Below are 144,179 nucleotides of genomic sequence, written 5' to 3' on the forward strand. Positions count from 1 at the left end.
TAAAGATCTTTCTGTTGTGGTGTTAAAGATAAATAATATGATATTACTCTTTCCATTTTCACAAATACTACAAAATCTATAATTTTATATAATTATATGATGTAACTTGTGTTAGCTAGTAGGCTAATCACGCTAACTGAAAACAGAACTAAAGTGTTTAAACTGAATTATGCAAAACATTGTGTGGCTTCATACAAAAAGTTGACTGTTAAAGGTATAGTCAACCCAAAATAATTTATGCATTGTTCCAAACCTGTATGATGTTCTATCTTCTGCACAAAAGAGGCATTTTAAAGAATGTTGGGAAAACAAAATTGGAGCCCATTGTGTAAATCTTACAATATTTTATTTCATATTCATACAGGATTGAAACGACCAGAAGGTCAGTAAATTATGTCAGAATTCTGTTTTTTGGGGGGTCAATTATTCCTTTAAATAATTGAGTCTTGGTTCCAAGGTTTCTCCCCTTACGTCAACCTACATCTTAGGGAATCTTCCCTTTTGCAACAGTCACAATATACACTTAGACTGTATTGTGAAAGGCTCTAAACAAATGAAATTGAATTGACCTATTGGCCAGTGAGGCAGAAAGGCTGCTGCTTTCGACCTCAGACACAAACAAAATGTCCTTCCATCAGCTACACGGTGCAGTGAGAAAGAGCATGGCCCATTATTCAATCCTGAGAGAGCTTCCACACTCTTCTCTATGTGGTTTCTATTTTCTCTGTGCTCAGCAGTGCAGCCCCTGACTCTTATCCGCGACTCTCGGTGTCCTCCCCAGAGACCCGCCCTCAGCAGAGCCGGGCGCCAGCGCTGCAGGTGAGCAGCCCTTAATGAGAGAGGTGCCTTTGGCTCCTGCAAAAGTGTCATGGGGGAAGGGATGCAGGCCTTGTAAAATTCCAATGCTCATCCGTGTTTCCCCTCTCTTGGCTCTAACTATAGATTAATGCTGAGGGAGACAGTTAGATGCCAAGATCTGCATGGATACCTATAAACAGCCTACCCTGGAGTCAACGAGCTGTGCCGCCTTCGACAGCATCACAGTTGGATGGTGACTGCTTGCGAACCTGTTCTCATTCATGCTGTGTTACCGTGCTTGGCAAGAGGAAGAGAGATTTACTGCCGCGGCTTGTCATTTTCCCCCTCATTACCTAATCTTCTCTCAAGGACTGCCTCCGAATTTACAGAAAGTCAATTAAGCCATTCTGACCAGAAATCCCAGTGGTTATTAATCATTTCCCAGGGTTACTAATCAGCCCTGCCACAGGGCAGTACAAACGGGGCCGGTTTTCAACTCAGAGGTACAAGCTACAGTGAAATTTATGGTGCACCGTAAAGAGAATTGCAAAGACAAATGAAATATGTTGATGCGCTGAAACAAAACACCGTATGTCTGGACATAACCTGGACTCCCTCTGGCCTTGTAATACAAACACTCCTGCCTAATTGACAATCTAACATATTTGCACATGTGAGAAGTGGGAAATGCTTCATGGCCAAAATACTACACACCAAATATCACTTCATAACATATATTTTGAAAAATGTAGAATTTGAATTTGTGTTCTGGCCAAATCAAACCTCTGCACATGGTACTTTCTTCAATTATTATATATTTTTATATATATATATATATATATATATATTGTGAGTAATGCTTGCTCGTGCAATAAATGGATGCTTAGCATAAAGTTCTGCCGGGAAGACTTAATTGTTACGTCACTTTACCTTTATCTATCTATCCAATCACATTCCAATACTCGTGGTATAAAAGATTGGTCACTTACTCTTGTCTGAGTTCGCAGATGCTGACGCGCCAATTCACCACCATCCTCCCCTCCACCTCCAAGTGGAATCCTCCCCTCCATCCTCCCCACCACCACCAGGATGGTCCCTTCCATACCTCACAGGGGGTCGGCTGCACCCCTGCCTTGATCTTCAGGCAGGATATGCAGAGTCCGGACCCTCAGATTGCGAGCTACGGACGGGGCCTACGCCAAATAACTTTATTGCTTGCTGGGTTGTTAATAAATGGATAATTGTCACTATATCTACTCTCCCGAGTCTTTCTGGTAGAACTATAGGTTTAAATTCTTTGCATTGCAATTAGGGAAAATGTTCTTCCTATCACTCTTATTTAAATTCCATCTAAACTGTATGTGTAACGGTTATATTATATTCTGTTCAGTTTGGGATGTTTCATTGTGTTTTAGTTCTGTGCCTGTTTGTGACCCAGGCTGTGTCCGAAATCGCCCCCCTTAACCTTTAAATAGGCCACTATTTTATGGGATAGCCATTTGTAATGGTGACCTAAACAGTGGATGTTCTCTAGTGCACTCATTCAATCCCAAAATGCACTGCAATAACGAGTGTACAACTGATGTATGCTCAACAGCGAGAGAGACAGTTAGATTATACCCATAATGCACTGTGAGAGTCGTGCACCAAAAAAATTCCCGCGTCTGGCCAGAAAATGGCACCCGCAGATGAATTATCCATCCATCCATTTTCCAAACCGCTGGTCCAATGTGGCAACAATGTAATATCATACAGGTTTAACTTTCTTTTAATTGATTATGGTTACATAACAGAGTTCAAGATCAATCTTTTCATTTTACTACCAGAGCTTCCAGTTTGCTAAGCTTCAAATAATTTTTAAACAGCGAGGACAAACTATGCAAAAGCGGCAGCCCTTCCGGCGCACTCAGTGTCCGAATTCACACACTTGTTTTCATTCACTCCTTCAGGTGGTCTATATTAGTGAAGTAATGTCGGGTATAGTGAATGGGGAGAGATTTCAAACACAGCCCCCAGTATGTGTGCCAGTTTGTTGATTGATTATCCCGTACACCTTTTGCTCAATTAATTAGCTCTTTTGTTCCTCTGTGTATTTAAGTCCTGTCTTCCTTCAGTTCTTTGTTCGATGTTGTCAGTGTTAATAGGTTGTTTCCTCTGCTTTGCTGTTATTTTTGTATTAAAGACTATTTCCTGGTATTCTCCTTTGTCGTGCGCTTCCTTCCAACAGCCTGACCGTGACAGGATGACTACAATGGTTGTAGTCATAACATAATTGTTTTATCATCCACCAGGCGTAAAATCACAAGTTAGGTCACCTTCAAAAGTAATGAAGTATCCTTTATATTTTTACTTATTATCCGTTTCTCTATGACTAGAAATGGTGATTCTTGCCTTAGCAAAATCCACCAATTTACACAAAAATTATGTGTCTTGGAGATAGAGAGCTCTGATAACCAAAAGTTAGTTACAGTGTGACTCCCTGTATTTTAGTTGAAGTCTGACTGAGGGTTAATATTTATCCTTGAAGCAGTGCAGTCACAGAGAAGCTCTCATCAGGAACAGCCCATGTGTGACACATTCATCAGTTTGCTGCTGAAAGAATGATTTCATGGACAAAGGTGAGGGTTATCAGCACAGTGATCTTCGCCTGTATCAGCGCCTGGGAATTGAATTCTAGAAATATACCAATTTTGTTTTATCCATGCCGTTGGTTGATCAGTATGGGAGAGAGATGCAAGTAGTAGCGTGGATGTCTGTAGCATATGGTTTTCACTCATAATTCACAATCTATTCGTGCATCATTGGTTCTCATTTGCTTAACTAGACATATTGTCATCACCTTGTCATTTTGCACTATGAACATGTGCATCAAATGAAGAAGAAGTCACAGTGACTCATAAACTATGTTGGCTGCATCACACCGAGGCCCACCTTTGAACATCGAAAGAAGAGTCTGAGATTGATGCGTCATAGTCTTATGGGCCAAATAGATCAGTCAATCTACATTCTTCTCATTTAAAGGAATATTTTGCATTCAAAAGTTAAGCTCTATGATATGCTGTCATTTAGCTGACAGCATTTTCTACTCATCCCACAGTACTGCATGAAAGTCTAAGGTGCAAGTCACTTCAAAGAGTTTAAAGAGCAGAAATATTAATTCTTTAGTACAAAAATATACGAATCTAAATGGTCCTTTTAGTTAGTTTTAGTTTTGCGTTACTTAGAGAGAGCAATAGCATTACTTTTCATCTCAATGGCAATCTTAGGTGGTGCATGCTGTGATGGTGAAGACACAGGAGACTCATGTGGATCCATGTGGAGAGTTTATTAGCAGGGACAAACCGAAAACAGGGTTTAGGAGTACAAACCAGAGAGAAAAATCTGACCAGGTAATCAAATCCAAATCCAAAACCAAAGGCAGAAGGAGTAAACACAAAGGCAGCAGGGTAATACACTGAAGTCCACAGGTAAATGAAATGGGAAAAGTCTAGGATGCCATCTGCTGCAACACATAATCATTCCTCCGGCCCATATCCTTTCCAGTCAACCAGGTAGAACATGTGTCGACCCCTTCAGCGAGACTCCAGGAGGGAATGGAAACTGTATGCGGTCAGGCCATCTAATTCGAGTGGGGTGGGGGAGCAGGATCTGCCACAGATTTCAGCAAGGAGAGGAGGTTGAAATCCCAGAATGCACCTGAAGGGGTCATACCAATAGAAGTTTTGTGGAGAGAATTTTGAGCGTACTCTGCATAGTGTAGATATCAACTCCAGTTGCTTTGATTTCGGCAGCAGTAGGTGAGCAGGAATCGGCCAATCTCCTGGTTGAGGCACTCTACCTGTCCATTGGAATGAAGTAAGGCTCACGTTGATGTTGAGAAGTTTGCAGAAAGCCTTCCAGACACATGGACTGGGGCCCAGAATTCAAGACAATGTCCACAGGGAGGCCAAAGAAGTGGAACACATAAGCAGATTTAACTTGGGCACAGATCAAGCCGTTCTTGATGAAAGAGGGGACATCCGAAGCTTTACAGGGACACCAGAACCAGTTCTGTACCAGCTGGATAGTATGGTTTGATGACCTGACCTTAGTAAAGTGTGGACTCAGTGGGTGACACAAGAGCGAAGAGCTTAGGGAACACATGTCCGGCCCTTTGGGCACTGAGGGGGAGTCAGTCAACCGGGAGTCAGTTTCCTGGGCACAGATGATCTCCTCAATGATGTTCCATTGGAATGGGGACACCACTAATGACAGAGACAAGATAGTGGTCTCAGGGCACAAACGTGTCCGTGTGCAAGCGGGAGACTGTATCTTCCTTAGAACCTGGGCAATAGGTGATAGAAAAGTGAAAAATGTGAAAAGAACAAGGCTAGGGTTTAGTCTTTTGGCTTCCTGAATATACTCAAGGTCATTGTGGTCAGTTAGCACTACGGATGGGTGTTGAGTTCCCTTACATCTAATCGTAAATAGCATGCATTAAGTGTATAAAAACATTACATTCAGTTTGCACTTAAGAACATACGGGAACTCTTTATTTGGATGGTCCACTTTAGACATTCTACTAACTATAAGTAACATTACAACTACATGTCAACTAACTCTCATTCGAGTATTACTGTAGTTGACGGTCTGCTTAATATCGGCTAAAACTTTATTTTGATGGTCCATTCTGACTCTATGTAACTACAGTACATGTCAACTTATTCTACTAAACCTAACCCTGATGTAACATAACAGTCTACTAAAAGTCTACTAATACTCCAATGAGAGTTAGTTACCATGTAGTTGCAAAATTACTTGTAGCTCTAGCCTCTAAATTGGATTTACTTATCATAAATAAAGTGTTTACTATTAAAGTATTTAAAAATGTAAATTATTCTTTTTAAAAGTATACAAAAATGTACTTTGTAAGTGATTTTATTACTCTTTGCTGAGAGAACATGAATAATGAATAAGTATTTTGGCTAAACCTGACCAAACGGTGTATTGTAATGTTTATTTCAGGGAAATACATGTCCCCCTAGACTTCCATTGTACTATAAACATTCTTTTTTTTTTTTTTTTTTTTTTTTTTACAAACTGAGGTATGATCAACATGATTGTCTGGGCTAATTGACAGCATGTCACAAGGATGAAGATGAAGGAGAGTTCAAAAAGGTTTCTTTAAACAAAATGTTCTGAACAAAATGAAAACAAACTCAGGTCATCCACAACGACGAAGAGCAAGTAACAGTGTGTGTGTAACATGCACAAACAAACAACAACCGTCAACACAGTAAAGGTGAGGTGAGGAACATTCACAGTGATAATGAGGAGATGACGAACAGGTGTGATGATCTGATGAGTGTCCATGACAACGGATGAGTGGTGGGAAAATCAAACAAAGGAACACATGTAATGAATGAAAACAAACTGAAAGTCCATGAAAGTGAAACTAAAGGTGAATAAGTTCAGATAACTGTGACACCATAGAGCTTAACTTCTAATTTTGAATTTAAAAAGTTTTACCGCAGGTTTATCAGGTCTGTTATCACTGTTATGGTTTTCACTCTCCAAAAAGTGTGATCATAATTACTACTTTTACTACAATTACTACTTCTTTTTGCAGTGCACTATTAAATTAACTAATTTATCACAATATTCTATGTGTTCTCTTGTATGCTAAAGGGTTTTCAAATGAGCCCATGCATTTCCCCAGGGGAATATATTTGGCTAACACAGATGAGGAGAGCAAATCCGATCACTAAGCGAGCAATTCCCCTGCTGTGATTAAAGATGCACGCTAAGTCATAGCTAAAGGTGAAAATGCTTTTAAAGCACAGCTAATTAGTTTGGAATGATTTCCCTGATTTTACCCTTTCAGTATGTGTGTAGATAAACGTTGGGTTTGGAGGTAAATTCTTCCACGCTTTTTAAACATTGCCTTGAGAGAAACAGTGTGCCGCTAATATTATCGAACCACTCCTAAATCTGAAACAAAAAGTAAAATCTCCATGTCTACATATTGACCATTTGTGGATTTGGAAGCAACGAATGTCTCTGTTTTAATTAAAGTAATCCCTGTTGTGAAACATCTTGTATTTGTGGTTACTGTGGGAAAGCCAATCATTTGTTACAAGTAATTTGGTGAGAAAAAACATAAGATAATTAGGTTATTAATTTATTTTCATTCCAGTGTGACATTTTATGTTGTACTGTATTTGTATTTTGGATTATTAATACGTCAGTCACGGAAACGATGAGACAGCTGATGTCTGGAATCTTCCCTCAGTGTTTTGAGAAAATGCGCAAGCTGTCACAGCCATCCACAGCAACATATGGGTTTGGGTTCATTAACTTCTGTGCATGTGCACATCAATTGAGCTGTGCATTTCATGCCAGAAAGAGGCGACTAGTACAGGATATGAAGGTGGTAAAGAAATTGGTTTATTTGTAATAGTCCACATGAAATCAAAACAGACCCTGTTTACTTTAACACAATTCATCTGTGCAAGTTCATCTAAAGTCAGAAAATCAAGCCCCGTCCCCCTTTTCTCATTCGCTATTTCAATTTACGCAAAAGCACGTCACACTACTGAAATAATTTCAGTTGTGACGTTCGACAACATAATTTTTAGCATGATAAAATAATACGAACATGCTCATTTTACATTTTATTACACTGTAAAAAATAATTGTTTTAACTTTAAAAAGCATGTGTTTGTGCTAACTTCAAATTTTAAGTTAAGTCAACTTGAAATGTGAAGTTGTAAGTGACAACATGGATATTTAAGTTCACTAAACTTAAAATTTGAATTCACCAAGTACACTTAAAGGGATAGTTCACCCAAAAATGAAAATGATCCCATGATTTACTCACCCTCAAGCCATCCTAGGTGGGTTTCTTCTTTCAGACGAATATAAATAAATAAATAAAAATATTTAAAACACTTATAACCTAAAATAACTAGCTTCCGGCATACGGCCGAACGTATCGATTTACTGTGGAAGAGTGACCCCTTGACCTGACGCATGACACATTGATGAACACTGAACAGCGAGAGGTGTCAAAGCTTACGCTACTCCAACATCCTACATCATACATCGCGTCAAGTGCCACTCTTTTAGCGTAAGTCGACTTGCGCAGGCCGTCTGCCGGAAGCTAGTTATTTTAGTTGATAAAGTTATAAATATGGATATTGTTCTGAAACGCATTGCGTCGCTTCAAAAGGCCTTTATGAACCCAGTGGAGCTGAATAGATTATTTTATCATGGATAGATGCACTTTTTTGGGCTTCAAAACATCATCCTCCATTCACTGCCATTATAAAGCTTGGAAAAGCCAAGACATTTTTTTATATTACTCTGATTGTATTCGTCTGAAAGAAGAATGTCATATATACAGGCTTGAGGGTGAGTAAATCATGGGGCAATTTTCATTTCCTACCCTTTAAGTTGAAACAACCATTTTATTTTTACAGTGTGTTACTGTAAATTTCACAATAAATTGTCAAATGCATTAAAAAACTATTAATTGGCTACTATTGGCATTTAAACTAAATATTTTATTATGCTAACGTGATATGTTATCAAGAAGAATTCGCTGTGGCACGTAATCAGGTGAACATATTTGTGGTGAGTTACTTTATAAACACCCTCACATTTATCTCTATTGATATGAGTGTCAAGGAGTAGAAAGGCAAAGTAATTTGCTCCTCCTTTTTCCCGGTGAGTTTCATTTAGCCTCCTGATGTGAGTTATTATCTACCCATCAGAAAACAGGACCAGAACAGATGATGTTTACCTCCTTGATGGTGTGGTGTGGGGCAGAGAGAGATCATTTGTCATAAAAGCTTGCACTTTTCCTCCTTTAAGTGATCTGTTCGGCCCACTCTTTAAAAGAGGAGCCACACACAGCAACTCAAAGTCTCACTGAGAGCACTTCAATTTATTAGCTGTGTTCGATCTGGTGAGCATCACTTTTATTATGGCTCATATTTAGGGTTAAGAGTTGGTTCTTAAAGGTCTGGCTTATTATTTTAGCCCGGTGGGTCACAAAATCAGTGCAACAGTTAGTCCCATAAACTAGAGCTGTACCTAAAATTTTATAAGGTCTAGTAGGTGGTACTACATTTAATTTAAAACATACTTCGTGACCATTAAAAAAGTATGTTCCATTATATATATGAAAATGGGTATTATAAATGAAATTCAAGTGTACAGCATCCACCATATTGTCATTGTCACGTGACCTACAGTACATGCATCAGTTGTATCGCTTCACTGCCATTCACAACTCTCCCGTGGCTTTATAGGATAGTAAAGTGTTCATTAGATGCACACTCCAGAATCTGTAGTATGTCTGAATTTGGACATACCGGTACTACTCTTTTGTCATCCTGTTTTCTGCATACTATGATATACTACTCTTTTTTCGTACTGTTTTCCGCTGTACATTCAGACATAGTCTTTTGTCATACTGTTTTTCACATACTATGAATTTAAACGTATTGTTTTCCGCATACTATACATTCGGACATACTACTCTTTCTTTATACTGTTTTTCACATACTATATACATTCGGACATACTACTCTTTCTTTACACTGTTTTCCACATACTATATACATTCGGACATACTACTCTTTTGTCATCCTATTTTCTCTCGCACAGCTACAATGATTTCGGACAAAATACTAAACAAAACACTTGAACATATTGCTCTTTTGTAGTACTGTTTTCTGCATACTATGAATTCGGACATACTAATCTTTTGGCACACTTATTTCCGCAATTCAGGCATAATATTGTTTTGTCATACAGTTTTTTTTTGCATACTATGAATTCGGACATACTACTATTTTGTCATCCTATTTTCTCTCGCACAGCGGCACTGATTTCAGACAAAATACTAAACAAAACACTTGAACATAGGCTACTGTTCTTTTGTTGTACTGTTTTCTGCATACTATAAATTCAGACAAACTAATCTTTTGACGCACTGTTTTCCACAATTCAGGCATAATATTATTTTGTCATACTGTTTTTCGCATACTATGAATTGAGACATACTACTCTGTTGTTGTACTATTTTTCTGATACTATGAATGAATATGATCTTGGAGCAGTCAGCGAGTCGTCACTCAGTAAGAATCATCAATGCCACACCATTGCGCACCACAAACCTTTCACAACAGTAAATTCATCATGGCAGTACATTTTTTTCAACTCACATTTCTCATAAAATATACAAATCTAGTTCTGAATGTATTTACATGTCATGCCAGTTCATGGCAACAGTTTGCTTTACTTATTGCTTACTCTTTTAATCTATTGCAATGGATAACATTAACACTGCCTTATCTGTTCAAAGATTCACTGAGTCATCAGATCGAGGCGCCACAGTCATTATGGTGCAAGGTGAGCCTTGAGAGAGTCTATGAGCCCTGCTGGACTTAATGAACACAAGTTAAATCTATAGTCTGGCCCCTGGCCTGGTGGACTTGTTTTGATTCAGGTCGTTTTGCAGATGCAGATATTTTTCAGTAGCTCCTGCATGCTTTATTGGTAGGCTATACAGAGACGTGAGCCACAGGGCGCCATTGGTAAACAAGAAGAAAACTGATTACTTGAAGGAAGCATTTAAGAGGAAAGAAATATATGTGACCTCAAAAGGAAATCAGGTTCTAAATGGCACCAGACCGGAGTATTTGTCTAACATGTTCCAGAGAGGGCAGGCTGTCACTATTGAGAAATGAGAGCAGAGCAGCCTGGCTCCGGGTGGGTCCCGTGATGATGGGGTGGTTTGTGACCCATGAGAGATACTCAGGAATGCCTCAGGGGTCAGGCGACATTTTATTCATGCTATTTTGCCACACTGTGAATACGTGGTTCATTTTCAGCCATAGCCTGGGCTTGGTTCTCTTTCTCTGTCACTTCACCTCCTGTGCTGTGCATATCAGGCCCGGCTTCTTCAGCCACTCTCAATGGAGAGGTGTCATCACTCTGTCAGCATTAAGTAGCATCACAACCATGTGGGAATCAGGGTGCTAATTTGCAAGAATGAGATCAAAATTCAAGCATTTTATGCCATGTATGAAAAATCATTAAAGGTTTTGTTAAATTTGCAACGTCTATTAAGTGTAAGGATAAATCTCATGTCAGTAAAGAATTGGGTCATATGTACTGTATATAGGGCCTATTTCTTGCATTAAGACAATGAACCTTTTTATATTGCCAAATAAGCAACCGTTCCTGTTCTCCAACCTTTCTCAGTAGCCCACTAATGGGGAAAAAAATCATTACTATTAGGGTATTTAAATTCTACAGTACATTTTTAATTACATGATGTATACATACAATTATACTTCTAATTTCTGTTCAGATTTTCTACATTTTCTATTTAAATTCCAATTCCAAAACTGATTTGATTTAAATTTCATAAATAATAATAAAAAAGATTTTATTTAATTATACAACAATACAGTCCTCAATTTTGGTTTGCTTTTAGAACCTGCAGGTTATATACTGTAATTCACCAATAGGTGGCGACAAGTGACTGCTTACATACAGTATGAGTGAATCATTCTTTTAACTGATTCGTTCAAAAACACAGCTTCATTCAGGAACAAAACAAGTTACTATACTAATCGCATACTTCCCTACTACAATATGAGAAACTGACAATTACAAGTACCGAATTCACAGTAGGCCTACTCTAAAACAATTTCTAAAAAAAGTGGGCAAAATGTTACCAGATGACCGACTATTTCCAGTGAGATTCTGAAGTGTGCATATGATGGACACTTTACTATACCATGAGGCCACGGGAGATGATGTATGGATTAAAGTGAAGCGACGCAATTTACGCTGATAATGTAGTACGTTCGGATTACATTCATACTATGTAGAACCTACTTTTTTAGCTGTCGTAAAATAATTACTTCTTCAAAATGTGTACCTTCTCAAGAGACTGAGTATGTGATTTCGGACGCAGCCTATCCTTATGAGTGAGTCATTGAAACATTCACACAACCGATTTACTCAAAAACACAGATTCATTAAAGAACACCGCTACAGTGTGTTGCGCAGTTGACGATTATTCATTGGCGTAAATTTTGGTGGAGCAAAACAGACAAACTCACTCAAACTAAAATAGACAAACTTATTAAAGGGGTGGTATAATGCCCTTTTCACAAGATGTAAAATAAGTCTTTGATGTCCCCAGAGTGTGTATTTGAAGTTTTAGCTTAAAATACCCCACAGATATTTTTATTTGTTAAATTTGTCACTTTTTGAGGGTGAGCAAAAACGCACCGTTTTTGTGTGTGTGTCCCTTTAAATGCAAATGAGCTGCTGCTCCCGGCACAGTGGGCGGAGCTTCAAGTGCTCAACATTTCAAAAACTTTTAGCCTTTTATGTTCAAATCGGAGTCAGACAATGCTGGAGAGATTCAAGAATAAGTGACAACATGTAAACAACATTTCTGAATGGTAAGTTGACGAATTTATGTAGTTTATGTGTAGTTATCTATCTTCTAGTCATTGATTAGCATATTCTGTCTTGATAATCTATAAATCGTGTTCCCGGGGGCGGGTTTATGTAAATTTTAGGGTTCATGATGTCACTAACCAGGGAGGAATGTCATGAAGTCCCCACCAGCCGTTTGTTGTAGTCTTTAAAAAGCCATTTCTTTGAGAGAAAACATCTCCCATTGCTTTGAACTTTGAGCGTTGTAACTTTGCAGATGTTGTTTATGCTCAAACAGCAACATTACACACTAACTAAAGTTAGAAAAGTGAAATCATATTTAACCACCCCTTTAAGTCTAAAGTGTAATATTTTGTTTTCTAACTTTTGTATAAAAGCTTTAACAGTCATGCTGATGGTATGATTATTTGCACGGCTGTTGTTAATCTGCAGCAGAATCACACTGATATTTAGAACTACAGCACGGCTACCAATGGGATATTGCTTAATTATTATGATTAAGAAGATATTATTATACAAGTGCTATTTGTTGTATTGCTTTTATTCTGATTTTAGCCAGACATGTTTTTGCAGGCTTTGTGAGATTTATCCATAAAGCATCAAACAAACCTAGTGTTTTTCCAAATCATTTTAGAACGTCAGTCCAGTGACAAAGTAGAATGCACTTACATTTGGAAAATATATGATACAGGAAGTAACAGCATTATTCCGTAAAAAAAGGATATTCATGCATGAAATATGGCACATGGCAAATGGCAGATCTGTTATAATAATACATTTTCAGTGGCTTGCACACAGATCACATACAGCTGAGGTATAAAAAGGTTTTGGTTGCTGGTGTTTAATAAAAGGACAAAAACTCTGGGGACTTGCGGCACAAAATTTCAAGCGAAAGAACTGTGTCTGCATCCTCGGCTGAGTTCAAAAATGAAATCTTTGTATGGAATTGGAATTAGATACACACAAACACATCAAAGCCACGATTATTGAGCCGGTTTGTTTCCCGGCAGATAAGTGTGGGAACGACAGCCAGTATCATTTCAAATATGAATTAGTTTCATCATTTACAAACATGTGGGATGCTATGTAATCATGTTATAGTTTCACTTTGAAACCAAACAGCCTATTGCACGGTGTCACGGGAAATAATGAAAAGGCACTGTTTTTTTCACACGAGCTGCATAAACAACTCCAAAAGTGCATTTTTCTTTCTTTTTTTTTGCAAGTCGAAATCCGCATGAGAACTCTGTTTTTCATGGCAGAGTTGTGCCTCGCTCTCTTTGTTTATGAGTGGCCATGCTACAATGAATAAAGGTCTTATCAGTTCAGTGAACATTCAGACAGACCCCTTTTTGTGTGCACTGATGTTAAATGTAGCCTCATTTCCCCTTCCTGCATTCTTATTCACCACTGATGGAATGTTCCTTCGGGGCCAATGGCACTCATTGGAAATCAATGGGAATAAAGCATGAGGGAATTGGAGGAGATCAATTATTTCAAAAATATGTTTGGCGGGAGGTCATTGTAGTTGGTTTTCTAATTTTCCCAGTTAATCAGCCTTAACCCAGGGCACAGAGACGGAGAGTTTGGCTTTATGTTGTACTCAACCCCCCTCTCTCGCTTTTTTTTTCTTTTTTTTTTCAGAAAATAGAGTGTTCTGAGGGAGGACAAACAGGGAGGCAGCTGGCTTGCAAGCATGTTTGTGTGTGTGTGTCCTATATTTAGGTCCTTTGCTTGTTCTGACAGCTGTTTATGTGTTCTTCAATTAAAAGCTGGCTTCAGTCTGAGGCGCACGCATGTCCCATTTTTAGGCTTCACAGCCAGATGTAAAGCTCCACGGATGTTTCATGTACACCCGACACTGCTACACTCAGTCATCCACCCAGGACATATCAGATCATTCTTTGTGCAAATGAACGTAATGTCCTCTGTAATGAGAGCGCTTGAGGTTTATTTCTGATGATGGCCTGTCAGGTCCAGAAGGCAAGCAGGACCTTAGATGGCTCGCCTAGAGGTCAGGGATAATGTCACAACATCACAGATGCCACACTGATGACAGCCCTTTTTTTTTTAATGGACATGCACAACAACATCAGCTCACCACTGAACTGAGCCAGGCTGAAGAGGCTTGATGTTCTCATCACGGTGGAGTATCAGCATCCAGTGACATGTTCAGTCATTACTTCAATCATCTACAGTGGGTTCTGGTGTCAATGCCCAGAGCTGAGAGGGACGATGCATTAGTCAACGGAGAGCGATTCACTGCCGAACCAGAGCATCAGCAGAATGAGAGCACAGGTGCTCTGCAGATGGAGGGTGAAGACGTTTGGCAGGGGACCACCTGCTACTGAAACAGATAACATTTGGTTTCCAAATTAGATTCAAGGCATTCAGACAAGGATAATTAAGTTGATCCAACGTGACAGACTTTCAACATTGTTTCATAGTAGGGGGTTGAATATTTTGATCTGTGGTATTTTTTTAACCTTTTTTTTGTGACAAATAACACTTCTTCCCATAAATAATCAATCTATCTATCTATCTATCTATCTATCTATCTATCTATCTATCTATCTATCTATCTATCTATCTATCTATCTATCTATCTATCTATCTATCTATCTATCTATCTATCTATCTATCTATCTATCTATCTATCTATCTATCTATCTATCTATCTATCTATCTATCTATCTGTCTGTCAGTCTATCCATCCATCTATCCATCCATCTATCCGCCAGTCTGTCTGTCTCTCTGTCTATCTATCCATCTATCCGTCAGTATATCCATCTATCTGTCTATCTATCTGTCTGTCTGTCTGTCTGTCTGTCTGTCTGTCTGTCTGTCTGTCTGTCTGTCTGTCTGTCTGTCTGTCTATCTATCTATCTATCTATCTATCTATCTATCTATCTATCTATCCATCTATCCGTCAGTCCATCTATCTATCCGTCCGTCTGTCTGCCTGCCTATCCATCTATCCATCTATCTATCCGTCCGTCTGTCTGTCTGTCTGTCTGTCTGTCTGTCTGTCTATCTATCTATCTATCTATCTATCTATCTATCTATCTATCTATCTATCTATCTATCTATCTATCTATCTATCTATCTATCTATCTATCTATCTGTCTGTCAGTCTATCCATCCATCTATCCATCCATCTATCCGCCAGTCTGTCTGTCTCTCTGTCTATCTATCCATCTATCCGTCAGTATATCCATCTATCTGTCTATCTATCTGTCTGTCTGTCTGTCTGTCTGTCTGTCTGTCTGTCTGTCTGTCTGTCTGTCTATCTATCTATCTATCTATCTATCTATCTATCTATCTATCTATCTATCTATCTATCTATCTATCTATCTATCTATCTATCCATCTATCCGTCAGTCCATCTATCTATCCGTCCGTCTGTCTGCCTGCCTGTCTGTCTGTCTGTCTGTCTGTCTGTCTGTCTGTCTATCTATCTATCTATCTATCTATCTATCTATGTATCCGTCAGTCTATCCATCTATCCATCTATCTATCCGTCCGTCTGTCTGTCTGTCTGTCTGTCTGTCTGTCTGTCTGTCTGTCTGTCTGTCTGTCTATCTATCTATCTATCTATCTATCTATCTATCTATCTATCTATCTATCTATCTATCTATCCGTCAGTCTATCCATCTAATCCATCTGTCTGTCTGTCTGTCTGTCCGTCCGTCCGTCCGTCCGTCCGTCTATCTATCTATCTATCTATCTATCTATCTATCTATCTATCTATCTATCTATCTATCTATCTATCTATCTATCTATCTATCTATCTATCTATCTATCTATCTATCTATCTATCTATCTATCTATCTATCTATCTATCTCTTTATACTAATCTTACAGACTCAGTTTTTGACTCTAGTATACAATTTGATCTGTGGATTTTGTGACAAATACAAGAGTGACTTTTAACCTAAAAAAAAATGTTGTTATTCCGGTTGGTCTTGCGCAGCAGGCTCTTTGTGAAAATCTCTGAGAGCGCCACATCTACACGTGCTGCACATACTTCAGATGTAACCATAATTAACAAAACACCAGAAGCAAGACAAACAGAAGGTGTTGTAGTATCCCAGAAAAGGAAGATACAACAGATTGACATCCCCCAGCAGGAAACGCGAATGACACTACTTATTAGAGACACCTTAACAGTGTTTAGATTTACTGTTGATCTCTCTCTGGCATGGATTACACAGCAAAGATTTCAATATTTTGATCATTATAAGTGACTATAGTTACAAAAGTGATTTCTGCATGGAGCTGAGCAAGGAAAGAGTGTAGCCTACATGTGGGTGGACGATTTTGATAAATGTAAACTCTCAGAAATAATGGCAGGAAACAATAGCCATATAATCAGCCCATGAATAATTGATGGACTGTAATGGAAGCCATAAACACTCATTCCCACAGAACTCAGATGACTTGATTATACTTCAAACTGCAGAGAAAGCACAAATCTCAATGAATGATCGAAAACAAACAACAAAACCAGCCGAATGAAAAATGAAATGAGAAAAGTAATGGAATACCGTTATTAGGAGCCAGTGATAATCTTTATACAAAGAGGAAAATCTAAAAATTTGAGAGGAAAGGCTTATCAGCTACATGTAGCCATACAAACTGCTCCCTCTGCTGGCAAGTTCTCTTCCTCTTCTCTTCTCTATCAGACAAGAGGACAAAGAATTACCAACACACAGTTAGGGCCATTGAAACTTTTGCATACTCTCCAGCTCATCACAAACACACAACTTTACAGCAGCCAAAGGCTCATTCCGAGTTTTGTCAGGATGTTAAAGGAACACGCCGACTTTTTGGGACTTTAGCTTATTCACCGTATCCTCCAGAGTTAGATAAGTCCATACATACCCTTTTCATCTCCGTGCGTGGCGTAACTGTCTGACGCACCCACCGCTAGCCTAGCTTAGCACAAAGACTGGAGGTAAACGGCTCCAGCTAGCATTCTGCTCCCAATAAGTGACAAAATAACGCCAACATTTTCCTATTTACGTCACAAATCACTCCGCAGAAGTAGCAGTGCTTCGCTTTCTGAGAATATAGTTCCCAGTATGTATACGGTTAGAAGATGGCTGTGTCTCATGTGACCTTGTTATTTGTACATGCTGTGACTACACAAATCACAACATGTAAAATTGGAAAATGTTAGCGTTATTTGGTCACTTATTGGGAGCAGTATGCTAGCTGGAGCCGTTTACCTCCAGTCTTTGTGCTAAGCTAAGCTAGCGGTGGGTGCGTGAGACAGAGTTACGACACGCACAGAGATGAAAAGGGTATGGACTTATCTAGGCTACCTCTGGGGATACAGTGAATAAGCTGAAGTCCCCAAAAGTCGGCGTGTTCCTTTAACCTAACCTAACCTAGCCTAACAAACTGATTACATGAATCACTTAAAAGCATTCATAGATCAGACACGCAGCACTGGAAACCATGCATGAAACTATAATTCACAAGCATAAAAAGAAAATGAATATCTATTTTAAAGAATGTCTACACCCCATATTCTGCAGACTTACAAAACAGATAAAAAATTCATGCTCCCTTAAAAAATTTAAGTGAATGTCCTGAACTTGTGCAGAACGCAGAGCCAATATTAATGAATAATTTAACCGTGAGATGTTAACGGGACTTTGGGGTTTAAGGGATGTGTGAATTTGAAATCCCATAGATTCAAAACAGATGTCTGAATTTTTTCATTGCAGGGTAAAGTAGATGATTTATGCGTTGACTAAGGCTGCAGTCATCACTACCAGAACTCCCATCATCATTAGGCTTGTCTTGTCTTATCTGTCAATAGATCTTCTGCTCATTAATCTGTCCGACTGAAGCATATGCTTATTCATGTAGGGGAAATGACTAGGCGGATAAGAAGCTCCCTGATGGGGTTGTTTCAATGAAAAATGTAGATGACACATGAAATTACAAGGCAATGCTACATTTTTATAGAACATGATTCAATTACTTTTGTTCACCACTAGAGGGCGGCAGTATTACTTCAAAATTATAGTAACTTGGAATATTGGACCTTGCAATGAAATTAGTTTCTATGTAACTCATCCAGCTATTGATCTCAGTGTATTGTGTCTTGTTTATAGTGTATGGTGCATTCCACGAGTACAGTAAACTTTGTTTCCCATCTTTTAAACCATTACAGGAGCAAATCCAATTTTTGTTGTGAGACTGATTTAAAAATTATTATCTATAATACTTGTCTCTAAAATGTTGACTTTGATGTTGATTTTGTCCTTAAAGGCCTTGACCTTCTTGACTGTCGTTCACACAATGTCATAATTTAGACATTTTGATTATGAAAAATAAGTTCATCAATAACTAGGATACGAATTAACACAGAAACTAACTAGCTTCTGGGTGAGAGTTTAATTATGGCAACATTTTGCAACCATGTTAGCCATTCTCAATTTTTTTTTTTAATTATCATTATATTTAACACATATTTTTATTTGATTAGATGATTTTGTCATCTTTATTGTTAATTGTACATTTTTGGGTAACAATTTATTTTAAAATGACATGGTTACACGTTTCAACATGTACTAGTAATAACAGTACATAATGCATATACTTACAAACTAACCCAAAACCAAACCCTAACCGTAACTCTAAGTAGCCTACATGTAGTTAATTAGCCTAATATTACTCAGTACTTATTTGAATAAGTACAATGTATCTGTCTCCCTAAAATAAAGGGTTACACGTGGTGCTTAAGGTGCTCTTGCTACAGTGTAATTAATTACACATTTAAGTACTGAGTAAAATTAATTAACTACATGTAGCCTATTTACTATAGGGTTGGGGTTAAGTTTGGTTTAGGGTTAGTTGCATGTAATTATGCATAATTTATAGTTATTACTATAGTAACTACATGTAACTTGTAACAAGGACACTGTAATATAAAGTGTTACCAAATAAAGTGTAACAGATTATTGCAAATTGTAAAATAACACAAAACTGAAATTGTGAATTTTTTTGCTTTTTAGCATACTCTATAGAAAATGAACAGAAAATAAAACAGCTCAAATAATATTTAGTTTGACCAACCTTTTCTTAAGCTTAAGTGTAATTTCACTGAAAAAATTAATGTATTTATTTCTTAATGTAGCCTATGTGTCTCTAAGTTGACTATAGGCTAATTCATCATTCACTGATTAATTATTATCTAGGCTAATTTATAACTTATGAACATTTGCAATGAAAACATTATTTATGATTTCAGAAGTTTCCGTCATGTTATTTTTTCCGGCTGAATCTCAGTTGACATTGAGGTGTAAGATGACACCTGTCCGCAAACATCCAGTTTAGACCTGCTCTATCAGTCGCCAGTAGGACTTTTTTTCCCCCCTCAGTTTTTCTACTCTTACGTGACCATAAGGTATGTGAATATTTAACTGTATTTGAGTACAATGTTCAGTTTTATATTTAACTCATTTAGCCGTGGTCGTGTTTCGTGTAATCCAGGTAGACGTGACGTGACGTCACGTGCTGACGGACTCGCCCGATCTTGATTTCAATGAAAACTTGCTTCTCATCTCAACAGTATCATAATAGCACACGTGTATCGAAATGTAAGCGTAATTAAGACAGAATATAGATATATAAGCTAAAAAATGTACACGTGTCGTGTTTACAAATGTCCGGCGTTCACACTGTTTACATATTACAATAGCGTGGTAAACAGGTGTTTACGGAAGTAGCCTACACGAGCTATTAGTAGCAACATGTTTACTTTGAGAAATTATTATATAATATTGTGTATTTTTGCTAAAATAGTTATAGAATATTGTGTAACCCACGTATAAAGCGTGTGATCATGTGTCAGGTGTGCAGGAGGAGTGTGCTGTATGATTGAGTCCTGTATGATGGAGGATCTGGCTGTTTTGGACCTGTTGGAGTGTCCTTTGTGTATGGAGCCTTTAGACGTGTCTGCCAAGGTTTTGCCATGCCAGCACACGTTTTGTAAATCATGCCTTCAGCAGCACGAGGCATCACACCACCATCAGATGTGCTGCCCAGAGTGCAGAACTGCTGTTCCAGGATCAGTGGAGGAGCTTCCCACCAATCCGCTGCTAGTGAGACTCCTAGAGAGCCTCCAGGAACGGGTTCCACTGGGCACACCGAGGGACAGATCCGGCAGATATGTGAGCTCTACAGACCAGGAGAACCTTTTAGACAGTTATATTCAAGATCTTCCCAAACAGGGGCAGGACACACAGTGGGTAAGAAGTACATACTTTAGTTGCTTGCATTAGAGTGCGAATAACGATTTGAAATGCACAGACTTAAAAAGCAGCCTTTTTTTTTTTTTTTTTTTTAAAGCTGCTGTTTGTTAGTGTATTTTGTGACATGCAGTTGAGTTGGCTTGCCTACATGTCAAGACTTAGGCTTGTTTGCATTTATTTCTGGTTTGGTCACACTTTATATTACTGTAATATGATCAATAAGTTACGACAACATGTTTTTACTTTGCTTTAACTCATCAAAATTAAATTAAGCCATTTTAAACTTTTTTTGATTAGTTATGAAGTTTTTTTAAGTCAGTTTAGTGTGATTTAAGTTCAAATGACTTAAACATTCAAGTTAATTGTAGAATTGTAATTGTAAAAAACTTCTGTGTACTTGCATCAAAAAAAAAGAATCAATGCACTTTGTTAATGTTGTATTGCAAAACACTTTTGCTGCTATTGGGATACGGGTGAGGTTAGGCACAAGTTTGGTGGTATGGGTAGATTTAATTAAGAGTGGGTTAATGGGTAAGGGAAGGGTCGACAGTGTAGTTAGATGTAATTACAGAAATTAATTGAAGTTGAAGGTATTTAAAAAAATAAAAAAGTGCATTGTAAAAATATAAACAATAAGGGCATTGTATCAAGTGAATAATTTAAATGTTAGTGCATACAGTACAATGCACTTACTATAAAATGAGACTTTTTAAAAAAATGTTATGATGTAGATTTTCATTATGCTTTATAAGAGTGCTCAAAATATGAATTATTTTCTAAAACATCTGTCCAGAATGTATCATATTACATTGTGTCTGTTGTCATGCCAAATCAAACATGATTTTTGTGTTTCGATAATCCTGCGCAGCGTAAATTATGATGATTTATAAATGTATTTATAAATAAATCAGTGGGTTTTGTGCTGGGATGTATGGGAGGTCAGTTTGTTTTTCCGACCTGCTTAAGAGCTCAATTATCTCTGTATGTGTTTAACAATGTCCACTGAAACACACAGGGCCTTGGTTGAGTTTAAGTAGGTCGGTGGATTTGAGTTTCAGTTGGGGAAAAAGCCATTGCATCGGCAGCCACAAACAGTAACTCTGTTTAAGTTTAAACACTTGGGATGCTTTTGAGCTCTTGGGAAACGTTTCACACTGCATTTCTCATTCCATGCCTCTTAATTTAGTTGACATGCATTAGTACACCCCTCACATTCCAGCAAACATTTTAGTATATCTTCACAAGGGACAATACTATAGAAATGAAACTTGTATATATTTTAGAGTAGTCAATGTGCTGATTGTATAGCAGTATATATTTACTATCCTCTGAAAATAACTGAACAATAACTGAACATACAGCCATTATTGTCAAAATAGCAAAAGTGAGTAGCCTACACCCTAACAGATAATAGCTGTACGTCGTTTAACCATGCAAAGCCACATAGTTCACTTAGGGTGTACCGGTACTCACTTTTGTTGCCAGCTATTTTGACAATAATGGCTGTATGTTCAGTTATTTTCTGAGGACAGTAAACATATATTGCTATACAAGCTGCACATGGACTACTCTAAAATACATCCAAGTTAATTTCTATAGTATTGTCCCTTGAGAAGATATACTAAAATGTTTGGTGACATGTGAGGGGTGTACTCACTTTTGTGAGATACTGTGTGTGTCTATATATATGTGTGTGTATATATATATATATATATATATATATATATGGTAAAGTCAATGTAGTAGACTAATTGAAATGTCATATCATCATTTTTGTGCATTACGGTTATGAAAATGACGTTTTCGGCATTGTAGTACGGTAATAAGAATTGGATGTATTTAATTGTCATGCCGATAATGCCACAATGTAAAAATACAATGGTCCTACAATGGCTTCATTATTTTTTTCTTTAGAATTTGGAGTAAAATATGTCCCAGATGTGTTCTTGACAGGCTTCCTTTTTATTTGTTTCAGGTGCAAGCCAAAGCTTTATATGACTTCCAGGGGAACGCACCTGGGCAGATCACAATGAAGTCAGGTGACATCATTTATCTGCGGTGGAAAGTAGATGATAACTGGTATTATGGGGAAAGCAAAGAGAGCAGTGGTCTGGTTCCAGTCAACGTGGTGCGAGTCATAAGTGAGCAGTCGCAGCCCCTGGCCCTCTGCCGAGCACTTTATGACTTCAGTGCGAACAATCTGGATCCAGACAACACAGCAAGGAATGCTTAACCTTCTTCAAGGTCAATCTCTTCTTCTTCAATCAGTGTACTACCACAATTCAGTTTTGTTGGTATAGTGGCCACGAAAAGCATTTGGACACTTAATCCATGCTAAAAAAAAAAAAGAATTTCATTACATTAATAAAAGTGGCATCTGCTAAAATGATCGATTTTTATGTGTGACTGAAGTGACAAAATGGTCATTGTATGTTAAACATAAGCATTTTGAGGATTACATGCGCCATTTGTGTGATTTATAGAGTGGGAACTGGGAAGCAAATACATTTCTTTTCTTTGGGCTCTTTTATGTAGCAGTATTGTTAGTCACACCACAGGACTTGAATTATATAACAGTTCTGACTCAGGCACAGCTTCCATTAAAGGACATTTCCTGGAGTGTTTTTTTCTTCTTCTTTGAGAGCAGATGGTCCAAATGGGTCTGGAGCCGAGTTAAGGGTGTAATGGGCCTGCAGCGTAGAGTGATTTGAGCCAAGTAAACGTCTTCAGGGACGTCCATGCACCCTCAGCTGCCTAACACACGGCTGTCTCTCTTTCCCCCCACAGGGAGACAGCATTACTCTCATTAAACAAGTCAATGAAAATTGGGTCGAAGGTAAACTCGGAGACAAAGTTGGGATTTTTCCTTTGCAGCTCACAGAGGTAAGGCAACACGTTTTTATTCTAGATAATCTCTTTGAAGAAATGTTCAGATCATATTTAACCCCAGAAATCAAAATATAAAAAAGGGTAACATTTTACAATAATGTTTCATTAGTTAACTACATTAGTTTACATGAACTAATAGTGAACCGCAGGTCTACAGCATTTATGATTCTGTGTTAAACATCAACATCAAAATCAAAAGTTGTTTTTGTTAACATTAGTTAATTCACTGTGAAGTAAAATGTACAAACATTGAACAGCTGTATTTATTTGAACTAACTTTAATAAAGATGAACAAATACAACTAATGTATTGTGGTTAGTTATTATTACATTAACTAATGTTAACAGTTGACCTTATAGTAAAGTGTTACCAAAAAAATAAATATTTTGCACAAAGAAAAGAAAGCCGATTTTTAAATTAGGTAGATTTTCCCCTCATTACTGTAATGTAAGTAAAATATCAGAAATAATGTTGTTTTTATTATTAAAAAGACCATAAACTAAAGACAGTACAACAATGATACTTTCAATTGTACTTTTAAATCTGCTTTACAATTTAAAAGTTATATTTATGAAAGTTAGTGTTGGACTTTAAGCCTGGCCTACAATAACTTGCTCATAGTATATAGTATATGATATTACTATATTCACATACTTTGTTGTGAGGCTTATATTACATTGAAAGCCAATAAAATAATCATTTAAAATAATCAAAATAATCATGTGCATAGAGTTGTACATTACATTACATTTTAAGTTTTGATGTGGAAGGGATAATGAAGCATGTAGCTGAATTTAGCTTCTTATTTTTGGTCATTTTTAGCAACTTTTTGATTTGTTGATTTTTAACAACCTCTCAGAAAACAAACAAACAAAACTAATGGACAGTGTGACAAACCACACTAAAACGACTTCATCTCTGATTAACTGTTGTAGTGGACTCCTGAACTTTAGCTTTGGTTGGAGTTAACGTCATATTTTTAAAATACATATTTTAATATTTTCTTTAGCAAAAATGAGTTTGCGATTAAACATTAATTGGCAGGACCCCTGCAGTGCCGCCACAGACCTCCTGTTGACGACCCCTGATTCAAGCAATTACAGTAATGAGAATATTTGCTTAATTTTCATGAAAATAATGTCACAGCACATTTTTTTTTTAAATGATCCTACAAAATAGACTTTTGTGTGCAAAATATCCCATTTTTCTTTTGATTTTAAACATAACCCAGATATTCCTTGACTATTTTGTTCTTTCTAAGCCTTTATGCAATAATACGCTCATTTAAAATTGACATCACTCACTGCTTAGTGACGTGAAATCTTCGTCACTATTTGCCAATCTATTAAATTCCCGCTAATCGCTTTCCCTGTTCAATGTCACGATTAAACTCCGAACAATCGGCCCTCGTCTCTTAGCACTCGTGGTGTCGCTGGCTACTTACGGAGCGTGATAACGGGCTTTTAGACGTGGTTAGTGAGCTTGCTATCTCTGACGCAGCAGTCCTGTGACTGAGATGCTCCGGTGAACCTCATGTGTCGCTGGATAATCAAGCTCCAGATGGCTTTTCATTATCCATGCACTGGATTATATCTGAGGTTAGTCAGATAAAACAGCCAGCCTCCCTCTCAGCGCCAGTCGGGCATCTCAGCGGTGACCAGCCAGGCGTGAAGGCACAGTAATGCTGTCTTTTTCTTTGGTGGCAGAGCAGCACATCATGGGTAAAGGGAGGGGGAGTGTCACTCCTGCCCACATGTGCTGCACCAGTCCATCTTAACAGTGCGTTCCTCAGATCCAGCTGCCTCTTAGGAAGTTTGGGGCGAGCAGGTGGGACTAATCGCTTTTAACTTGCACTTTTCTCACTGGCAAACTCACAGCAGGTAAAGTGGCTCACGCAGATGAGAGCCAGCATGCGTTTATTGTGCATCTCAGCTTCTTTTTTAACCCGATTTGTGTCTTTTCCGCTGTAGCCGAATCCGGCGGCGCACGAGCTTCTGGAGAAACGCAAGAGGAGGGACTCGGTGGAATCGCACCCACGGAGCGCCGTCAGGGTCAACGCAGATGCTTACGTCCACAGGCGGCTCGCTGGAGCGTCTCACAAGTCGGCCAGGCCTCCGAATGTCAGTCTCCTGAACAGCCTGAACCATCCTCCTCTCAGCCAGAGCCAGCAGCCGCCTCACATCAGCTCCAGCGCACAGCCTTCCTCCAGCAAGACGCCACAGCTCGCCACGTTTAGCAAACCACGTCTGAGGAGCTCTCACAGGAACTTGCCTAAGGTGAGCAGTCCCTGTGCGGGGCTGGATTTTTATCACATTTCTTTGTGTAGGAATAATGATTGGCTATTATGTGCTACGCAGGCATGCGATTAGTTAGCCATGCGTGTGTTTTGGTCATTCAGTGCTGTGATTTAGCTACACTGGGTGTTTTTTGGAGGATAATTCATGAGTTTAACATCCTATTCATTACTGGTGAAGGAGAGAGATGATGAGTCAGAGATCTTCATTTTTAATGGTGAGGCAATGTTTTGTTTTGGTTCTCTGTGATCCTTCTTGTATAGAAAAGGAACAATACTTGTAATATCTGAATGTGCTCATGATGCAAATGTGCCTGATTCAGTCTCACAAGAGATTTTATTAGAAACATTATGTTTTGAAATCACTGCTAATGTATGTGATTTACCTAAAACGAGCAGTTACTTTCTTCATGGTTTCTCTTAAAAAATGTGTAGTAATATTTCTCTCCGCTGTCAGTGTGAGATGTCTTGCTGTATGAGGGGAAGCCAGCGTGCCTGAGAGCTAAAAATGCCCCATTCTCTGTTGCAGCTTTACAAGCTCATGACTCATATAGGGTTACATAACACTTTCCTCTTATCTGGTTGAAAGGCTCATTCCTCTCCACTGAGCAGTGACTCTCTCTCTCTCCTCTCTCTCTCTCTCTCTCTCTCTCTCTCTCTCTCCTCTCTCTCTCTCCTCTCTCCTCTCTCTCTCTCTCTCTCCTCTCCTCTCTCTCTCTCTCTCTCTCTCTCTATCTCTCTCTCTTATCTCTCTCTCTCTCTCTCTCTCTCTCTCTCTCTCTCTCTCTCTCTCTCTCTCTCTCTCTCTCTCTCTCTCTCTCTCTCTCTCTCTCTCTCTCTCTCTCTCTCTCTCTTTATCTCTCTCTCTCTCTCTCTCTCTCTCTCTCTCTCTCTCTCTCTCTCTCTCTCTCTCTCTCTCTCTCTCTCTCTCCTCCTGCCATCAGTTGTGTCATTAATAGATGGCGAGGAGAACATCATGGAGAGGCGAGTCACTCGGGGGGTGGGGGGGTTAACACTGGATTTTTCTTCAGATTGTGCAACACTGTGTGAAGTCATAGGAAACATGCCCACTGTTTCTGACTCAGCAGTGTCATTTCAATAGAAGGAAAATATTTTAAGTAATAGATCGCCCAAAAATAAAAAATGATGTAATTATTTATTAACTCATCGTTGGTGCAAATCCTTCGTGAGCTTCTAATGGAACACAAAAGAAGATATATTGCAGAATCTGCTGGCTGCTCTTTTCCATAGAATTAAAGTGACCATATAAATAGACCATACAATTTTACCAAAACTTTGAGGGCAAAAAAGGTCCTTTGTCTTTTGTCAGTAGATGAATGAAGCACAGCTCACACAGAAGTTACTTTCAAGCCAAGCTGCTTTCTGTTGGTCGATGCTTTGTGTTCACATGACCAACTTGAACTCATATGCATGGGGAAAATCTTTCGCCCTTAGACGTGAAATTCCCAGTCGTATTGATTCTAATTGAAATGACCGGAGAGCTGTCTTGCAGGACCAGACTTTAAATCTCAAGTTGCAAATAAAAGGCAAAGCAAATGGGTAATCTAAATATGATCTGTGAAGTTGGGTCTCCCGTGGTTGGTTATAACAGAGGAAGATTCTCGTCAAACAATCTCTAGTCAAAAACCTGATCATTTAGAACAGGCAAAGTCTAACAAATGAATACAATTCCTAAAAGGCAAATATTAAACATTCCAAGAAAGTTATAAATGATAGACTCACTTTATATTAAGTGTCTTTAAATAGTATGTACTAACATTTAAACTAATAACGGGATACAATGCTTTTACTGTGTCAATAAATGTTTTTAGATTGTACTTGCACAGCAAATACTTGCATGTAATCACAGCTTAACTAACCTTTAGACTTAATCATACCATACCATAAAGCCTGTCTCTAACCTTACCCGTATCCCACCTCAAAAGCAGCAACACGATAAGTACATTGTACCTAACAATTTTCTTTTACACAAGTACATACTAGTTAAAGACACCCACATTGTATTTATTTTTTATTTTTTTTTCAAAAAGTGAACATGTTTGCAAAGTAAATCCTACACTAATTTTTTTTCAGTGATATAAACAGACTGAACTTCCTTTCTTAAAATAAATGCTCTATTGTACTCTTGTTGCACTTTTAAGATACAGTTTGGATCGCAGCACTTCTTATGTTAATGTTACCGCCTCGCTAGGATGAATCACCTGCGCTGTATTTCTCATTTGTACGTCGCTTTGAATAAATGTGTTAATGTACTCTCTAGGCCTTCTGTGTCTTCTGTGGCAGTGCTGATGTAACTAAGCTGTAATCACCTGCTCTCTTCAGATAATCATGGCACATACTGTAGGTGTAAGTGTTTAAGAGAGGCGTGGAAATTGTCAAAGTTACAGAGACTCTACAGGATTCACAGTTCGGTCTCTTGTTTCATCATGCTTTTGTAATGCACTAATATTAGACTGGATCTCAGTTTAAGAGAAAGACTCACGACTCAGACGTACTTCTCCAACAGTCCATGTGACTCTTCCACGAGCCTGTGGCCTTAATATTAGTCGTTTGTTATTATCAGTGAGGAAACATCTCAATCTGAGGCTGAGTCGGCTCTGCGACTGATGTCTGAGATATTTCATTTGGGGTTATGTAAGAGATGTGTATGTAACTATTCAAAACGACTCCTGAATTAACCTGGAAACTTCATTATAATTTATAGTTCTGTTTATAGTTGAGTTTGGGGATTGCATAAAAGTTCGAAATTCTTAACTGTTACATTATTACATAATTAATTGGGTAACTCTTTACAAAAGTAATAGTAATATGTCATTAAACTCACATATTTCCAGTTCTTCATGATATTTGATTTATTTTTGTTCTTGTCTTTCTTTTGCTTTGCTTTTTACTTGTTTTGTTTTCAGGCTTGTTTATTTAAATTTGTCCTTTTGTGTTGCATTGTTTTGTTTTATAATGTCTTATTTTATGTGTCTTTTGTTCGTGTTGACTTTTGATTTTAGTCTTGTCTTTTGTTTCTGTCTTGTTTTTTTGCTTTGTTTTGGTTTTGTTTTGTTTTCAGGCTTGTTTTTTGTCTTGTCTTTTTGTGTTGTGTAGGTTTGTTTTATCTTGTCTGTCTTTTGTCTTTTTTTTTGTTAGTTTTTTTATTTATTTCGTTATTATAAAGTAATACTCATTGTTTTCATAAGTTAAAAGACATGTTGTCAAGGGTCTACATAGGCACGAATGTTTGAAGTTCAATACATCTATTGAAGTGTTTTCAAACACCACATTGAAGATATTACATTGCTGTCAGTGTTTGTGTGCAGAGACAAAAATGACCAGTTACTTTCTAACTATTACAGAGGGACAGGACAATGAATGGTGAAAGTCCGCCAGCCATTACCATGGCACTGATTAACCCCCAGGCGTCCCCCGTACCATCAGAGAGCAAGATGTCTGCCACACAGCAGCTCTCCATCAGTGTGTGAGTGCTTTTGAGATCATATGTAGCTTTTAAAAGATTGCCTTGCATTGAAGCGAAAACATTTTAATGTAATTTAGTTGATTGTAAAGATCTTTAGTTACTGTGTCTCTTTGTGGCCTAGAGACATTTAGGAATTGATTCCTTGGGCTTTTAAAGTGACAGTTCACCCTTTCTTTTAAATCATTTTTGAAGAATCTTTACATTTTTCATACAGCAACAAACAGGGTTTGAGTGAGTAAATAATGACAGTGTTTTCCTTTTCGGGCGTTTGGCTGAAATATTTCTCCAACCTGATGTATGATGTGTTTAGGTGTGCAGCGCTGTATTCCTACACACCCCATCGCGCTGAGGAGCTGGAACTGAGGAAGGGTGAAATGGTGGGGGTTTATGGGAAATTCAAAGAGGGATGGTTGCGTGGACTGTCTCTCAGAACAGGCAAAGTAGGGATCCTGCCGGCCAACTATGTTACCCCTGTACTGAGGTGAGCAGTTACAACAACACCTCTACAAAACCCCTGTGTTATCACTACTTTCATTCTCTTCTTCACCTCCTAACATTGTTTAATATGATAAACACATTATTAAAATATGGATGTAAGTTCTTTATGCTGTACATTTTCTAACTAACTAGAGAATGCAACCGTTTTTTTTTGTGTGGAACTTTTTTAGTTCTAATTGGAACCTTTTTATTTTTACGAGCACACGCCTATTATCTTGATAATCAAGTTTACTGTAATATACTGACTTTCTCACAGAACATCTGCAAGGTTTCTTGAACAAACCAAACCTGCCGTTCCTAATACAAGTACAGTATCAACAAAACGACACACCCCACACAAGCCGCAGGCTGTAGTCCTGGCCCTAGACAGATTAAACGGCGACACCCCATCAGCTACAATGGCTGTGATGTCATCTGCGGGTCCCGGGAGAGCACCGCAGCCGGGTGTAAAGCAGGGATGGAGCACAGTGAGACGCGCCTTCCATACCACACACAGGGGTGAGAGCCAACAAGCCCCAGCACGCTGTGACAACACAAGTCAGTCTTTAGCCATTGCAACTGTTCTAAATCAAAAACTAGTCAATGTGTGTTTTATTTTGTGCAAATAAAACTAGTCAAAATTTCGAATGATTACGTTTTTAAAAAATGTTTTTGGAAGTCTCTTATGCTTTGATCAAAAATACTGTAAAACCAGTGATATTGTGAAATATTATTATGATTTAAAATGACCGCTTTCTGTTTGAAATATATGTTACAATTTAATTTATTATTGTGATGCAAAGCATCATTTTCAGCATTACTTCAGTCTTCAGTGTCACATGATCCTTCAGAAATCATTCTAATATGCTGATTTGCTGATCAAGAAACATTTATTATTATTATTAATGTTGAAACCACTTGTGCTGTTTAATATTTTTGTGGAAACTGATATACTGACCCTTCAAAAGTTTAAGGGTCAGTACGTTTAAAAAATGAATAAATAATAGTTTGATTCAGCAAGAACACATTAAATTGAAAAAGTGACTGAAGACATTTATAATGTTGCTAAATATATCTATTTCAAATAAATGCGGTTCTTTTGAACTTTCTATTTATCAATGAATCTTACAAAAATTATCAGTTTCCATAAAGATATTAACCAATAATAATTGATAATTGATCAGCAAATCAGCATATTAGAATGATTTCTGAAGGATCACGTGACACTGACACCTTGCAATATATTAAACTAGAAGAAAGCTATTTTAAACTGTAAGAAAATTTCACAATATTACTATTTTTACTGTATTTTGATCAAATAAATGCAGCCTTGGTGAGCATAAGAGACTTCTTTCAAAAACATAAAAAAACGGAATTATTCCAAACTTTTTACCAGTTGTGCCTCTGTATGGGCCGCTCTACAAAACAGGAAATTTTTTTTGTGTATCTATTTAAAATGTGTACATACCGGTAATTAATTTTCAGTTCACCCAAAAAGGAAGTAATTTACTCAACTCATCATTCAAAAACTCATGTTGTTCCAAATATGTATGCGATTCCTTCTTCTTTTGAAAACAAAAGAAGATATTTTAAAGAATGTTGAATATGAGAATGTAATCAAACAAGTGACAGTGTGCCCATTGACTTCCATTGAAATTTATTTTCCTACTATGGAAGTCAATGGGTGCTGTCACCTGATCGATTACGGTACCAACATTCTTCAAAATATCTTCTTTTGTGTTCAACAGAAGTAAGAAACTCATACAGGTTCGGAGCAACTTGAGGGTGAGTAAATGACGAAAACATTTTTGGGTGAACTATCCCTTTAATTTTGATTGAGAAAAAAAACAAAAAAACGATAATATGGATGATTCTCTCTTCATATATTTTTTGGATATATGGATGATACTCTCTTCATATATATATATATATATATATATATATATATATATATATATATATTTATACATACAGACGTTATCTTGCATGTGTTTCTTCTGCAGCAGTTACAAGTGAAACTCGAAAAATTTGAATATCGTGCAAAAGTTCATTTATTTCAGTAATTCAACTTAAAAGGTGAAACTAATTGCACTAATTACTGACTCATTACATGCAAAGTGAGATATTTCATTATTTGTTATAATTTGGATGATTATGGCTTAACCCCAAATTAGAATATTGTGAAAAAGTTTTCATAAGCTTTAAGCCATCATCAAATGATAACAAATAAAGGCTTGAAAATATGTCACTTTGCATGTAATGAGTCTATATAATATATTAGTTTCACCTTTTAAGTTGAATTACTGAAATAAATAAACTTTTGCCCGATATTCAAATTTTCCGAGTTTCAGCTGTATATTTGTGTATTTGTTCAGTCTGACGCAATGATTCACTTCTGCATGACCTTTCGTTTAGGGTCGCCTCACCACGGAAGCCACAATTCACATTCCATCCTAAGCCTTCAGCCTCCTCCTCAGGATTTGGGACAGATCTATACTTTCGGTCGTTCACCCGTTCTTCCCAAAAAGAGAAACGGATTGTTCTCGAACCCCATTAAGACGCCGCATTGGGCGTATGAAACATCAGCACCCTCTGCTGGTGGATATCAACCGGTCCACAGGGACCCTGTCCAGAAAGAGCCCAGCACAGCTCGTCAGTCCATTCTGGTTAAACCAGAGGCTCATAGGCACAATGCAGAGAAGGTAAAAAGTGTTTTAGGAATAATAGGATCTAATATTTAAAGGCACAGTTTCAAATGAATAACATAAGCATGGTTTTACTGGCTGAATTGTTTTTTGATGTTCTTTTAGCCAGCAAAGTCAGTGCGGTTCCTGACTCACGATGCTCCTCAGACTACATCAAAAATGGCGTCCGCCTCATCTGCAGGACATATCTCTGGTTCCCAATCTGGCCTTTCTGCTCTTGACCACTGGAACCCTTCAGCCATATTGGGTCGGGATGGAAATACATTAGTTCTTAAAGACACAAAAACACTTCCAACCAGAAAGAGCACAGGTCAGGATCATGCCGCTATGGACAGCCTCTCGCTAAATATAAAGCCAGTACTGATCAGCAACCAGTCCGGCTCTAGTAGGTGGGTATTCTTGAGTGTGTCTTTAAGAGGAAGTATTGCGTTATCTGATCTAATTGCTCTTGTGTGGAAATTTTTTCTAGAAATTAGTGGCTTTTTACATTTTTTTTCCTCCTGAAAATTGTCAGCTAGCAGATATTATTACGAGATCTCTGGAGATAATGCACCGAAACTGCTTTTAACTGAAAAACATTTCCTGTCAAGAAGAAAGCATTCAGAAATTCTGTAGCACATCCTGGCCTTTTGTGTTTGGTGCATTCTGACAGACGTTGATATTGTTTTAGATGTTGACGCATGGATTTTTCTGCAGATGTAGGGTAATGAAGGGGTACAACGCTAAAACAGACGCAGAGCTCACGCTGACGGAAGGCGAAATAGTCATCGTTCAAAGGCCTCGAGCAGACGGAAGGCTTCTGGTGACTCAGGAGATCAGTGGGAAAACGGGCCTTTTCCACATCAGCGTTCTGGAAATACTAGACAAAGTCCTTTGAGTGCCACAGTTTCTCCTGTTGTGAACTTGTTCTCCGACCAGTGCTGTGTTTAAGAGTCAAGTCATTTGAGCCTGTTGTGCAATATACCGAAGTTTAAAGCAATATCCTGTGTATAACATATGACAGATCACATCATTTTTCATGTACCTGCCACTAAAACCTGTAGGCTTTTCCTTCTTCATTAGTCACTTATGACTGAAAAATGTGCCTTTTTGTATGTTGAATCACTGTTTGCACTTTTGGATGGGATGAGAAGGTTGTTCATTCTGGGAACCAAGTAGCCTAAGAGTCTATGGTCTGGTTTTACAGACAGGGCTTAGATTAAGCCAGGATTAGATTTAAGTTTAATTAGGACATTTAAGTGGCTTTTTAAAAACATGCCTTAGAAAAAACTAAACATTGGTGTGCATCTTGAGACAAAACAATGGCACGGACATGTTTTAAGATATGTCAGTACAAGTTGCTTTCAGTTAAAACAGCTCAAACATGCATTTTAGGCTGGGACTAGCTTAAACCTTGTCTGTGAAACCGGGGGTACGACTGCTGGATTGAAGGAGGCCTAATGATGACTTACTCAAGATTGTCTTTTTCACGCACAAAATTCTGTTGTCTCTCTCAATATTGTAAAGGTGGACATGTTTTGTTGTATAAAATGTCATAGAAACTACTGTATATCCTGAATCTTCAGGTTTCCTGTTCTCAGTCCGTTTATTTTTTTATTTTATTTTTGTGAAAATGATTAAACTAAAATAATAATAAACAAAAAAGACTTAAGAAAAATACTTTTAGACTTTTAATTGGGTATTTATTGTGTGCATTAAAAATACAAACACATTTTCCCTTTCGCACCCGCTTCACGTGAATCATTTGCCATTTCAGTAAGATACAGACTGAAACATGAGAAACAAACAAAAAAATAAATAATAATAATAATAATAATAATCAAGGATTCAGTGACATTGGGATAATACTGATAATAATAATAAATAATTTTACAGGGCAAAATGATGAATATAATTCTATGCAGCTAGATAAAAGGAATGGTATTGGGAAAGACTAACATTATTAATATCCATAAATATGTTTATGTCCGGGTGATATCATATCAGGAGCGCGCATTGCCGCTCGCGCATGTCCAGTAACCGCAGCACTGGGCAGGTTGAGGTTGGGATCGGCACTGGAAAAACACAACATCCACCCGAATGAGCTCATCGAGTGTCATTCCTCAGAAAACGCGTTTATTAAGGTCTTAATAAAGAGCCATATATCCGCATCTTAAAATGCCGGTAAGATTGTAATCTCCTATCTTTATTTATCGCTGTGTAATATGTGTGTTGTTATGCCCCACCTTCCCATCATTCCTTCGCTTTGCAACCAGAATCTCATGCAAATATTCACGGACTGTTAACGTTATCTGACTGCTTTTTCTAACATCCTCTCGCCGTTATCTTTCACTTCTGTGATGCATTTAATTCTCGTGTGATGATTTTGTCCTTTTTAATGACTGGAGTGGTTTTGTGCACAACAAACTAGCTGCCTGCTAACGTTAGTTATTAGCATCATAGCCAATTTATGGGGGTTTACAATGTGTTAAGATCTCTCAACGAGTCAGATTCACGTTTGGATTCATGAGACATTATTTTAAAAACCGCGTACAGCAGATAACTAAGGATGTTCTGCGCGTAAAAATGAATTTGCCTTTTTGTTGTCGATTAATTTAGCCGTTAGCTCGACACAGGCCGATCATATCCGCTGCTTAGCAACAGCGTTGACCCCACCTATCATCAGAGACATCAGCAACCGGTGACCTTTACAATAAAGGTTAATATTAATTTACAAGAGAACCCATAGCTCACGTCAAAAAACCTTAATTTGGTCTTTCTTTCTTTAAGGGCTCTTTTCTTTCTGTGACTTTTAGAAAATAAGCTCTTAAAAACAATGAACAGTTTTACTAGATTATTTGTCAACTAATTTAGTGGACATAACTTACACCCACCGGCCACTTTATTAGGTGCCTTGCTAGTACCGAGTTGGAGCCCCTTTTGTCTTGTTTGTGGTAACAAGGTGCTGGAAACATTCTTCAGAGATTTTGGTCCATATTGGTCATCATTTGGTATTAAAAGGCCAAATGTGTGCCAAGAAAATAACCCCCACCATTACACCACCAGCATCCTGAACCGTTGACGGAAGGATGGATCCATTATGTTGTTTATGCCAAATTCTGACTAGTGGTGTAACGGATTATTGGATTATATTGTTTTTTGAGTCACAGATCGGATCATTTTTCGGATCAACAACAACAAAAATGGTGGGGGTTAATGTAACTTTGCTTTTCATTTATTGCCTAAAGTCCACTTTAAGAGTGTTTAAGAGAAATTTCACTCTCCAGTACCACAGCAAAAATCTAACTGTTTATAATTTAACGTTTTTAAAGACTAATGAACAGTCAGAACAAATACACAAGTTACAAGCATAGATGAATACAATATAACAAAGTTACAAATAAAGTAAGGTCTAACAGTAGGGTTCAGGTACAGAAATGTGTTCATTAAATGTAAAATAAGACTGAATAAAAAAAAAATTCACTGTATACATTTAGATTAATCAACTTTGTATTGTTAGGCTATTTGATTAACATTAATAGACAACAGCAGATATTATTGGCTGCTGTCGCTTTAAGACGAATGGATACGATTTCTTTCTCAGCTGTTTACATTCACTTAAGACGCGTTTATGAAAATACTTGCCGAGACGGGCATTTTAACCTAATTTTGTGTGTCTGTTCAAGTGCAAGGAGACGTGAAAGGATTAAATTCGATCTTTGTGCGCTGTCTGAAACGTGCAACTCTGTGTGCGTCCTTCGGTGGTGCTGCTGTACGTATAAAACATCCAGTGAGCTGCAGTTCTTTTGGAGAAAATGGCTTGTTGATCCCAGAGATCAGAGGAGAATGGCCAGACTGGTTCAAGCTGATAGAAAGGCAATAGTAACTCAAATAACCTCTTATTACAACTGAGGTCTGCAGAAGAGCCTCTCTGAACACACAGCACAGCAAAGCTTGAAGCAGAAGGGCTACAGCAGCAGAAGACACACCGGTGACACTCCTGTCAGCTAAGAACAGCAAACTGAGTGCACAAGTTTTATTTCGCCCCTCCTTGCACTGGAATTGTTTAAAGTGCTTGAATGTGTAAATTGTCAAGTAAAAACACGTGCAAAAGATACATTTTCAATCTATGGTGTTTAAACATAGCAATTAAAGGGTAACTGTCGCCAAAATGCAACCTAGGGTCTTATTGTTGACCGTATTTAAGTTTGACCGTATTTTCGTTTTCGGTCGAATTGCCTTTTGAATGGGAGAGCTAGGGGCGTATATGACAGCATCAAAAATCGCTATTTTTAAAACACTATTACTATTAAGGCTCGACAGACACAACATAAAACTTTGCTCGAAGTATTACCAGGGACTCTAACCATGAACTCGAGCATTGAGAACATTGTTTGTGTACACAGAGTTTACTAAAAAGAAAGATCTTGAACAACTCACTCACTGTAGCTGTGTCCGCCGGCATTTTGTCAGTCAAAAATAGTCGATCTCCGAATGCAACTTTTCATATAAATTCACGGATAATTTGTTGTTTTGTCGTTAGTAAAAATCAATATTGACCTTGTATTTGAAAAAGGACCCTCATATAAGGAACAATACTAAAATTCAGAGTCAGTTCGTTCGCATTCAGAGATCGACTATTTTTGACTGACAGAATGCCGGCGGACACAGCTACAGTGAGTTGTTCAAAATCTTTATTTTTACTAAACTCTTGTGTACACAAACAATGTTCTCTTGGTGTCAGTTACGCTTTAATCCGCGAATCACATGTGTGCCGAATGGTGGGGACCATCTTCTGTAGCTAAACCTTAGAGATGGTTGTGCTTGAAAATCCCAGTAGATCAGTAGTTTCTCAGACCAGTCCATCTGGCACCAACCATGCCACGTTCAAAGTCACTTAAATCATCTTTCTTCCCCAGTCTGACGCTCAGTTTGAACTGTAGCTGATGGTCTTAACCATCTCTACATGCCCAAATACATTATGTTGCTGCCATGTGATTTGCTGATTAAATATTTGCGTAAACAAGCAGGTAGAAAGGTGTAGCCTTAGCCTACCTAATAAAGTGTCCGGTGAGTGTGCATGCAGCATTGAAGATTGATATATTTGCAAATCATTAGCTAGTGATTCATTCAAAACAGACAGCTGGAAGTTGAGATGCATGGCTTCGACCCATTGTGGTAATTAACTGAAGTATGCACGCCATGTTGTAATTACCGTAATTACCAGATTTCAACTTGTAAAAAGCATTCATGTCCTCGTAGAGCTCGTAATTACAGCTTGTAAGATGGGAGTTTTCTGAGAGCTCCTACTTGTACCACGTGACTGCTGCAGATTTATTTAGGTGTTTAAACGCATAATTCCCAGTCCGAGGATATGAACAGCTCGTGTAGAATGTCACTTGTTGTCATCACGGGTTTACGGTAGTTGCCACATGGCATTTTATGTATTAGTCACAAATGCGTAATGCCTTAAACAGCCTTAGCTGTTTTTTTTTATTCACTATAAACCATGGCTTCAAGGGGCTTATTGCTTTTATAAAAAGGGTATAATAATAATACTGTATAAAGTAATACTGATGTAATGAGGTCACAGGTATATATGTTTGTAGCGTAATTTACAACGGCTTCGAATGCGGCTCAACCAATCAGAATCAAGGACCGGAACTATCTGTTTTATAAACATCAATTTACACTATTAGTTAAAACTAGATATTAATATGGAATTGGGCTAATCCAAGATTGACACTTTTAATTAATAGGAGTTGTTATATGACTTAATCTATTAATCATATAGACTCGTTATTAGTTGCTGATGTAGCAATCATTAATGAATGGTTTGGTTCTATATGCTAATTTGTTAAGTATGAATTAATGCATATTGGTCCTCCCGTATTATAAAGTGCTACCAACATTTTGTAATATCCAACATAAAGACAAATAATACTTTAACAAAGGTAACTTAGAATTGACAATGGAGTGCTGCAGGGATGACGTCTAAACCAGCAAGACTAATTCACCACTGGTTTTCCTATTATGATGAGGTTTTTCAATTTACGAGTAAAATAAGGTCTGTGATAAATGTATGCTCAACAGCGTAAATAATACACACCCATATCAAAAGGAATGTGAAGCTTTTATTTTAATTTTAAAAAACGTATGTTTTTAATAAGTTATGCTTACCAGACCTTATTTTGTTCATGAATTGAAAAACCCCCTTTATAAAAATCTGAAAAATCTTGAGGGAACCAGTGGCGAATTAGTCTTCTGGGTTTTAACGTTATCCCTGCACCATTCAATAAACATACTTACATTTCTTCTAAAACGTATTCTTAACTGATTCTCTTTGTAAACCTCATTAAGGACAAATTTGTTAGAAATTGTCATATGCTGCGTTCACACAACATGTCTTAATTACCGTAATTACGAGATGGCGACCCGTGAGCTGTTAAAATGAATCTGCAGTGGTCAGGTGGGACAGCGGTCACATGGTACAAATTAAGAGTTTATTAATTGAAATTAGGAGTTCTACGAAGACATGATTAACACTTTTTATAAGTCAGAATCTCATATTTACGGTAATTCTGACAAGGTGTGAATGCACCTATAAATTGTCTGTTTATTTTATTTATAGTTTAGATTTTACAAAATCGATTACAATCACAAATTTTTTTTTGTGATATTTATGGCCGACTTCCATTGTGCTGACAAACAGTCCCGCCCTAATGTTTTTAAACTGATTTGTATTTGCACAGAGCAATAAGATGGATAAACCAGAGAAGATGGAGGTGAGTGATAACGTGAAGGTGGTGGTGAGATGTCGACCCCTCAACGAGAAGGAGAAGATGATGGCACACAAGCAGGCCGTCACTGTGGACGAGATCCGCGGAACCATTACTGTGAACAAACTTGATATAACTAGTGAGCCGCCGAAGACGTTCACCTTCGACACAGTGTTCGGACAAGATAGCAAACAGCTGGATGTGTATAATTTAACAGCTCGACCCATCGTTGACTCTGTATTAGAGGGTTACAATGGTAAGTAAAAGACAATATAAATATTGCATAGATGGCCAAGTTTGTATCTATTTGGTTGTTTTTGCAAAGTATGAAATGATGATTCATTTCTTTTTTCAGGAACCATATTTGCGTACGGTCAGACAGGCACCGGGAAAACGTTCACCATGGAGGGTGTCAGGGCAGTGCCTGAACTCAGAGGCATCATTCCAAATTCATTCGCTCATGTATTTGGCCACATTGCAAAAGCAGAAGGAGACACCAGGTGAGACGGGGATTGTTTTTGAGCGCTGTGGTTGAGGGGTTAATGTGTTTATTTTATGTGTTGAATTAATTAATTCTCATGATTTTTTTATGATCCATCTTCTCAACGTTATCAGAGATTGTGACCAGTATTAAGACAAAACTCTGCTGACGTGTGTTATCTTATCTGACCACAGGTTTCTGGTAAGAGTTTCGTATTTGGAAATATACAATGAGGAGGTGCGAGATCTGTTGGGAAAGGACCAGATGCAGAGGCTGGAGGTGAGAAACCAAAATATTTCAGCATATCTGAAAGTCGAGAGCTTGAGATGATTGTGTGCCCCCACAGAATTCTTCAGAAAACAGCACCAAATTTCCACTGAATTTAAACACGTCAAACAGAAGTTTATAATTCAAACTAATTTGATAATTGCACACTCTTTGGTGTTTATTGAATATTTCTCTATATTGGATTTAATTTGTTTTCAGGTTACAGCTTTTCAATGGTTTCAGCATTTTTCTCCACAATTAGTGTCAACAAACACTGGCTTATATAAGTAACAACATAGACTGCCATTCAAAAGTTTGGGGTCGGTAATATTTTGCAAGGTTTTTGAAATGTCTTATTTTAAATTTTAAGTTCACCAAGGCTGCATTTTACTGCCGTTACCTCAGTCTTCACGCATGATCCTTCAGAAATCATTCTAATATGCTGATTTGCTGCTCAAGAAACTTATCAATGTTGAAAACAGTTTGCTGCTTCATATTTTTGTGGAAACTTACATTTTTCATGATTTTTTGATAAATGGATAAATGGTTTTGTAACATTATTTTTGTCTACTGCCACTTTTGATGAATGTAATGCATTCTTGATAAATAAATATATTAATTTCTGTCAGAGAAAAAAACGGACAGACCCTAAACTTTTGAATTGTGGTGTAACCTTATGAATGTAAGACTTATTGAATTGTTTTTGAGGAAGTCTGACTTAACTACAGCTATAATTGAAATGAGGCAATTTGTTGTGCAACTTAAATTCAGAATTGTAAAGTGCAAGTAATGAATGCTAAACTCATAATACAGGTCAAGGAAAGACCTGATGTAGGAGTTTATATCAAGGATCTTTCTGGATATGTGGTAAACAATGCTGACGATATGGACCGGATTATGACCCTTGGACACAAAAACCGTGAGTATTAATTATTTTATTGAATAAATGAAACATACTAGTTTGTTTTCGGAATGCAAAGTAATATTTAGAGTCGGATAAGTAAAGTAAAATAGATCTTAAATGAGGGTATGAAATATGTAATATTTATGTGGGTATGTTTTGCCATGAGCATGGATGACTGCTTTATTTCTTTAAGCAAAATTTACTTCAGATAAACATCACGTTTGTTTAATTTTTTTTTTTTAAGTAAGTGTTGAAGTTTCTTCTTCTGCGTAGTAACGCAAAAGTAATGTTACATAAACAAGTAACACAGTTAGTTACTTTCTTGGGAGTAACGCAATATTGTAACGCATTACTTTTAAAAGTAACTCTCCCCAACTGGTTATAATAGTAATATAGAAAATTGTGTCGACCAAAGTGATGATATTAGAGCGAGGGTCAACTTTACTTGTGCTTTCTAGACAGGGAGCCCAAAGATAGCCAAAATGCGTGTTGTTTGTCTTTGTCCAGGTTCTGTAGGTGCGACTAATATGAACGAGCACAGTTCTCGCTCTCATGCCATCTTCACCATAACTATTGAGTGCAGTGAGAAAGGTGTAGATGGAAATCAGCATGTGCGCATGGGCAAGCTACACCTGGTCGACCTTGCGGTAAGCGACCCTCATCATGTGGAGAAACTTTAGTGTTTTGGTTTCCTTTCCGTTACTGAATTGTTTTATTGCTCAGGGATCTGAAAGACAAGGAAAAACCGGTGCCACAGGTCAACGTCTTAAAGAAGCCACAAAAATCAACCTGTCCCTGTCCACCCTGGGAAATGTTATCTCTGCACTAGTGGATGGGAAAAGCACCCACGTGCCCTACAGGAACTCAAAACTCACCCGACTGTTACAGGACTCTCTTGGAGGAAACTCTAAAACCATGATGGTACGATAGTCGACGTGCACACAGTTATGAGCTGTTTTCTACTAGTTATGATTAAAACTCATTGATTTCAGTCAAAAGTACTGCAGACGGTATAATTCTGTTTCGATGATCTGTAACTTTGCAGTGTGCCAACATCGGCCCAGCAGATTACAACTACGATGAGACCATCAGTACTCTCCGTTATGCTAACCGTGCCAAAAATATCAAGAATAAGGCCAGAATTAATGAGGACCCCAAGGATGCACTGTTGCGCCAATTTCAGAAGGAAATTGAAGAGCTCAAGAAAAAACTGGAAGAAGGTACCACACATCAGTTTCACATGTGATGTAGACACATGTAATGTCTGTATGTCTGGGTTGGTCTTCAGGATGTGACTCATTTGCTCTGGTCTAAACCCTCATGAGCCACAAAGTTGTCTTCATAGGGAACCTTCTAATGGTCACACGTGAGGTGCATAAGACTCCAAATTAACACTCACAGTTGATTCTAACAGAGTTTTATGTTAACATGTTGATTAGTTAAAGGCTGGCGATGTTGGTAAAATTATATTTAACAGTAATATTGTGAAATATTACTGTTTAAAATAACTTGTTCTATTTAAATATATTTAAAAATGTAATTTATTCCTGTGATGTCAAAGCTAAATTTTCAGCATCATTACTCCAGTCTTCAGTGTCACGTGATCCTTCAGAAATCATTATAATATGCTGATTTGCTGCTCAAGAAACATTTCATATTATTATCAATATTATAAAAAGTATTTATACATGTTCAGTGCTGAGAAATGCTATGCTTCTACTGTTCAGGTGAGGAGATCTCTGGCTCTGACGGCAGTGGATCAGATGATATGGATGAAGGTGAAGATGAAGTTGGTGAGGGAGGAGAGAGACGCAGGAAACGAAGAGGTATGAACTTCCCCTTTTGCTTTTCCACTTCATGACTGGACAACGTTAGTCAGAGAGGTCTCTTAGAAAGATGATGCAGTCTGTGGTTTTGGCTTTTTACCACAAGTATTGTCTTACAAAATCATCTTCATAGTCTGCTGATGACATGTCAAGGTCGTTATTTTTGAATTGACCTCAATATATAATGTTGCTTTATTGCAAAACATAAAGAGGTTAAACTTTCATTCAAGTTTATTTATAAAAACTTTTTGAATTTATGTCTATAAACCTTCTGATGCACTGCACATACTCTGGCGTCATCTAGGTTGAAATTTCTGGATATCACAACATATTTCAGTGAAGGAATAGACAATGTGGCTTTGGTTTGCTTGTCTAGACCATCAGATCAAGCAGATGTAGTTTCAATGTGCGTCATGAGCGCAAACAGTTAATGCCTGGCAATGACTCTACACTCTGATTGTGCCCACATGCAGCCCAACAGTCTGGGACCCCTGGTGAAAATGCAGATGAATGCAATTTTTGTTATAATAAGATGCTATCATCAGCCTCAATTTAAGTGAAAAGCTGGATTGAAAAATAAACAAGAATTTCAGGATGGCTTAGTATTTGGTCTGCTTTAATGACAGCTGCACATGGTCAACCTGATGATTTGAGAATCATTCAAAGAGCATCTTAGCTTGCCTTGTGGCATTTTGAGGAGAAATGGATAGAGCAGCACATGGAAAACGCGAGTTATTCCCACCTTTTGTGCTCCCTTAATCACTTTTCCCAAATGCACACTGCTGATTTGCTGCTCAATAAACATTTCTTGTTATTATATCAATGTTGAAAACAGTTGTGCTGCTTAATATTTTTGTGGAAACCATGACACATTTTTTCAGGATTCTTTGATGAACAGAAAGTTCAAAAGAACATAATTTATTTGAAAGTAAAATATTTTGTAACATCATAAATGTCACTTTTTAACGATTTAATGCATGTGTGATAGAGACCCGAGCCGTCACAGGGAGAATCACACCAGACGTAAGAGCAAAAATAAAAACAAAGGTTACAAAAATCTGTCTAAACTAGCACTGTTGAGGTGCTAAAACTAGCACCTACTTCTTTCACTAACTGTTGGAGACTGAAGTTTCTCATGCTCAAGCTGCTTTAACAACCTTTGGATTAAGCCACAAACCACTCTCTGTTCCCCCTGCCTCACTTTTGAACACCCTTAAATCCACAATTTTTATCCACCCTTAAAGGGGTGGTTCAGGATTTTGGACATCGGACCTCATTTTCAAGTTAGCCTAGTTGTTATTCATCAGTGGAGACAGTTTTCAAAAAAATTCATCCAGTCCTTCCAGTTGCATAGTTCGCCGATGCTAGGCTAGCGCGAGTCAACGGTATCTGCTAGCCTGCCATTAAAACTGTTTTACCCACTCCACAGTACACCAAAATCAAATAAATTATAACGCCAGACTGTCGATGTAAATGTCTGTTGAGAGAATAATGTTAGAAATCAAACTACCCTTTCATTGCATTGCAATAGTTACACTTTGTTCCCTGTATTTATTAGCCCAGTCTACAGCAGCGGCGGAGTGATATTAAGTTACCTAGGCAACCGAGAGAGTCTCCACATGACGCAAGTGTATTTCCCTGCCGCTGACACTCATCACTACAGAAGCAGAGTATATTTCACTAAGAAATCAACATAGGACTATGGCCACGTTTGAAAGCCATGCCAATGTTTCAGACTTTGGAGACGAGGAATGTGTTTTATTCAACGAACTGTACATGTATGAGCCGGAACACACAGACGAAGAACTAATCGAGACGGATGCTAAAAGGGCAGAAATTGAACTGTAACGTTATCTCCACTAACGTTGTCATTGTCATTCTATCAGTTATGAAAGGGACTAGCTTCATAGATAGCTATAGTAGCCTAACAAAAGTTATTACCTGTTCATCTGCTGTTGGTGCATATGGAAAGACGGCTGGAACTGCATTCCTTGTCAGTGACTTATGAACGTTTCGATGATGGGGTTTTTCATACTCGTCTGGTCTAAAATAATCACTACAAATTCGCAACTTTAACAGTCTCTGCCGGTGTCTCGTTGTCCAAGCCAGCAGAAATAAGCCACAGTTGGTTCCTTTCTGGATCTCTCAATGGAAATTTGTGGAAACTTTTTGCATGACCAACTATTTGGTTTATTTTTAAAATTTCGAAATGCACAACGAATCACCATGTTGCCAATTCCTTAGTTTACAATCGAATGTTTTTCAATATCATTGTTCAAGGCTACTACTAGTAGCTAGCTAGACGTCCTGTCTGTAGTGCGCGCTTCTGTTCTGTGTTTACTTTTCGGCGCAGTACTACTAACCGGAGCAAAGAGAAATTCCGCCGCTGCTGAGAAACTAGTTCCTGTAAATGTAATGCGATCATTGAGATGTAAGAGTACCGGTACTTTGATTTCTAACATTATTCTCTCAATAGACATTTACATCGACAGTCTGGCGTTATCATTTATTTGCTTTTGGTGTACTGTGGAGTGGGTAAAACTGTTATTAATGGGAGGCTAGCACATACCGTTGACTCGCACTAGCCTAGCATCGGCGAACTATGCAACTGGAAGGACTGGATGAATTTTTTTGAAAACTGTCTCCACTGATGAATAACAACCAGGCTAACTTGAAAATGAGGTCCGATGTCCAAAATCCTGAACCACCCCTTTAAATCCAAAACTTTAGGTAATTGGAACATACCACTTTCTGAAAAAACTAACTCTTGTCTCTCTTTACATTTCCGCAAGTTCCCTCAATGATAGTCAAGACAAAGAGTTTAAACACAATCAATAAATACAACATACAGGCAAGAGAAAAACAAATATTGTCATTTGCACAACTGATATTTCTTAAATGAGTTAAAATGAGCATTTCCCCACCTCCCAGGGTGTACACATACCTACGGGTTAGGCACACTCTTCTAACAACAGGACATAAAACTGTAAAAACCCACATGAACAATTATAACATGCAAGATATAAAGAACAACACAAACACAATTTTGAGGGATAGAGAAGCAACACTGTAACAATGTGTCCTTGCTGAATGAAAGTATTAATTTCTTTCCAAACTTGTGACCAGTAGTGTACATAACTGTATTCAAAGCCTCGGATAGCACACACTGCGCAATGCGTATTACACAATGAAAATTAATCTTGAATGCTCAAGCTCCAATGTGGCACCCGCTGCTAATCATAAAACCATCCAGCTTCTAATAACTTTTAATAAATGACATGAATTCAATTATTCACCAGTCAAGCCTTTATTTTAGGTGCCATAAAACAGATGTGTAATAAATTGAATCAGTAGGTAGCTGCAGACTCAAGTGACACAGCAGATGCTGAATATAGGACACTGTACTTCTACCGACAGGAACTCTATAAATGGTTCTCAGGCACCACTTTTCTCACTGAAACTCACATCTGATTACTTCATGCTTATCGTCTTCCTTTCTGGTGCACCTCAGTTTTTCTGCATCAATGCTCGGTCACTGCTGTGTCATTTCACTCCGACCCAATTGCAGATTTGATTCCTCTTTAAAAGACATTTAGATTATGATATGATATGATATGCGCTTGTGTTTTTTTCTCTTATTGTGCAATGTGCTTGGGTGTCATACTCTCTTCACCAGCCCAACCTCCCGCCACCTCCAAACTCTAGAAATGGACTCTTGAACTCTAAAACTGTTTTACTGTCCCACAACAAAAACTTCAATCATTCTTTTTCTGCTCCTTTCTCAGTCACAAATGCTCTGAGATCATTAAAGCTTCTTGCTGACCTTCAAAAAATGTATGAAACTTGCCAAATTGTGTTGGGTTTTAATTGAAAATCGTTAAAAATGGGATGTGTTTGAGAAAGGAAGGTGAGATTGTTCAGATGACTTGAGATGGGTGATGCACAAATGCTGAGCACTATACTATGTTTTAATGTAGGGTTTCCCAAACTGGAGTTTGTGAGGAAATACAGCAAGTTTGTGAGTTGATGAAAAGCTGTAAGAATCAAATCATAATTAATGAATCAAATCATAAAATGAAAATCAAGTTTTTAATGTTGTTTATATGTCTATGTGGTGATTTTAATGTGCTTTAAGACAAACCATTGGCAAATTCATTAGTCATTGCTGAGTAGTTTTTCCTTAAAACTGCAGTGAACCAAAGACTGTTTACACTGTTTTTAACTGTTTTGGCCGTTCTTTTACATGACAATGGCGTATTTAGTGTTTTTTTTTTACAAAGTGACATCGCCATCTACTGGCCTGGCATGAATAATGCAGCGTTTTAGTAATTTACACGAATCCGTGTGAACTGGGATGGTTTTGACAACGTCGTCTGTAGAGGTCGACCGATAGTGGATTTTACCGATAACGATAGCTAGGTTGGGCCATACTTGCCGATAACCGATTAATGAACCGATAGTTTTTAAAATTGATACTGGATAAAAACAAACATAACACTCCAAGTAAAACAGTGCTGAGCTTTATTATAAAAATAATAAAACTGTATTGAACCATGAAAACATGCTAAATGAAATGATATAAATGTGAATAAATATTTAAGTCAATAAAAGACATTCATTCAAACTGAAACAAAAAGTAATACTGAAATAACAAATAAAACCAGTTACATTCAAAATGTAACTATTTAACAGTTATTTTCAAGCCAACTTAATTAATAAAAAAGTAACAAAATTTGTATTAAAGTGAAGATGAAAAAAATAAATAACCGAAATCGAATGCTTTTCTGATTCGTTTATGTTTCTGTCAGCTGTATGAACATATCAGTTTGCTTACGTCTCTAGCTTTAAATATCCAACTTCTCTGCATATTTAATGCATAAAAGTGACCAGCTGGATATGAACTAATGCAAATAGAGGGTAACAATTGTGACATTAAACATTCGGGTCGGACTTACGTTTATGTTTGTCAGTGTTTTAACCGCTTGAGGTACTAGTAATGTTAGCGTTCTCTCAGCCTCGAAGGCAAACAAACATACTGTTGTGCTGTTCTTTCTCTACTAATGCAGCATTTAGTCAACAAATTAATCACTTTATAATGATATGACAAAATGTACTGTATACATACATTTGAGCTGTCGGTGCTTTAAACGCGCATCTGATGTCAGCGCTCTCCACGCAGCATGTGCTCTCAGTGCAGCACGCAGAATCACGTGTCGAAATAAACAACACGAGGCACGAGTTTTTATTACACCTCTAGAGGCCGCTCTTGTACTGCATCATGCCAGCAGACCCTTCTCAGCTCTTACACTGTGTAATGAATGACAGCGCGCGCTTCTCAGCCGCTCCAGCAATGGACGCAACCAGGAAAAACTATCGGTATGTATTTTTGCCGATAACGATAGTTCCACCAGTCAACTATCGGTGCCGATTAATCGGCAAAACCGATGAATCGGTCGACCTCTAGTCGTCTGTATGCGGAAAAGAAACGCAAAGGAAAAACGTTTACATTTTTAGTACGTCACTGTCGTGTAAACGTACCAATGTGGTTTGACAATGCCCCCTTTCCTACTGCCAACACATTATTAGCAACACATTATTAGCTTTTTGGTAATTTAGTCAATTAATGTGTGTAATTATCAATTATTATGTGTCAGATGTTGAAGAGAGTGATACATAAAACACATTACCGTTCTGATACATCGACTTGTAGATGAATCCCTATAATTCGCTCTTCCTTTTCTGAATCCGTTTCTGGTTCAAACATAAATGGCTGGATTAAACCAATATTTCCACGTGCCATTGTGCAGCGGTTACTACAGACAGTGTAATCACCATAGGAAAATCTCAGAGTAAAACTGGGAGCTGATACTGAAGTAAACTGAAAAATCTGTTTTAATTTTCCTCGTTTTTATTTTGTGATTTAATTCTTTAAATTCCTTTTTGTGTAAAGCACTTTGAATTACCATAGTGTATGAAATGTGCTATATAAATAAATGAGCCTTGTCTTACAGTGGATCAGGCAGTCTGAGCTGGTGTGATTGAGTAGAGGCGGGGACTTAATGTTGAAATTACCAAGGTTTCAACTTGTGAAAAGAATTCATGTCTTCTTCGTAGAGCTCGTAATTACAGCTTGTAAGATGGGAGTTTTCTGAGAGCTCTTGCTTGTACCACCTGACTGCTGCAGATTTATTTAGGTGTTGATAGTGTCACTATAGTAACCCATCCGCAGTCCGAGGACATGAACGGCTCCAAATAGAACGTCACGTGTTGACATCTCGAGCCTATAGGGTAATCGCGGATAATTCACATATTCATGGCTCCATGTATACTAAATTAAGCAAGGGTGCAGAGTTAAATTCAAGCTATTTTAAGGCATGAGGAAATTTTCACAGAAAAAAAACAAATGTCATCTTGATTATCAAAGATGTGTTCGAAGGGATACAATTATTGACTGCAGGGCGACTTTAACATTGAGGATGAGAAAAATGTGTTGACATTTATTGCAGCCTCCAGTGAATGTCTCAAAGCCTGTCATGAACTTGTTAGTAATACTAATACATGATCCATTTTCTTAATATAAAATATCATTTATTTATTATTTTTGGGTTGAAATAAGACCTGAACTTTAGTTGTTGTTGTGAGATTCACCCATGACACCCATGAAATGTCTGAACTAGCAATAAGTTTACAATATATAAGTATAGCAATATGTTTAAGTTTGCAAGTTTACAGATCAAATAGTAATGAAATACTGTATAGCTTTTTGGTGCCTTTGTGCGAGCAGTGTCAGTCAGCTTACAATGAAACTGGGGTGAATTTAAGCTGGGCAAGAACGCCGCTACAAATTAATTGTGGTGTTCTGATGTGATGTTGATCTGATGTGATGTTATTTCATGTGCTAAGCGTTTCTGCTGAGGTTTTTCTATCGTTTCTGAATGTGTCATGCTCAGGAAGGAAGAAGGTGTCTCCTGACAAGATGGTGGAGATGCAGGCGAAGATAGAGGAGGAAAGGAAGGCTCTGGAGGCCAAACTGGACATGGAGGAGGAAGAGAGGAACAAAGCACGTGCAGAGCTTGAGAAGAGAGAGAAGGACCTTCTCAAAGCCCAGTAAGATGATATACTGTGTAACAAGTCATTGAACGGGTGCTGCTATCTTGGATCTGTCCACCGAAACGGTGATCTCTAATCCTACCAGCACAAATTTCGGCGCAATCTAATATAGATCAGTGGTTATCAACTCATTTGGTCGTGGGACCCCCATTTTCCCATAGTCATTAAGCTGCGACTCAAAATTTTCAGGAAAAAATATGACTAACATTGATGAACATACAGTATAAGGTTAAGCTATTAAATAACTGACGAGCACGAGCGTCTCAAACTTTGCGATCGACAATATGTTTACATGCAACCAAATAAGCCATCATGTAAACAACACCTTAATCGATCCGAATGAGCTCTTTCCAAATGATATTTCGATCGTATTGAAAGGGGTGGTTTATTCCTTTTCTAATAAGATCGAGAGAACATTTAAACACTTGATCGGATTTAAAACCGAAACTGAAAGCACTGCACATGTGCAATGACATAGAAATAGCGTAATGACATATGACGTGTCATATAAATGAGTGTCCCGTCATTCTAAAATTCTCCTTTCACTCAGCGAGCGCCTGTGAAGTGGAGCAGGACAACGTCTCACCTGTCCTGGTTTTCGGATCCTCATCACAGGCGCGGATGGGCATTTTTACTGCGTGATAAATATAAGCAGCATGGCAAAACGGTTTATAATTTTGCTCATTGTCTCCAAATTATGACCAGAGATGGATATTAAGTCTACTGTTTAACACTAATAAAGAATCAATGTAGGAGAAAAGTTTTTATGCGCTAACTGTGGAAAACTCTGTATATTTTGTGCAGTGTGCAAAAAATCTATTCCGCACATCAACCCGATCACTTTAGTGTTCATGTAAAGTTTAGACTTTAAAAGTTGTAACTTTTTTTTTAGCTTTGGATTCATCAATCGGAATGATTTCAGATTTTCAAGATTTTAATGCCGAAATTTCAATTGAGCACCAAATCGGTGGCAAATTGGATCACTCCAATATAATTTAAGAATTTGCAGCAACCAAAGCAAGAAAGGTTCTCTAGGCAACTGTATTAATTACACCTGTCTTAAGTCAACAGTAGGGGTCAATATGTGATAAATTGACTTTTTTCTGAGGAATATGCCGCCCCATACGTTCAAATTTTTATTTTTCCCAGAGTGCTGGATTGTCTTCCCCCGGCTCTGAATACAATACAATTAGTAAGTTGGTTTGAGCCACCATAGTCATCAAAAATATAGAAAGTAACACAAAGTGAAAAAAGTGGTATTTTCTGTTAGGGTTACAGAATCTACAGTTACCATGGTAAATACACAATTTTAAAATTAACGGTTAATAAAACAAAGGGACACTAATCTTGATGAAAAGGATAAACATCTGCATGCAAATCCTTCCCAGCTAACACATGTACCAGTTATGTAATTTATTGGTGCATTCTCGTAATGTACTGTATAGTGAAGGGATATTCCTGACTGGAAAGTGTTTTTTTTTTTTTCTGAGGTAAGTATTTTTCATTTTGTAACATGTTAGGACAACACGTTTTTCTCACTTAAACTGCGTATGACAGAAGAGTCAACAGCTTTCACACACATCCTTAAAAATAAAAGTCTTGCATAAAACTTTTTTTTTTTTTTTTTTTTTTTTACAATTACTATTGTTGATGTTTCTTTGTCTACACACTCCATGACCCACTCAAAACGGTCTTGCGACCCACCTGTTGAGAAACATTGGCATAGATATTAATATAATGGGTGTATGAGTATAATGGTGTCATGCTTTGTATTATTTTCTGTATCTCAGGCAGGAACATCACTTATTACTTGAGAAGCTGTCTGCTCTGGAAAAGAGGGTTATTGTTGGTGGGGTTGATTTACTGGCTAAGGCCGAGGAGCAAGAGAAGCTTCTGGAAGAATCCAACAATGAACTGGAGGAGAGGAGGAAGAGGGCTGAGCAGCTCCGAAGAGAACTGGAAGAAAAAGAGGTAAAGATGATGATAATAAGACTTTATCAGATTCATTCTTGACCAATATTCTTGTATAGTTTGATCTCACAGAGGATCATGGTTGCAAATGTCTCTAAAACAGCAAGAGCGCTTGGACATTGAGGAGAAATACACCAGTTTACAAGAAGAGGCTCAAGGCAAGACCAAGAAACTGAAGAAAGTGTGGACCATGTTGATGGCAGCAAAATCTGAGGTGCGGTACATTTCATGTGCTTTCAAATAGCATAGTTGACATGATATTGAAGGACTCTGTCTCTTCTGTTTTAGATGGCTGATCTGCAGCAAGAGCATCACAGGGAGATCGAAGGTCTGCTGGAAAACATCCGGCAGCTGAGCCGAGAGCTGCGTCTGCAGATGCTCATCATTGATAATTTTATTCCTCAGGAATATCAGGTCTATATTCATGCTGGTGCACAACATGCAGTTTGGACACACCTACTCATTCTTTATTTTTGACATATTTTAGAATAACAGTGAAAAAAAAAAAGCTAGCATAATATATTAAGATCAAAAATCTAGATCACAGCTGAACCGAACCGACCTCCCGATATGCTTTTTAAACAGTATTGAAGGAGTTCACATGTATGCTGAACACGTGTTAACTGCTCTTCCCACAATATCTGCTCCAACCATTTCAAAAAAACCTTTGTGTTGTAAAGAACCCCAGGGACACATTATATATTTTTTTAGGTAACACTTTATAATAAGGTTTCATTTGTTAACTACCATAGTTAACATTCACTAAGAATGTACAATACATCTTAAGCATCTACATATATACACATAAGAAACTTGTCTGCAAATCTACAGTAAAAAAATAATGTCATAAATAGATTTTGAAAATACTTACCTGCCCAAGACTTGTAAGTACTGTATATGTATATAACCACTGCAGTAATTAGAAGAGTATATTATAGATTTTTGTACAGTACTGCTCTAGGTGTCAATATTTGTAAAAGGCGGCATTACTTATTTTTTCTCCTGCTCTAAAACAGTGCTTCAGGCCGTAGCACATGCATAAATTAACATGCTAATCATTTTGTGCATTTTCCCCGTTGCCAGGATTAGTCTGATATTTTTGCTGATAATATAAAGTGTGAACTGCTGCTCTTGCACTACAAAGGCAAAAATGTCAAACCTGAGCTGGCAAATAAACTGTACAGAAAGTTCTAAAGCGATCGCACACCCAAAAATTACCATTGTGTCATCATTTACTCGCCCTCATGTCGTTTCAAAGAAAGAAAGACTTTCTTTATTCTGTGAAACACAAAAAGAAGACATTTTGAGAAAAAGACAAAAGAAGATATTTTGAGGAATGCTCAAATATGTCGTCTTTTCTCAAAAGAAATGTTCAGGTTTGGAATGACATGAGGGAGAGTAAATGACAGAATTTTCATTTTGGGTGTACAAACCTTTTAAGAATTGAGTACCGGTAAGTCAAATGCAGTTCAGTGAAAAACCTTTTACAGACGGTAAATGCGTAAAGTTAAAAAAATGCTCACATTTTGAACTTTACGCATTTACCGCCTGGCTGTAAACGGTGAAATTCACATGACTTTCAAAAGTCCCCAAAAGAATATCCTAAATGTCTGAGCTTAGCTGAATTTTTATCTCAGCGTTTCAGGTTCCCTACTATAAAAATGTGCAAACGACATCTTGTTTGTTGTCTTGTGTCCAGGAGATGATTGAGAACTATGTGCACTGGAATGAGGACATTGGAGAGTGGCAGCTGGTGAGCTTCTTTAACACATTTCTGCGATTCTCTCCGATCTGGCATGATGTTTGGGAGCAATGAAAACGTGTAATCCAGCTGATCTATTTGCTATTTTTTAGAAATGCGTGGCCTATACAGGCAACAACATGAGGAAACAGACTCCTGTGTCGGACAAGAAAGAAAAAGATGTAAGTGTCGGTTCAGATCGAATGTTTTCCAGAGGCACACATTCCCTTTTCATGTTTAATTTTTGTCCTCTGTCCCTCTTTCGTGACTCAGCCATTTGAAGTGGACCTCTCCCATGTTTATCTGGCGTACACCGAGGAGAGCATGAGACAGTCCCTAATGAAACTAGAAAGGCCTCGGACATCAAAGAGCGGAAAGTCCAGGCCGAAAACTAGTCGTAGGTGAGGCGTTATGTTTGACTTTTTTTTTTTTTTTTACTTTGTGGTCTGCACCTTTGCATAACGGAGGCACAGTCACAATATAAATGTTACAACATTTACAATTAAATAATCCTTCAGTTTAGTTTAGTGCATGATGCAAAGGGTTCCTACGCAGTTTGGAAAAGTATTGAATTTGATTTTAGTCATTTCCAGGTCTGGAAGAGTATAGAAAAATGTTTGTCTTTCGTTTATGTGGTTTTCAGTTGATGAATAAACCACATTTTGTAGCGCCTTGCCGCCTCCCATCCAATAAATCTCAATAAGCTTTGTTACTTTTGATATGAAGCAAAGTCTGAACTTTCAAATTCTGTCCAATTCAATCAATAAATACAGTTTTGGTGCTCTTTATGGTGTGAAAGATTGCTGTAGCACCTCAGTTCAAGCGAAGCGGCAGAGCAGACAATATAGATTTTTCTATGCATATCGATACTGAAACATCTGAAACGCTTCCAATACTAATTTTCCACAAAATAGATACATAATACCAGCTGCGATTTCTCGCTCTCTCATGATCAGCGAGTTGACGCACAAACCCGCCTCTCCTCAATCACTCCTTTCATTTGCTCCGGAAGAATTTCAGCGTGGTATTTCCATGCGCATCATTTTACTCATTCCCCCCGATTTTATGCTCACACAAGTGCGCACACAAAGCCGTGTCTCAGTACTAAATTGAGTTCTTCTTCTCTGCTTATTGTGCTTAAACATTTAAATACACAAATTATGTCAAAATACCAGTCTGGGTGAGTATTAATGTAAATGCAGTCAGTTATGTTTTTAGTGAATGTAAACAGTTGAGAAAGAAAGCGCATGTGTAACAGTGTAATGGATACTTGCGTCAGGTCTTAAAGTGACAGCAGCCTAATATACCTGCTGCCAAGTTATGAGATAATATAAACAAATATCTAAATGGCAGTTTTTTCCACATGGTATCAATATCAAAATTGTGGCCAGTGAAAATGCTGAGTGGCTAGTAACTTTAACTTTTAACTTTAAAGTAACTTTTTTTTTTCTGGAAAATTTGACATGTACTGTACCTGATACATGGCGCAATTAATCAATATCGAATTTAAATTTAATATAAATCGGAATTCAATCACATTCTTGAGAATCTAAATCAAATTGTGAAGTTTGTCAATACCCAGCGCTACAAGTAGAGTTTTCATGGTAAAAGTTTAGTGACTGTTTGATTTTCGAACATGACTGACTGAATAAATTCTTTACCATAAGCAAGTCTCTAAATGAATGTGCGTGAGCCACTCAACACAGAAACAGATAAAGGAGCAAACAGTCTTCTAAATCAGACTGTACTTTGCTGTTTGGTGATCTTGCAAAATCAAACCACATTTACAGTATCAAAATCATTTGTCAAAAGTGAATATATGCAGGTTATAAAGCTTTTTAGGTTTCTTCTCATCATGCAAGCACATGTTATCACTTTGAGAAAACAGAGAAAATAAAGTGACTACTATTTACCGAAAATAATGCTGGACCATTTATGTTAAATATGGTCTAAAAATCGTTTGGAAGGAGGTCTGGAAAAGTATGGAATTTTGAAATGGAAAATGTGTAGGAACCCTGAAGGCATTAATAGGATGTATGATTTTAGATGTTGTTTAAAGGTACAGCACTATAAAAAAAGTTGCTGCCTTTAAATGTTTAAGTACAATCAACTTGGATTTTTAAGTACTTTAAACTTAAATTACATTAAACTGACTGTTTTTTTAACAGAGTTAAAGCAATATAAAAACATATTGATTAGTACATTGTTGAAATGGGCACTATAAGCATTAAGTATATCTCAATATTCTGTGTCCGTAATGATATATAATGACATTTTTATGGAAAAGTGATTCAAAAACTTTTTTTTTAACTTTTATATTAGTATTAAATAATAAACAAAGATGTAAGCTTTAAAAATAGTGTTTGGTTTGAACTCAAGTCAAACATCTCACGTTTTGTACATTACCTTTCAAACGTTTGGGGTCTGTAGGATTTTTAAAATGTTTTTGAAAGAAGTCTCTTATGCTCAAGGCTGCATTCATTTGATCATAAACCGTAAACAATAAATAGTAAATCGACAGCTTTATATACTTTACATTAACATTAGTTAATGCTTTAACTTACATCATGAACTAACAACATATTTTTAGAGCATTTATTAACCTTTGTTTATATTAATTAATAAATGCTGTAGAAGTATTGTTCACTGTTTGGTTCGCTAATGTTAACTAATGAAATCTTATTGTAAAGTGTTACCACAGACATAAAAATAGTAAAAATAGACCGTAAAAACAGTAATATTACGATATAAATCAGATTAATGTTTTTGAAAAAAGTATTTTATGCTCCCCAAGGCTGCATTTATTTGATCAAAATACAGTAAAAAGGTAATATTGTGAAATATTATTACAATTTAAAATAACCACCATTATATATTAAAATGTAATTAATTCCTGTGATGGCAAAGCTACATTTTCAGCTGTCATTACTTATCATTATTAATGTTGAAAACGGTTGTGATGGTTCATATTTTTCTTGAAACCGTGATGTTTTTTGTTTCAGGATTCTTTGATGAACAGAAAGTTCAAAAGAACAGCATGTATTTGAAATATTATTTTTTATATCAATGTTAGTCTTCATTGTTACTTTTGATCAATTTAATTTAATTTTTTTTTTTTTAGGAAACGCTCCTCCAAACCAGAGGCAGTGATTGAATCCCTGCTGCAGTGAGCCTTTTGTCTGATGAAGACCACTTTATTTTGTGCATTTTCAAGGCCAGTCCAGTATATGTCTTAGGGAACACCGATTCTTGTGACATAAAGGCACTTTGATTTAAGTGTAGATGAAAAGAAATCATGTGTGAAACTCCGGAGCTGCTCCAAAGCTGGGTTTAGGTGAAGATAGTTTGCGGTAAAATGTCCATTATGATAGCACTCCAAAAGGCACATTTCACCTTAACATAAACACTGTTACTGTATATTGGGCTTGACACTGATGGCTGTGCTGGCATGTGTTGAGCAGCTTATTGGTCTGACACAAGAGATGCGCTTGCCGTCAGGTAATATGCTATTGAGAAACCAATCTAATATTAATGTTTTATAAAATTGGCAGCGTGCAATTGCTTTAGCTCCATCTACACAAGCTATGCTATACTTCATTTTTTTATAGTGAGAATGTGCATGCCATGTTCCCTTGCCATTAGCTCAGCTTACTCTAATTGTAATGTATTTCCATTGTGCACTGTAGTAAAACCATTAGTCTAATGTATTATGTAAAAATGTTTACATTTACAGTTTTGTTTTTTGTTCATGTACTCCTTAAATTATTAAATTATTTTACAAGGTAAAAATGTAGCATTGTTTTTTTTTTTAAAGAATCATTTCAAACTCCAAAATAAATATTCACTTTATAATTTTATTTATAAATACAATAAATATGACATAAATATGAGCAAATACAAAAATATAGCATAAGCAGTAAGTCTAAGGTCATTTCACATGTACATTATTGCGTAGTTGGCAGCATTTTTTGATTTTTGTGAGAAATTCCTTCATTGGATGTTTGACTGATGCTGGAACGCTACAGTTTTGGTGCTGTGGAGAAAAACAAACACATTCAGTTATATTAGATTACATTGAGCCTTTTTCTTTAAGCAGTCAAAAATAAGTATATCTACAGTGTGGGCATAGTTCATACTTTGCACTGTAGAAAAAAATCAGTTGACCGAAAACGGTTGCCTTACAATTATTAAGTAATAAACTTCATGCGTTATTGAAAAGATTAAGTTATGTGAACTTGACGACAAATTCCTCATAACTTAATTTTTTCAATTATGCATGAAGTCTGTTTACTTAATAATCGTCAACTGATCACTTTTTACAGAATTCTTAATTAAGCTCCATTTGGTGCTACCGTACGGGCAGAAAGAATACCGATTATTGGTTATTTTTGTTCAATGGGAAAATCTATAGTCTGAGAATCATGCTAATACTATCAGCAAATAGCATTGGTTTAAGCAGAGTGCTACTTCAATAATATAGACACTGCATGGTAAGGGTTATAAATATGATCTGTTGTTTATCATCTAATTCAATGAATGAATATTGGGCGATGACTTACCCCGGTGATTATGGCATAGGCATACAGGTTCCTGTGTAGCACGGTCTGGTTTAGATGCGTGCTCTTCAGGACCATTGCTGCCCGGCAAAGGGTTTCCTTCTATGTAACCGACAAAGTCATTTAGAATCAGAATATTTTTACCATCATGAACAGTTCGTAAATACTATAGTTTGATGTAAAATTCAACTTACTGAGCAGCTTCCGCTTGGAAATGTGTCTGTCACGAATTGGTTAAGAATCTACGGAAGAAAGATTGAACGTTGTTAGACTTTTCGAATCTTTTTTTTTTTTTTGCCTCTTCAAGACCAAAATTATCGACTTTGATTCTTACCTTCTCTGACCTTTCTGAACGGTCTTGTAGGATCTTATCCACGTTCTCTATGGTTTCCATTAGGAGAATTTTCTCCACTTTAGGTTTGGATCCATTAACGGCTACAAGTGTCAGTGCCAAGAGCAGGAAAGTCCTCAAGCTTGGTTGCATGTTGATTCCCATGGAGGCGTCTAGATGCTGAGATGCAGGTCTTCATAGCTTCAGCGCTGATCAGTCAGTCTACTTATACTGTGTAGAGGATGTGATGCTGAGGTGATCTCCGCGATGAAGTTGATAACACGTCACAGCCTCACACACCCACCTCACAATCACTAATAGATTTCAGAGAATGTTGAATTCAAAAGAAGTAGAAATACACTTCTGTTACTAAGACCACTGGAGTCATCTGGCAGAACTTTTAATAAACCAAAGCTGTGATTTAATCCTATTAAAATAATCACTCTTACTTCAGAGTGTCGAAATGCACTATTTCTTAGTCATTTTCTTAAATTAGGAACTAATTCTGTCCAGTGTTTAGCAAGAGATTTCATTAATGGAACACGAGCAGTGATTGTCTCGGATTATTGCTGTCATACAGTCTCAATCCATTTGACCCTTTTTTTCCTTTTACACTAAGCAGAGACAGTGCATCAGACTGAATACAGTGATGCAAATGTTAAATAACTTTTTTTTTTTTTTTTTTTTACGTCCTCTGAAGACGCCACAAAACCACAACAGATGATTGATTAATCACGCTGTGCCAAGAAAAAGCTCGGTGAACTGCATGTAGGCTGCCTTATCTAGGTCAGATTTAGCACTTTCGGAAAGTAATGAAAGATATACGGTTTTATTTTCATGATGCCAATAATTTGATAAATTATTCATTTTTGTGGTTGCTGTTGCAATAACAAGTCTATCGGAAGTTCATATTGGTTTTCAGCTCGTAGTGTTTTTGGTGACACTTTATTTTACAGTGTCCCTGTTACACATCTTACTTGTGCTTACTATATTAATAACAACAGTAAATTATGCATAAGTACAAACAACTAACCCTAAACCAAACCTTAACCCTAATTAAATAAGTCCATGTTGTTGATTAATATTACCCCGTACTTACACTGTAACAATGTATTTATTTGATTTACTTTATTATTAATCCCCCAGGGGGGAATTTATAAATTATAAATAATATTTAGCATTGTCTGTTGATATTGGATATTTTGTTGATGGCTCTTAATTGTTTCCCCCTAATTTTAGATTTAGATTGTTTTCAGTCATTTGACACACACACAGAGTTAGCTATTATGGCAGTGTTGTTACTGTATTTTTTCTTTAATTACAAAAAAAATTAAATATGATGAAAACTTATACTTATACTAACTTATACTAATTCAACATTTTTAAATGTTGCCTTGACAACTAACTGAAAACAAGTGCTAAAATTCCTAAAACTAAAATAAAAATAAAGCTTATTTATAAACTTATAATTTCAAAATTAAAAAGAAAAAAAGAAAAAAAAAAACTGAAAAAAAAACGAATTAAAAATATGAATTAATGCTACAATTGTATATAAATAATACTAAATAACACTGGCTTAATGGCAAATATTTCATATTCTAAAGATTGAAAGCATTTTTTGTTTTGCTTGTAATGATTGTGTGGCGTTCATGCATAAAAATAACCTCAGTCTTTCTGATTATTTTTTCTATCCATCTGCATGTGTATGGTCTGGTCTCTTTTAATATTTATATGACAATAAATCTAAAAATATAGCATATCTGCAGGGGGTGCTGTCGCTCTATTATGTTCAGTTTGGCACCTGCTGGATAGTGTGAGATTCTCAACTCTAGAAAATTACAAAATGAAAGTTGGCGTCATTATTACATTAATTTAGAAACACTGAAGATGAGCGTAACACTGAAGCAGTAATCGGCATCAGTTTACAGTGGTTCAAACCTGAGTTTGGTCCCACGTTATATGAGGTGTTTTAACTTCCATAAAAATGTTAGGTACGATGTACTTATTGTAGGTTTAAGGGTGGGTTAAGGGGTAGAGGAAGGGTCACCAGTGTAATTATAGGTGTTATTACAGAAATAAGTTACATATGTAATTACATGCAGATGTATCTTTTTTAGATGCTTGTATACAATAAATGCATTGTCAAATTATTAATTTAAATGTTAGTACAGTAAGCCTATACAAAGTGGGTCCCTGAGTTTCTCTAAATACTTTGTTTTGTAAATGTATGATGATACAAAAACATTCACATTACACATATTTTACATTTTCATGGATGCTTTTATATTAACTCTTCAACTTGAGGAAAGTACAAGTCATTACGGTAGTCATGTCAAGGAGTTAACATCAAAGGGCAGCAAGTGAAAGTTTCACATTTTGTCACAAAAGTACAAGAGTTGAACCTTTATGAGAAGATCTTAGAAAGATCTTAGAAAGAGCTCTTAGAAAGTGCCTTAGTTGATCAGGCTCAGTGTGTCTTCAGGTCGCAAAGAAAGTAACTATCATCTTAAATGTAGTCTATTTTAATGTTTATTCATGAAATATGTAGTTATATCAGTCATGAAACTCTAGAGGGCGCAAGCTGATAGGTCCTTTACATGCAAGCGATCACATCATTACTACACGGCACAAGCTGATTGGCCTCTGCTGATCCTGCATGCAGCCAAAGAGAATGATTGCTCAACATTTAAATAGTCCGGTTCAGTGTTTGCTGTAAGCTAGTCCAGCATTGCGGTATCAGAGATCCTCTGAAACCCCCCCCCCCCCCCCCCCCCCCACCTCCCCCAGCTCCACCTGCCTCGATTTGCTATGGGATTTATGTCTATTTAAGCAGTACACTCTAAAAAATGCTGGGTTGTTTCAACCCAATTGTGGGTCAAATATGGACAAACCCAGCCGTTGGGTTAAATTGTTTGGGGTTTGTCCATATTTGACCCAAAATTGTGTAGCAGTCAATAATAATAAGAAGTAATAATCAACAGCAGCATAGCAGATGTAGTCCACCAAGACCAAATACATTAACATTGCCATATTGCATGTTGATTTGGAATACATACACACGTATGAACTAACCTGTGCTGTTCGTGATCAGTCTACAAGCTAAACTTGGGATCTTCATTCTAGTTTTACTCTATAGCTAAATGACCTGAATGAGTCTGTTTTAGAGTTAAACCGTGGTAGAGTAAGTGTACACCATTTGATGAAAACTGCATATCACACCATCAGGATTTGAACTATAAATCATATTTGTTAAAATGAGAGCACAGAGGAAATTCACACAGCACTTCTTTCACTGCACAATACGTGCGTTTCCATTTAAAACTTATAGCATTATTCATTTATACATTTTAAAAAAACTGTTCTAAGCCTGCATGACATTTGTTAAGCGGGAAACATAAGTGTCTGTGTGTATTTAATAACTGTCTATGTAAATAGGCTTCAGCATTTTTAGTCAGACGTGTATTACAGCTCTTGCTCAGATGTGGCTTTGCATTGTGATGCCTATCTCTGTTTCTAGAAATGCTCCGTGCAGTTTCCTGTGTGATCAGTGCTCTCTGCTGACTGTGCTCTCGGCCTAATAAGCGTTAGCATAAATGTTCATGTTGATTTATTTAATATGAAACACCTCTTTATTTATCCCAAGCAATAAAAAGGCAATGATATGATAAGATATGATCAAAAGAAATGATAAGAGAAAAAATGGAAACTGTTTTACAAGAATAACTCTGAATTTCCAAACCTGTGAAGTATGAACATTTTAAGATGTTCCGAAAGGGGGTTTTCGCATCAATGCCATAGAAGAACCAATTCTGGTTCCCCATAGAACCTTTGAGTGTTTTCTTATTAAAATAACCGTGTTTTTCTTAGTTTGAAGAAATATTTTTCACTATAAAGAACCTTTTGTGCAATAGAAAGGTTCCATGAATGTTACATGTTCTTCATGGAACCATCGATGCCAATTAAGAACCTTTATTTTTAGAAGTATGAGATCCTGGCCTTTTGTACCTCGCAAACGTGAATATAATATAAATGTATAAGCTGACAAAATAGTTGCCTTTCCAATTCATATTGTAATTATTATAATACACATGTACAGTACATACAGTGAACCCTCAACATATAGACGCTTAAATTACATTTCAATCAGACCATCGATGCTCACTGGTTTTCACAGTTCATTGTGGGACTTTTTGGAGAGCATTTCAGTGCAATGGAAGGATTTTGAGATCGAGATGGCCCCTAAATGACCCCCTTTTTTTGGAGCAGTCGTGTGCTAATGGTTAGCGAGTCTGACTGGTAACCCAAAGGTTGCTAGTTCAATTCGAGCACCGGCAGGAAATTACTGTGTGTGTGTGTGTGTGTTCACTACTCCTAATGTGTGCGCACTAACTTAAAATGCAGAGGACAAATTCTGAGTATGGGTTACCATATTTGGCCTTCTCATGTCACTTTCACTTTCTAAAATGACTGTCTCCCTGATTGATACACAAGGTCTCATTTGTTAACATCAGTGAATATGCATTCGCTAACATGAACTAAATAAGAGCAATATACACTATGGACAAAAGTATTACCTGACCACTACACCAACAGATACTTTACAGGTAATTGACATTGCATTCTAAATACATAGACATTAATTGGTCATCCCTTTGCAGCTATTACAGCTTTCTTTTATCTGGGAAGGCTTTCCAAGATTTTGGAATGTTTCTGTGGGATTTTTTTGCTCATTCATCCAGTAGAGCATTTGTGAGGTCAGGCACTGATGTTGGACGAGAAGGCCTTGCTCACGATCTCCATTCCAGTTCATCCCAGGGCTCTGTTTACACCACACCCAACGCTTGGTGATGTGAGGCTTGCATGCTGCCGCTCGGCCATGGACACCCATTCCACGACGCTCCCGTCGCACCCTTTTTGGGATGATAGTAATGCAAATGGAAGTTTGGAACTGTGGAATCGTCAACTTTTAGGCACTATACGCCTCAGCACCCGGTGATCCCGCTCTGTGACTTTACATGGTCTTCCGCTTCGTGGCTGAATTGCTGCTGTTGTAAAATGCTTCCACTTACCAATAATACCACTTACAGTTGACCGTGGAATATCTAGCAGGGATGAAATTTCATGAACGGACTTATTGCAAAGGTGGCATCCTATCACAGTCCCATGCTTGAATTCACTGAGCTCTTCAGAACGACCCATCTTTTCACAAATGTTTGTTTCTGTCAGGACCACTATCGTCAAATACGATTGACAATTAGCATACAGTTTGGATTGGCGGTATGGTTCTGTTCTGGGCGAGAACTCCCTGAACTTCCATGCAGCCTAGCATGGATAAGAGCAGCAATAACCCGCCTTAGACGGTAAACGGAACAGAACCAACATGAATGTATCTAAATAATTAATTCAAGATTTTTAAGTACAACATAATTCGAGAATTTATTCTGATTCAAGGGGGATTAGAATGCCAAATCCTGACTGACGAGAGGTGGAGCTGGGGATGGAGGAGGGTAATTCGCTCCTGAGAAACATGATAGCTGCTGATAATACTGAAGGAGCTTATATATGTATACAGTGATAGGCGTCGTATTTCTATAGGTAGACGTGTATCAGCTGACAGTCAGCTGTGAGCTTGACTAACGTGACCTGCCAGAACTGACGCTACGCTTGATTTAACTGCAGATTGCATGGCTAGCTGCTTGATTTTGAACATGGGAATGGGTCTGATTGAAACGCATGAATTCAAGAATTAAGGTGTGTCCCAATACGTTTGTCCATATACCTGTAGTATATGTTTTAAAGCATTTATTAATATGTTAACATTAGTGCAAATCTAATTGTTCATTGTTTGTTCATGTTAACTAATATAGTAAGCTAGTGTCAACAAATAAAACCTTACTGTGAAGTGTTATCATATTTACAATGAAGAGACAATCATGCATTTTAAAAGTGCAATGCTATGGCCTTTCAACATCAGCCAACCATACAGACCTGAAGAGAGCACTGGTGCTGTGGATGAACTGAGCATTACTTTCCATGGCTGTATAGTGCTCTCTAGTGGCACTGATGGAGAGGTGCTCTGGCTCACTGAAGAAGAAAAAAGAAAAGCTCTCGGCAATTGGCCGAACAGCTAAAACGCCTCCCGATGACCTGACAGGTTCAATTCAGTCAAGCAACAACTACAAAAGAAGGTTGCCTGCAGCTGACATTCATGCACAATACTGTCAAGCTGGATATGACAAATTTGTTGTGCTTTGTTATTTATAGGTGTGAACCACAACATCTTCCTGAGCAGTTTTAGTTCCGTGTTGTACGTGCAATTTACTGACCCCAAGTTTATTATGAGTATGTGATTTCTGCCCACATGATAAGATGAAGCATACGATCCAGAACGTCATCCTCTCACAAAGTCACTGACGCAAATCGATGTTCCTTCACGACCTCTGCGGTTTAGGACTGACAAGCACTTTTCCAGCCCTTCACATTCTCTGTCCCTCAGTGGTGGAATGACCGTCCAGCCATTTCATCACGCTTTACGTAAGACTACAGTTTACTTTTCACAGCTCTGAAACAACCTAAGACTAAGAATTTTCATTCTGGAAACTTGAAGTTACTCTCGCCAGTTTTTGCATCTCTATGCTAGCTTGAAAACTTGTAGCTTTGTCGACTTATCAATGTGAATATGCAGTGTCCCTTTTAATATAAACATCATAATATATAAACAATATACAGTATGAATCACAATCATGGACTTACTTTATATTGAGTATCTTAAACTACTACACTGTAAAACAAAAGTTGCTTCATTCAATTTTGAAGTACAATCAACTTGGATGTTTAAGTCATTTAAACTTAAATTACATTAAACTGACTTAAAATCTTGTATAACTTGCAAAAAAGTTGAAAATTGCTTAACTTTGAGTTAAACCAAAGTAAAAACATAAGTTGTCTTAACTTATTGGTCATATAATTTATTACAGTTTATGTACTAACATTTTAATTTATCCTTAATCCAATGGTTTTTTAATTTATTTTTATTTTACGGTTTAAAAAATACCGGAATGTAATTATGGAATTACTGGAATTGTTGACCTTTGACCTTCCCTTACCCCTTAACCCACCCTTAAACCTAACCAGACCACCAAACCTGTAACTAACCTTACCCGTATCCCACATCAATAGCAGCACGAGTGCTTTGCTAAACAACATAATCACAATAAGTGCATAATGCATACGTACAGTAAGTTAATAGTAAAGACACCTATAAGTGGGACCCAATTCATTTGTTACAGTATTTAGTAATCTACATTAACGTTAATCCATTGTCAGTGCATGTTAGCTCAGGTCCATTAAATATTGACAGATACGACTTTTGATTTTAATAATACATTAGTAAATGTTGAAATGAACATTAATGAACCATTAAGCATTTATTAACATAATTAATGTTTTAGAAGTACTTTTGATTAATTCATGTCAACTAATGTAGTTAACATTCATTTCAAAAAGTACAGTACTTGTTTATTGGAATGTTCATGATTTGCTTGTCTTAAATGTCATAAAATTTAAGTCTACAATGTCTAAGGTCGAAAATGTGAGTCATATCTTAGTGTTCGTGTTCAGTGATTCCTCTCTGGTAAGCTTTTTTTCTCCCATGCGAAAGAGCGCAATGGCAGCATGGGTTTGAAGTTACCGTGTTACGCGTATCACCTCACCATCTCTGTTATATGCAATATGCTTGCCCTTGACAACGTTCAAAAACAGTGTCAACCGCTACCTCAAGTGACACTCACGCTTATGTTGTCATGGCCCACAAAGTCTCCAGGGGCTGGAGAAAATGAAGCCGGGGAAGTTCAGCTGGTACGGATGAGTCGGATTATTCCTTTTTTTAATGGAATGATGGATTTCTCCGATCACATTCCACATTGACCTCAAGATCAAAAATGTGTAATGCTGCCCACTGACTTGACATCAACGATAATGAAATATTATGGTTGTGATAAATTACACGAGAGGATTGTGCTGAACAATGCAGATCTGGAAAATATATATATGTATATACACAGTATATGTACAGTATACACATACACACACACTGTAAAAAGTGTGGCTGCGATTAGTTATAACAACTTAAAATTTGTTGAGATAACTTGAATATCCATCTTAACTAAACTAAACTAAAGTTAACTAAACTTAATATTTTAAGTCAAGCATGAACACATATACTTTTTAAAGTTGAAACAATGTTGGATTTTAAGTTGTGATAAATAATCGCAGCAATTTTTTTTACAGTGCAGTGTATATATATATATACTGTGTGTGTGTGTGTGTGTGTGTGTATATATATATACAGTATGTATGTATATATATATATATATATCACACACACACACACACACACATTGATAACTACATTATGAGGACTCCATAGGCGTAATGGTTTCTATACTGTACAAACTGTATATTCTATCCCCTTACACTGCCCCTATCCCTAAACCTACCCATCACAGGAGACATTTTGCATTTTTACATTTTTAATAAAACATTGTTTTTATAATTTGAATTACGAGGACTCATGAAATGTCATCTAAACCATGTGTAAGTTGTAATACCAGTGTAATACACATGTCATTATACAAATTTGTGTCCTCATAAAACACACACACACACACACACACACACACACACACACACACACACACACACACACACACACACACACACACACACACACACACACACACAGTATATATATATATATATATATATATATATATATATATATATATATATATATATATATATATGTGTACAATATATATACGTTGTATGTGTGTGTGTGTATACACACACATACACAAACAAAATTAGTATGACCATAGGTTGCTTGGTTTCTGTAGTAGCGTAGAACCACATAGGGTGAATTCCACTAAATAGAGAGGGCTGACTTGTAATCTTTTTTTTCTTTTCTTTTTTACCAACTGATGGTGTTAAGACAAGACAAATATAGAAGACATGTAGACTCATCATGCTGATCACCTGAAATGAGTCAGTTCTATTTCCCATATTCATTTGAAGTGATTAAAAATGCAACTTTGCAACCTCATAAAAATGTGCTGACTCTAGGCTATTATATTTTAAAAATAATAATAATAATTACGTATGACCCAAGCATAATCAATTTTCTAAGCAATATTCAAATTGCCATATTGTAAAGTAAAGCCTAACAAGTTGTTTTTAGCAGGGCGGGGGTTTTTTCTTCAAGTATACTATTTTGATATGCAAAACTTGTATCTAAACTAGCTGTTGTGCAGCTAAATTACAATTACCTTCATTAATTACTCACCTTCATGTCATTCAAAACCTGTAAGACTTTCATTCATCTTCTGAACACAAATAAAGATCTTTTTGATGAAATCTGAGTGATCTCTGTCCCTCCATTGACAGCTATGCAACTGACACTTTGACGCTTTAAATTTTCTGGAGAGACTCGGTCGCTTTATGACAGATCGAGGCTTTTATTCACATATAAACAATGATCAACGAACACATCAGTTGTGGTAAACAGAAGCTCAAGTGTGTTCGCTTGACATGTGAGAACCAATGAGGTTCATTCTCGAGTTACGCAGCACGTCTGAGCTTCAGCAAGAACCAATGAAGTTCATTCTTGTGTTACGCACAGTGTTCGGGAAGTTACTTTTAAAAAGTAGTGTTTGCTCGTTACTCGTTACTTCTTAAAAAAGTAATCCATTACTTTACTTAGTTACCCACTTTGGAAAGTAACTTTTTACGTTACTCGTTACTTTTACGTTTTATTTATGTTGCTTGAGTTTGGGCAGAACCCAATATCTGTTCCTAAATATGTAGGCCTACATAAAGTTCTACTATGAACTCTACTTATTAAAAACTAGAAGAATTTTTTTTTTTAAAAAGAGATTTTAAAATTGACCATATATATATATATATATACACTAGATGTCGCATTACAGATATTCGTTCCAATGAACCGCCGTAGCCAAGGCGACATCTAGTGTATACATCTATGCACCAGTCTGCGCACACGTCACACACCAGGATGCGCTCACGCCCTCAGATCATTTGGACGTGGCTGTGTTACAAGAGGTAAAAACTATATAAATACTGTTAGTTTTCTCACACAAACCGCTCGTTTCGTGTCTTAGGCCATCAATGTGTACTTACATTTACGAGTCATTAAATCATGTTTAATTTGGACTTCTCTGTGCATACCCTTTGAGGTGGACCCCATAGACCTGCATGATATGACTGTCAGACAAGAACGGTTTGACCTAAAAATATCAGGTAAGCTAAAACATATAAAAAATGTATTTCAAAGTGAACTATCCCTTTAAAGAAAGGCTTTCTACAAAAACAGACTTAATGAAGTGGTCAAAATCATGTCTGCCCACTCCATTTGTCTCCCGATCGCGCATCTTATAATCCTACTCATGCTTTTCACTTTTCATATAATCAAAATAGATGAAATAAAAAAAAACTATTATTTTATTTAAACATAAATATGAAACTAAATCGTTTTCTTTAATAACTAGGCTACAACACGTAGGCCTATTAGACTACAGTACAGAGAAATGTAATGTCGGAGCAGGATTTGAGTGAACGCTGTCTTTGAGTATGTGGGGGAGAGGTACGATTTTCGAACAATCATTGAATATTATTTTTGCTTGATATGCCAATCCTTAATATTTGGTGTTTTAAATGCCAACCCGTTTTCATCCGGTGGGTAGTATTACTTTTGGTTTGCACAGTGAATTGACTGCTCTGCTTCCAGCCTGTCACGTAGACCGCGTGGAGCTTGTGACTATTGCAATCGCGCAGCTGAGAAGACAGTGTCACTGTCAAATCTGTTCCTGGGAAAAGTAACGTCGTGGCGAATTGTAAAAGTAACTACGTTTCGTTACCAAATTTTCAGTAGTAGCGCGTTACACTACTTTTTACCCGAAAAAGTAGAAAAAGTAAGTTACTGTTGTGTTACACACAACACTGGTTACGCAGCACGTTCGAGCTTCAGCAAGAGCCAATGAGGTTCATTCTTGTGTTACGCAGCACGTTCGAGCTTCAGCAAGAGCCAATGAGGTTCATTCTTGTGTTACGCAGCACGTTCGAGCTTCAGCAAGAGCCAATGAGGTTCATTCTTGTGTTACGCAGCACATTTGAGCTTCAGCAAGAACCAATGAGGTTCATTCTTGTGTTACGCAGCACGTTCGAGCTTCAGCAAGAGCCAATGAGGTTCATTCTCGTGTTACGCAGCACGTTCGAGCTTCAGCAAGAGCCAATGAGGTTCATTCTTGTTACGCAGCACGTTTGAGTTTCAGCAAGAGCCAATGAGGTTAATTCTCGTGTTACGCAGCACGTTCGAGCTTCAGCAAGAGCCAATTAGGTTCATTTTTGTGTTACGCAGCACATTTGAGCTTCAGCAAGAGCCAATGAGGTTCATTCTTGTGTTACGCAGCACGTTTGAGCTTCAGCAAGAGCCAATGAGGTTCATTCTTGTGTTACGCAGCACGTTTGAGCTTCAGCAAGAGCCAATGAGGTTCATTCTTGTGTTACGCAGCACGTTTGAGCTTCAGCAAGAGCCAATGAGGTTCATTCTTGTGTTACGCAGCACGTTCGAGCTTCAGCAAGAGCCAATGAGGTTCATTCTCGTGTTACGCAGCACGTTCTAGCTTCAGCAAGAGCCAATGAGGTTCATTCTCGTGTTACGCAGCACGTTCGAGCTTCAGCAAGAGCCAATGAGGTTCATTCTTGTGTTACGCAGCACGTTTGAGCTTCAGCAAGAGCCAATGAGGTTCATTCTCGTGTTACGCAGCACGTTCGAGCTTCAGCAAGAGCCAATAAGGTTCATTCTCGTGTTACGCAGCACGTTCGAGCTTCAGCAAGAGCCAATGAGGTTCATTCTTGTGTTACGCAGCACGTTCGAGCTTCAGCAAGAGCCAATGAGGTTCATCCTTGTGTTACGCAGCATGTTCGAGCTTCAGCAAGAGCCAATGAGGTTCATTCTTGTGTTACGCAGCACGTTCGAGCTTCAGCAAGAGCCAATGAGGTTCATTCTCGTGTTACGCAGCACGTTCGAGCTTCAGCAAGAGCCAATGAGGTTCATTCTCGTGTTACGCAGCACGTTCGAGCTTCAGCAAGAGCCAATGAGGTTCATTCTTGTGTTACGCATCACGTTCGAGCTTCAGCAAGAGCCAATGAGGTTCATTCTCGTGTTACGCAGCACGTTCGAGCTTCAGCAAGAGCCAATGAGGTTCATTCTCGTGTTACACAGCACGTTCGAGCTTCAGCAAGAGCCAATGAGGTTCATTCTCGTGTTACGCAGCACGTTCGAGCTTCAGCAAGAGCCAATGAGGTTCATCCTTGTGTTACGCAGCACGTTCGAGCTTCAGCAAGAGCCAATGAGGTTCATTCTTGTGTTACGCAGCACGTTTGAGCTTCAGCAAGAGCCAATGAGGTTCATTCTCGTGTTACGCAGCACGTTCGAGCTTCAGCAAGAGCCAATGAGGTTCATTCTCGTGTTACGCAGCACGTTCGAGCTTCAGCAAGAGCCAATGAGGTTCATTCTTGTGTTACGCAGCACGTTTGAGCTTCAGCAAGAGCCAATGAGGTTCATTCTCGTGTTACGCAGCACGTTCGAGCTTCAGCAAGAGCCAATGAGGTTCATTCTCGTGTTACGCAGCACGTTTGAGCTTCAGCAAGAGCCAATGAGGTTCATTCTCGTGTTACGCAGCACGTTCGAGCTTCAGCAAGAGCCAATCAGGTTCATTCTTGTGTTACGCAGCACATTTGAGCTTCAGCAAGAGCCAATGAGGTTCATCCTTGTGTTACGCAGCACATTTGAGCTTCAGCAAGAGCCAATGAGGTTCATTTTTGTTACGCAGCACGTTTGAGCTTTAGCAAGAGCCAATGAGGTTCATTCTTGTGTTACGCAGCACGCTTGAGCTTCAGAAAGAGCCAATGAGGTTCATTCTTGTGTTACGCAGCACATTTGAGCTTCAGCAAGAGCCAATCAGGTTCATTCTTGTGTTACGCAGCACATTTGAGCTTCAGCAAGAGCCAATGAGGTTCATTCTCGTGTTACGCAGCACGTTCGAGCTTCAGCAAGAGCCAATGAGGTTCATTCTTGTGTTACGCATCACGTTCGAGCTTCAGCAAATGCCAATCAGGTTCATTCTTGTTACGCAGCACATTTGAGCTTCAGCAAGAGCCAATGAGGTTCATTTTTGTGTTACGCAGCACATTTGAGCTTCAGCAAGAGCCAATGAGGTTAATTCTCGTGTTACGCAGCACATTTGAGCTTCAGCAAGAGCCAATGAGGTTCATTCTTGTGTTACGCAGCACGTTCGAGCTTCAGCAAGAGCCAATGAGGTTCATTCTCGTGTTTAGCATCATGTTCGAGCTTCAGCAAGAGCCAATGAGGTTCATTCTTGTGTTACGCATCACGTTCGAGCTTCAGAAAGAGCCAATGAGGTTCATTCTCGTGTTACGCATCACGTTCGAGCTTCAGCAAATGCCAATCAGGTTCATTCTTGTTACGCAGCACATTTGAGCTTCAGCAAGAGCCAATGAGGTTCATTTTTGTGTTACGCAGCACATTTGAGCTTCAGCAAGAGCCAATGAGGTTCATTCTCGTGTTACGCAGCACGTTCGAGCTTCAGCAAGAGCCAATGAGGTTCATTTTTGTGTTACGCAGCACATTTGAGCTTCAGCAAGAGCCAATGAGGTTCATTCTCGTGTTACGCAGCACATTCGAGCTTCAGCAAGAGCCAATGAGGTTAATTCTCGTGTTACGCAGCACATTTGAGCTTCAGCAAGAGCCAATGAGGTTCATTCTTGTGTTACGCAGCACGTTCGAGCTTCAGCAAGAGCCAATGAGGTTCATTCTCGTGTTTAGCATCATGTTCGAGCTTCAGCAAGAGCCAATGAGGTTCATTCTTGTGTTACGCATCACGTTCGAGCTTCAGAAAGAGCCAATGAGGTTCATTCTCGTGTTGCGCAGCACGTTCGAGCTTCAGCAAGAGCCAATGAGGTTCATTCTCGTGTTACGCAGCACGTTCGAGCTTCTGCAAGAGCCAATGAGGTTCATTCTCGTCTTACGCAGCACTTTCGAGATTCAGCAAGAGCCAATGAGGTTCATTCTTGTGTTACGCAGCACGTTTGAGCTTCAGCAAGAGCCAATGAGGTTCATTCTCGTGTTACGCAGCACGTTCGAGCTTCAGCAAGAGCCAATGAGGTTCATTCTCGTGTTACGCAGCACGTTTGAGCTTTAGCAAGAGCCAATGAGGTTCATTCTTGTGTTACGCAGCACGCTTGAGCTTCAGAAAGAGCCAATGAGGTTCATTCTTGTGTTACGCAGCACGTTCGAGCTTCAGCAAGAGCCAATGAGGTTCATTCTCGTGTTACGCAGCACGTTCGAGCTTCAGCAAGAGCCAATGAGGTTCATTCTCGTGTTACGCAGCACGTTTGAGCTTCAGCAAGAGCCAATCAGGTTCATTCTTGTGTTACGCAGCACATTTGAGCTTCAGCAAGAGCCAATGAGGTTCATTCTCGTGTTACGCAGCACGTTCGAGCTTCAGCAAGAGCCAATGAGGTTCATTCTTGTGTTACGCATCACGTTCGAGCTTCAGCAAGTGCCAATCAGGTTCATTCTTGTTACGCAGCACATTTGAGCTTCAGCAAGAGCCAATGAGGTTCATTTTTGTGTTACGCAGCACATTTGAGCTTCAGCAAGAGCCAATGAGGTTCATTCTCGTGTTACGCAGCACGTTCGAGCTTCAGCAAGAGCCAATGAGGTTCATTTTTGTGTTACGCAGCACATTTGAGCTTCAGCAAGAGCCAATGAGGTTCATTCTCGTGTTACGCAGCACATTCGAGCTTCAGCAAGAGCCAATGAGGTTCATTCTCGTGTTACGCAGCACATTTGAGCTTCAGCAAGAGCCAATGAGGTTCATTCTTGTGTTACGCAGCACGTTCAAGCTTCAGCAAGAGCCAATGAGGTTCATTCTCGTGTTTAGCATCACGTTCGAGCTTCAGCAAGAGCCAATGAGGTTCATTCTTGTTACGCATCACGTTCGAGCTTCAGAAAGAGCCAATGAGGTTCATTCTCGTGTTGCGCAGCACGTTTGAGCTTCTGCAAGAGCCAATGAGGTTCATTCTTGTGTTGCGCAGCACGTTCGAGCTTCAGCAAGAGCCAATGAGGTTCATTCTCGTGTTACGCAGCACGTTCGAGCTTCAGCAAGAGCCAATGAGGTTAATTCTCGTGTTACGCAGCACGTTCGAGCTTCAGCAAGAGCCAATGAGGTTCATTCTTGTGTTACGCATCATGTTCGAGCTTCAGAAAGAGCCAATGAGGTTCATTCTCGTGTTGCGCAGCACGTTCGAGCTTCTGCAAGAGCCAATGAGGTTCATTCTCATGTTACGCAGCACGTTCGAGCTTCAGAAAAAGCCAATGAGGTTAATTCTCGTGTTACGCAGCACGTTCGAGCTTCTGCAAGAGCCAATGAGGTTCATTCTCGTGTTACGCAGCACGTTCGAGCTTCAGCAAGAGCCAATGAGGTTCATTCTTGTGTTACGCATCACGTTCGAGCTTCAGAAAGAGCCAATGAGGTTCATTCTTGTATTACGCATCACGTTCGAGCTTCAGAAAGAGCCAATGAGGTTCATTCTCGTGTTGTGCAGCACGTTCGAGCTTCTGCAAGAGCCAATGAGGTTCATTCTCGTGTTACGCAGCACGTTCGAGCTTCTGCAAGAGCCAATGAGGTTCATTCTCGTGTTACGGAGCACGTTCGAGCTTCAGCAAGAGCCAATGAGGTTCATTCTTGTGTTACGCATCACGTTCGAGCTTCAGAAAGAGCCAATGAGGTTCATTCTTGTGTTACGCAGCACGTTCGAGCTTCAGCAAGAGCCAATGAGGTTCATTCTCGTGTTGTGCAGCACGTTCGAGCTTCAGCAAGAGCCAATGAGGTTCATTCTCGTGTTACGCAGCACGTTCGAGCTTCAGCAAGAGCCAATGAGGTTCATTCTCGTGTTACGCAGCACGTTCGAGCTTCAGCAAGAGCCAATCAGGTTCATTCTTGTGTTACGCAGCACATTTGAGCTTCAGCAAGAGCCAATGAGGTTCATTCTTGTGTTACGCAGCACATTTGAGCTTCAGCAAGAGCCAATGAGGTTCATTCTTGTGTTACGCAGCACGTTCGAGCTTCAGCAAGAGCCAATGAGGTTCATTCTCGTGTTACGCAGCACGTTCGAGCTTCAGCAAGAGCCAATGAGGTTCATTCTTGTGTTACGCAGCACGTTCGAGCTTCAACAAGAGCCAATGAGGTTCATCCTTGTGTTACGCAGCACGTTCGAGCTTCAGCAAGAGCCAATGAGGTTCATTCTTGTGTTACGCAGCACGTTTGAGCTTCAGCAAGAGCCAATGAGGTTCATTCTCGTGTTACGCAGCACGTTTGAGCTTCAGCAAGAGCCAATGAGGTTCATCCTTGTGTTACGCAGCACGTTCGAGCTTCAGCAAGAGCCAATGAGGTTCATTCTTGTGTTACGCAGCACGTTCGAGCTTCAGCAAGAGCCAATCAGGTTCATTCTTGTGTTACGCAGCACGTTCGAGCTTCAGCAAGAGCCAATGAGGTTCATTCTTGTGTTACGCAGCACATTTGAGCTTCAGCAAGAGCCAATGAGGTTCATCCTTGTGTTACGCAGCAAGTTCGAGCTTCAGCAAGAGCCAATGAGGTTCATTCTTGTGTTACACAGCACGTTTGAGCTTCTGCAAGAGCCAATGAGGTTCATTCTCGTGTTACGCAGCACGTTCGAGCTTCAGCAAGAGCCAATCAGGTTCATTCTTGTGTTACGCAGCACGTTCGAGCTTCAGCAAGAGCCAATGAGGTTCATTCTCGTGTTACGCATCACGTTCGAGCTTCAGCAAGAGCCAATCAGGTTCATTCTTGTGTTACGCAGCACATTTGAGCTTCAGCAAGAGCCAATGAGGTTCATTCTCGTGTTACGCAGCACGTTCGAGCTTCAGCAAGAGCCAATGAGGTTCATTCTCGTGTTACGCAGCACGTTCGAGCTTCAGCAAGAGCCAATGAGGTTCATTCTTGTGTTACGCAGCACGTTCGAGCTTCAGCAAGAGCCAATGAGGTTCATTCTTGTTACGCATCACGTTCGAGCTTCAGAAAGAGCCAATGAGGTTCATTCTTGTGTTACGCATCACGTTCGAGCTTCAGAAAGAGCCAATGAGGTTCATTCTCGTGTTACGCAGCACGTTTGAGCTTCAGCAAGAGCCAATGAGGTTCATTCTCGTCTCGTTCATTCTCATACACAAGAGGTTTGTTCTCTCGTGTCAAGCAGGTTCAGGTGAGCTTGTGTTTATGTTCGCTGATCAATGTTTATATGAATAAAAGACTGATCGCTTTATATGAGTAACAGAATGAATTTAAAGTTTCAGTTGCGTAGCTTTCAATGGGGGAACAGAAAGCTCTCATATTTCATCAGAAAATATTTCATTTGTGCTCTAAAGATGAATTAAAGTCTTACGGGTTTGGAACGACATGAGGGTGAGTGATTAATAATGGAATTTCCATTTTTGGGGGAACGATCCCTGTAAAGATCAGGTGATCAGGACCCTTACATGAAGCAGAGTGTCTCCCGAATGCATGTTTACACTGTTTTTGTTGTCCCGGGCCCAGCAATGCCTTTTCCTGAAAGTCTTCATTTCAATGTAATCTTGACTGTCTTCATACTAATTATTAAATAGCTACTTACTAAATAATAAAAAAAATAACCTGAAATATTGATTAGAGCTGACTTTATTTAAATAAAATGTGAAAATAAAGAGAACGTACAATGCCATGAAACTAGCACAACTCTTTAGGAATTCAGTTTATCAAATAAATACTCAAATGTAGCCAAATAAGTAAAATGTAGCCTGGATGAAATCTTAACACTTCTCCTCAATAACTTTTTAATGTACTATTAATAGAATGTAATCAAAATTATCCTAAACATTAAGAAACCCTAAATAAAATGTGGTATTTAATTTATTATGACTGTTTATTATATGAGCAGTGTTGGGGTCGGGTAAGTTAGGACACCGTATCATTGCATTCGGAACAAATTGGATTGACATTTTTTGGTCCTGAGACTTCCACATAAGATATATGTACTTTTTTATTTTTTATTATTTAGACAACTTATATTATTGATTGCTATCAGGATGTAAAGAGTTTCAACCAGTATAACAAAACAAACAAACAAATATTTATGAAAGAAAGGCAATTACTTCTTTTCATGAGTGTTAAAAAAAAAAGTGATGATGGAAAAAAAAATGTTGTCATTATTGTGATGACTCTTTATGTTCTCATTATGTTCTCTTATGTCTTTATTTATGCTCTGAATGACATCTAAATGTTCACTTTATTGTAAGTTGCTAATGATACCTTGTGAAGGCCTAATCATCATTGCATCATCAATGGACTTCCCTCAGCAAGGCTACATGTGTTACTAATACAAGCCCAATGTGATAACACCCAGTACTTCCTCAGACCTAATATATACTATGACCTTTTTCATACTAATGTAAACAGCGTCAATATGCTATTGTCAAACAGACTGTCTACAGAAACCACTGACACTCACATGAACTGTTGGTTTAATTAGATAAAATTCCACAAGCCAAGAGACACACACCCAAAACTAACTCGCACATAAGCTGACATTAACTCGCACTCAACTTTTTTTTCTGTGAATTTTTCTGTGAAATACAAACTGTGAATTTGAAACTCGTATAGTGCTTTACAAACACATTTGAAGTTTTTCTGGCATTTACAAACTGAATATTCTGGCCACTTTTTCTCAATGTAATACCGTTAACCTAAATCTGCAGTTTTGATGTATTTTTTGATGAAACTCTCATGATGCCTTATTTCAAAAGTAGACTAACTACAGTATCTGATTAACTATCTTGTCCTTTTCCAAGAGAGTCTCGCACAGTCCAGTCTGTATCCGTCAGACGGGATAATGACTGTTGGAGGTTTGTTTGGAGACCATGTTGCATGGTATAAATTGCATTTGCAATATTATTAATCTAAAAAACAACAAAAAATTACTCTTGTATCATGATGAAATTCACAATGTACGTGTGCCTTTCACAGACAATATTGTATATTCCCACCCTGTTTTTTCCTCTGTGGGCAGTATAAAATTCTTAATGAAACCCAGTATTTTCCCCTTTTAACCAATTTAGAAACTTGACATACATCATGGTTTTTTAAACTAGGTGTGAGCGTGTGTGGCATTAGTTTCCTGTTCGTATTTAAGGGTTAGAGTGCAGAATGAGATCATTATCTCTAGAAAGCATCCCTGTGAACAAGAACATGAAACTGCTCATTCTTCTCGTCGCACTGCTTGTTCGAACTAACCCTAGTTTGAGCAAGCCTACCCCAAACTATCACCCCATCCTCCATGAAATTAAGGACGACCTTTACAGAATGCGAACAAAAATGAACTTGACAAATGAACAGCATAAACTTAAGCAGCTTCTCACCGTAAGTAAATCTATTTTTGCATTATGTCAATGGAGAGAGACTTGTGATTTTTTGCCATACTTGCTTTAGTTAAGTTAAGCATAGTTATACACCAAAGGGAAGAGAGAAGTATTTGTCTTTATAGCTTATAGATATGTTCTGTATAAGCATTATGTATAGTAACATCAGTCGCACACATTCTCTGATATCAACTGACTTTGTCCATTTCCAGGCATTCAGTGACACAGACAAAATCCAAACACCTCGAGATCTAAAGAATGCAGTAAGTATTTTGTCATTCCCGCTGTATTGCAGAACGTTGAAACAAATGCTTTAAATACTCATTTGCATACTTTTTTTTACTATGGGGATTTTTTTTTCCACCCACAGTGTGAGTGTGAGGCCCAATTCGTTCAACACCTGAAAGATGCTCTGATGTTAGTTAAAGAAGTATTACCCGTGGATGAAATTGCCAACATTTTGGACAACCTAGATGAACTGCCTACGGTCAAGGTGAGACTTCTGCCTTAAATTACTTGCATCATCCATTGGGTTATTGATGTTTACCCTGCACAATAAAAGATGAAGAGTGTAGGTAATTTAAAAGGCATGAAGACACTTCTCTTATTAAACGTTCTCATTTCATTTTAACATCTCTGTTCAAGTAAAGAAATCATTCGGGGTCTCAAAGACAATGCAGTTATGCTGCATAGAAAAAGCTGCTTTATCATTTAAAATAACGCAATGCATGAATATTTTTTTCTTTTGATTTTCCAGAAGCCAAATGACAACTGTAACTTCACAACATTTAAGTTGAGAGACGCATCTCTCAAAAATGACTTGATTCAGGATAACATTGATTTCATCGAAAACTGGAATACAAACTGCAAGCCGAAAAGTCACAAAAGAAACTAAACGGACGTCCTGATGTGGACATGTGAAGGTTTATTTATTCAAAAATGCCACTTTGTAATAATTTATTTTTTAAATGGGCTATTTATGTATTTATTTATTTATTTATTTATTTTAATCAGTGTGTTTTCGTCATCATGGGCTGAAACATTATGCTTTATTCATTAAAGTTTTGACTTGTATTGCACCAATACAGACATCATGTCACTTAATGGTACCAATGTAATAACAAATTAAAATAATATTTTTAAGATGAACTCTTTCTGTTGTTTCATTCATGTTTTGTCTTGATTCTTATGCCGTAATGTTAGTGTAAAAATGGCATATCTGCTAAATGTCATACCTTTCAGTGCATTTATATGCTAGACTGATGCGAAACTTAATGCACATTAAGTTGCATATAGCATAATATTTATAGGCCACTCAACAAATCTGCATTGCTGCAGTAAAAACTTGACTCACTTCTGACTGACCCAGCTGTGTATTGTTTATCCTCTCTTGTTGGGATGTGGTGAGTCTTGAAGGAGGCTGTATACAATATTAAGTCTGATGGATGGAAACAGACAGTCCCGCAGCTGCTGGCAGTGTCCTGACGAAAGGGAACATCCCTAACAACACAAGGATGGAATGTTCAGGAGAGCGGTGACTAAGAACATCAGCTTCCATAGTGTGTTTCGGAACCATTGTGTCATGAGATTTAGCTTCCTCAGTCTTATCAAGACTTCAGGATCAATCGATTCATGACGCTTTCCACCATGATGGTATTCTATGTCCTATTAGGTTTTTTTAGTAACATTTTACAACGAGGTCATTTGATAACATTAGGCATTTATTAACCTTGGTTAATGTACAGCTGCTGCAGTATCTGTTATAATGTACTGACCTGAGCTAACATGAATTACCAACACACACACACACACAAAAGTTTTTTTTTTTTTAGATTTACAATTTTCAATTGTAGGCTATAGTAAAATTCCAACAAGTTGAATTGAATAATCCTTACACACTCTAAAAAATGCTGGGTTGTTTCAACCCAATTTGGGGTAAAATATGGACAAACCCAGCCGTTGGATTACATTTTTACATTACATTTTTAAACCAACATTTAGGTTTGTGCATATTTTACCCAAAATTGGGTTGAAACAACCCAGCATTTTTATTATTCATATTATGAATAAAAAAATAAGTTAAAAAAATAAATAGCTATAGCTTAATAAAAAAATTTATACAACGCATAATGGAACAAGGGAATGGACCATTTCATTTTATGTGATATAAAATAAATGATCCATTCCCTTGCTCCATTACGATTTATATAAAATGTTTTATTAAGCTGTAGCTTTTTTTTTTAAACTCACTTAAAATTCTTGATTTCATAAAAGGAATAGGATTATTCACTTCGATTTGATGGAATTTAACTGTAAAATAAAGTTTAGTAAATCTTAAATATATAGAAGTATCAAAAAATACACAAAAAGAATACATTTATGAATTAACTTTAAAATCAGCTTGACTAAAAAGATGTCTTAAGAAGTTTCTTAAAACGATCCACAGAAGCAGCATCCTTAATAGATGCGGGAAGTGTGCTCCATAACTTAGGCGCGTTATAGGAAAAGGCTCTTCCCCCCCATGGTTTTTAATTTACAACGAGGCTGACACAGAGAGAGAGAGAGCGGGAATGGATGGAGTAACCAAATCACAGATGTAATGAAACCAACATGTACTGCTTTATAGGTTAAAATCAGAATTTTAAAATCAATACGTGGCTGAACTGGAAGCCAATGCAGTTGCGGGAGAACGGGTGTAATGTGATGGCGTGAAGATGTACAGAGTCAAAACCAAGGGGTTTAATCCATCAGTCAGAAACTGAAGCTTTCCTTGGGGCCCGGCATTGTAGCAGACCATCACCTGCTGTTAGTATTCTATTGACTCCCATTCATTTTGGCGTCACTTTGACAGCGAATAACTTTACATCTGAGGCGTTTAAAGACTCCATTTGTCCATTATTTTTTTTAAAGAAACACAACAATGTACAGTATAAAAGGCTCCATTACCTTGTAGCCTATCTTACGTTATGGCCCCGTAGAAGCAGTTTTTGTAAAAATAGGCTTAAGTCATAACCACTCGACTCTCTGTCGCACAGTCGAGAAGTTACCGTATAGACAGGCGAAGAAGCTCGCAAGCAATCGGGGGGACGTGGAGGCATAAAGTCCGGTAAAGTCAAGGGTAAAGCCCATAGAGAGTGATAAAGTTGATCCTGCTGCTAGCTCATGGACAGCTAATACTCACGTTCTCCGTCTCTGCGAGATTCGGAAGGGAATTATTCAGATTTCTCTCGGTACAGCTACTAGAAGATCTACAGCTGTCAGACAGGTTGCTCACGTCACATCTACATCAGGAAGTGAGTGCTTCTAATTGACTTCACTTTTCTCTGTTGAAACCAATTCCCTTTCGCTGTGTCCATCTTAATGTCTGTGGTCAAAACCAACCTAGTCTCATTGGAAATACGTTACTCTGCCTACGTTTTTGCAAAACCTGAAATACGTAGCTCAGGGTACGTTTCCGGGTGAAACGTCCACTAGAGGCGCTAAGTGGTATACATTTTTCTTCGTTCCAGAAGCGTGTTTATTAAAGGTTATAAAAGCGACAATATCAGTAAATCATGGTCAGACTTCTCAGTATACACTCGTTTTAATATCAATTAATTATTTAAATGCTTTTGAGGTGCTAAGGATGCGTGACTGAGGATTGCAACACATTCTCACTCCTAACTCGTCACATATGGACGCTTGGCCAGGACCCCCTTGGCGTCACTTTTCAACGACCTGGGCGTACCCTTAGCGTCAATTTTCAACGTGCAGGGATCTCGCCAAAATGAGCGTTGTTAAACTCACCGCTGAATGCTGTTGCTCGCCAAAATGAGCGTTGTTAAACTCATCGGTGACAGGCTCCAGTTCAGAGATCCCTGTGCGTTGAAAATTGACGCTAAGGGTGCGCCCAGGTCGTTGAAAAGTGACGCCAAGGGGGTCCTGGCCAAGCGTCCATATGTGACGAGTTGGGAGTGAGAATGTGTTGCAATCCTCAGTCACGCATCCTTAGCACCTCAAAAGCATTTAAATAATTAATTGATATTAAAACGAGTGTATACTGAGAAGTCTGACCATGATTTACTGATATTGTCCCTTTTATAACCTTTAATAAACACGCTTCTGGAACGTCCATATGTGACGAGTTGGGAGTGAGAATGTGTTGCTATCCTCAGTCACGCATCCTTGGCACCTCAAAAGCGTTTAAATAATTAATTGATATTAAAACGAGTGTATACTGAGAAGTCTGACCATGATTTACTGATATTGTCCCTTTTATAACCTTTAATAAACACGCTTCTGGAACGTCCATATGTGACGAGTTGGGAGTGAGAATGTGTTGCAATCCTCAGTCACGCATCCTTGGCACCTCAAAAGCGTTTAAATAATTAATTGATATTAAAACGAGTGTATACTGAGAAGTCTGACCATGATTTACTGATATTGTCGCTTTTATAACCTTTAATAAACACGCTTCTGGAACGGAGAAAAATGTATACCACTTAGCACCTCTAGTGGAGGTTTCACCCGGAAACGTACCCTGAGCTACGTATTTCAGGTTTTGCAAAAACGTAGGCAGAGTAACGTATTTCCAATGAGACTAGGTTGGTCAAAACACGTGCGGCAGAGATCTGTATTGCAACCTCTAATTAGAATTTGCTGGTAAACCCGCAAAGAGAGAATTACAATAATCAAGCATTGGCGTGATGAAGGCATGGATAACCTTCTCTGCATCAGGCCTAGAGTAAAAAGGTCTAATACGCGCAATGTTCCTCTGATGGAAAAAAGCAACCTTCGTTATGTTTTAAAAATGTGAATTAAATGTTAGCTGGGCATCAAAAATCACACCCACCTGGCTAGAAGGGGACAATTGGGTATTGGCTACTGAAATTTTCTAATCCATTTACTGACATTAAATGGAGTGCCAGTTAATAAAATTTCAGTTTTGGAGCAGTTTAGTTTTAGAAAGTTTAGTTTTATCCACGCTTTAATTTCATCTGCATTTCAATACATCTGGGTGTCATCCGCGTAACAGTGATAGCTCAGGTCATACTTCTGAATGATCCGCCCAAGAGGCAGCATATAAACACTAAATAAAACAGGACCCAAAACTGACCCCTGAGGGACACCCTGACACAGAGGGTACCCAGGTAGACAAATTGGGAACGGTCTGAGAGGTAAGATTTAAACCAGTCTAACACAGTTCCAGACAGACTGGTCCACATATGCAATCTGTCCAATAATATGCTGTGACATATGGTATTGAATGCAGCATTAAGGTCTAACAGAACCAAAATGCCACAAGCCCCAGAGTCGGCGACAACGAGGAGGTCATTCAGGACCAGGACCCTGACTAGAGCAGTCTCTGTACTGTGTCCAGATCTAAACCCAGATTGAAAAGTTTCTAGTAGGCTATTCATACAGAGATGAGTATGGAGTTGCCAACAACCACACGCTCAAGCACTTTTGCCAGAAAAGGTAAATTGGAGATGGGTCGATAATTTGACATATCGGTGATATCACTCCAAGGCTTTTTAAGAACTGACGTAACTGCAGCCATTTTTAGAGCAGAAGAGACATTCCCTGTATTGAGTGAAGCATACAATAGTAGTGATGTGGGGTACAATGACAGGCAGACAGTTTTTCAAAACAGTTGTAGGGATTGGATCAAGTATGCAAGTAGTAGAATTCATTGACAAAACAAGTTTAGAAATAAAATCTAAATCAACAGTACTGAAACTTGAAAAAGTGAGACCAGAGAGATTAGGAGAATGCACCTCAACAAGTGCAGAAGCATCCTCATAGGCAATGGCGTTATAAATATTCTCAAGTTTAGTTGAAAAATTATTGAGAAATGCATTACACTGCTCAATGGTAGAACAGTTAAAGTCACTGGGAGGTTTAATTAGATTATTGACTGTCTAAACAGAATTATGGGATTAGAGATGTCACTACTAATAATAATATGATAATATGCCACTTTTGCAGCTTTGAGAGCATTATGATACTCAATCTGATGCTGATCAAACATTGATCTATGAACTGTTAGACCAGATTTTTTACATTTCCGCTCCAACTGCCTGCCCATCGCCTTCAATTTGCGCAAATCAGATGTATACCAAGGAGATGATCTCTTAAAAGAAACAACATGTTTTATCAGAGGGGCAAACTCATCCAGAATAGATTAAAAAAAGCAGCATTATACTGGTCGATAGAGGCCGCAACTGGTAAGTCACCCTATGACTAAGAAGATATAGATCAATATCACTGATTTTCCTAAAACAGATAACACGTTCTTTCACAGACTGCAAAGAAGGAGGAGTCAGATTGAACGTGAGGAGCTTTTGATCACTTATACATGCATCAGCACACTCAAGTTGTTCTATACGTACTTCTGAAGTGCAAACCAGATCAAATATATGTCCGTGTTTGTGTGTCGGAAAGTTAACATGCTGAGTGAAGTTAAAACATTCTAGTGTATCCATGAGGCAAACAGCAATAATACAAGCCATATTGTCAACATGAATATTTAAATCACCAGTTAAAAGAGTAACTGGACAGAGTGCACTGGCAAGTGTCAAACACTAAGTTTGGGAGGACGATAAATATTTAACACAAGAACTGATAAACTTAAAGGCCAAGCATTCAAATGATGAAAAGCAAGGCAATGAAACCTCAGTTACTGCAACATCAGATCTATGAATGACAGCAAGACCGCCACCTCTACCGGTGGAGCGCGGCCGCCGGCCGGTCAAGATAAGTGTAGCCAGGGAGAGCACACATGTTTAGATTGAAATAGTCATTTGGCTGATGTCATGTTTCACTAAGGCAGAAAAAGTCCAGTTTTTTGTCCAAAACAATGTTCAGATGTGCAAACCTGATTGTGTCAAGGCGGACACCACAGCTGGATGGAGTAGACTTCTGGAGGTAGGAGAAATTAGCAGGGCAGACATGACGCAAAGATAAATGGCGACGATCCAAACGCCTTTGAGACCAAACTGAGTTTATACAGGCTCTACTTGAATGCAGATTCTTGCGGGAGCCACGATGAACGTATTTTGGCCGGCGGAGAAGTTGTAGCGATCGCAGTTTTTCCCAAATACCAGTAGCAGGGGGCACAAAATGAGCTGTAAAAGTTCCATGGCAGAGTATTTTAGCATAGTGCAGTCCGGGAGGTCAAAATAAATCTTGCCGTAAACTCCAAATAATGCCAGTTGCCTATAAAAACAAATACAATCCAGCAAGGCTGCATCTTAGCAGCAGGTAATATCAGGCGATATAAAACCAGTCAACAGCACCTTAAAATAAATGTCCTTGTTACATTAAATGTAGTTAAGCTGTAAAAAAAAATGCTGCCTTAAATTTTTAAGTTCAGTCAACTTGGATGTTTAAGTCATTTCAACTTCAATGACATTAAACTGACTTAAAAATTAGTTGAATCTTGTATAACTTGCAAAAAATTAGAAAATTACTTGACTTATTTTGATGAGTTAAAGCAAGTTGTCATATGTTGTCATAACTTATTGATCATATAATTTTTTGTGTTAAAAAGTACAAAAGTATTAAAAAGTGTTGTAATAACTATAGATTATGCATTATTAAGAAACCTCAAACCAAACCCTAATCTAGCCCTAACAAGTCAAGTCAAGTCATCTTCATTTATATAGCGCTTTTAATGTAGATTGTTTCAAAGCTGCTTTACAGAGATAAACGTATAATTTAAGGTAACAGATTGTTTTGGCTTTATAGCGGTTCTTGAATAATGTTATTTTCCAGCTAAAGTTAGTTTTGATTGATTCACTTCAGTCGAAAGGATAATTTGTTATTAAATTAGGGGCCGCTAAGACGACACCGTTAAAATGTACATAAACTCCGCCCCGGGAACATGCAAGCAGTGTTGAAGAGGAAGAGTTGTTGTAGTGGAGAACATTTGTGACTCAAGCTGTTGCATCGTCTTTTCACATGCAATACAGTACAAAATAACGTAACTCATAGGCATCTTACAACAGTTCCCACACAAGCGATTTTATAGATTATCCTGACTGTTATGGTAATTGAAGATAGTTAACTCCAGATCAGCAACATAAATTAATCAATTAACCATTCAGAAACGTCCATTTGCATTCTACATGTTGTCACGTATTCTTGAGTCTCTCCATCATTGTCCGACTCCAGTTTAAACCTGACCCTCAAAAAGGGACAATTTTAAAATGCTGTAAAGAATTATGTGGGGTATTTTGAGCTAAAACTTCACATACACGCTCTGGGGACAACAGAGACTTATTTTACATATTGTAAAAAGGGGCATTATACCACCACCCCTTTAATATCACTCAACACCTAAATGTATAATTGCACAACAAATGAAACCTTATTGTAAAGTGTTACTACTTTACTTTTTGCTATGTATTTTGTAGATACCATGACCTTCTGTGGTTGACGGTTAACATTTTCTAAAGGCTTTGCATCTCTTTACATAGATGTTCTTCATTTGCTTAAAATATTTGCATTTTAAAGAGTTTTTGGACCCTGTTTTGTACCCTATCAGTGGAAAGTGTCTTTGCTGATTCATCAAACATTATGTAGACTTCAACATACTGTACATGCACCTAATCTGGACCCTGTCCACAACCACAAAGGGAGCCATCAGCTGCACTGCAATTACTTTATTTATAAACTCCATCTGGTTAGGACTGGACTAGACATGAACATGGACAAGACAGTACGCACTCACACAATACACCACATACGCTCATATTTTGTGGGTGTTATTGCAACACTGAGAAGCATTCTATAAAAAAATCCATCCATTTCACAACTAAGTATCTGAACTAGGTTTCTGTGACATCCAGTCACGGTTGAAATTTCAGGTCTATCATGCATAGAACAGATATTTCATTTCTTACAAGTTGGTACAGCCAAAAACGTTGATATCTAAGTACTAAAACATTTGATAAGATGCTATCTTGAGAGTCGCGAGGATGAGTGTGGGGAAGAGATTTCTTGTTAACGCTTTCCTTTGTTCATGAATACTATTGCATGTAGAATAATTCATTCATTGTTATTTCTTATTGGTTGTTTACTGTATATGTTTTTTTTTTCTGATAGTTTGGCATGAAGGAAAAGGGTGAGTAGGGGGAAGTCCAACTTTATGTTGACCTTATCGCATTGGTTTATTTATTGAAGGTCCTCATAATGCTTTACCAAATAAATTCCCAAGGCATGAAATCATCAATCTTTCACTTGATGGTAATGATGACTGATTGCAAATGAGTCATGAGTGGCTAAATATAACTATACTTAGATTTGTTGTCAGTGTAGCTGGCAGACAATGATGACTGAAAGAATCCACACCAGTCAGTCAATGATTTCGAAAGAAACTGCAAGAGCAGCTGGAGGTTGTGTAAGCCCTCAACTGAGTCTTCGGTGACTCCAGACAGATCGTCTCTTTTGAAGCTGTGATTTATGGGCTGCTGGTGGCCAAATCTAAACTCACAGATCACTGTGTCTTTGATGATTTTTCCAAGTGTCCACATTCATCACTCCAACCTGAGAAACCAGTAGCCACGTCTGAATTGATCTAGGTCTGATCTTGAAGCAGGCTGACCTTAATCAGGAAAGAGCCAAAGCAGGAAATGATCAGAAGAAGTGTAGGCACACCTTATATGGTCAGCAAACTCCTTTAGATGGTGTGCCATTTATACAAGAGGCTTTACCAATCACATTGTTTAACAGTTTACATATGAGTATTTCTAAAATATATATATTTCCGAATAGTCTAATAATCAGTATTGTGCAAGTAGAAACTCTACAAACAAAGTCGTTTTAAGGCTTTGGTTCTTAGGAAATGGATCTTTTTCCAGGTTTCTGTGATTGACCTGATTATATAAGCAATATAACAATTAAAATTTAAGCATTCAATGATGGTACACATCATGAGTCTACAGTTAATTTGATAAGGATCAACAACTATAATTGTGCATTTATCCTTATAAAAATTGCATAAGCTTTTAAAATTGATTGACTTGTTATATCACTGTGAGAATGTAGCATCAAACATTGTCACAATAAAAGGAAAAAAAAGTCACTTCTAAGAAAAATGATATTTATTGGTGGAGAGAATGTAGCCTATGTATTTTTTTCAAGGAATTGCTGCAGGCAAAAGATGCTCGTTTCGAGACTTTCAAAGCACTGCAAGATTAACCAAGTTGTTGCATAGAAAATACACCGAGGAAAGAGGCCACTTTATAGTCCATTATATATATAATGTATGTATTTTCTGTTTACAATATTGCTGTAAGTTGTACAGTTAAGCAGCAGCATTCATCTGTGACACGCTGTGGATGATGATGAAAGTCGATGACAGCGATGAGGTCAGTCTAATATCTACTCATGATCTGAAGCTTTGCTGCATCACACCCACCAACAAGGTGTCATCATCATCATCATCACAAAAGTTTCTCTCACACAATTCCACTAAACTTTGAGCAAATTTCAAGAGCATCCTACATCCAGATATATAGTGTAAATGATAGAGACAAAAGATAAAAAATTCTCACATAGGACTTTTTTTACCCTAATGCATTGTGTAGCTACTTCTCTCTTGCCAGAGTGTTTATACACAACTCTTGTCATATTGATCCTTTGTGAGAATTGTATTATTATAAAATGTGAAAAAAGATGTGTATTTTTTTCACACAACAATTTTGTTGTCCAGTTGGACATTTGAGCAGTATTTCAAACTTTAGTGCCCACACTGCATTGCATATTTAAAATAATAATAACAATACAGTGCAATAATAAATAAAATAGGACTAACAATAACAACGTTTTTAGCTGCAGCTCTAGGAAATAATCCATATTAAATACATGCTGTTCTTCATTGTGACTCACTGCATATTCATATAATGGCACATTACTGTAACAAATGACTAATTAGGGAATTAAACATGCAGTATTAATCATTGTATTAATATTTTATCTGATAAACCCATTAGTTCAACATTTGACATGCAGTAGACATGAAATGTGCTGTGCTATCTTTGATCTTGAAAAAAAAAAAAACAAGCAAAAAAATGAAAGCATTTTGTATTTTAATTATGAAGTTTGTTTATAAAGGACTGAAGATAACAAGCAAGTAACATCACTGGATGCCATAGAAATGTAAAAGCATGTAAGAAACGCATTTGCTTAGTATAAGACTCCCCATTAGGTGGCCTCATAGACTTGATTTAGGTTATAGCATCTGGCAAATCAAATATGTGAGTTTTGCAACATGTTTCTTTGATTCAGGTAGGCTATCTTCTTAATTTCGTTTAGGTGAATATTAGCAGTGAAAATCTGCAGCACTCAGGTAAATAAAGGAATTAGCTATTCATTCATACAGAAGCCTACTTTAGTGGAAAGCGATAACAACAATAAAGAAACTTAGTCATGTAATTAATAGCCTGACCATAAAGTAAAGATTTAATTAAGATGAACGGATCAAGAATCGTTCGTAATAGGATCGTATTAGGAGCGCATCGCTCACGTGCACTTCACTGTGACTCCACAGTGTTTTTCTTTCTTTCAGCATCGACTCTAGAAACGGGATGACCTACTGTTAGAGTAATTTGTCGAACCCCTCGGGGCTCGGACACGACACATCTCGGTGTTAAATGTATTTGTCATGTCACTCGGCTTGGGTCTCACCAAACTCGCCACGCTCGCGCAGCGCGAACACGACGCGCATTCGTCTCGTGGAGCTCATGCTGCTCGGGCATCCTGATGGAATAACACCTGATCTTCGACAGGACGAAGGTGCGTTACAGTCATTCATCGAGGAGGACGTACACGAAACAAGTTTTCTTTCTAGTTCATTTAAGTGAATCGTTCTTTACGGACAAGATGTTTCAAAGAGCAAATTTCGCAACATTTTTCGGATAAAATGCAGCTTTAGGCACAAAAGAAGCTCCTCGGTATTATCTAACAGGTGAGGATAAGGTGTTTTTCTTAATTATCATAGAGAATATAATAGCTGTTTTGTGTATGTACTCCTGTAATATGAGTTTTGTCCCTTTGTTTGACTAACAGAACTGCAGGAACCGGTTATTGCTCACTGGAATCTAAAACGTCCTCTTATGGCATAAGGACTCACACATGATCACACTCAAATATATAAGGGAACACTAAAAAACAGTGTGCAGAGTGATTAGATGAACTTATCTGAACAGTTTTGATGGGATCACTGATATACTGATATTATGATATCAACCGGCATGACAGTAAAACTGAACTGAATGACTTTTTTGGCACTTTCCAAACTGGAATGCAGGACAAATCTTTTTTGTTAACAGGAAATTTTAACTTTGGTAAGAAAAATGTCTTAATAAGAACACACGGTCAACATTACCTGAAGTGTGACAGGTCTGACGGACCCTAAGATGAAGTGTTCGAACAGTTCACGTCTAGTTCTCATGATGCAGTGATCCTTAATGCACAGCATAATGGCAGTGATGGATTTGAACTTGACAACAGTAATTGACAGTGGTTTCATGGAAAGTGACCAGTCCAGGCGGGTTCTGACCGGTTGCTTTCTTTCCGTTCTAATCCTCTCCACCCTACTCGGGAACACACTGGTTTGTGCAGCTGTCACAAAATTCCGCCACCTGCGCTCTAAAGTCACAAACTTTTTTGTCATCTCACTGGCGGTGTCAGACCTGCTGGTGGCCATTCTGGTCATGCCCTGGAAGGCTGTGACAGAGGTAGCCGGCTTCTGGCCCTTTGGTGCTTTCTGTGACATTTGGGTCGCTTTCGATATCATGTGCTCCACAGCTTCCATCCTGAACCTCTGCGTTATCAGCGTGGACCGATACTGGGCCATTTCCAGCCCGTTCCGCTACGAGAGGAAGATGACTCCCAGGGTGGCCTTTGTGATGATCAGCATGGCTTGGACCCTGTCTGTGCTCATCTCCTTCATCCCAGTGCAGCTCAAATGGCACAAGGCTCAGCCAGCGAGCTTCCCAGAGGTCAACGCTTCTCACAGGGCTCTGCTGACGGACAACTGTGACTCCAGCCTCAACCGAACGTACGCCATTTCCTCCTCGCTCATCAGCTTCTACATTCCCGTCGCCATCATGATTGTAACGTACACTCAGATTTACAGAATCGCCCAGAAGCAGATCCGACGGATCTCCGCTTTGGAAAGAGCTGCGGAGAACGCCAAGATCCGCCATGACAGCATGGGCGGCAGCTCCAACGTGGAGTCCGAAAGCTCCTTCAAACTGTCCTTCAAAAGGGAGACGAAAGTCTTAAAAACCTTGTCCGTTATAATGGGGGTTTTTGTGTGCTGTTGGTTGCCGTTCTTCATCCTGAACTGCATAGTGCCATTTTGTAAGAGCACTTCGACTGGTCTCCCCTGTATCAGTCCAACAACATTTGATGTTTTTGTCTGGTTCGGATGGGCCAATTCTTCTCTCAACCCCATCATATACGCCTTCAATGCCGACTTTCGCCGAGCTTTTGCCATCCTTTTGGGGTGCCAGAGACTCTGTCCAGGAACCACTAGCATGGAGACACCGAGCATGAACAAGAACTGAAAAGCAACGCTCAATGTGTGAGCCCATGTCACATCAATGCTTTGCCAAGGAAGGCAAAAAAAAGGGGGGAAATGGATTTGGGATTAAGAGTCTGGGAAGAGAGCCCTCCTGCTGTGCTGGAGAGCAGAGAAAGCAGTCGCCACGTCCCTTAAGCAAGGCTAATCTCTATAAAAAGCTATTCTTCACCAAAGAATGCCGCTAGGGTGGTCTGTGTGTTCCCGGTGTCTATTTTAGACGGTATACTCAACAGATTATTAAATCCACAAGTGACTCGCAGAAATTAGAGAAGCAATGTTCTATAAAAAGAAATATAGATGCTTCTTTGAATGTTTATTTTCATTTGAAAGAAACTGTACAGTGATCATGTTTGTGAAGCTATACAGTGCTGGGCAAAACTGCAATTCGCTGGAACAAATGTTGTGTATTTACTGCAAATGAGTGGAGAATATGGTCTCAATGTATCATTCCATTAATATCTGAAGTATCACTGAATAAATGACCATTTCAGGCATTTGCAATAAAATTCAGTGTAATCTGAATCTAATACATCACTGCTTGATAAATATCTATCTCATCCTCTCCACTCTCATTACATTTCCTTTACATCTGCCTTATTCATGAGACTTTTTTTTTTCCAAAACAAGAGGGCAGATGGTCAATCATGAGATGGCCATCCCATTATTGCCATAATGAACATGTATATTGTTCTGTGGTACTTGTTTTCTGATTCATTATTAAACTGCGGAAGCTAAACACTACGACTAGCAGAACAGATGGCCATAAAATAAAAATGCAGATGTGGCAGCGTGCTCAGTTACGGTCATCCAGTAATAGATACGTTATTGTTGAGATTGTAATTATGTTCTGAAAGCGAATGGGGCCTTCAGTCCCAGTACAAAATAACACTGGATTGTTACTATGTCTGTGGATGTGATGCAATGTGCCATGTGATAATGTAGAAAATGAAACGTCGAGAATCTCAGAACGTCTGTGGCAAACTGAATGTAATTAATTGTGATGAGTCCAATGTGGTCAATTTTATGGTATTTTTGTGGCAGAGATATTTTCATGCTTTCACAACACATAATTTGGTATATCACAGTACTACGTTTGTTGTTGTGGTGTTTTGAGAAAGACACTGATTCAGTCCTTTTGCATTATAATGTTGAAGTAGAATTAAATTATAGGGTAACACTTTAGAATACTGTTCCGTCATTAATAAATAACTACACAGGAACAAAGGAGTAACGCACTATTGACATTCTAGTAAATACTAACTAAGAAACTCTGATTAACGAATTAGTAAGTAATAGTGCTCAGTCAAATGTGGTAGTTCACTATTAGTTAAATTAATAACTACTTTTTTTCATACCTCCTGGAGGACTACTAAGAACTATGTTCATAATTGACATGAAAAATGCATAATGTATTAATTCTAGAGTGAAGGTCATGGTAACCCACTAATGACTCGTGTTACTACATCCTTCAGAAGGAATTACTAATTACTAATAATTTGAAACTGTATTCTAAAGTGAAAAGCATAATAACTCTAGTAATGACTGAAATCACAAGCTTTTGATGTTTTCATAAAGTATTGGATAGTAATGACTCAAGTTTTACTACATCCTTCTGAAGGAATTACTAATTATTTGGATCAGTATTTTAAAGTGAAAAGCATGATAACTCCATTGTAACTCCACTCCAACTCCAAAGTCATTGTAATATTTTGAGGATTTTGTAACGTTTTTGGATTTGCTTCTGATGGATTTGGTAAGACTTGAGTCATTACTAGTGGGTTACCATGACCTTCATTTTAGAATTAATTATACATTTATGCATTATTTACATTGATTATGAACCTGTATATAAGAGTTCTTAGTCCTCTGGGAGATATGAAAAAAAAGTTGTTATTGATTAACTAATGAGCTACCACTAATAATGAGTGCTATTACTTATATAGTGAGTGTTAATCAGAGATTCTTGTTAGTTAATACTAGTGTTAATCGTGTGTTACTCATTTGTTCCTGTTGAATTATTAATTAATGATGGAACAGTATTCTTAAGTGTTACCAATTATGGCAATGACTGATGAGAAAGTACATATGTAAAGCAACCATTAGGACTCATGGTGTTAAAGTTCATTCCATTGGCTTTTGGTAAATTAAAGTGTTCATTCTTTCTTTGCGAGCATTGTGTTTGTTAACCTGTTCAAAACATGATCAACTTTACGTCTAGAAAGTCTCTGGATTCATAATTTCCTCAGCACTCACGCTCTTATTTTTCACTTGATGAAACTTGAATTGGAAGCGATAACCGACTGCAGGAACCGGGGCCCTCAACCTCTTAAACTTTCATTGGTTACCGTCATGTGCTTTTTGACACTGTGCAAAGCTGGCATAAATAGAGATAATAAGCTCAGCCATGGCTCAGAGGAACTGGGGAGTCAAATTGTTTTTGTTTGCCAGTCTCCGTGAATGTGTAAGAGTCAAGCTTTCACAGCAGGGCCCTCAAAGCTGACATTCCCACTCAGCCTCAAATACAACACTCTCATATTAGACACAATAGGAAGCATATTGGATGAGTTATTAAACAGTAGATGCTGTGCTTTAGATCCAGAAACAGCAGTGAGTGAGTCATCACTGTCGTACTACGTTGTGTTTGGTCTACGTCAGCTGACAGGAAACAGCGGGGCCACTGTGTAATTAATGTAATGAAAAGCATTAGTATTGTATAGCATACTTGTGCATACTTAATAGACAGGTACCATAGGAGTGTATATTCAATTTACCAGCCCCCTATAAATAAAAGTCACACACTGATGTAAAACTATTAAAGCAACCTTTGTTTCTCTTGTACAACTATAAAAAGTGGTAACCTGAAACCTTAAAAGGACTATTTACTTCAAACCCTTACATTTAGTTTGGTCAGCGTAGGTTGATTCAGGATTAAAATAGATGTTACCACATGAAGCTCATTCATTAATTTATGTTGATTTAGTAATACAATATAATAGTAAAAAGTAAAATAATGCTTTGACTTGAATAAAATCAGTTCATTGAGATGTTATATCATGTCATATATGGTGCCATCTAAATTAATTGATTTTATTCAAGTCCAAATATAATTAATTAACATTATTGAGACAACCCAAACACGTTAGTTTATACCGGACCAAAATAAATGTAAAGTTTAGATCAGGTAGAAAAAGCACCTAAAAAACAACAACTGAAAGTTGCCTTTATTTTCTTTTTTTCTTTCTTTCTTTTCTTTTACAGTAGGTGTAGGTTATTTAAACATGGGTTTCAGTGTATTTAATGTTTAGAGATGTAGCCCCAAATAGTATCTGGACATAAGCCACATTTAAAATGTACTGTATGAAATGAATTATCAAAGCGGTGACTGAAAATAATGCTAGAACGACGCTTTTCTCTTTCCTTTAGCTTTGACTTTAGTCAGCTGGTGTCAAGGTAGTTTATAGTGGATGCATGAAGTCAGTTCTCCTCGAGCTCGCACAGGTACCGCAGCAGTGTAACCACAGGTGAAGTTCATCGCATTAACTATGAACAACTGTGATCAACTAACAGTTCACAGCCAGAAAGTTTCAGAATATCTTTTTTTGAATTAATTGAATCTATTGTTTCAAACCTACACCTTTTTTTTTTCTTCAAGTACAATGTCTTGCTTGAAAAGTGTGTTTGTGCTTGTTTTCTTACAGAAAAATTCCATTTGTATTTGTTATCTAATGCCAGGACATTCATACATTTTTAAGTGTAACTCAAGTAACTTGTGTGGTCAGTGTAGTAGCCTTTAGAAGTAAAGTTACTGATGACCTCAGAGAGAGAGAGAGGGACAGGATGAGGCCCCTTAGAGAGAGACTTGCATAAGCATGCAGTCTATTACCACAATTTTCCTACAATGTCAGTTTTGGGCAAAATGTGGGAGAATCATGTCTATGTTTCACCATGTCATTGGGGACTGTCATAACAGACATGTCCAGTAAATACGGGTGGGAGAAATTTGAAACACATTGCCTTTGTCCACGCTCTCAGCTGTATGAAAGGAGAATGATGGAAGTGCAATCAGTCCCTTTTAGATTAATTTTATCCCCTCATTTAAAATGTATAGGCTGCTACTGTATGTATTACCAGAACTAATGCATTTCTAATAGCGCGCATACAATTGCTGTGACAGATTCATAAGTAAAGGGTCGGAAGCGGTGAGGGACACAGCGGTAATGCGTCTACACATCCACATGTCGACTGATAGAACTGCACGCTTGATGTCAAAGGCTACAGTGACTGCTGTACATGCTGATGTCTTATATCACGCTGGTGAGTGATGGTTTTGTTTTTGCACAGCCGTTTAACCTGTCAGCCATGCTCTGTCAATCAACCTCTAGACCCCTCCCACAACCGTTAGATTCGTAAATTGGAAACAGCCAAATACCGCGATCAGCATTATCCAACCTTATTACAAAGTAAAGATGCTGGGTGCAGCCTTTTGGGAGCAATAACACATTGTACCGCTAAAAAATAAATCTCAGCAGCCATCAGGCAAACTCTGTATTAATCCATCCTAATCCTCGCAGTCCATTCACATGTCAGGCCCAAATGGTGCACCCACTTTGCCAAAAGAAGCCCCTGACTGGGACTTAAGAGTGATGAGTAAATTCCCCTCCAAAAATGAAAACATGCTCGAGTTGTTAAAGAGATTATGCAAAATCAATTGACAAAAGACAAGGGCTGTGTAAACTGTGTTGACAACGGCTGAACCTGTGCCAGTGAATTCAGATGCAACTCCACTGCAGGGTAGTCATGCTGTTTCTGATCAGTGTGTTTTGCAGTGCCAGTTATTATAATTTCTTCATAAAAAAAGATAATTCAAGTAAGCTGATTTTTTTATGAAGATTTTGCTTGTTTAAATTGATATCCCAGAGTTCAAAGAAAGAAAATTATTACAATACATATACAGAGTGCAAACGACACACCTTAAAGTCCCCATGAAATCAAAATTTGAAATTTTTCCCCATGGAATATTTTGGCTTTTAGTATGAATATGTTTGCTTTGTTAGGTCCAAAACAATGATACAAATTAGCATTTAGAAGATATAAGCATTCAAAACTTTGTCTCTCACTTCTGCCAATATGGATGATGATTAATGGTTAATGACATCACTCTGCACTTCAGCTTCTTATCAGATTTTCCGTCCAATCAAATGCTCTCTAGAACCTAAGCGTCCCGCCCCCTTATAAATAGACACAGAAGCTGCGGATAAAATCGGTCACTTGTTAAAAAAATTACTATATGGTGGATGGCACATAGTGCACTATATAGGGGATAGGGAACGATTCAGACAGTGTAAATATTGGAGTGAATGAAGTCTGGTTTCACGTTAGTGTCACTGAACCGCCGCAGCTGCGCACACAGCTCCGGTCCACAGACATGATATCACAGAGCGGATCATATGCGTGAGTCAACGCAGACCAGAGAACAACGCAGACCCATTTGAAATCTGCACAGAATGCATAGTGATATGGAGGAGATAAGGAGAAACTCTTATAATGTGACCTACCAGCGTCAGTTGGGTCCCTTCACTGCCATTCACAAATCCTCTTCCGTGGCCTCATGGGATAGTAAAGAGTCCATAGTAGTAAATTAGTAGGCCTAACAATATGATATTTAATTATATATACTATGATTAATACCTACCATATTCTTAAAATATCACTATGAATATGGCAATTATCTCTAAAATTAATAAATTATATTGCCCGTTTGATTCATGTCCACACGTGGAAAAGTCAGCCTAGCCGTTTAGGCTTATTATCACGTCAATTATATGCCTTATCAGGTTTTTTAGACAAATACTTTTGGTTATTTTAACGATTCATATTTCTACATTATTCTATAACATTATTAAAAACATTAAAATCGACATTAAAATATATGTACCTAATACCTATACACCCGCAATGGCGTCAAGGATCAGGGATTTCCACCTGCTATGTTTTTTGCTATCTGGGTTAGTGAATGCGGATGTTTGTGCTGCGGTGAGTTTTTGTGCCATCTTGTGGTTAAGGGAAAAGAAAAGAAAACCCCAAATGCCCCTTTTATTTTGTGACTTGAAGCAAACCAACCAACAAAATGTGCTATAACTACACTATCCGGGCATTTCCGTGAAGCATCACGATGTGACATTTTAGAGTCCCCGAGAATCTCCACTCATTCATTTGTGTGTTATTCTGAACGGATCCGATACACTCGCGGTTCATTTCTCCGTCTGCCCGGATTCGCAGCGATTGTTATTTTCCTTTATTTTAGTGTTTGTAAAGCTATACAAACTTTCTGCTGCTTCTTCCTCTGCCAGAACCCCATTATCAGACATGTTCTGGCATTGAGGCGCAGGTTTGCGTTCACACATGGGGCTTTGCCTGAAGCAGGTGAATGAATTTCAAATAGTTTAAAGAGACCTAATAAATGTGTTTGGGTTCAGTCACATAATTCGCATGATGCATTCCTCCCAGCACAGCATACCCTGGGTCATGACTTGTTACAGTATTTGATACTTTGTCTAATTTACGTAGATGTTGATTTTATTGTCATATTTTAGTAGCTGTCTCATGATGTCAGCATGTTTTTAGTACATTACTTGAATTGATAGGTCACTGATGTCAGGTTTTTAACATGTTAAAATAACAAATAGCCTATACATCACAAGGGATGTTAAAATACAGCTTTAACAGTTTGACTTGTAAAAGTAATTTAGGCTAAGTATAAACTTTAAAAGTAAATATTTTCTGATTTAAAATGCTGTTGTTGTGGCTAAAAATCTGACATCAGTGACATCAATTTTAAGTAAAATACATAAAAACATAAAACCAAAACCATAAAAACTAAAACCAAAAGTCACAGCAAGACAAGACATTTTAAATAATTTAACCAGAAAAGATGTTTTACTTGTAAATTACTTTTATAAAATCCACGCAAACTGTTTAAGTTATATTTTAACATCCCTTGTGATGCATATTTGATACGGGTTTGTGCCAGCAACATGTTGTGTGAGTGAATGAAGCCAGGCATGATGGATGTAGGCCTACGCTGTCAAAATATATATTTGATCAATAAGTTATGACAACATATGCTTTTACATTGCTTTAACTCATAAAAATAAGTTGAGCAATTATCCACTTTTATAGAACAGAAATCAAATTTAAGTTGAAATGACTTAAATATCCAAAATAATTGTACCTACCTAAAAATTGAAGGCAGCAACTTTTTTTTTTCAGTGTAATGTAAATTAGAGCTTGATGGTTTGGTCTTCAAAAATAGGAATACCCATTGAAGGACAGAGTCTGGGGAAGCTGTGTCATGTTTGAATGGATGCAATGCTAATGCACTACCCTTTAGGCCTGTTTTTGAAGTGCGGCCTGTCCAATCTGACTAATCTCATCACATCACTGCCATTGGCGGACAGATGCCCTCTATCAACAAAACAAGACACCCGCCTCGCACTGAGAGGATGAAGGACTTAAGTGGATGAAAGTGAGGGAGAACATTTGTTTCTTTGCATTCCCCCCCAGAAAAAAAACACGAACGCCTTGGCAACATATGAAGAATACAACATCTCAGCGGTGAATGGCGCTAATTTACAGATTGTGAAAGACGACGTTACGTTACCTCTGGTGCGGTTTGGATGCCGTTCAAAGGCGCGGGGCACAATCAAGCATGAGATTCCTGCTTGCTGCCAACAATTAGACCTCCAACAAGGGTTTCCAGCTCTCAAACGATGCTGCCAAGCTTCCTGTGCGTCGGACTCACCTTAGAGAGCACCTGAAATCCACAGCTGCATGAGTCATACACAACAAAACATTGATTATAAAGGAACAGAAAAACGTAGCTGATCAAGAAAGACACCACATGCGTAGTTAAACAATACATACACTAAAAAAAAGGTACAAAAGCTGTCACCTTTTCAAAGGTACAATTTTGTTTCTTTTAGGTACTAATGTGTACACTTTTGGTACAAAAATGTGCCTTTTGAAAAGGTACCGCCCCAGTGACAGCTTTTTTTACCTTTTTTTCTGAGAGTGTACAAGAGAATAAAGCTGAGGTTTGAGTCTGGCCTCACCAAAGGAAGACAAACGTTTCAGCATTCAACAAAACAGCTTTAAATAATATTGCAGCGGTGCCCACGTTGAAGTAGAAATTCCAGATTCACAATAGAAACAGCAAATAGCAGGCTAAATATGGCCCCGGTTGAAAAATGCGTGTGTCAAATGGGTTCCTGGGAGCCAGCCGACCCCCTCTGAAAAGGAAGAGTCAAATAAACTCAGCCGCAGCTGTGTAGGGATTTTGCATCCTGAATATTTTATATACAGTGTAATCCAGAAAATGAACAACAAGGGCTTTTAGTCTTCCTGAGTTTTCCCACTAAAAAATTATAGGCCTAAATTTAGAATTTGTTCATTTGAATTGCATTTAACATTTACATTCATTTTCAGTTTTGACATAAACTAATAAACTTAATGTGATGCATATTGCGATCCATTCAAAAAAAAAAATTTTTTTAAATAATGACTGTTTATTGCTAACTAGCAGCTATTAGATTTTATTTAAATGCAAAATGCATTTATTAAAACTGTTGAAGGTACACAATGTAACAATGTAAAACAAAACTGCATGCATTTTGTGGATGAACGTTGTTTTGGTTGTGCTTTGGCTCTGCGGATGAATATGGTTATTCTACTGCTCATAAAGCATTCACTAGTAGGCGTAAGAGATATAACTAGATTAGATGGAAAGGATCTCAAGCTGAAGCTGAAGATGTTACTGTGGCCATACCCATTAATAGACACGGTCTATCTCACAATCAATTCGTACGTATTTTACAAGGTGGCTAACGAATTCGTACAATTTGTCTTAACCCCAGTGACAGGTAGGTTTAGGGTCGGGGTCAGGGGTAGGTCATTCATACGAATTGGGCAACTCGTAAAATACGTACGATTGAGCAAAAATCGTACGAATTCGTTCAAATTAGCCACCTTGTAAAATACGTAAGAATTGCTATGAGATTAGGTTGGGAATTCCTTGAAAATAAATAAATGCACAGCGCTACAACAACCATAATGAAATGACCCTTAGCAATAGATAATTTATACAATGAACTCTGTTAGAGAGCTACAAAAGGCCGTTTAAATTGTTTAGTAAAATACCTTCCACGCCTGGAAGTGATAAAAATGCACAACATTTTTACAACATTTCAAATCCCTCAGTTCTCACCATCTCCAAAAAGGCATGCCAATGTTGATTCTGGTTTTATTACGAAGTTCTCTCTAAAAATCAAAAACCTTTCATTACAAATGTCATTTATTAACGCGTTAGAAAGTGTTGTTGATGTTGCATGTTGACATATTTGCATCACATGCTGATTCATTTGAGCAGTGATTCCTTTGTGCAGATGTGCAAAATATCTTGCCAAGCAACGTTTTATCCCAAAATGATCACTAACCTAAATCTTATAATGTGCTGTTTTCTGCTATTATGTAACCTTGTGTTAAAATCCATCGGGTCTCTGAACTTGTAACACAGATTAAGTGATCTGAACAGTCCTTTAAAAGTCTAGCCTTCATCCACGGCCATTTAGTTTCTGTTAAGCACGCTTAGAAACACAACCCAGGGCTTTTTCCTTTGATAAAAGCAAGAAAAGGGGCCGTATCTTTGCATGCCACATGCGCCCTACAGTCCGACTGAGAATTTGATGACTCACTCAAAACAAGAGCAACAGCTTCCAGAGGAGAAAATAAATAAATATAAAACTGAAAACAGCTGCGCGAACATCCCCCAGTTCATGAAAGAGTAAAGCAAACATCTATGTGATTCTCGCACATTTGTTCTTATGTAAATGATCGAGAGGCAGTGGCAGAAACGGTCACACGATTCTCTTAATATTCATTGGTCTGATAAATCCAGTTCATCCCATCAGTCAAAGAGAATTAGTATTCATTGAATGTCACATCTCCAATCCTAATACACACATTGAAGCAGATGCTGTGGCGTACAAAATCTCCCAGCATTCCCACAGTCATCACATTCAACGTGCTGTACAAACACTCCCTCACAGAGAGGTCAAAACACACTGTACGTGGCTATTCTGACCTCAAAGCATGCACAGCACACATCCTTTGGGAACATTTTATATACATTGCATCTCAACCTGAACATTTTTTGTTGTTGTCGAATGTTGTTGTACAGATGACTGAGTTACATTGCCGAGTGTACATTAAGGTACGACTAAACTCACGGGTCGTGGTTCAGGTTATTTAAAGCTGCTGTATTTTTAGTTCACTGGCTTTTTTTTGTCTTCTTCTTTTAGCACTTTTGCTTTGCCAGTGAAATATTTATAATGGACCTCTCAACCTTGCACATGGAGATAAAAAAAAAAAAAGCTCCACTTCCAGCCCGGAGATCAAAGTCACTGAAGTGCAAGCTCTCGTTCAGCAAAACAATGTCCACACCATTGGCATCAGAGGACCATAACTGTGTTGTTCTACATCCTGTGATGGAGAGTCATAGGGACGGAGATATAACATTCTCAGACAGGAATAGCCATGGGGAGAGATCTGTGATCCACAAAGTGTTGGATGGGAGGATGTTCCTCTCTGTATGTGATTGGCTTCAAATCTGACACACTTCAGCCCAAGGCAGCGGCGGTTCTTAACAGGTTTTGCTTCAGGACCCAGTTTTTATATCGGACATTGAGTGATGATTGATGATCCAACGCGGTACCAAAACTGTTTAGCAAGATGTGAAGTATACAAAAACTGACATTTAAATTGAATAATTTGCTTATTATTGATTTCTAAATGTCTCTTTGATGGCTTGTCTTTTCTTTATGTGTGGATTTGTTTATGGTACTTGATGAAGTCACAAATGTCATGCAACCTGTCCATGTTAGCTTCCTATTTGAATGCATGAGTTTGATTGGATAAATGTCCATTTCAACAACAAAAGGAAGTATTTTTCCCTGTGTATGACCATTAAACTGATCAGTAAGATGATATCAATTAATCTTATAGAAAGAAGTCTCTTATGCTTACCAAGGCTGCATTTATTTGATCAATACTACAGTAAAAACAGTAACATTGTAAAATGTTATGTAGAAATCAATAATTATAGACCTGTATTCTCTATGCAATGTCTAAAGTTGCTGGGGGAAAAAATGATTGCAAATTGTTTTATGCTGGAAAAGATCAAATCAAAGATGGACAAAGGAGGTGTAGTTGGTGCTGTATTATTTTAGATTTTAAGAAAGCGTTTGTAACTGTAAATCATGATATTTTGCTTTCTAGGTTATCAAATTTTAACTTCTCAGTTGAGGCCATTATGTGGTTTAAATAATATTTATAAAATAGGAAACAATGTGCAAGAGTTAAAAATGCAAAATCAGAATATTTAGATTCTAATATTGGAGGTCCACAAGGATCGATTTTAGGTCCATTGTAGTTTAGTATGTACTGTGTAAATGATTTAACAAATGTCTTCTCCCCATATGTTGATTTTAGTCCAGTCATTTTATGAAAAAAGGTTGAACAAATTGCAATAGAAGCAAACTCAAGTCCTGAGTAAGGGAAAAAAGCCCCGAAGAATCCCATTATGGGAAAGATTAGAAAAAGACTCAAATATAGCCTATTTATTCTTTTCCTCACGTGAATAGGGTAAAAATGTTAACCTTTAGATATCACCATGAAAATTACTGAGTTGATACTTGCATCAAGACAAACAAAAACTGTATTACAAGTTTTTTTGTTAACATGGGCAAACATAGCATAATCTAATTATGTATGTGCTCATTTGCATAAATATACCACAACAGATCTAAACATTGGTTATAGCCAGGTGAAAATGTCTTGTTGAATCTTGTTGACATATAGCAGTAAAAGACTTAATGTTAAGGTCTGAATGGAACCCAGGCTACCCATGAGCATAATACATAGAGGCAGGAAGTACTTTAAACCAGTATTGATTATTATCGGACCCAGCCCCAAACCCTATCTCTGCAATAATAATTAATAAAGGCTTAAAGTATAAACCATCTCTCTTTTTTTTGCAGCATTATTACTCCAGTCTTTAGTGTCACATGATCCCTCAGAAATCATTCTAATATAAGAAGTTTATTTAACAAAGATTGGGAGGAGAATGTTCTGGTAATCCAACCAATCCAACCAACCAACCAATCAAAAAAAAAAAAAAAAAAAAAAAAAATCAGAATGTTTATTTAAATAACATTTATTTTGGGGGGTATTTTTTTTTAGTTTAGGGTCCAATTCTCACTATTAACTAGTTTTTTAACTAATTACGATAACTAATAACATGCATATTACTAGGATATTGGCTGTTTATTAGTAATTATAAAGCACATATTAATGCCTTATTCTGCATGACCATATTCATCACATTACATCACATAATCCTATCCACAATACCTATTAACAACTACTTTACTAACTATTAATAAGCAGTAATTATGAGTTTATTGAGGCAAAAGTCTTAGTTAATATTTAGGTAGTGACAATTGAACCCTAATCTAATGTGTGGCTAATATATAACCCTAACCCTAACTTTAGATCATTAGTTAGATCATTACACTGAGTATGGTGGTAGGATATAAAATGAACACTTTAGCATCTTGAATTTTAGTATTATTTAATGATGTAATTTGTGTTTTAATTAGTTCAAAAATTCAAATAAAGGTGAGCATCGACGACACCTGCATAACTACAGAGAGATCTTCCTGGAGGATAGCTTTTAGACAGCCTCATTCCCCTGCTGTTAAGAGGCTGCATAAAGCGACTGTTTCATAAAACACACCTGCTCAAGGGCTTTGAAGCCAGATAAAGGGATTTCCCATAATGACACCATCTGAAATAAAAAGAGTGTTTCATATCAGCCTCTGGAGTACAGGAGTCACCGCGTGCTCAGATACGACTCTTTTTGTGCTGTGCTCCGGCTGAAAGATGAATTCCCATCGCGTGAATATATCTTCCTCCATCTAATGTGACATTTAATCTTAACTGTGTGATCTTGGCACATTGGTGCACTGTTCATCGGACTGTTGCTCATTGTTTCTTCATTTATCTCGCAGACTTTTCATCATTGAATCATTCTCTCAGCCAGCCTCTTGTTTCGAGAAAACATGTTTCTCCAAAGCTTAGTGAAGAGGAAAACACAAAGTCAGAAGTTTGTTTCTCTCAGACTGGTTTTGCTGCATGCTCTGCTGAGCAGAGAGATGCCTGAGCCACTGGTCATGTTGGCAGGTGTGTGTGTGTGTGTGTGTGTGTGTGTGTGTGTGTGTGTGTGTGTGTGTGTGTGTGTGTGTGTGTGTGTGTAGCTCAGCACAGCAGCATCGGTTGGCTTCTTTTACTCCCCATCAGAGCCATTGTGCTCTTTGTCAATCAATTGTGCACTCCTTTGAGCAATTACCACAATTTATTCCACCTCGGACACACCTCACATATTTTGTGTAAACATTGCACACAAATAATTTTTTGCTCATCCGAAGATGGAAGTTGTATTGTGTCTATAAAAAATGACAGGCACAGGAAATTTGTTCACAGATGCAACCTTGAGCAGGTAAAAACTTTGCACTTGTGTGACATAAAATACACCCGGGGTCTATCAGATGTTAGTGGTATTGTCCTTAATTGAATTTTTTTTTTCTACCATTATTTCTGTTGTGAAACAAAAATCACGTGTGCACTCAGACAGAAGGGCTTGTTTCACTAAAATGCACTATGCAGTGATAAAAGTGGTGTTACAATAAATATAGACAATATAAATATACTAATAAATATAGATAGATTATAATATTAAATATTTTTTTGTAAACTTAATTTATTTTTAATTCAATGTGCATTGTCAATTATTTTACCCCCAATTATTTAAAGGCATTGTCTTGCCTTTATTTTCTCAGAGAAATTGCTACATCTAGTGGACAGTTAAAACACAGGCACTACAGGCACTGCCGGATAATCAGAATGTTGCCATATATATTGGTACCAGGTCAGCAGGACCAAATCACGTAGATAAATAAAATATATATGTGAATAGCAGTAACTAGGAAGGCAATAATGTTTTGAAGCCGCTGCATTTAAAAAAAAAAAAAAGTTGGACTTGAAGATCAATAATGGTCCTTTATCAGTATTTAGCCACAAAATATTTACATCTGTCATTAGCACTGCTGTCTTTTTAAAAAAAAGGTCTTTGTTTTTACGACGCAACAGGCCTCGCCCTCTTTTACCCCTCTATTGCATTCGGGCAGAGAATGTCTAATAAGGGGAGAAGGTTCACTCTCGCTACACTTCCGGCTTCTGACTGGTTGCAGTTCCACTCTGATTCCACATGAGGGCGCTCACAGGACGAGTGCAGAATGAATGGAGGTCTATGGAGCTATACCCCTCAAAATCCACTTTTCTCAAGATATAATTTTTTGTCTAGTAATTCGAATGTTGTATTCGAAAGGAGATGCAAAGAAATTGCACATTGCTGGGTGTTAGATTTTTTAGAGTCACTTATTTGCTTTAAAAAGTCTTTCAAAATGTCAATGACGTCATACACATCGTACGACCAGAGATACTGCTTTACGGCAATCCTTCAGTCACTGTGGTGCTTTCGCGCTCTACACTTTCTTTTCTCTCGAGGCATCGCCAGCACAGCTGACACAGGTAAACACACGTGCTAGAAGAGTTTCTGCTAGAATACATTCTGTTCCCGCTTCAGATACCACGATGCCATCAAGCGGTATCTCTGGTCGTAACCAGTCCTTCACTGACCAATCAGCGTTCATTAGCAGAATGCTAGCGTGTTATGGGCAACAACAACTCAACCTGTAAGAAATCGAAAGGACATAAGTACTCGTTCATTCAATTTTCGACCTATAACCCATGTTGAACTTGCCAAACCTACAATCAAATCTGAGATTTCTCAACGGCAATCGAGTGAAAGAGACAAATTTAGCCGTCTAGCCCCATAGACTCCCATTCATTTTGCACTCGGGGGCGATCGCCCCCAGTGGAACTCTGGTGGAACTACAACCAAAATTCGGTACAATAGGACTTAATAGGGAGTGAACAGGCTCTCCGTAGACGGGCTCTGATTCGGGTCCATTTTGACCCGGAAGAGGTACATAAGCCTATATATTTTTAATTAAGATGAATTATTTTTTATTCAAATTTGACAAAGATTACATTTGGTAAATGTGTTAAAACTGTCAAAATACACATCATTACTTTTTTTTTTTTTAAGAGATTTAACCATTTAAACTAAATTGTTTCACTTTTTGCGTTTGGGTCCGTTTTGACCACTGTACGAGTGATTAAAAGGTGGCTAATTCGTACGAATTTGTACGACCTCACTCGTACGAATTTGTACGATTTGTCTAAACCCACGTGATGGGAAGGTTTAGGGGCGGGGTCAGGGGTAGGTCATTCGTATGAATTCATACGATTTTGGCAACTCGTAAAATATGTACGATTTAGCAAAAAAACGTACAAATTCGTACGAGTGAGGTCGTATGAATTGGTACGAATAAGCCACCTCGTAAAATTCGTACGAATTGCCGTGAGATCGGGTTGAGTGAACTGTGACTTTATACATGAAATTATTCTGCTGTTTTATTATGCATCTATTTGTTAGATTTGTCTCAAATTTCTTCTGTAAAATAGCCTACTTTTAGGCTACACACACACACACACACACACACACACACACACACACACACACACACACACACACACACACACACACACACACACACACACACACACACACACACACACACACACACACACACTGGGGCTGCAGTTTGTAATGCTTGCGCATGTACACACAATAATTCTGAAATTAAAATTAAATTACTGTGTTTTAAGCAAAAGTTCATAGATCAAATAGTCTTAATTTGAAAAAGGAAAGAGTCCCATCACTTTGCTGCCAACTATTGATGAACCATTGCAGCATGAAGAGGAGATTCAAACTGTTTATCTTTAATTCTATGAAAGTAAAAGTTTATGCCAGTAAAATGTAAATATTTAGTTTGAAAACATTTGAATGTTGTTTTGTTAGATAAAGAATACGTAGGTTTCATAAATTTAGACTGTTTTGAGCCGTCACGAGTTATACGTTTCAAATTAATGAATTAAAGTCAAGGGAGTTCATTATGGTATTTCTCATATTATATGTTCATATAAATTTCATCTCATTATATATTTAAATAACATTTCTCTTTTATTGCATCACCCTTTTTGCGGCAGTTCCTGATTTGAAATGTCAAAGAAGTATTAATTAACTACATGTTCTTACAATAGAATTATGGTTAAGGTTAGGGTTAGTTACTTGTAATTCTGCATAATTTACTGTTATTAGTATGGTAAGTACGTCACCTCAAAATAAAGTGTTACCAAAAGAATTTCCCAAAGAAAGGGAGTAAATGTAAAGTAATAGCATGGTAAAAAAAAAAAAAAGTTCAAACTTTTGTGCATTCACTGATTGAAGTTACTGATTAGATACAATGTGGTTTTAGTTTATATAAATATTAAGTTGTGACTTTTATAAGCTTATAGAGCATGGACATGCAGATATTGTTGCAATGTGCCTAGTGACGTTGTTTTATCTATTGTAATGAATTAACGTGTTTCAGTTAAATTATAATATAAAATGATGCTAAATGAGAGGCACTTATTTTAGTAAATGGTTCCTTTTTTTTCTCTCAGGCTCATTTAATAACTTGAAGTGCTACAAGAATAAATACAATAAAAGCTGATTTTTCAGACCTCCCTAGTCACTGTGGATCAAAGCCTTCAATGGACTGAACAGTCAGAACAACTTGGCATGAGGATCTTTTGAGTTTCAACCAAGATGAAGTGAAACTACCCTCTCGGGTCAAAAGTCGGTTTTGTGCCACAGAAAGATCTGTTATCAAACTAATGTTTTAAAAACAAAGAGATGGAAATGGACTGTGAAATGACTGCTAATTGTGACATGGGTGTACAGTAATGGGAAACACTTTGTTGGTGCCAAACAATGCCACAGTTAAGCGAGCAAAACAAGGATGAAGCCAACCAATCATGTAATGTTTTTAAGCTCGCATACACCATTTCACACTGGTGGAGTTAAACTTGGAGGGTAAGGACAATTACTAAAGGGTCTGGTTGATGTAGAGCTCGGCATTCACAATCAGTTAAGGCTCAAAGTCAAATTACGATACAAAGCCAAGGGTATTTTTAAAAGGGTAGACCGAGCGGTGAAGACCTACCAAGGGACATGCTAAGACACGGTTGGTGTCTATGGAAAATAAGCAGTTGTGTTCAATCACTCCGGCTCAGGGACTGTGACTGAAGGGGGCTATTATATCGGGCTATTTTTACTGTGTAGATACCCCACCCACATATGTGTAATTACACCAGTAGAAGATTATAGATTATTTCATTGAAAGTCAGCGATACAACAAAGCCAATTAATCCATCATAAATTACATGCAACATTGAATTTCTTAGAAACGCATCAGGTCGACACATTCCTTGGTCGCAGCACACAGAGAGATTTACGAACTTCAATACTTACGCGGCTAACCCAGTGTTTTAGTGCGTCATGTAATGACACCGTTTAATTAACTTTCCTGGGACCACCAGCATGAAGAGAGATCCAGAGGTCAACCAGCATTTCCACTGGTTATGAGCACAGACGCTTATAAAAAGCCTCTTTTCAGCAGCTCAATTTAAAAAGCATTAGCAATCATGCGACTTGAAGCGTGAGCTGATCTCCTGAAACACCTCAGAAATCGGAGCAAAAAGGGTTTAATCTTAGTCGTTTTTCCTCGAAAATGTCCAATTAGGAGATGGAAGAAATACTGGTGTGACTCTAAATCTGCTCATTCTGTAAATCAAGTGTAAAATATGTTATATACATATACATTTGAATTGGGATTCATTATACAAAAATACTTTATTCTAAGGCTATGTGGTAAAATCATTCATATATTTGACTTTTTCTTTAGCGTGACTCATATTTGAATGCAAAACATTGGGTAATATAACATCCTAAAACGCCCTGGCTGGAAAGTTACAAGAATGGCATTTTGACACTTTAAAAATCAGAAATCTCAAACCTGCAAGTCTACGTTTCATTTGTTCTTTGTGGCTTCCAGAGTAGATTAATGTCACAAAAATTTGAACATAAAAAGTAATCCGGTGCATTTATAAAACCTAATGACAACCCATGTTGATGTGTCAAACATACAAATGTCAGTCCAGCAGATAAACCAGAAGTGTTTCCACGAATAATATTAGTTTGTCTAAGATCCTCTAGACTGGCTCCACAGAGTAGCCGTCTTTGGGCAGAGGACACATAGTGTAACCCACCGGTGTGGAGTATATTCCTACAGGTGTGAAGGGCAGCATATGTCTGCTGAAAGGGAAAGACTGTCCACACAATAGAGCCGCAGTCTGGGCTTGCGTACAGAGAGGGAACGGTAGAGTGAGGCCAGGATGCAAGATGGGTTTGCTGGTCATTTTGAGCCTCTCCAGCTCTGCCTCCTGCAGTCGCTTAGCCTTCGCTCTTCGGTTCTGGAACCAGATCTTCACCTGTGTCTCGGTCAGGCTGAGAGAGCTGGAAAATTCAGCGCGTTCTGCGATGGACAGGTATTGCTTCTGGCGAAACTTCCGCTCGAGGGCCAAGAGCTGCGTGGTGGTGAAGGGGGTTCGGGGTTTACGGTTCGTCTTGTGCTTTCTGAGAGTGCATGCTGAGGGACTCGGTGGTCCTGTAAAATAAGTTCATAAATTTAGCTTGTAAACGACTTGGAAATAAACAGCTTGAACAGATGAGTAATTTGCTTTAACACAGGGCAAACTCGTAAAATACATTGTGTACCAGATCATATCGGCTGTATGCAATGTCTGAATGCTTAATTTGGAAATCAGACATTTATGCTTGTAAATAATTACTTTGTTTTTGTCTTGATCATGTAACACTGTAAAATCGAATTAGACTTACTCACTGTAAAAAGTTATATGATCAATACGTTTTTTTACAACATATGTTTTTAAATAGCTTTAACTCATCAAAATTAGTTAAGCAATTGTCAACTTTTTTTTATAAGTTATACAAGATTAAACTCGTTTTTAAAAGTCAGTTTAATGTAATTTAAGTTTAAATGACTTAAACATCCAATATGATTGTACTTAAAAATTTAATGCAGAAACTTTTTTTTTACAGTGCTTAAAAAAAGAATGCAAACCGATTACCTTAAAAACTAAGTTAAGTGAAATAGGAATAGTATGGTGTAGCTTACTGACAATGCTTATAGTTAGTACAGTTTTCTGAGTAAACAAGGCATGCAGGTGAATAGTACTGATTGCTAGATTTTTACAATTAAGTGAATATATTAAGTAAAGTTAACTAATAGAACAACGGTTGGATTTTACAGTGTATTGGTCCATTTTAAAATGCATTCTTTTGCAGGGCACTGTATATTCCTTATGCATTTCCAATTATTTCTGTTTTTTTATTTTATTTAAATGATAAAACAAAACAATTTACAATGAAGACATGTGGTTAATTGCTAGAATCACTCACACCAGTTGATTACAAAAATGGCTCAGAAAGTAGTTCTGAGAAAGGCTTAATTATATTTTACTAGATGCCACGTTGTATACCCTAATGTCATTCAGACACTATAATGTTATTACTTAGTGTTAAAATAGTTTTTTTTTTTTTTTTTTTTTTTTAAACCTAATGACTTACGTGGTGACGTTGATAGTCTGGGTTTATTGATCCAGGAAGAGTCCTCTTTGACAGATTCACAACGTTTGGAGGAATATATCACAGATCGATCATCTTGATTAATTAAACATGGCATCTGACTCGGTTCCTGTGAAGTTGATTCACTCCTTCCCTTCTTCGACATGAGGGCTTCGACGCTGAACGGGAGACTCTGCGCGCGGACCGAACGCTCCGGCGGAGGTGACCGTGAACCATGGTCATCATCATCTTCATCGGAGGACACTTTACCTTTATAATTAGCTGAAATCATTCCGCGTAAAATAGCTATATCTATATTCCACATGGAAATATGAGAAAGAAGCATTAACCTGTAGGCTCGCTCTTCGTTGCTTAACTTTTACATGACTAACAATAACTTGACAAAAGTTATAAGACTATCCGAAGTTTGAACCAATCATCGTTCAGTCCGAGGCTGCGTCTGAACCCCAGAGAAACGCCTACTTCCACTCGTGGACATCCTGAGACACAGAATGAGTGTTTGTAGGGAGATGAAGCGTGATTGCCTCATCCAGAGAGAGATCCTTAGCCGTTAAATGATACTCGGATAAAGATGTTATATTTAGACCGTGTTTATAGTGGTGCAATATAAAAGCTACAATTAGACTTTACGTTTTTCTTCAAATTACTCTCGCATCAATAATTTGTAGGATAAATCAAGCTTGTCACATATGAAGTCAGCAAAATTTGAACACTTTTTTGGTAAAATGTGTAAATAAATCTATTCTACATATAAATGTTTTGTCTCTTGAATCTCCAATATGTTTTTTGAAGACTGAAGATATTTTTTTTTATCTGTATTCAGGTAAATTGTTTGCAAGTTTGCAAGAATTGTTTTAAACCAATATATCTTTCAAGAATTAGTACTGACTCTGAGTTTTAATATTTTATTTAAAAACAACAACAACAACAACAATTCATTAAAACCTAAATACAGCAACAGCAAAACCTGATAACATTTGTGACATACGTTTGGAGGGGACCAAATGTTTCAGGCTAGCATGTAAATTACAGTAATTATATTGTTGTTGCTATTAACACCTTGTAATTAGGCTCCTGGAATCCGGTTCTTTTTTACCAGGATTTAACCGTAATACCGGAAAATTGCTACCCTCTCAAGGTGTATGGCGCCCACTCATATAGCACGAGTCTGTCAATTTAAAGGCTACGAACTTTGCTCTGCTTTGTCAGAGTTCAAGTTAAATGCTGTGGAATGCACTGCAAATCAAATATGAGTACAAAATTATGGAAAAGATTTGAAAAATATGCATTTAATGTTAGGATCTTTGCACAATCAAATCAAAGCAAAACAAACTTGACATGCAACTCCTTTTTTTTTTTTGCTGCAGAAGTTGCATTGCACTGTGGTAATTATTTGATTCCCAGAGAATGCAGAAGTACAAGTCAGTCCTGTCAAAACTAACACTTAAGTGTCTCCACCAAGTCTGGGCTCCTGCACCATTATTACAGCTCTCCAGAAGAGTCATACTCTGTAATCGTGACAGGTTTAATTCTGTGGCAAAGGCCTTGGCTTATGGCTTCATTAAGCTTTATGAATCACTGTGTTCGCATCGCTTGCGTTCTATACTTAAATGCTTTTTAGCATTCACCTTTACATATTCCCCTCTGTAATAGCAGTGATTAGGGGTTAAAAATCAGGCTAATTTGTGGTATTTTGTGGTGTCTTTAAAGTCACTTCGAATGTTAAACTAGAGAATTAAGTGGAAGAAAGAAAAAAAAGTCATTTAGACTAGCCGGAACAGCATATTGTGCTCATTAGTGGAAAAAGAGAAAATGTCAGGAAGTTCACTCCTGCCAATACTGTCACATAATATGTAATATGTACAGGATCAACACTGGAGGGAATTGAACAGATAATCCTTGACAAGGATTTGGCTGCTGTGGCCTGTGGCGCTGTAGACAAGGCAGATTGTTATACAGCGTGGGCCAAGAGGAATGATTGTTACATGGGAACGCACACCAGATGGATTGGAACAACTGTTGGGTAATTATGATTTGATTAAAGACCTAATTACATATTTCTGTGAAAAAGTTAAAAGAAAATGCAGTCAAATAAGATTTGACATAAACTGGCATTGCTACATGTTTTTTTTTTTTTCATTTCATTTGAAAGCGATGCTTTCACAATTTGGTCTTCATTACTTTTGTATACAAACATGACATGAACTAAAGAGCGAAGCATGACACAAATAAGACAAAACTGCAGTGCCAAATAAATGTTAAACACAACACAAGTTTAAATGTGTAGTACTGGCACTGCTCGCTTATTTACATGCTTTGCAGTGAAATGACTTTTTTAATTGTTTGGCCCAGATTGCTTTTGAGGGTCAGTGAGCAAATGACCGTAAACAACTTCTACCTCTGTTTCGGTAACAAATCCATGTTATAGAATGCACATGATGATGTAATCACTTTACCCATCAGTTTTACTGCTTGCTTTGGCCTGTAATTCAACAACGGACTTGACTGACACTGGACACAAAGCGAACTGCATCATTTTAAATCGTACATGGTTCAGCGGGATTGAGGAAATACTGTAATTTCATATAAAGGTTAAATGAAGTTCTGAATATATTGCTTGACTTTTTATACAATATACATTTTATACACAAAATGAATCCTGTTAGTTGTACTGATTAAACCATTTAAGGATCATTTTGTACCAGACTGCTGAATTAAAATAGCTTGGGAATCTAATTTGCACATAATAGTTACTTGCGTTTATTTAATCTCCACAAATGACCATTTCTTTAAGCAGAGAGCAGAGTTAAAATTGCCTTATTCAATGTGAAATTACGTAAACATACAAAATTAAAGATTTCAATTTGGACCTTGTAACAATTTCGCCGTTCGTTGCCTTTAAACATTCATTTCTTCTCATTAAGCGCACTGAAATGTAAGCAGACCATTATGCACAATTCATGTCCCTGGAGATGGAATATTTGATGTGGCAGACAACCCCACTTTTAGGGGTGAGCAGCACTACGGGAACATTCAGTTCATGAATGCAGCACAATATCAAAGTTGACCCCATTTTTCAGATTATAGAAAAAAACACCAGATGAGACTCTTCACATGGCTAGTAAGAATGACGTTCAGCACAATTGCACGCGGCTAGCGTTCGTTTGATAGCTCTTTCCATTAGACCCCATACGGTGAAATATGCAGTGCCAGTCAGGAAGGAAGCCACTACACTGGGACTGAACTGCTGTTAAGTGCGAGCTCACATACCAATAGAGCAAGCACAGTGAGCCTAATGTTTCTGACACAGCTGGACTGCCTGTCTGTGTCCCACTTGGCTATATCTGGATCCAGGTTCTTATTACGCCCTCATCAGTGTGAAGCGCTTGAAGGCTTCTTCCTGACGCCATTCTGTTTCCTCAAGGCAATATGCAATTATACCTGTGTGCTAGAAGTTAAGATGACAAAACCATTTCTGGGGAAAGTAAGATGTGATTTTGATCATTTCACCAAGAATCATTTTTGGTGTGGCTTTTGAGTATCAGATTTTGAGGAATTCTTAATAGGGACTTTTCTCAGCTATCACACAAGCAACTGCACTCTACCAAGGACTTTTTTTACAGCATGTTTTATAATTCAAGAGCATTTTAGTGCTCTCTGTCACATAGTGAATTAAAAGCCATAAAGCACTGGTTAATGAGATAGATCAGTCCATTTATTACATGAAGCCTTATTGTCTGTGCTCGGTCTAGTTGTATATCACTCACAATCAGGAATTTGGTCATGTTGGGCTTGACCTCACCAAAGCACGGACAAGACCACATCCCAGGAGCTATACGTGTCCTGCGTTTCTCAGTGCAATGCATTCACAGGTGCACTCTGCAGCAGTAGCACCCGTCAATTGTTATCGGTGGTAATAACGCTGTTCGAGCAGCATCTACAAAGTGCCTATGCTTTCACAATATCTCCTCCCATGTGCCTCAAACAAAGAGCCTACTAATTCCAGCTATTCACGGGGTGACATTTCATTCATTATGGATGCTGTCGTTAAAAGGAAATAAGCTGTGAGGCAAAGGATGTGCAAATGTAACCAGTGGCATTAGGTGTGTGTGGCAGCGTAAAAGCGAGTCAGTCTTTGTGCTGCTTTGTGTGCATCCAACCACATCGAGCCTGCGCAAAGTTGAGAGCAAAGACCGAGAAGTAAAGAGATTTTGATCTGTCTGCTGGAGCTCATTTAGAACGTAATGTGTCATTAAACACAATATATTAAATCTGAAGTGAAAAAAAAAAAAAAGACCAAAAGATTTATGATGGTGAAAATGAAAAACTGTATTGTTTTGAAGTTCAATGAGCCCTTTGAAGCTAAATTCAAAAGGAGCCTAAAGCAGGGCTGATCACAGAAGATACTAATCTGCATTATTCACGTGATTCGTTGCAAACGTAAATATAAACGGAATAAAACAGTTGTAATTGTCGTACAGCGTTTGGAAATTGTGTACATTGATGCAGCGTGGTCTAATATCCTGTGAGAGATCATTTGTGTTTTCCATGCTTATCCCCACATCATTACTAAAAAAAAAATGACTGTAAGCGAGCCGTGCTTGTGGCGAAGGACTCATAAACAGCGCTAAAGAGAAGGTGTGGCTCCACTTCTTAGCATGTTTCAACACATGAACCTAAATGAACCTGGTGGTGAAAATAATTACAGCTTAATTCACTGTTGGAATCCATATCAAATGTTCAATGTCACGCAGCTCATTGTTCTGGGCTTTTCTTTCTCAAAGCCTTGTTTAGCACTTTATGGCAGTTCGATTCATATTTATTCAATTGATTGCTGATTCATCGTGAGAAACTCAATTTCAAGACCCAAACACATCGTAAGGGACATATAATCTTTTGTGAAATGTGTGTTTAACTTATTGTGAGAGATCTAAACATCCCTGAACTATTCCTTTTCTTACCCGAGTTCTATAATTTATCCTAATCTACAACAAACATTTACAGTAGTTGCATTTAATCTTAGAGATCTACCCACTGCCATTTAGCTGATGCTCAAGGAAAACACACAGTCATCACAGGCGCCCAGGAGAGGGGCATCACTGTCTGTAATCAAGCCTTGGGTTTATTGCCCAATTATACAGACTTGACTTGACAACATGATTAATATATCTCAATTAAAATATCTAAGGTCATGTTCTCGACGATAGCTTCTCTGATGACTTCTGCCACAAACCCACAACCTGCATAAGCAACATGTTGAGCTCTTTCTACACTGGAAATGTAATTCAATTTTACTGTGGGTAAAACATTTACTGATGATTGTTTTCCCTAAATTATAAGTCTACAATAACTGCTGGGTTTAACCCCCAGAATCTGTAAAAACATGAACTTTTTTTTTTCTTCTTCAACAAATGACTTGACGTGCAATAATGCTGTCCCTGTAAGGCTTAACAAACATTCACACTACAGCAAGGCAAAAAAAGTGGGGAGTGAAACAGTGTTTTAGTGAATAACAAAGTCATTTAAGGTTAATTTACAAACCAATATGTACATTACTGGCATGAATGAACACTGTGTTAACAAAAACACATGGGAAGGCTATTCTCTTTATAAATATTTAAAAATAAACAACAGCTGGTAAATATAAATAAATAAATTCAAATGCAAAGCGTGGAGGTGGGAGCCTCACTGCAGTTTATGAAGCTGCTCTTCATTTTGGAAATATCTCCATCTAGTGGTCATCTGTAGGTCACACTCATTTCCTCTTCAATATATTAGTTCTGATCATTTAGATTTTAAACTTATATATGACTTATTAGGCATATATTAGGCAACTCTTATAACTTATTAGACAATATAACTATTTATGAACAGTCATATGAAAAGGTGAACAAATAAAAGCTCATCCTATTGCCCTGTAGTCTCGCTAACAAATGACTTTGCCATGTGAACAGCATTCTTTTCCTCTTTAAAATTCACTGCATGTGATACCACCTGAAATTAAAATCAGATGAAAATCAGCTGTAAATCATACTTGACACTCAATAATGTTGACATGTTCAACACATTAATGTCTAAAAACTTTCATTTTGTATGTACAAAGGATTTTAGAAGCCAACAGGCTCTTGCAAATGGCATTAAGAACAGTTTACCACCTTAAGTAAACATTATGTCATTAATTATCCTTAATGTTCTTCACACAGCTCTTTCTCATTCATAATTTCAGTTTTTCCTAACACTAAAGAAAGCTTATATAGCCTAGTGCAGTCACAGAGCAGACTAAAGCGGTGTCCTAATTCAGAGGCTGCTAGATTATGGAAAAAATCATAATTACGATTATTTTGGTTAGTATTGAAATCACGATTATGTAACACGAGTATTTCACATGACTTTGGGAACGTGTTGCATTTATTAAAAAGACACCTTTCAACAATTCTTTAAAAAAAAAATCTAAATTTTAACATTTCAACACTTTTTGAACTATTAAAATAAATATAATACTTCAATAAGTATTTTAATAATTCCCGCAGGTCTACCACTTATAATGCGGGAAATTCCGCCGCAAACATTGATTCACAAGCAAGTAGCTTGTATGAGCAGCCTAAATTACTAATCCACAGAGATTATAAAATAAATCAAATCAATCATTTTAAAACTTTCTCCAAGACGCAATTTCACAAACCGCGTGAGTGTTCAGCGGTGCTGCGTCTTCTCTCTCGTCTCTCAAAATGTGTTGGACAAGACAAGCGTCGAAACTACACTCTCGCGTTTAGGAGTCGGGACATGACGGAATTGTCACTTGCACAATCGGGCCAGCATTGCATCGTAACTAAAGTTGATAATTTCACTTCTTTTTAAGTCTTATCAGTTTAAACATTCAAGCTGAGAGAGGTTATGGCTTCGGGAGGGGCGGATATGCGCGTGTCATTCAGAACACAAGACAAAATAAGAGTGTTCTTGCACAACAGAACATGGCAAAATAATCGTTGTTACTCGATTGTACTATTTTGGTGATCGTTGGGGGCCAAAATTGAAATTCAATTAATTGCACAGCCCTAGCATACAAAAGCTGGTTGCGACGAAGGCGGTCCCACTTCGACGGCTCCTTCAAATGTGGCTTCCAAATGCGTCCTTTTTCAAAAAAAGGATTTTTTTGAGAGAAATTGTCGAATTACTCTTTTAAACGTAAGCATTGGGTTTCAGCTGACTCAAATATATGAGACAAATGTAAAAAACTAAACAAAAACACAACAACTTTAAAGCTGTTCAAATGCTGACATATCTTACTAAGATGCAATTTACAGTAAAAAATTATATGATCAATAAGTTATGACAACAACATGTTTTTGTATTGCTTTAAAGGGACACTAAGTATCTTTTTAGGTATTTTATTATCTAAAATCAATATTTTTATTATTGAGTTTATTGCCAGTGAGAGGCGCTTGAAACTGCACCGACAAGTTTAAAAGTCTGGATTGCATTGTTATTATGGACCATACATATGGCAAGCCACAAGAGAAGAAAACATCGTCGCCAAAAAAGTCAAAAATAGAACGTAAAATGCGTGGGATTTCCCCCTTTCTGGTCAATGTATCCCAGCCTCTGCTTAATTATTTTTATCCCCGGTGGGATATGACTCCCCTCAAAGTGATCATAGTGCTACTATAGTGGCGAGACGGATCACAAAACTTATCACGAATCCGTGGTTTGATTAGAGTTAATTTTATTTTTAAATGATTACTCACTCACTCTTGAGCGTCTGGCGCGAGCGATTTCAATGTAAAGACGCGTCGCGTCTAGAGGTCCTGCGGCGCGGTAGACGCGAGCCTCATTCTACTCCAGTTTGCGCGAATGAGGCGAATTGCTATCACAGATAATGTTTTTTCTATCATTTCACTGTAGCTCAGCATCGCGATGTAAAGTTAACGTTATTGCATGAGCACAGTTCATATGTGTGGAGAAAGATAAGCTATTAGAGTAAACATATTGCGTTAGGCTACTTCAGTTAATAAGAAAAAAGATTTTACAATTCCTGCACATGCAATGATGAAGTTCATGTTCTCTTGATTTATTTTTATGAATATTTAGAACAGGAGAGAGGCCGCACTATGCATAAATAGTCTTTTTATATGCAAATAAAAAGACTATTTATTAATTGTGCGGCCTCTCTCCTGTTCTAAATATTCTAATTATTCAGGCCAGCACTCTTAAAATTTACGTTTAATCACTGAGTGAAGCTTAGTCCTATTCCCTATTCCCATTTACTTATTTTTATGAATAACAATGTTTCAAAACATCCTCGCACCCTGAGCATAACTACAATATTTCATGTTTTTCACAGTCAGTAATTCATACTGTAACATTCGTTTGTTTGTTGTCATGTTGCAGTTTGTTTGAAATAACACACCTGTTCACCTGAAGGGAAACTCGACGAAGTGCTATTAGAAGACATCCTGTCAAAGCTTTTTGGTACATTTCGCCTACCGTAGATGCAATGTGCATTTGAAAAAATGAGGCGCTGGAGAGCAAAATTAGTTTGAATGCAAAATACGAATTCACCACTAGATGGGAGTAATTCCTACTTATTGTCCCTTTAACTCATCAAAATAAGTTTAGCAATTTTCATCTTTTTTTATAAGTTATACAAGATTCAACAAATTTTTCTAAAGTCAGTTTAATGTAATTTAAGTTGAAATGACTTAAACAACCAAGTTGATTGTACTTCAAAATTTAAGGCAGCAACTTTTTTTTACAGTGTCTGTAGTTTATACACTTATTACAGAAATGGACCATCCATTCACAGTTTGTGAAGCCTGATGTGTTTTCAGACGGTTTAATATAACTTTCAAAAAAGTCTAGTACGTTACTGTCACTCATCACAGTCAAAGTTGCTAGGCGACAAGAACAATCCTCAGTAGGCTAGACCATCCCATTTAACAGAGCTTGGTCCGACCTTCGCGGCCTTCACACGCATCGTCAATATGAACTGTAGTTTATACGAAGATTCTTCAAAATTTCTCCTTTCCCAAACATCATATCAGTATGGGTATCATTAGGGTGAGTAAATAAGCTGTGTCCCAATTCAGAGGCTGCGAAGGTCGGACCTAGCGTTGTTAAATGGGACGGTCTAGCCTTAGCGACTGACAGCTGCCGATTATGAGTGACAGTAACGTTTGTACTGGACTTTTTTGTTACATTAAACTGTCTGAAAACCAACCGGATTCACAAAAGGGCTCACCGTGGTCCATTTCTGTATAAAAGAGTATAAACTATATATAATCGTATCTTAAGTATGTCAACAATAAGAGTATAAAATATGCTTATCTTAGTAAGATATGTCAACATTTGAACAGCTTTAAAGTTTTTTATCTTTACATTTGATATAATTTCAAATCATTAGATATTTTAGTAAGTTGAAACCCAATATTTATGTTTAAAAGTGTAAAAGTGTTAAAAAAATCGTGTCTTCACTGGCGCGTAATGCATTCTGGGGTAGGCAAGGCTGTGAAGGATCCATCTGTTGCATCCTTCATTTCACGGGAAACTAAGGATGCATTTGAAGGAACTGGGACGTCCGTAGCTATACATAGGTTTCTTGTATACAAACAATACCGGATGCGCGCGCATCCAAGAGGCAAGACCGCTATATGTTATGCCGAGTTCTGTAAAAGAACATTGTAATTAACGTAGATTTCGCATTGTTTGTAAATTCTTGTTGACTCAATAATAAACTACAATTTCAGAGTTGAATCTGTTTGCTTGTGTTTCATTTGCATATTAATATAACATTATGTAAAAAGTTAGTTAGTTGACTAGTATGAAATTGTCCAACTAAGTTTGCGAATCATAAAAACGTGACATACCCTATGCACTTAGGTTAGTTTACAGCACAACAGCTCCGCGTCATCTCTGCTTCTGCTAGATATAGCCGTAAAGACTGTTGCTTTCTGCCTCTTAGATGCGCGCGCATCTACGTGATGACGTTGCACAGAAACCCGTGTATAGTGACAACACTTTAAACTTTGGAACTATCCCTTTAAATGCAGACAATGGGCAAACCTCATTTGCTTTGGCTTGGTTGCCTCAAGGTGAGTAACCGCTCTCTGATGACCCTGTTCTCCTCCAACATTTTCTTGATTGTGCTCAATACATCCTGTTTTGTTTGGGACTGACATGGAAAAACAACAACACCACCACAGGTCATAAAAATGAAAATAAAATGCCATACAATTCTGAAACTATACCAATTTCACCTTTTCCTCTGCTGCTGCTGCTTGAGGATCTCTTGGTGGTGGGAATACAAAAGTATCAGATGAGGGCCCTATTCACACACACACACACACAGAGAGAGAGAGAAAACATGCAACTGCATTCATTCTGCTCTAACGTTACACAACAGAGTGATATGAAAACATGTGCGTTTTAAATGACTGTATGAGTGGCTGTGGTCCACACGCACCTTCACGAGCGTCACGTTTGGCGCGCTGTGATTTCCCGCCTTCAGGTGCCCTCAGATTAACCGTAGATTTGTGATAGGTCCTCATATTCGAATAAAACCTCAAAAGATGGTTTGTTTTCATCTTTCTTGAGAAACATGGTGTTATTTCTGGACTTTTGATGTGGAGCAAGGGTGAGGGAGTAGCGTCTTGAGTCAACCTGTTCAAATTCCTACTCAGTTTATGGTGTTTGCTATTTTCCCCGGTAAATCCCGGTTTCTTGAAAAGTTGGGGCGACTGAGAGCTGAAGCTCGGTGTGTAGAGTAATCTACAGTAAGTTGCCATTGTTAGCGACGAAACCACACTTTACGAACTAAAATAAATAAATGAACGAACGTAATGTGAAACTTAAACTGCTCAAATGTATTAACGACAGAAGAGGTCGAGCTCATGAACGGTCACTTCAGGTTTGAAATGGAGGCTCAATTACAAGCGCAGTGCAAAGCACCCGATATGCCCTTAAAGGAACAGTTACGCAATAATGAGTTCATAAAAAAAAAAATGTTATGGAAAAAAATCACATCGTGTTTCGGGTTCCAAAGTATTACTTTGTATTACAATTAAATTAAAATAGCTTATTTTCTGTTCTGTGACCTAAAGCCTTTGCGTAAGGAACAACCAAACTTGTGCATGAAAATATTAGGCCGCTTTTAAATAATATATGGCCCCTATGACGACATGCGGACGAATAAACGATGACAAAATGTTATTTTCATTTAATTTTCATCACGGTTGCCCTTGAGGTTCACAAAATGCTTCAAATGATTGTCCCGGCATTGTTAAATAACTTTACATACACAGCCTGCCTTAGTAAAAAGTAATAGACAATAGCTAAGATAACATTAGATTTAAACATATTACATTATTTCTCATTGACCCCTAAAAGTTAGATTTAGTCTGAGATGAGATGAATGAAATGCCTAAACAAGTCTTTAATTTAATCATATTCGTAATACCGAGAGGAGCTACAGGTGTAAAATCCATATGAAATAATATATATATATTATCCATATTCCATAATAAGATCATAATATAATCAATACCATACAAGTGGACTTCCATTTGTGAGTAACCCCAGAGTGCAGTCTGGACGATGGGGCGGGGCGACACTTTGGGGTGGGGCGATACGTGTCGCTCCGCCTATCAACAATTTCATTGGTTTATAATACAGCAATCTTATTGGAGTAGAAACTTGAGGCATGAGCATGCGCATTCCTTTATGTACGAGTTTATGAATGATCTTCTATCTACGCAGTTTCGCGCAGTTTGGCCGTAGGCTACTACGTTGTCGCATGGCGATTTCAGTAATGATCAATTAAATAATGTTTTTATTAACTTAATACGACTTAATAAGTTAAATGAAGTTACTGTACAACAAACAATAACAATCCCTTCAAGGCAGACCGCCGTGTGCTGCTAAATATGGGGAACGAATTCTTCATTCGTGGCCACGATACCTAGGTCTATATCAAGTGAAGTAAAAAAATGTGTATAGCGCTCAATTCACATCGTTTTGTAGCAGCTTTACAAACAGCAATATAGGCCTAAGCATTCATATTGAGCCGTTTTAGAGCTGGGCGATATAAATAAATATGTTGCTGATATAAATCATACGATGTTTTAGATTTAGCTAAATTATATTTATTAATTTACCCAGCAGATAAGTCAATTGCACTTTAAGTGAGCAATGATCATGACTGCATTAAATTACTAGCATTGCAAGGAGAGATCGCCTATTAAGCTAATATTTTCCGAATGTCATGCAATGCTGCGACATTTTACATCATTAATTTATGCTTCTTCATTTTTCCATTATAAATAAACTCGGGGTTTTACACTACATAATGATAATTCACTGTATTTCAGTAAGACACAGTTCCGAAAGTGACAAATAAGACAATAATAGGCTACCAAATAATACAAGCCCTGGCCATTGTTTTTTTGTGTGTGTGTGTGTGTGTGTGTTTTGTTTTTTTTGCGTACAATGGGAATTTAAAAACCTGCAGTGCTGAAAAGTGGAAAAAAATAATACTAAAACAGATATTATTATGTCGATCTATAGCAAATATGATCATTTATGTGCTCAATTTAAGTAAGTAGGTATATAAATAAGTAGCTATTTGAAGTAGGCTGTTAGGCTATAGGCCTATATGCACAGATTTACAGCGGTGATTTTTTAAAATAGTTAGGCTACAGATATAGCCTATGCCAGTGTTAATATTTGAAACTATTTTTAACAGGTAAACAACAAGGAAATATGTGTTTGCCATTAAACATTTTATTTGCACTTTGTGCCAAAAAATGCAAGCATTGGAGAACAAATCTCGTTAAAAAATCAACAAAAAACGGTCGTGCTAAAAAATCAGAGCACTAAAATCAGCTGCTTGCGTTACGGCGATTTATCATAATTTGCGTAAAATCCAGAGTTTGAGCTGATCCACCGACCGACCTGGTGGAAATATGAAATGGTGCTGTCGGTGCTGTCACCAAGCGTTCGTTTTTAAACAATAACTTTGTCTATTCTGTGTCTTAACAATAAAACATTATCCAATAGATCTTAACTAAAATTACCATGGTAAACCGATAATATACGATTAGAGTTAGCATTTAATATTTCTTTAATATGGACAAATCATTCACAAAAATAGTACATAAAGAGTGCGCATGCTCAGGCTTGAATCAGGCCAATGAGATTGCTGTATAATAAGCCAATTAAATTGGGGGTGGGCGGAGCGACACGTGTAACCCCGCCCCAAAGTGTCGCCCCGCCCCATCGTCCAGACTGCACTCTGGGGTACTACCCATTTGTTGTGTCACGCGGTATTGCCCGAATACCCGCCAGAGGGCGCTGTTTGTGTGCTTCTGCAGTGATCATGTGTGCGGCCTCTAAATCAGACTGCCTGCAATAATAAGGTGCAGTGTTCAGACTTAAACAAATACCGTACTGTACTAGGATTTGCATATAACAATATGCATTGCTGCATGAGAAGCTCTAAGTAATGCAAGTCCATACAGTTTAGATGTACTTCTGTGCATAAATCATGATGAGGTCTGCCCTCTCCACCAGCTCCATTACACCTTCAAGTTGCAGTAAAAACAGTAATCAATTTTAATAACTCCAGAATAATCAAGTTGTCACCCTGGTGTCCTCCTTGTAATCATAATACTGTCTTTTAGGCAGCATGCGCTGTATCAGACAAGCTAAAAATAGATTTGTTTGACCCCATTTGCAGTCAGTTGTGTGCCAGAAGCTTTCTGCATTTCCTATTGCGCTCTGTTAAAATAACTAACACTTTGATGTTATGTACAGTAGGTTGAGTTAAATTAAACACAACATAAAGATCCAATTTCCTATCAAAGGTTTCATTGATAACTTTCATGGTTAAGACAAGACATCCGGCATTTCCTGCAATCAAGTTTATTCATTCAACATTTCACATTACAAATACTTTAAGCATTCTGTTATAAATATTTAACCGCAAATAATCGAGACTCAACTACCAAAGCACATGTATGTCTAAATGATATTTTTTCTTTACATAACTCCATGTGGATGTAAAATATAAAAATTAAAACTTTTAAATGACATAGCAAAAAAATTGTTCCTCTTATAAAAATCTATTGATAAATACACCTTCCCATACAGTTATAAACTATGTAAATTTAAATAAGCAGTTACATAGAGAATTTTCTGATATTTTTTTTCTAATCCTTCTGTAGGCATGAAGCACAATATAGTGATTATTAAAACTAGAAAATCTAATAAGTGTACTGATCAAAAACTATAATCAAAATGACAATTATTACATTCCAATTAAAAATATATCAGTAAATGGTTGAAACATTATTCACTTAGTATTTACATTGTAGTCACAGTAGCATGAACTCAAGTAGGAAAATATGTGAATACGTAAAAGTAAAAACACCTATAATTTTCAGTGGTATTTTTTTAGTTTTTTACTGTATAAATCAGAGAATAATAAAGGTTATAATAGCTGGAGGAGAGTTTGTGAGGTGATGCATGTTGAAAGTGGTGGATTTGCACATAAGTAGTTATAGTAGAAGTACAATGTAAAGGTCTCTGGGAAAACGTATTGCACAGATATCACTGTCAATATTTTGAAAGTGTATTCAAGTAAACCCTGAATCAATTTATGACTAAATCACCCTCTTGTATGCTTCTTTTTGTCAACTAGTAAAAACGGTAAAAATGGGGTATGCACAGTTTGTGCATGGGTAAGGTATACAGAACTCAACGCGGGTTGAAACAAAACCACTATTAAAGCAAGAGAAAATAATTAAACCCTAACTTCTTAATTTAGCTCATGCATACCTAATGAATAAATGAACCTTGTTGCCTCTCAGAATTATACATAACAGTAAACATTGATATTTCAATATGGAACATTCATCATTGTGATACACGTCGCATCCTAACATTTCTCTAATTTACATGGTTAATTATTTTATTTTCTACAGCCAATAATGAGGGAGATATCATCATTCTCATAACTGATAGAGGGCAGGTACTGGATAGGTATATATTTCTACATGTACCACACAATTTAAGGAATTTGTGTCATGCTAGATTTACTTTGTCCATTAAGATAGAAAAGAACACTGTTTGCATTTTGCAAATATTAGATATTAGTTTGAACAATACAGTCACCTAAATATATATATGTGTGTGACAATCTAGGGATTTCAGAACGTAAAAACATAAAAACCTAAACAAAATTATATTAGCTTTTTTTCTTTTCCTTAAGGTATGCTTGCATCATAACCAGATCTCTTAGTAACAAAAAGTACAAAATCTATATTCAACAAGTGAAAAAAAAAAAAGTTATCACAAAAGGACTTTCCGTTTGTGGAAAAAAGTGACTTGAAAAACAATATTTAGAAAAGTAGTGCATAATGGTTTTACGTCCATGACAAAATAATTAGCTATAAAACACAGTACAAAAATCAGCAGACCATGTAAAAAATAATATTTGTTTTTCAAATTCTTTGAAATGTGCTCAGCTACTGCAATGCTCAGTTAGAACACCAATTAACCCATGGCAAAACCCATGCAGTAAAACACTATCAATGCAAAACATGGTAATTCCTCATTAGCAAATACTACAACATTGAGTTAGCTTTTAGCACAAAATCCCTGACAAATGAGCCAAAGTTACTGCCATTACCATTACAAGAATCATAAACACTTAAGTGAATATACCCATTTTTTTTTAAATCCATTAAACCAATTATGTTTTTAAGCTTTCTATTCATTGTATCATAGACAGTAGGACATATCTAAGGCTCATCTTTGGTTTGCCTGACCAAAAACCTGTGTATCGAGCACAACAAACAGTCACACCCAGTATCGGCACATCTCTGCTGTTCTTAGTTGTTGCCCTTTAGCCTTAAGCTTGATTTGATTAAGTAATATGTAAATTGGATGTAGTTTAATAGTAATCTTTACAGAATGGGTTACTCTAAAGGATTTGAATAACTACATCTTTTTTTTCTTTTTTGGCTAAATCACAAAGATTTGCCTTACACGTGAGAACCAGTCCATATCATCCATTCCAGAATAGGTTGCGGCCTCTTGTTAGTTGTTACTGTGCATTTGAAAGGAGTAACTATGATTGCACATTTGCCATGCAACCGGTTAAGATTAGTCAGTGAAATAGCAAACCTCAACATTAAAGTCATATAAATGAGGCTTGAACCCTTACATTGTTAGCCTCTGTGTGTATAGCCTTCAACAGATTCAAGTGAAAATGTGACCCATTACAAACAGAAGATGACGCTCCAAGAGAATAAAGATAGAACAGTAATTCAAGTCAGGCTAAACATCTATATATATATATATATAATTTTTTTTTTAAATCTAATGCATTCAAGTCTTCATGCGCACCAATGTAGCTTTTCAACAAAAATCAGGATTACACCATTTTCTTTTAGCATTCTCTTCTGCAAAAAAAAAAAAAAAAATTAAAAACTTAAGAATAAATACAATTTTAGACTTAAAAAAGAACTCGAAATAAAAAGGACTTAGCAAAATGAAAAGTGCATGTATACGAATAGCACAGCCTTGGCCTTCGAGATCAGTTCCAGCGGAAGGAGATGTGGCGAGGCCGGTCTCCTCCCTCCTTCACTAGAGGCTTGTGAAACTCCCGTCCGGCGCGCGAGTGAATGGCTGCCCAGCAGTATTCACAGTAGTACTGAAGACAAGTGACATTAGCGCAGAAGAACGGAGCAAACTTGCCCCCACAACGCGTGCCCTGACACTCATCACACAGCTGGTCATCCAGTACATATGGCTTCACTTCCACCTGAGAAAGGTAGACACTTTTAGCTTAGCACATGTAACAAGGCTGGCCTTGACCATGAAGAACAAAATTAGGACCATAAAAAAACATTTAAACAAATAAGGCAAAGAGCCCGACATTAATGTAGCATGCAGTAGATCAGATCTTCATTTCCTTTTAAAGGGGTCATGAACTGACTTTAAAAAAAAAAAAGTTATATTGTTGTCTGAGGTCAACTTATGATTTTTGCTTGGTTTTCACATTCAAAAACATCAAAATGAATAAGTAATAGGCTATTTTCTACACTGGTTTTGAGCCTAGCGGTTTTTATGGGCGTGCCGCATTGAAGACTTGGAAGTAAACACCCACTGCTATGTTTGGATAACAGTTTTACATATTATAATGAGTTTCATGTAATGCGCCAATCAGTGGGCGGGGCTAAACGGGCAGTGTTGAAGTAGGTGTTGATCTTCTTCAGCGGAGGCGGTGTTTGATACCCTTTGTCGTCATAGATCCCCACTTTGAAAAACCTGTCGTACGCTGTGCCTTGTCAATAAAAGCTTTTATTGGACTAACAAGGAAGTTTTCAGTTCAGAAACTTACAGGATATTCTTATAGTTTGATGACCTCTTATATGTCAAAAGCTCCTGGAAAAAAAATTGGTTTCTCAGTTCATCACCTCTTTAAATTAACTTTGAGCTTAAGTTTGCACTCCAGGTTGAATTTAGACTGCAGACTTAAATGTCAACCATTTTGCTCTCTCTGCGCAAAGAAGAAAGAAAAAGACAGTTCACAAGAAAAATCAAGGGCCATATAAAAATGACTGCCGGCCTGCAGGTGAAGAGTCCTGCTGTACATCGTGCTGACATTTGATATATGGAAGAGCTAAAGAACGAGATCAGTTTACATATACATTACTTAAGGCTCCAACCCCCACTCACCCGTTTATCGATCTCTCCATGTTGCAGTTGCACAAAGCGAGCGCTGATAGCAGCAATGTAGCTCTGTTGATTGGAGAAGGCCACCCGTCCAGCTCCTTTAGGATACTTCAGCTCAGGGTCAGTGTCAATGCCAGCATAACACACCCCGCCGTACAGTCGGTCCATTATCATTGCGAGCTCCACTGTCATGGGTAACATCAATTTTAAAATAATAATAAATGAATCGAAATCATAATTTAAAAAAAGGCACCCATAAACATATACTCAAGAAATCAAGTGCATAATGCAATAATCATATTGCAACATGCTTGTATTCTGAAGCATCAAGACTGAGTACACTCTGTACTAGATGATTCTTACAACACAATAAATAATCTACAAAAACCTTATTGTACTTACTGTGACAACTAAGCAGAAAAATGTTTTAATAATTTATGGGATCATTTGAAAGCCAAACAAACCAGCTCGTAGAGGTCGAGGAACTCCCCCAACAAAGATGGTTTTCCTGGGGTCAAGGGGCTGAGAGCCATCCATCACAAAGTCACTGTCGTTCAAATTCCAGGGTCGTATCTGGACCTAAAGATACACAGTGAACATAACAGAATTATTGACTTGTCATTTGCTATACAGTTTCTCTACGAAATTCCACTGGTATAGGTAACAGTGTTGGAGCAGGTTACAACGTTCAGGTTTATAATTAACTTTAAAATGCTCTACTAATTTCTCATGACTTGCACGAGAGCTTAAGAATAAAAATCACACAGGAACAGCAGACATACAGCCTTCTCATGAGTTCGCCTGCCCATCCAGTCCTGATGGCTAACGGTAAACAAACTTGGCTTGCGGTCTTCGAAGGAAGCTCGAACCCGAGGCTCGAGCTCCGAGCTAAACCCCCAATAATGATACTATGTAGAAGAATGAGAGAAATAGAGGAGGAGAAGGGATGCCGGAAGAATTGTTGTTAGAATGGCACAATGACTGCTGCTTATATATGCGCTTGTAATGATGATTGACAGGACTGAATGACTGGGCTCCTCATGAACCTAGATTAGGAACTTAATTTAATATCTTACTGGTTTGTCTTTGATTGTAGGGCTAGAGACACAGAGATAGAGCTTCCCATCCTCTTCCATACAGGCGTCAATCAGTGCCTGGACTGAGCTCTCGTCTTGAAACAGGAGGAAGGCATAACCTGGAAGACAACAGGTTCACTGAGGGCATGCATGCAAGAAGCAACCAGCACTTTCAGTAACCTTCCCCTGTAGCCTTTGTTTAGGGCCCACTGATACTCATCTTAAGCTTGGCTTTAAACAATGGTTTGCATCTACGCTCCCTCGTAGGATTACAGAATTAATCAGCTAAAATGAGAGAAGCTGATCTCTGCATGACTCATTCAGTTTTTGCACTCTGAAACTAACCTTTCGGTGGGAAATAAGATTTGCTTTCTGCTTTGTGTGGCCAGTCCACAAACAAATGTCCAAAGCGTCGGAAACTGGCAGTGATCTCGTCTGAAATTGTATACACATGACATGTTAGTTGCGGTTACTGCTCATTTCACGAAAACCTGGAGAGCAACCCTTCTTATCCCTTAGTACCTTCATCTATGTCTGGAGGTAGACCACCAACAAAGACCTTGCGAGAATATCGCTCAATGCGTTCACCATTCTGGTGAGGGAAACTGTGTGGCGAGCCCAGTCCACTCAGACTCTGATCAGACCTCTCATCCTCTCCGTAACTCCGCTCATCCTCCATGGGAAACAACGATGAGTGACCTGTCACACAATGGTCCCAAAAGCAATTTTAGTGGAACTAAATCTGAAGTCACCTGACAAACCTGACAAAATGTATAGAAAAGCTGCTGTAGATCTTGTAGAGAAGCAATTAACAGGGTTCCTACGCAGTTTGGAAAAGCCATTTCCATGTCCAGGAAAGTACAGAAAAAAGAAAACTGAGCATGGGAAAATATTTTTCACTTTTCTGAAATGTAAAATTAAGAATTTCTAGAAATTAACATACAACACAAGCAGTGTGATTTCATGGCTAAAGTTAAGTGACCGTTTAATGAATTGAAGGCGGACATTTTGATTGCGCAAAATTGTTTGGCTTTACCATAATTTGACTTTTGAATTTCACTAAATGAATGTGCATGTGCCACTTGAACCAGTAACAGATAAAAGGGCAAATGATCATTTAAATGTACTTTGCTGTTTGGTGATCATTCAACATCAAACCATGATTACAATATTAAACCAAAGTGTCAGAGGTACATATATGCAGCAGGGTTGGGATTTTTCCGCATTTTTATTCGACCGGAAAAGCGTAACCTACGTGACCTGAAATCACGAAGAGACCCTAAACAATTACTAAATAAACTGCAAAGTGTTAACTAATATATTTATTTCATGCACAGATTGCTTCTGACAGCGCTGCACGCTGGGTTTAAAGTGCCAAATGGGAGTTAAAAATGACATTACTCGCCAGTTGTCCGGTAACTATACATTTTGACAATGCATGTTTGTGAGAATATGATATGTCTTAGTGCGATCATCAAATCACAAAGGTTGTAATGTAAATATATTAGTTGCGCTGCACGTTACAGAGAAAAGCGCAGCATTGTGTTCATTTTCAGTTTCAATTTACAGTAAATGCTACTCTGCACGTCCTGTGTGTTTGAGTAATTAAGAACTTGCATTTGGCAACGCAACATGCAAAAACCATCAACACAAATTCGTAATGTCAACAAAGCCCTGCGGGTTTCCACCAAAATAACTCAATGGTTTAACAATTGAAAGCAAAGAAATTAGGACAACCCTAAATGTTACTATTGTAATTTTATTGTTTTGTAAAATAAACAAATGATCATAGCAATTATTATTGTTGTCAACATTAATAATAATACAAATAATAAAACAACAAATAATAATAAGAATTCAATTAATACATTTATAACAGTGTATTATGTTTTTGTACTATGATTATGATCATTAAATGCTTGATTTTTAAATTTTACAGTAGTTTAATTTCGCAATATTAAGATATTTCATTATGAATTTAATAAAATAGATAATAATAATGAACAACAAATAATGATGTATGAACCATTTATTTTAAATATGGTCGAAGTTTGGGAATTTGAGTATGATAAGAATGGAAAATGTGTAGGAACCCTGAATTAACACCCATCTTCATTTGAATACAATGAGAGATCACAGTTTCTAAACACAACAGAGTACAGAAACCTTGCCTGGCAACCAACACAATAGCATGCTGTAACCTGAAATTAAATTACATGAACCAACAGACAAAGTATAAATACACTTCCAAGATCTTTACCTCGTCGCCTCCCGTAATTCCTTGCTGCATGTGAAATAAGACAGAATAAACTTGAGCAAAGACTTAGACATTGCAATCAGATGCTATCGGTCTAAAACACTGTTGATAAAAATGGAAGATGTGTATTAAACGCACAATAGCACATACAGTTAGTAGACATAAATCCACAGGTATTGAAAAGCATTAGTTAGCTTACATCACTGAGAACAAGCTGAACGATCATTTGGTTTACCACATTTGTGCTATTCAAATATATAATTCATTAAATCCTATATTTGTAAGAATTGTTAGTTACACTTCACCTCGAAAAAAAAAAGAAAATTTAACAATGTGAACTACTAAACCAGTTCTGTGCAAAAACTACATATCAAACTCTCCAGTGTTTGTCCTAGATAAGCCTTCAAATCCTGAAGGGAACTTAGGTGATCTCCATGTCCCTTCATTCAATATATTCTGTGGCTGCGCTTTCTGAAACACTCATCCTATGGCAACAATAAATCACGAATCCCTAACAGATTCCAAAACTAAACTTAGAACTGGGTTGTGCATGTGGGTTACTCGAACGCAGGAAAACGTTAGTATGGGGGACAGTTTATATTTGTCATATCTGTTGTGACAAGAATGGAAATAACATGAGTTATACATTTTTGACTTTGGTTGGGGAATAAAAATGTGGAGTTTTGGAGAAATCAAGCATTAGAATACAGCAGATGAGATCCAAAAAATAAAATAAAAACATATTGCAGACATTATGCAATAAATATACTGAGGCAACAAACATGGTTGCATACACAAACTTTTAAGATTAGATTTTAAGCCAAAAATATCAAAAGTGCATTAAAACAAAACAGCATGCATGATGCTGCAAATATAAGCATCAAAGCCAAGTAAACTAAGGCTAGATTTGGTTATTTTGAGAGAGAATCTATAAAATACATTTAAATTCATAGCCATGCATTTAAATATGCTATATTACGAGTTTCCTATGAATAACACTGAGTCATAAACTCAAGTATAAACTAGACAATTGATTTTCTGCGTCTGGCCTAAAAATTCTAAATGATTAATCATCAAAATTCTGGTTTTTACTTGCAAAAGATACTCAATAAACGCTTTCAGACTCATGTGAGGCAGGATCTGTAATGGCAGTGAGTAATGTACCTTTCAGGGAATCCTGCTCGGCTCTCATGATGTCGATCAGAGAGTTCTCTAGAGAGTGCATGCTGAAACCATCAAAGGACCGACTGCGCTCCTGCAAAAAAAACGACAAGAGAGATGTGATTAGGCCCTGTCATTCTGTCTGAAAAGTAATAAATGGATTTTATAAAATAATGCAGACAAAGTTCTATTTAAGAGATATCAACAGTTTCTGAAACTCATCCTGCTGACACATTCACATAATTATGTTTTGAAAAATACAGATATACGTCATGCCACCCATGCAAACATGCAGCTAGGGCCCACATTAAGAGAATGACACAGTTGGGCACTCGATGTGTACACCAATAGTGCCATTAGATAATGAATACATCAATCAAGGATTCCTAAGGCTATAGACCTAAAGAAAAGAAGTCAGTCTCTGTGTATGAGTCTGATTGCTTGCTAAAGAACCCATGTTGCTTCGCAATTCAAAAATGTACTGTAGTCACCTGATTTAGCCTGGATTGACCACAAACACCACTTATTTTGATGAAATGCACTATAACCCTTGGGTGTTTTAGCACAACAATCTTGTGCTTACTAGCAGAAAAAGCCTTACAAACAATACAAGGCTTGTTCTTGGTATTAGGCTACGAACTGAGCAGGGAGGACACACTGAGCATGTGAAACAGTGAGTGTGTTCACAGTTACCACTGTGGTTAGAACAACAACATACAAAAAAGAAAAAATTCTGTTCTAAAACAAGTCAAATTCAATTGTAATTGGTATCAAATCATCTGTTGGTCTTACACTGTTCCTAAATCTATGATAGACACGAAAGAATAAGAATAGCCTGATAGAATAGAATCCCTAATATGTATGAATGTTAATATCTTGATAATTGTGTTGACATAAGTGGATAAATGAGTATCAGAGTTTCCAGTTCCCCTCATGATGCCTGTGCTGTGTGCCATCCCCTGATTTTGACTCACTCAACCATGTCTTTTTATATCATTGACGATCACAGCTTGCAGAAGTGGAGCGACAGCACTGCATTGCTCATGTGAGCTTTGATCTATCACATTTATCTAACAAACAGGCCACATGAGTGCTTTTGTCACTATCAGATTAGATTAAGCCAAAGGGAGCAAATGCAGAAAGAAAAAAAGTCTCATGTCATCTAATCCTCAATACACACATCTTTGCAACCATACTGCCTCTAAACATGTTCCTCCATCTAAATCAGCAACAGCTAAAAATTAAGAGAGACTGGGCTTTAGTTACCTGAAACGGAAAGATGCTATCGTTGCGATTTATGGTATCCTCCATCCATGGTTTAGTGTTGAAGCCGGAATTGTTGCGGGGATACTTTTGCGTTGGCGTCTGGTTATTTGGGAAAGACTTCTTTAAAGGCGAAATCGAGTTGAGGGGATTGACCCCTCCATTCAGCCCTCTTCGATACTCCCGTCCCTGAGAGCTTCCCCAGCCTCCATACCCTCCACCTGGGCTCCATGAAGTGGAAGATGGAGTGGAAGAGGGGCTCTGATAGCTTCCCCAAGGTGATGGGGGCTTGCTCAAGTTATTCCCTAAATGGGGCAGCTGGTTGAAAGCAGCACTGCGGTGGGAAAAGGGAGGCGGATGGGGGCTGGGTGAGGACCTGCGGTGCTGGTTGTGAGGGTGCTGGAAGTGGGGATGATGAGATGGATGGTGCCGAGATAGAGGCCCTATCTGGTGGGAGAAATTCCCCCCGAATCCTGTATTGGTGTGATGAGAGAAACTCTGAAATAGCAGCGGAGGAGGAGCATTGTTAGTAGTAGCGGCCTGGTTGAAAAAGCCAACCTCTTCAATCAAGGTGGAGGGGTTAGGCGGCATAGCAGTGGACCAGCTGCTGAAGCCAGTGAGGGACGATGAAGAAGAGCTACTGGACTGTGCTAAAGTACCAATACCGGACGTCTCGTGATAGTCAAAGCCTGATAACACTGGGGAATCGAGCCGCAGCGCCTCCTTTCCGTTAGCGTTCTCCATGGTCCCTTTCTCCAGCTGATTCTCCTCTGGCATGGCGTTGTCCAAATCTGATATGATTCCTGGTGCTTCTTGGTGACCCGGTGGAGAGAGTGTTTGCTTGTCTTGTCCATCCTGACTCTCCAGTTGCGGCTGCGAAGCCTTGGACGTCTCAGACTCCAAAATATCATCTTGCATGTTAGAGTGGGTCGTCACAGCTGGGAAAAGCCAAGCGGACCCAACACTTCCACCATTGGTAGTGTTGTTGTTGCTGATGAAAGCTGGAGGGCTCGGAGGAGCGGTCTGGTGGTGGACCGTATGCTGCAGATGTGGATGTATTCTTACTGGAAAAACTGATTTGTTAGCAGCGTTGTTTTTAACCAGAAAGCCGTAATCCCCCATTTATGTAGCTTAATCGAGTAAATCTTCACTTGTGCGTAATTCCCTCAGTTTCTCTTAATACCCTTGTGTGTGAGAGAGAGATGAAAAATATTTAGAATACTAAACAGCTAATGAATCACGTCATCCAAACATCATACAATACATGCAAATATGCAGTTTCTATTACCGTTTTACACTAACGACCTCTGCCGTCATTCACAGACACACACACTGATCTATCAAGGATTTAATGATGGAATGGATTTTAATCTTAATGAAATCAAGTGTAAAAGACGTTGCAGCGAGAAACGCCATGGGGAGTGCATCGTTGATTTAATCGACATCTCTTCTAAGCAAAACGGGGTCGTCTTTAAACACATCACGAAATGTCATCATGACACAGGCCACCTTATCTAATAATTCCGCACGCCCGCTGATGGAGGATTTTCACGTACGCATTTAAAGCATTGTCACCGCAAATGTTTCAAGATAAAGCATGACCTACCGGCGTTCTTCCTTATTTCAGCAATGACCTCCTCTCTCTCAGCCATTTAAATACAGGAAAATGTTGATGACGTTTCAGTCTATGTGCTATAGACCGGGGCAGTGTCCCACACAGTCCAAATTTTACCTTATAAATTCTCGAATTTACATTGACGCGTCGATTAAATCCCACGGGTGTCTTGCCAAACGCTACTCGGGGGATTTCTGGTACATTTGCTTCATAAGCAACGCTAAATTACTTTAGATCCCGCACTGCAAACGACAGCGTTCGTGTTCTGGTTTCTTAATGACACCGTCCATCGCAGTCGGCGTTTTAATAAAGACAGCGGTTAAAAACGTCCACGCGTCTTCGTCGGGCAACCATTTACACTCGACACAATTCGGCTGTTTTTGCTAAAGATTTTTTTCAGAATCTACACTGAGAATGATACAGGTTTTCTTACGTTTCCAAGTTGCAAGGACGTGCTGCAGATGACCATGGTTTGTGAATGTTGCAACCGACCAACCAATCCAGTTGAACTTCCGTCTTTAACCCCGCCCTTGTATAGCGGAATCTCCGCCCTGGTTTGAGTAAACGCGGCATTTGATTGGACCCGAGAATCCCAACCACACCTCTTTCTCAACCAGTTACCTTTTATCACCGATAGAAGGGTGACTGTACCTGCCCAGAATGTAAATAACCCATAGAACCGGCTTTGAAATGTTTAAATATTTGCAGTCTAGACTGCGTCTTAGATCGACATAAAAATGACAATTAATAAATACATATATACAGCTTCTGTAATGTGTTGTCACATTGGTATAGAAGGTCTGAATATCAAAACCAGTTGAGAGAGAAATTGGAGATGTTTATATGAACTTTAGCATTTTCTTGGTCTGGAAAACGTATGCCTTGTTCATTTTTTTATCTATCAGGTTTGAAGGAGAAATATTAGACGATGGAAGATAGATTTCTGCCTCGTTTGTACATTCATTCAGTTCTGCACACTGCTTTTACTAAAGGACAGACACAGTCTATATCTTTTTAATGATGGGGTTAGAGGCTCATGGATGCCTTCAGTAGGCCAGTTCTAGTGCTCACTGCAGCCTGCAATCCCATTAAAGTAAGCTGCTACTATTTTCAGCCTGTAATCGAGTTTTAGCGCTTGACTATTCATGCCTGGACCAGATCAAAATCAATCCATTTCTCTGCAGCACTGAAAAGAAGAAGAAGAAGGTGCGTGACACCAATTGGATGAATCGGTTTCAAGTAATTTATTTTTGTGTATGCTTTATGTCAAGTTTACTGTTTGAACAGTTTATATTTCTGTACACAGACTAAGTATTTATATGAGGGAGAACTGACACATTTGGACTGTATACTGAAACGGGAATCGATCAAATCAACGTTTTGAGCGTTTTCTAAATGTAACTGTTAATAAGCAGATATCTGGGGTGTTTCTATAAATGATTACATTAAGATTTTATTATAAAATGTTATTAATTTAATTAAGAATAAATTATCCTTACATTCACTGAATATAATTGTTTACATTCTCTAATAAATAGCACATGCAGATATTTTGATGAAATCATTTTTTTTATGTTCTCCACAAATGGAGATTACATTCAACATCGCAACAAGTCTGAGAATATAATAGGCCTAATTCCTAGACTATCATACCGCATATTTAAAAAAAATGAGCCACACTGTAAAAAAAAAAAAGTTGCTGCCTTAAGTTAAGTACAATCACCTTGGATGTTTAAGTCATTTGAACTTAAAATACATTAAACTGACTCCAAAAAAAATGAGTTGAATCTTGTATAACTTGAAAATTGCTTAACTTATTTTGATGAGTTAAAGTAATATGAAAACATATGTTGTCATTTCTTATTGATCTTATCATTTCTTACAGTGCAGCCACAAATGAATCAGCCGTGTTTAAAATGCACCCATCGTTGACATCACTTTCTGTTTCCCAGAAAACAGGCAGAGCTGGGACCTGAATAACCATTTGTGGTCTTTGCTTTCATCAGTCTGTCTGTGGGTCTGTCACAAGATACTGTGCACAAGGTCATCTCGCAGAAGGACAAGAGCGAGGGGGCTGCTCCGAGGATTAAAAAGCCAGCTATGTTCACTTGTAGCTCACAATGTTGTTCTGTCTGACACATCTGCGTTGTAGTTGCTTGCTAGACTTCGCCCCAGGTGATGCAATCAGTTTTGTGTTATTTCACATGCTGTTCAATGATTCAAGAAGAGGATAGGACCTTAGTTTCTGCTTTAACAACAATAATTCTAAAGATTTGCAAGCTTGAGGTGGCATAGAAACTACCAAGATACATTTCCTTCAGCTGCTATTGTAATGTTGCGCATCTCAACGCTTGCCGGCGTGGATGTTTCTGAAATAAAGCAATTAATGCAATCTCTCCATGGCAACAGTATGACTGACGCTGCATGCTGTTGGTTTGAAATGTAGGCTGCAGAGAATAGCACGCTGTATGCAGTAGCCCTCAAGGTTAAAGATGTGAAGGGCATGATTTCACGAATCAAGAATGCTTAAAACGCAAGCTTTTGGAAAGCAAAAAAATGAGCTGTGCTTGGTAGAAGGCGGCGGGTTGCATCATTGGGGTAGTCTGACTAAAGCATATAAATCAGAAGGCTGTCTGCATTCATTAGCTCTTCCTCCCAAATTCCAAAGTTCCCATCTGACAGATCCCATCCTCAGCAGATCTTTGCCACATTTTCGGCCCATGATGGGTAAACAGTGAGCCATGTTAGAAGAGGGATTGAGCTACACTTACTGCAGTGTCATAAACCATGTGCAAACACTGCAACAGCTGGGAAAGGACCCCTCCTTCTTGTTCCTCCAATGTTACACTAACAAAAAACACACACACGTATTCACACACACTCCTCCCTTTCTGTCTTTCCTGATGTGTGGCTTAAAGCTAAGCCGATGTCAGTGCATGTACAGGAGGGACAGCTGGGAAGATGACCATGCAATTCAGCAGCATGCAGCCAGTCTGCCTCTCTCTCTCTCTCTCTCTCTCTCTCTCTCTCTCTCTCTCTCTCTCTCTCTCTCTCTCTCTCTCTCTCTCTCTCTCTCTTTCTCTCGCTCGCTCGCTCTCTCTCCTCCTTTGACCTTCCTCAGTTTCTCACATCGATTCCCCTGCGGTCCTTTTTCAGGTTCTCGGTTTCAATGCAAATCTTCAAGCTCTTGGCCTCAGGTCTCCGTCTCTCTCCGGTTCTTTTTTAAACTGTCCTTTATCTGTGTTAAAGGGGAGAAGCTTTAGTTTGTTGGTGTGCATTGACTGCTAGGTTATGTGGCACATGCCCAGGCCATGTGACTAAGGGCTTTGGCCATGTGAGAACTTCTGCTTTGGCCTGGCAGCAGAGAGGAGAGTCACAGCGCAAGAGGATAAACAATAACACACATAGACACACACACACACACACACCAAGCGCAATGCAAAAAGACACACTGCAGGAGTACAATGACAGTTTTGTTCTCGCACTGAATAGGCTATCCACTTCACGAGTCATGCAAAGAGCAACAGAGCTCTGCGCATGACACAATCCTTAAATTGATATACTTTGTATGAATCCAGCATATATTTTATTTACTGAATGCACCGGTCATGACAAATTCAGTTGGTTTTACTATTAGCTATATCTTTCAGGTCATGAATCATTGAAAATATGTCTTTCAAAAAAATCTATTGAGTTATCAAAGCTGTGACTGAATGTCCTCAAAGCCTCATTTGCATTTGTGTCAAATTAAATATACTGTAGCATCTCCTCTGATTAAAGTTTATAGATCCCCTGAACAATATAGCATCAGATTCTCTGGGCTCAAACGATAGAGAGCAAATCAGATAATTCGATCAGAAAATGATAGAGAACAGCATTTATGGGACTTGTCTTGTGGCCATAAAAAAAATCAATGTGGGACTTGGATGGGTCAGTCAATAACTCTGAAGGGAGGTCATCGTAGTATTTATTGACCACCGATTCGCTTGTTGAGAGCAGGCAACCTTTTTTAAACTAATGTAATGTACCTATCTAATGTTTGCTTCTGATTTTTCCGTTTCCCATTGGTTAGTTCATTATGAAACTAACATTCCTTTACAAAACAATACTTAATTGTTTACTTATGTGCAATACAAATAAATAGCTAATTATATCAAATCAACATGGAGCGCTTCACTGTCCCAGCGGATGCGCTGTTGAATCCGAGCACTCATTTCCTCTAGAAGGTCTAATCAATGGAGACAGGCCATCTTTATATTCTTCACACCTGAGTGGGTTTCTCAGACCTCAGGCTCGAAGCTAACACAGCAGTATTGTACATATAAGTCCACTGTAACCCAGGCCAGATTATTAAACCTTGCAGAGAGCGTATGTTGAGTCAAAGTTAGATGAGACCGCATACTGAAAAAGCGATAAGCCATCTGTCTGTGTTAATGTTTTAAGGAAGTGAAAAGGAAAGTGAGAGATGTGTTGTACTGTTTCAGCCTGCCTCCGAAAGTGCTGATATTGCCTAATTTCATTCAAGTGGAAAGCAACGATTTCTGTGAGTGTTAGCCACACACCTAAGCCCGAGGCTCCCAAACTGGCTTGCATTCCCATGTTTTTCCAGTCTTGCTACGACTAGAGTGTGCTTGTGGCCTCCTTTTACTTTTGGTAGGAAGTAACTGTGAGAAACAGAGTTTGAATACATGCACACTCGGCAAATTTTGGGTTAAAAGGTATAACATGCACATGATACTGATATGAGAAGTCCTCTAGAAAACATTAATACAAATTGTTTTTCATTTAAACCCAAACTTTCATGTGCAAACTACTATGGAAATGTTTTTTGTTTAACATTTTTGATATAATATTAAACATATACAGGAAATATGGAAATATTTTCAGAACTCAGATTTGCCATTTCATCAATCATTAGAAAAGCCATTGTAGAATTTAAAAATATATATATTATAATGTTTGTTGTTCTTCTTTCATTGATAATCAACACCCATGCACGTGGTTTTCTTGGCTGACTACATGCAGACTAAAGGAGAATAAGCCAGACAGCGTGTGCTGTATTATCAGGGTTGAGTGCGTGAACAGAACAGAAATAGCTCAACGGAAGCACTGCTGTCTGCTTTAGTCTACAGATTACACCTGCAGGAGCACTCGCGCGGTGTGAGAACTGATTACACACACTCACACACACGCTAATGGACTGCATAGTGCAGAATTATGGCACATGTATGGCCATGTAGATTTATGACTGCAAACAAAAAAACAACAACTGCAAATCAAGATCCTATAAACCTGGAATTCAAACTCAGATTTGAGTCTATGGCCCAAGAAATGTCTCCTATTTTGCATGAGTGCTTGTGCATAATCTACTGTGTTTAAGTGGTAGGCTTGGTCAAAGGTCTTGAATTGATGTTGTCAAGAACTGGTTTTGAACTGCCAAGGTCTGGGCTCAGATATGTAATGGTGAAGGGGTGGGGATTATGCATGCACACAATTAAAATAAATAATAAGTAAACAAACAATTAGCTTGGGCATTTCTGAACCTTTGACCCTCAGATCTGAGAACAATGGGATTTCAGCTGCTGTCAGCTTTATCTCTAAACCACCTTCATTATTCATCAGACCTTCGTAATCACTTATTCATGGCCCACGTAGATCCTGGGAGCTTTAGTTTCGCTCTCTGAAAGGCCTTTGATTTATAACATGTGTCCTTACCTCTGTGTGTTTTACTTAGCAGAAACTATCTTTCGCTGTGTCAGGATGTTTGTGTTCTTTAAAGGAGTGTATGTGGGATCTTCTGTTTTGAAGAAAAAATAGTAAATAGTGGAGTGCAATGACAATGTCAAATCCTCTTTCATAAAAATATTGTCGCGACAACATTTGAATATGTAAATATATAAATATAACAAATAACGAATTGATTGTTGAGTTGTATAATAAAATTGTTGAACATATTAACCCTTAAACGCATACCTCGGGTCTTTAGTGTCCCGGGACGTCATTCACTACCCGCCTGTCACGTTGGTTTGGGTTTGGGTTTTGGTTTGTTCACGTTTCATGTCTTTTATTTTGTAATTTAGCTTAGTCATGGTTTCGTGGTTTGTCATGTGCTTCCCTAGTCTCATGTGTCATGTTCTGATTGGTTCCCTTGTCTATGTGTCATGTTCTCATTGGTTCCTTGTTGATTATTCACAGGTGTATCTTGTTCATTAGTCTTTGTGTATAAACAGGCCTCATGTTTCCATTGACTCTTGACAAATAGTATTTCCTGTAATCTCTGCTGGATAGTCTCATATGCATCTAGTCTTGTCGGGTCAAGTTCATATTTATTTTCAGTAGTGATGGGAAGTTCGGATAATTTTACTGACTTTCATTGTGGCCTTAAATGTTATACTTTTAACTGGGAAATTCCCCAAACACATCCACCTACGCAATCATATTCTGAATTAAGAAATCATTATAATGCAGTCAAAAATAATTTACAGGAACATAAAAAATTACTTTACCTTCCGAGTCTTTTGTTAATTTGTCACGTGAGAGACGGAATGAATGGATCGTTCATGAATGACCCATCAATAATTTTCACGTTTATGGCCATGCTATGTTTATTGTCAAGTCTAGTTTAAGTTATCGTCTTCTTTTGTTTGTTCTGGATAAATAAAACTGTAACTCGCCTGTCGCCTCAGTGGATCTGTTACTGAATACTCTACCGATTAGAATGGAACTAGGTCCGTCAAGGTAACTGCCATGTCCTAAGCTTTGCCATGTGGTGGCCTTCAGCCAAGATGGCTGCCACAACTGAGCTTCCAGAAAAAATGTCAGCCTCTCCAGAGCCTGGCTACGTCATGGCAGCTACGGCAGAATTTTCCAAAGTAAATTTTTTTGGGGGTATAATACTCCTGGCAACAGAGGCTGGTCCTATGCCGACCATGGCCCACACGCCAGCCACTGCAGTCTGCGCTGCCTGTAATGAAAGTCGCCATCTGGTGTGTGTGGGCGGCGGGCCACTGCTCCACCGTTCAGGTCTGCCATTACCCCACGACCCAGGTCCACCAATGCACCACGACTCACTGCTCCACGGTCCAGGCCCGCCACTCCTCCGCGGTCCAGGTCCACCAATGCACCACGACTCACTGCTCCACGGTCCAGGCCCGGCACTGCTCCACAGTCCAGGCCCGCCACTCCTCCGCGGTCCAGGCTCTCCAGGGTCCAGGCCCACCACTGCTCCACGGTCCAGGCCCGCCACTGCTCCACCGTCCAGGCTCTCCAGGGTTCATGCCCACCACTGCTCCACGGTCCAGGCCCACCACTGCTCCACGGTCCAGGCCCACCACTGCTCCACCGTCCAGGCTCTCCAGGGTCCAGGCCCGCCACTCCTCCGCTGTCCAGGCTCTCCAGGGTCCAGGCCCGCCACTGCTCCACGGTCCAGGCCCGCCACTGCTCCACCGTCCAGGCCCTCCAGGGTCCATGCCCGCCACTGCTCCACAGTCCAGTCCGCCACTTCTCCACGGTCCCGGCCCGCCACTGCTCCACCGTCCAGGCCCTCCAGGGTCCATGCCCGCCACTGCTCCGCGGATCCAGGCCCGCCACTGCTCCACCGTCCAGGCCCGCCACTGCTCCACCGTCCAGGCCCTCCACGGTCCAGGCCCGCCACTGCTCCACCGTTCAGGCCCTTCATGGTCCAGGCCCGCCACTGCTCCACGATCCAGGCCCACCACTGCTCCACGATCCATGCCCACCACTGCTCCACGATCCAGGCCCGCCACTGCTCCACCGTCCAGGCCCACCACGGTCCAGGCCCGCCAC

The 144,179-nt window shown here is 38.1% G+C and overlaps 8 protein-coding genes across 17 annotated transcripts; 4 read left to right on the plus strand and 4 right to left on the minus strand.

Annotated features, from left to right (window-relative positions):
- Positions 1-19,805: 19,805 nt before the first annotated feature.
- Positions 19,806-34,108, plus strand: sh3rf2 (SH3 domain containing ring finger 2). The gene is given in 12 exon segments (XM_079631864.1): positions 19,806-19,883; positions 20,138-20,534; positions 22,513-22,752; positions 22,755-22,781; positions 23,325-23,420; positions 25,397-25,702; positions 29,085-29,206; positions 29,517-29,687; positions 29,961-30,241; positions 32,099-32,385; positions 32,494-32,777; positions 33,085-34,108. Coding segments are annotated over 12 exon segments (2,394 nt in total). The 5' UTR covers positions 19,806-19,881; the 3' UTR covers positions 33,266-34,108.
- A 259-nt stretch (positions 34,109-34,367) lies between these two features.
- kif3a (kinesin family member 3A) lies at positions 34,368-57,230 on the plus strand. 4 transcript variants are annotated; one of them, XR_013799877.1, is made up of 18 exons: positions 34,368-34,551; positions 39,120-39,402; positions 39,502-39,646; positions 39,822-39,906; positions 40,708-40,813; positions 41,306-41,445; positions 41,522-41,719; positions 41,844-42,018; positions 42,526-42,624; positions 49,575-49,731; positions 51,525-51,705; positions 51,809-51,919; positions 51,994-52,119; positions 53,405-53,458; positions 53,560-53,628; positions 53,720-53,847; positions 56,449-56,514; positions 56,568-57,230. XR_013799877.1 is itself a non-coding variant. In XM_079631724.1 (18 exons), exons 1-17 carry the CDS (start codon positions 34,546-34,548, stop codon positions 56,456-56,458), a joined length of 2,073 nt encoding a protein of 690 aa, XP_079487850.1. In that variant the 5' UTR covers positions 34,368-34,545; the 3' UTR covers positions 56,459-56,485; positions 56,568-57,230. The 4 variants fall into 4 exon arrangements, 3 of the variants coding, with proteins under 3 accessions (XP_079487850.1, XP_079487849.1, XP_079487851.1); XM_079631724.1 differs by having other exon boundaries at positions 56,449-56,485; XM_079631723.1 differs by lacking the exon at positions 56,449-56,514.
- A 128-nt stretch (positions 57,231-57,358) lies between these two features.
- il4 (interleukin 4) lies at positions 57,359-58,519 on the minus strand. Its single transcript, XM_079630597.1, has 4 exons — positions 58,337-58,519; positions 58,197-58,244; positions 58,006-58,104; positions 57,359-57,479 (listed from the first exon to the last, which is right to left on the minus strand). Exons 1-4 carry the CDS (start codon positions 58,496-58,498, stop codon positions 57,375-57,377), a joined length of 414 nt encoding a protein of 137 aa, XP_079486723.1. The 5' UTR covers positions 58,499-58,519; the 3' UTR covers positions 57,359-57,374.
- A 19,186-nt stretch (positions 58,520-77,705) lies between these two features.
- Positions 77,706-79,050, plus strand: LOC307008381 (uncharacterized protein). The gene is made up of 4 exons (XM_079631133.1): positions 77,706-77,904; positions 78,116-78,166; positions 78,274-78,396; positions 78,661-79,050. Exons 1-4 carry the CDS (start codon positions 77,734-77,736, stop codon positions 78,796-78,798), a joined length of 483 nt encoding a protein of 160 aa, XP_079487259.1. The 5' UTR covers positions 77,706-77,733; the 3' UTR covers positions 78,799-79,050.
- Positions 79,051-89,569: 10,519 nt separating this feature from the next.
- On the plus strand, positions 89,570-92,689 carry drd1a (dopamine receptor D1a). The gene is made up of 2 exons (XM_079630780.1): positions 89,570-89,853; positions 89,955-92,689. Exon 2 carries the CDS (start codon positions 90,356-90,358, stop codon positions 91,457-91,459), a length of 1,104 nt encoding a protein of 367 aa, XP_079486906.1. The 5' UTR covers positions 89,570-89,853; positions 89,955-90,355; the 3' UTR covers positions 91,460-92,689.
- A 15,033-nt stretch (positions 92,690-107,722) lies between these two features.
- On the minus strand, positions 107,723-111,709 carry msx2a (muscle segment homeobox 2a). Its single transcript, XM_079630754.1, has 2 exons — positions 111,251-111,709; positions 107,723-110,267 (listed from the first exon to the last, which is right to left on the minus strand). Exons 1-2 carry the CDS (start codon positions 111,591-111,593, stop codon positions 109,813-109,815), a joined length of 798 nt encoding a protein of 265 aa, XP_079486880.1. The 5' UTR covers positions 111,594-111,709; the 3' UTR covers positions 107,723-109,812.
- A 5,043-nt stretch (positions 111,710-116,752) lies between these two features.
- On the minus strand, positions 116,753-122,219 carry LOC307008128 (uncharacterized protein). Its single transcript, XM_079630755.1, has 4 exons — positions 121,728-122,219; positions 121,522-121,589; positions 121,328-121,436; positions 116,753-117,262 (listed from the first exon to the last, which is right to left on the minus strand). The coding sequence occupies exons 1-3, from the start codon at positions 122,047-122,049 to the stop codon at positions 121,329-121,331; spliced, it is 498 nt and encodes a 165-aa protein (XP_079486881.1). The 5' UTR covers positions 122,050-122,219; the 3' UTR covers positions 116,753-117,262; position 121,328.
- A 5,419-nt stretch (positions 122,220-127,638) lies between these two features.
- On the minus strand, positions 127,639-136,899 carry cpeb4a (cytoplasmic polyadenylation element binding protein 4a). 7 transcript variants are annotated; one of them, XM_079630492.1, is made up of 11 exons: positions 136,807-136,895; positions 134,762-135,942; positions 133,499-133,589; positions 132,338-132,361; positions 130,600-130,776; positions 130,423-130,512; positions 130,078-130,196; positions 129,784-129,909; positions 129,466-129,580; positions 129,005-129,186; positions 127,721-128,087 (listed from the first exon to the last, which is right to left on the minus strand). In XM_079630492.1, exons 2-11 carry the CDS (start codon positions 135,878-135,880, stop codon positions 127,860-127,862), a joined length of 2,271 nt encoding a protein of 756 aa, XP_079486618.1. In that variant the 5' UTR covers positions 135,881-135,942; positions 136,807-136,895; the 3' UTR covers positions 127,721-127,859. The 7 variants fall into 7 exon arrangements, with proteins under 7 accessions (XP_079486622.1, XP_079486621.1, XP_079486623.1 ...); XM_079630493.1 differs by lacking the exon at positions 136,807-136,895 and adding an exon at positions 136,365-136,498; XM_079630496.1 differs by lacking the exon at positions 129,784-129,909 and having other exon boundaries at positions 127,639-128,087.
- Between the last annotated feature and the right edge of the window lie 7,280 nt (positions 136,900-144,179).

Source organism: Phoxinus phoxinus (genome assembly GCF_949152265.1).
Source record: "Phoxinus phoxinus genome assembly, chromosome: 12".
In the NCBI taxonomy this organism is placed as follows: domain Eukaryota; kingdom Metazoa; phylum Chordata; class Actinopteri; order Cypriniformes; family Leuciscidae; genus Phoxinus; species Phoxinus phoxinus.

Coding starts and splice junctions, on each gene's coding strand:
- kif3a (XM_079631723.1), top strand. Junction 40,814..41,305: donor GACCCTTGGACACAAAAACC/GTGAGTATTAAT, acceptor GTCTTTGTCCAG/GTTCTGTAGGTGCGACTAAT. Junction 49,732..51,524: donor AAGGACCTTCTCAAAGCCCA/GTAAGATGATAT, acceptor TCTGTATCTCAG/GCAGGAACATCACTTATTAC.
- il4 (XM_079630597.1), bottom strand. CDS start 58,498: ATGGGAATCAACATGCAACCAAGCTTGAGGACTTTCCTGCTCTTGGCA. Junction 58,245..58,336: donor GTTCAGAAAGGTCAGAGAAG/GTAAGAATCAAA, acceptor TTTCTTCCGTAG/ATTCTTAACCAATTCGTGAC. Junction 57,480..58,005: donor CCTATGCCATAATCACCGGG/GTAAGTCATCGC, acceptor TTTTCTCCACAG/CACCAAAACTGTAGCGTTCC.
- LOC307008381 (XM_079631133.1), top strand. CDS start 77,734: ATGAAACTGCTCATTCTTCTCGTCGCACTGCTTGTTCGAACTAACCCT. Junction 78,167..78,273: donor CTCGAGATCTAAAGAATGCA/GTAAGTATTTTG, acceptor TTCCACCCACAG/TGTGAGTGTGAGGCCCAATT. Junction 78,397..78,660: donor ATGAACTGCCTACGGTCAAG/GTGAGACTTCTG, acceptor TTGATTTTCCAG/AAGCCAAATGACAACTGTAA.
- drd1a (XM_079630780.1), top strand. CDS start 90,356: ATGCACAGCATAATGGCAGTGATGGATTTGAACTTGACAACAGTAATT.
- msx2a (XM_079630754.1), bottom strand. CDS start 111,593: ATGCTTCTTTCTCATATTTCCATGTGGAATATAGATATAGCTATTTTA. Junction 110,268..111,250: donor CAGACTATCAACGTCACCAC/GTAAGTCATTAG, acceptor CTTATTTTACAG/GACCACCGAGTCCCTCAGCA.
- LOC307008128 (XM_079630755.1), bottom strand. CDS start 122,049: ATGGCAACTTACTGTAGATTACTCTACACACCGAGCTTCAGCTCTCAG. Junction 121,590..121,727: donor CAAACGTGACGCTCGTGAAG/GTGCGTGTGGAC, acceptor GTGTGTGAATAG/GGCCCTCATCTGATACTTTT. Junction 121,437..121,521: donor CAGCAGCAGCAGAGGAAAAG/GTGAAATTGGTA, acceptor TTTCCATGTCAG/TCCCAAACAAAACAGGATGT.
- cpeb4a (XM_079630492.1), bottom strand. CDS start 135,880: ATGGGGGATTACGGCTTTCTGGTTAAAAACAACGCTGCTAACAAATCA. Junction 130,513..130,599: donor ACCTCCAGACATAGATGAAG/GTACTAAGGGAT, acceptor ATACAATTTCAG/ACGAGATCACTGCCAGTTTC. Junction 128,088..129,004: donor ATGGAGAGATCGATAAACGG/GTGAGTGGGGGT, acceptor TACCTTTCTCAG/GTGGAAGTGAAGCCATATGT.